The sequence below is a fragment of the Eucalyptus grandis genome, chromosome 2 (genome assembly GCF_016545825.1).
Source record: "Eucalyptus grandis isolate ANBG69807.140 chromosome 2, ASM1654582v1, whole genome shotgun sequence".
Taxonomy (NCBI): domain Eukaryota; kingdom Viridiplantae; phylum Streptophyta; class Magnoliopsida; order Myrtales; family Myrtaceae; genus Eucalyptus; species Eucalyptus grandis.
The window spans coordinates 40,963,681-41,098,944 of NC_052613.1; the positions used below are offsets into that span (position 1 = coordinate 40,963,681).

The 135,264-nt window shown below is 39.4% G+C and overlaps 2 protein-coding genes, 1 long non-coding RNA gene and 4 pseudogenes across 6 annotated transcripts; 2 read left to right on the forward strand and 5 right to left on the reverse strand.

Moving 5' to 3' along the window:
* The first annotated feature begins 1,912 nt into the window (after window positions 1-1,912).
* On the forward strand, window positions 1,913-16,510 carry LOC108957718. Its single transcript, XR_005548074.1, has 4 exons — window positions 1,913-2,350; window positions 2,776-2,806; window positions 15,974-16,041; window positions 16,128-16,510. It is a non-coding gene; the product is annotated as an uncharacterized LOC108957718 (long non-coding RNA).
* A 300-nt stretch (window positions 16,511-16,810) lies between these two features.
* LOC104435366 (LIM domain kinase 1-like) lies at window positions 16,811-21,399 on the reverse strand. The gene is made up of 7 exons (XM_039307093.1): window positions 21,391-21,399; window positions 20,709-21,124; window positions 20,225-20,255; window positions 19,567-19,635; window positions 18,331-18,431; window positions 18,098-18,176; window positions 16,811-17,375 (listed from the first exon to the last, which is right to left on the reverse strand). Exons 1-7 carry the CDS (start codon window positions 21,397-21,399, stop codon window positions 17,373-17,375), a joined length of 708 nt encoding a protein of 235 aa, XP_039163027.1. The 3' UTR covers window positions 16,811-17,372.
* A 974-nt stretch (window positions 21,400-22,373) lies between these two features.
* On the reverse strand, window positions 22,374-26,543 carry LOC104435367 (annotated as a pseudogene).
* Window positions 26,544-28,519: 1,976 nt separating this feature from the next.
* Window positions 28,520-100,511, reverse strand: LOC104432816 (uncharacterized protein YKR070W-like). 4 transcript variants are annotated; one of them, XM_010045352.3, is made up of 12 exons: window positions 33,740-33,912; window positions 33,523-33,626; window positions 33,273-33,308; window positions 32,751-32,824; window positions 32,596-32,636; window positions 32,028-32,099; window positions 31,446-31,650; window positions 31,059-31,154; window positions 30,890-30,957; window positions 30,495-30,702; window positions 30,324-30,407; window positions 28,520-28,857 (listed from the first exon to the last, which is right to left on the reverse strand). In XM_010045352.3, exons 1-12 carry the CDS (start codon window positions 33,841-33,843, stop codon window positions 28,798-28,800), a joined length of 1,152 nt encoding a protein of 383 aa, XP_010043654.2. In that variant the 5' UTR covers window positions 33,844-33,912; the 3' UTR covers window positions 28,520-28,797. The 4 variants fall into 4 exon arrangements, with proteins under 4 accessions (XP_010043654.2, XP_039161967.1, XP_039161968.1 ...); XM_039306033.1 differs by lacking the exons at window positions 32,751-32,824; window positions 33,273-33,308; window positions 33,523-33,626; window positions 33,740-33,912 and adding exons at window positions 73,272-73,360; window positions 73,798-74,026; XM_039306034.1 differs by lacking the exons at window positions 32,751-32,824; window positions 33,273-33,308; window positions 33,523-33,626; window positions 33,740-33,912 and adding exons at window positions 73,272-73,360; window positions 100,384-100,511 and having other exon boundaries at window positions 28,539-28,857.
* LOC104435368 lies at window positions 34,254-38,073 on the forward strand (annotated as a pseudogene).
* Window positions 69,232-74,414, reverse strand: LOC104452886 (annotated as a pseudogene).
* Window positions 100,512-106,838: 6,327 nt separating the features above from the next.
* On the reverse strand, window positions 106,839-112,249 carry LOC104432812 (annotated as a pseudogene).
* Window positions 112,250-135,264: the final 23,015 nt, after the last annotated feature.

Sequence of the window (135,264 nt, forward strand, 5' to 3'; positions counted from 1 at the left end):
ATGACGGCAACAATGACTAAACAAACAATAACCCATGTTGGGGTGTTATTGTCATCAGATGATACGGAATTCGGATCGATCCATGCCGATGGAGGAGGAAAGTACTGGAAACTCGGATAAGTTTGTGGATAGTTATTGTTCTCCATCAAGAAAACTCTGTGGACGTAGTTCAATGCGAGTGGTGAGTCTACAAACATATTATGAAGCATCAATCCAAGAGCCAATTTACCTTTTTGTCATGATGAATCGATCGTATGATCCGAGCGCGAGATCAAAATGATTCGACACGGAATTCAATGATATATAATGTGAGTGGAAGTACGTGCTTGCACATATACCCTCACAAGAAAAATGGAGCAAATCAGTGAATGATGTTGCGCCAATGCTTACGTGACCTGCAAAAAAGTGAGAATTTTCGCTTGGTGGAGGTATCGTTATATATGCCTCGCGACACTCCCTCCCTCCCTCATGAGGTGGGTTTTTTTTTTTTATTATTGGCCAAAAGATAATAATTTTCATTACTAACCAACTAAGGGGGCATCATTAGTTGAAAAGTCTAAACATACAATTCAACATAGAGAACGAGGAGAATTTGAACTCCAATTGCTGGAAAGTAAGCTGGCTCGGTAGGTTAGGTAAGTGTTTTAAGTAATACATCATTTTTTTTGAGGATGTAGTGTAATGATTGAAGCATCTAGACAAAAAGTTGGGAAATTTTATTCACATTCCAAAGATAGGAAAAAATATCAAAAAAAAATCATAAATTTATTATAAATGTACTAATTCTATTATAAATATATGTTTAATCAATTAAGTACTAAATCTTTTATATTTATATCAATTCAGTTCGTCTGATCAAAATTGGCTGCTCAGCACTAAAATGAACACAATGCATTCTATGAGTTCTTTTCGACACTAATGTGGATAATTTTTAATAATATTTTAATATTTTTTCGATTTGTATTCCTATTTTTCTTTTTATATTGTCTTTTCTTTCTTTTTTTCCTTTTCTCTTTCTTTCTTTTTTTATTTTTTTTTCTTTCACTCGCTTCTTCCTTCGGCTGGTCGCCAACAACCACTGGAAATGAAGCTCCACGAAGAACGGGGCGAGCTTCAACTACTGTCCAAGCTCGATCACATCTTCATGTGTGATGTTTAGGAGCTGGGAATGATACGCATGTTTGACTAATACAGTCCAAGGGAATAAGATTTTGGTGAAGGGCCAAGAAAAACAACCAGGTCTAAAATGAGAAATTATTATATACTCTACAAAATGTGTGATCCAATATCATCTCAATCATTAATCAAGGTAGATCTCGTTATGGGCCCACGGGGTCAATCGTTGAACTGGGTTTCAACATGAGATATATAAACCACACAATAACATTTCATGCAAAATGGGGTTATAGACGTGACTTGCAAAATAAAATTCACTCTACTATCCAAAATCAAGTCCATAAAAACTTATTTTAGAGCCAACTTGCTAAGGATATAAGAGACCCATTGTCAATTTGTTTCTATCTCGAGTATTCTAAAAATGTAGGAAAATGTTCCAGGATCCTCTTAAACTTAAACTGTCTTAGATGGATACATAAAAAAAAACCACTAATCTCAGTCCTCGTGTTGGTCTATACTTGTCTACATCTCTCTTATGGTCACGGGACTCCTGTCCGTAGTGAAACGTGGGAGAAAACGACGTAACGGCAAAGCCCGTCATATCGGCGCTGTCGGCCAAGATCATGTGCGTTTAGAATCTTATCCTTCCGACTTACTCGCAATCACATCGTTTTGTCCCCCAACTTTTGGACTGTCGGGTCTGTTTCTCCTGTTGAGAAAATATTAGGTACGTGAGACGCTCGAGCGTGGCAAACAAGAAGGCGGTGGGAGCACGTGTCTCGTGAGACCCACAATTTCAGGCGCCCATTTTGAAAATTTTCCTGTACTGTAGCTTCTGGAGAGGGGGTTGTCTGTCGCGCGGGTTCTTCTTTGCGCCTCTCTCTACCCTCGCTTTCTCTCCCCGACGAACTCCCTCTCTCTCTGCCCTCGCTTTTTCCGACCGGCGAGCCACCACGAGCAACCGACGAACCAGGAGGATACCGGCGAGACGACCGCGAGCAACCGACCGGTGTGCGACCTCCCTCTCTCTCTCTCTGCCCTCCCTCTTCCCGACCGGCGAACAACCGCGCCGCCCTTCTGGCTCCGCTTCTGGCCCCGACTCGTCCGTCCCGTACTCTTTATCTCTCCTCGCATCTCTGTCTGCCCTCCCTCTCTTCGACAGCGAACCACCGCGTGACCGGCGAACCACCGCGCCACCCCCCTCCGGCTCCAGATCCGGCACCGGCTTGTCCAGGTAATTTCTCGCTTTCTCTTTTCTCTCTTTTATAGGAGTCCAGCGATGCCTGAAAAGTCATTAGTAGTATGCTTTTCGCCTGTAATTTTTCTTTAATCTTGGGTCTGGCTATTCATTATGCCAGTAGGACATACTCCGAAAAGGCTCTAAAATGAGTGCTATTGTTGCAAATCATGGATAGTCCTTGAAAAGCCAGATCTGTCATTCTTCCATATTGATGTTTATATGTATATTCCCCAATAACTTTGCTGAGATGCACTGCAAATGCATCCAGTCTCAATTGATTATCGTCATGCAGTGTAGATTTTTCTTGCTTCTGAGATCATTTGGTCGTATTTGTTTCCGTGTGTTTACGATGCTTATGGTAATACTGTACTCTCTTAGTGTTCATTCTGATATTTAGTCTGCCGTTCCTCCTCTCTCAGGTTCTTGTGGAACTGTCTATCACGCTCTGTGGTACGGATCAGTGTGTTCTTCTACTCCCCTTAAATTTAGTTTAACAGAGTGATGCATGCTGTCATGATGTAAAATGCATGTACCTCACTTCATGGTATACGCACTACTTATCTCACTCCTCTAATAGCGTTTGGCTATCTCTTATGCTATTCACTTACGGACTTCAAGTTCTCTTTATAATATGTAATGCATGGTGGTGGAGTGAATTTTACTCGTGTTGCCGACATGAAACACAGGAGAAATGTGTCATCTGTCTGGACAGTAGGTATTATTCTGTGTTTTGCTATAAGTGGCACGATAAATGTGGCACAAATACCTGTTGTGGAGAAGTGGAAAGAAAGGAGATTAGTGTTGTAAATGGCTTTGTGATATCGTGTTGTTCCCATATATAACTAAATGATGGGGGTAACTTTAGTTGGTGCGTTCTGCTATGTTTTACTTATTTTGCTAAATGAAAGAGGAGATTTAGTGCAATGCATTTGGCTTCTTACTTTATCTCACTGTTTGGTATAAACCTATGCGATCTCCTCATGATGATTTTTTTTCTTTTTTTTGGATTTTAACTTTCTCTGCATTTAACTTGGTCCCAAAGATGTCCCGCCTAGAAAACAAAACATAATTGCAAAGAAGGAAATAGAAAAAGGAAATAAGGAAGAGTTACAGATAGTCATTGAAGAATGCAAAACAGATATCCCCTGAGATCAGAAATGGCCATCCTTCATGAGCTTACTTAAATATTATCTGGTGACAAACTAATGTGAAGTTATAAAAAAAATAAAAAATAATAATAGTTGGAATTTTGGGTTGAATAAGCATCAAGAACTGTCACCGGTTAAAGATTGGTCACGTCAAAATGGGAAGCGAAGACTAACTAAACATTCTGGCTTTATTTAAATTTGTTGTAGCAAGCAAATAGAAGTCTAAAGTTTGTGAACTCCATTTTGGGAAACGGATGCAGCCATTTCATGCATTCTTACGTGTGTATATCTTTATTACAACATGTTTGTAGGCCACGAATTCATACTATTGGATGAAAGGAAGGTGCGACCGAATACCTGATTTGATGGCAATCACAGAAACTAAAATTGGTTTAGAGGAAAGCAGCACTAAATCCCATGATGCAAATGAAAATACGCAATGTCATTACAGAATTAAAATTCTAAAGCCCATAGAAAAGAATATATACATCTCTATTTACTAACAAATTAAACCCAGCAAATGCTATTTCAAACATACATACCAATATCTTCACTTATACCAAAATCCGACTCTCAGAAATCCCTCACTGACGCCTTCTCGTCCTAGTTGCTGGTAGTTGTAGAGACTGAAAAAGGACTGCGATCAAACGTGTGTGCAAGTCACCAATGAGTGGATTAGCACAAATCTCTTCAAAGGTGCCAGATAGATCGAGTACTCACTATTATAAAAAGATACCATAAATACATTTGTAAAGTATTCGTACAATATTAAAAAATTAGTTGCATGACTTCAACAAAGCTTCGTACATGTCAGATCTATTCATTCCATCAACTATATCAAAGTAAACACATGCGGTCCAGTCCATTGACTAAGGCCACGCTTAACATTCGTGATAAGCCCTACCGAGATTCTCACTCGGCGTAAGGGTCTACTTGCATCGGTCGGTGGATTCGCCCAATACAATGTCTTGAGAATTATTTATTAATGTGATCCCACGTTCAGGATATAGTTTTTGTAATAAAAATTTATCCGTTGGATTTGACCCACGTTTTCTTTTTTAAATAATAATTATTCCATATGCGGTTTTTTCACACTTCATACATCTTCGTTATGGGAGGCGGCTTATAAAAGGAACGATTATTCATTTCGTAAGGGCAATCACAAGATCTAATGCTAACCCTCTCATTCGAAAATAGACCATTAGTACGTGAGGGGATTGAATTAATGGAGTGTGCTCGTAATATCATCAAATCTCCATGAATTTCCAACGAACACACATTTAAACAATGGCTAGAGGTCTATTTGATTTTTTTATCTCATTTGTGCACATATGGTTCTAATCAATGATTGAATTTTGTTTTTCAATGCGTGATTAGAATCATTGGTTTTAGAGCATGTAGGTATCTTTGTCTTGTTTATGTAGAGTTTTGAGTGTATTTTTCATGAGTTTTGTAAATGAATAGTGAATGGGGCATTTTGGGGGCCAAGAGAGAAGAAACTTGTCGTTTTGAGCCAAATTTCTTGGCCGTTTTCATTGAAACTTGGACCTGTCTGGTCCCGTTGGCGTGGTCTCCAAAACCGCGGCGGAGACGAAGGAAACGCGAAACTGCGCGATGAAGAACAAGCGCGTGGATTACGTGCGTATGTCCTGCGGTTGCTGGCGCGTGAGCGGTGCTCGAGCGGCATTTGCAGGCGCGTGTGTGCCACTTACCTACGCGACGCACAGGCATGAAGGCAGCTTTTTCCCCTCCTCAGATTTACAATGTTGCCCCTTCTTTCTTGTTTGTTTTTACAATTCTGCACTTTTCCGAATTTACTTACTGTTTTGCCCTTGGTAGCTAAATTTACTCTTTTACCCTTCTCCGTTTTTAAAATGATCGTTTTGCCCCTTCCGCAATTTTGCAATTCTGCCCTTGGCTGACCTATTTACTATTTTTCCCTTTATGTGTTTTGTGAATATTTGTTACATGAAATTAAATGCCTAATGATCCATATATTTTAATTAATTAAAGAGTAACCATAGCATCTTTGATTAGTTAAATTATATATTAAGAGCCTCCGGATCACATCTAGTAATGGATATTGATTGTAACTAATCTTATTAATATGATGAATTTTACCCCATAGAAATTTTCATTATATTAATATGATTAATCATGATGAAATATCATAGTATTTTTCTTAATTTACCCATAGAGATTAAGAAAATGAATATAATATGATAATTTTTTCATGGAGTGTTTATGAATCTATTTAAATTAAAACTTGATGTTCTCATACTAATTGGTGAAAATTATAAAGTTCTGAATGAGTTAATTCTTCTTCAATTGGGGTGCATGGAAATTGACTATATTGTAAGGAAAGACAAACCACATGTTTCTATTGATACGAGCATTGTAACTAAGATAGCCCTTTATGAATGATGAGAGTGGTCCAACCCTTTTAGTGCGATGTTCATAAGAACTAAAATATCTCTTAGTATTCATGGTTCGATTGCTCTGTATAGTAATGCTAAGGTTTTATTAGAGGCTATTAACGCGCAATTTGAGACTTCAAAGAAGACGCATGCCATGACCTTAATTATGAAATTTTCATCGTTGAAGCTTATTAGTGTTAGAGGTATGTGTGAGCACATCATAAATATGAGGGAGACTGCAGCTTAGTTTAAGAACCTTGAGGTTAAGATATTTGAATATTTTCTTGTATAGTATATTTTGAACACTCTCCAACAATAGTATGCATCTTTCAAGATTTCTTACAACACACATAAAAATAAATGGTCAATTAATGAACTCATGATCATGTGTGTTCAATAGGAAGAATGATCGATTATAGAATCGGAAGAAAGTGCTCATTTGGCAATATAAAGAAAGAATAAGGGTCATGGCAAGCATAAGGGAAAATGTAAAATCTCTCCCTAAGATGAAATTAAGAAAGAATCCAAATGTTTCTTCTATAAAAAGAAGGGGCACATAATGAAGGATTACATCAAATTTAAGGCATGGCTTAAAAAAAAAAAGGTAATCTAATTTCTTGTGTTTGTTATGAATCTAATATGGTTGATGTGAGTCACAACATTTGGTGAATCGATTCTAGATCTACAATCCATATTCCGAATTCATTGTAGGGTTTTCAAAACTAAATGAAGCCAGTGAGAAGTGAACAACGCATCATTTAGGAAAAAAGATACATTCACATGCGGAAGCTATTAAGACATGTAAATTAGTTTTTAATAGTGGTTTTGTTTTGAATTTAGAAATAACCTTTTATATTCCTAGTTTTTCTAGAAATTTAATTTCAGTTTCAAGACTTGTACTTTTTGGTCACTCTTTTAACTTTTCAAATTCAAACTTCAGTTTATCATTTAAATATGAAATTATTGGGAGTGATACTTTATCTAATAGTCTCTTTTGAATTAATTTAAAAGACAATGCTTATTATAATGCGATACATATTCATGATGACGCTAGTATAAAACAATGAGTTGTGAATGAAGATTCCTCTATATTGTGGCACTGAAGATTATGAAATATCTCCATAGATAAAATTAAGTTATTGGTAAATGATGGAGTACTTAGTACTTTAGTTTTTACTTATTGTAATACTTGTGTAGACTACATAAAGGGAAAACAGACTAACAAGACGAAAAGAGGTGCCAAGAGAAATATAGAAATATTAGAAATCACACAAACGGATATTTATAATTTAAATATGGACTCGCATGGTTATAAATACTTCATTTCTTTCCTAAATGACTACTCACGTTACATGTATCTCTACTTACTTCATAATAAGCATGAAGCATTAGATGCGGAAGTAAAGAAATAATGCGGTAAATAAATTAAGATCGTGAGATTAGATAGATGTAGAGAATTTTATGGTAAATACATTGAAAATGGACAAGTACCCGATCCATTTATAAAGTTTCTTTAAGAGTATGTGATAGTTGCCCAATATATTATGCTTGGTTCTCCGGACCAAAACGGTATAGTGGAAAGAAGAAATCGAATATTATTGGACATTATGCGGAGTATATTGAGCAACTTCAAATTTCTTAAGTCCTTGTGGACTAAAGCACTTAAGACGGCAATGTGCATATTAAATCAAGTTCTAACCAAGACTGTCCCAAAAACATATTATGAGTTGTTTAAAAGTTGGAAACCGAGTTTGTAATATGTAAGCATTTGGGGATGCCCATTTGAAATGAGAGTCTACAATTTATAAGAAAAGAAATTTTACTAAAGAATTATAAGTAGGTATTTCATTAGATTAGTCGAAAGGTCCAATACAAGTTTTATTGTCCATCTCACACTACTAGGATTGTGAAATCAAGAAATGCTAAGTTTCTTGAAAATGACTTGATTAGTAGAAACGATTAATCGAAGAACCTTGTTCCTAAGAAAGATCATTCAAACACTTAACCTTCCACCTCAAATATAATATTGGTTGTCGTTCATAATGTCCATTCAGTTTAACCGGCTGATGAATAACTAATTATTGAAGTTCCACAACCTACTGATATTGATATAGTAAATCCAGTTTTCAGTAATTACTAGAATTTATTGAACAACTAGTTGAATAACATGCTCCTCAAGAAAATGTTAATGCAACATTAAAAAGATCTATTAGAATGAGGAAATTAATAATTCATAGTGATTATATTATGTATTTACAAGAATTTGACTATAATATTGGAACTGAGAATTATCATAAAATGTTTTCATATGCTATGGATAGTGATGATTCTAATTTGTGGTACAATGCCATGAAAGGAGAGATGGATTTTATGGCATCTAACAAAATATGGGATTTGGTTGAGTTGCCTAATGGTACGAAGGCCATTGGTTGTAAATGGTATTCAAAACTAAGAGAGATTAATTGGGTAAGATATAATGCTAGACTTGTTGCTAAAGGATTCACTCAAAAAGAATGAACTGATTACATGGAGAGATTTTTTCCTGTATCTAAGAAAGATTCTTTTCATATTGTTTTGATATTGGTTGCCCATTTTGATATAAAATCACATCAAATGGATGTGAAAACGGCGTTTCTCAATGGAAAACTAGAGGAGGAGTTTTATATGAAACAACTTGAACGATTCTCCTTTAGTAAAAGTGAGCATTTGTTGTGCAAGTTTAAGAAATCTATATATTGCTTAAAACAAGCATCTTGCCAATAATACTTAAAATTCCATAACGCCATCTCTTCATTTGGTTTTGTAGAAAATGTCATGAATCAATATATATATATATATATATATATATATCAGAACGTTAGTATGAGCAAAATTTGTTTTTTTGTGCTATATGTGGATGATATTCTACTTGCAACCTAATAAGAGGTTGTTATATGAAGTGAAACAATTTCTCTTTAAGAGTTTTGACATGAATGATATGGGTGAGGTATCTTATATCATTAGAATTAATATTCATAGAGATAGACCTTGAGGAATTTTAGGATCATCTCAAAAAACTTATATCAATAATATTTTAGAGAGATTTCAGAAAAAAGATTGTTTACAAAGTATGACGCTTATTGTGAAGGGTGACAGGTTCAATTTGAATAGCGCTCGAAGAACGATATGCAAAATGAATAAATAAATAACATTTCATATGCTTTTGCTGTTGAAAGCTTGATATATGCTAATATTTGTACTTGACCTGATATTGTTTTTGCTATGCAAATGTTGTGAAGATATCAGAATAATCCAAGTATGCACTACTAGAAAGCTACAAAAAAAGTGATGAGATGCCTTTAAGGTGTCAAAGGCTACATACTTATGTATAAATAGACTAACAACCTAGAAGTAGTTGGTTATTTGGATGTGGACTTTGCAATGCAATTTTCAAAAATCAACATCTGGATACATTTTTATATTAGCTCGCGGAGTCGTGTCATGAAGAAGTGCGTAGCAGACTTTGATTGCTAAGTTTGTTTCTTGTTTTGAAGCTATTTCGCATGGTATATGGTTGAAGAGTTCCATTTCTGGATTTAGAATTGTTGATTCTATTTCTAGGTTATTAAGAATATATCGTGCAATTCAATCACGGTTTTTATGACTGAAAATGTCAAAAGTGGCCATCGAAATAAGTATATCGACATCAAGTATTTAGTCGTAAGTTTGAATGTGTTAAAGAGAATAAAGTGGTCATAAAACACGTTAGTATTAAATTGATGATAGTTGATCATTTAACTAAAGGCGTGCAACCAATACAGTATAATGATCATGTAACTATTATGGGAATAGGTTCCATCATGTGATTTGTCGTCATATGGACAATTTTTATTTTATGAAACTCTTATTCTTTTATAATGTTACTTCTCAATTTTGATATACACATTCTGTTGTTTATGAGAATAACATATATCTTTGGTTTTGGAATAAATATAGGGTTTATTCATTAAGATGTGTTGTCACATATAGACTGACATTAAAGGAATAAGATGCATTGTGATACATGGAAGATATTACTCGCTTTTAGAGGAAATGTAGTTATGATTCATGCGTTTTGTTTTTTTTTTCTTTAAGCATAAAGTTTTTGTGGATTTGATTGGATAATCCGTATGATGAAAATGTTGGGATCAAGTGGGAAAATATTATCTATAATGTGATCGCACATATAAGGATATACTTTTTGTAATAAAAACTTATTTGTTGGGTTTGACCCACATTTTCTCTTTTAAGTAATGATTTTTCCACATGCTGTTTTTTAACGCTTCATACCTCTTCGTGACGAGCAACCTTAATGGGAGACATAAGGGCAATCACAAGGTTTAATGCAAATTCTCTCATATGGAAATACATCATCAATACGTGAGGGGATTGGGTTAGTAGAGTGTGCATGTAATATCATCGAATCACCATGAATTTCTAATGAGCACAAATTTGAACAATGGTTGGAAGTCTATTTTATTTTTTATCATATTTTTCCACATATGATTCTAATCAACGATTGAAGTTTGGTCTTCAATGCGTGATTAGAATCGCTAGTTTGACATAAAATGCATACTCACAATCCCTTAATGTTTTTATGGTCATTCTTGCTATGACGACAATGATAATAACCATCTTGCAATCATGAACCAACTCAATATTCATTTTGCAAATCAAGTTTACACACCAATATATTTGACCTCCTGCTATTCATTCCATCAAGCACAGTTCTTTGCCATTTTAAATCACCAAAATGTCGTAAATGTCCAATCCATCTTTGTGGGGTATATAGTTTCTTAACAACACTTTTTCGTTTTACTATACCATATGTCATGTGATGCCTTTTTCACAACTTATAATATTATATATATATATATATATATATATATATATATATATATATATCTTATAATTTTCCAAAAATGAGTTTCTAATTCATAAAAAAAAGTACCACTCACCTAAAAATGTGAAACTAAATAACAAAAGCTACCTTGAGGAGGAAAAAAAAAGTTGAAATCCTACTAATTAATTGGGAAATGGATATTATAGTCAATTAGATGACTACTTTAACTATGACTCAACTAAATCGGTGACAAAATGACTTCAACATACCAATTCAAAATTCATTTCATAGATCAAGTTCACACACAAATACATTTGACCTCTTACTATTCATTCCATCAAGTAGGGTTCTTTGCCATTTTAATTCACCAAAAAAATTGTGAATGTCCAATCCATTATTATGGAGCAAATATTCTCTCAACAATGCTTTTCCTATTTATCATACATTATGTCATGTGATGCCTTTTTCATAACTTATATTTCTTAAAATTTTCAAAGCATTAATTTTTAATTCATAAAAAAAAGATAAGTATCACTCACCTGAAAATGTGAATCTATTAATCATGTAGGAAACAAATATCAAAATGAAGTAGATAACTACTTTAACTAAGACTTAACTAAATCAGTAACATAAGGACTCTGGCATGCCAATAAAAGCTTGCCTAAAAGTAAAACAATTATTGTTGTCTACCATGCTATGATAGCTCAACTACCGAATTTTAAATGGTTTATTTAAACTCTACCAACATACGTTACAAGTGGGTCCAAATTCATTGAAAAGCTAACCCGACATATTTAAAAGTCGAATTTTGCCTCAAACCCAAAGATAGCCACTGAGATGGGTGAAATTTAGCGTTAGACACAGTGGTTCAAACATGGTTCCATTAATGTGCAACAAACTTGAAAATTTCAGCTCAACAAAATCGTAACCCTTAATGATGAAATCTCACGGATTCAAAATATCCTGGAGTTTCTTTACAACATAATTTCACACCTCTAAGGTCAATCCAACAACTCAAAATTCAACACGGTATGAAATTATAACTTTTACATGTCCATGGTTGTCGGTGGCTTTCGTGGACGAAATCTCGCCTTTTTCTCTCGAGGTTCCCTCTCTTTCCTGTTTTTCTTTTGCTGACCCTCCTCTCTCTCTCTCTCTCTCTCTCTCTTATTCCTTCTCTTTTATTTTCCTTTGAGAAACCAGTTGTAGAAGAAATAAAATATGGGTTGAGGCAAAAGCTTCATCATTAACTGAGACAGGGGCTCGGGTCTCCTGAGCCTAAATCCTCTTGTCTTCCTTTCAAGAGGTCCGTTTGTTACGTAAAATTTGAGAAACCAGTTGTAGAAGAAACCAGCTCGGGTCTCTCTTATTCCTTCTCTTTTATTTTCCTTTGAGAAACCAGTTGTAGAAGAAATAAAATATGGGTTGAGGCAAAAGCTTCATCATTAACTGAGACAGGGGCTCGGGTCTCCTGAGCCTAAATCCTCTTGTCTTCCTTTCAAGAGGTCCGTTTGTTACGTAAAATTTGCCGCATTAGAAGGTCATAAAGAAAAATTAGACAGTTCCACCGCTTCTCGTTTGCTTAAATGGATTGCATAGAATGGCGAGGCTCAAATCGAGACTTAAGCCTTGGAAGATAAATGGCCTATCAACCGGAGGATTAACCCTCGATCCCTGATGACTTTTAGGGCTAAACAAGTTCGGTCCAAGTATTAACTACTCCGAGCTGTGAAAGGACATTGTCTGACAAATGATGTCGGGTCGAGGACAGTGCATTCACTTTTCTGGAAATAATTTGTTCGACCGGTCGTGTTTGTAACGAAGTAGCCTTGTTCCAAATGGCCAGCAAGTTGAGTTTAATCGCGGGGAGGACTGAACTCAAGAAGCAAGTTAATCTTCGGCTTTAATTTACTCATCTCTCTGTTTTCAGCTCTAACATGATCAACACAGAATCGATGCGAGCATCTAGATCGCCCAAGAAAGCTTTGTAACTGGGAGGCCTTCCCTTAAATTTTAAACGAGCAGAGGTGCTGTTTTGCATCAATTGAATATCATCTTTTGCTTAAAAGAAAATCTCAGACAGAATCTGCAAGCATCGTGTGGCCAAGCCCTGCACCAAATGATCAAAACGAGAGCAGTCTCCAAACCAAGACCAAGCCCATGTGGTACGAACATCATTCAAAACGAACGGAGAGGAAATTCAGATGAGAGGGGGGTCTCACGTGTGGCCCATACAAAGATCTATTCCAACGGCTATCATTCGCTGCGGACGCAATTCACGTGTTGAAATTTCCCTTATAGGGCAGTGCTCCAAAGGTGCACGCTCAGATATGAAATTTGGCAACAAGGAGAACTCGCAGGCTTTCAAGCATCCCTTAGAACAAAAAGACACGAGACTTTGCAGCGCTTTGTCAGCTCCTGCGTATGGCTCTCAGGCCAATTTGGATTAATCAATCCTAACAACTTGGCAATTGACAAGGGATTCCTAAAAGCTATCGGAAGTTTAAAATATTTTATCTTATTTGGCCCCTACTTAGATTACAGTAGCTTCTCCATATTCTTTAGGGCATAAAGATTTTCGATTCCGAAAAGACGGATTAATTACGAGCTGCTTAAAATTATACCAGTCCAGTAGAGTATCACGAGAACGCTTGCAAGTAGGTACCGGAGGATAGGTTAAAAGTACAGTATGGAAGATTTTAAGACATAGTTACTACAACGACGGTCGTTTCCCAGTCCGCGGAATTGGTTGTGTGGCATGTGAATGAGGATCCATGCAGGTGAATAGGATGTGTACGGCATGTGTGTTTGGCCGACGCAGTGGTGCCTTCGAGTTTCTGTGAATAGTTGGTATGAGAATTTGGTAGCGGAGTTGTGACATCACGTGAGTTTTCATCTGTATTATAAATGCTAAAGAAGGATTGAAGAAAGATGGAAGTTTGTGTATGCAGAAAAAGGATAAGGAGGATTTGATCTTGATAGCTTTGATGCAACAGCTCATATCCGCATCGCATCAAAGGGACCCACACTGCGCAGAGCTCTCCTCTCCACGTGAGAAAAGAGAGAGCTTTTTAATTGGAATTGAAAAGTCTCAGAAAATTAAAACGTGAAAACGAAAAGGAAAGGTAAGAGCGTGATGGGAAATTTACGCTATTCAATCGGAGCATCGCGTGATCATTCACCCACTTCAGTTATTGCAAGTCGTAGACGCTTATTCTAAGGAAGATAAAAGAGCTCAGTACACTTGGGTCGTCGTGTGGGTGTAGACGGGTTAATCACATGATGATTCGAAAGCTCCCAGAAGCTTCTCTCCATGCAAGATCTACAGAAAACTTGGGAGTGTGCCAATTTGGAGTCTGTAGGGTTTGATATTGCATTCACGTTATGAACATGAACAGAAGTGTCCACAGCGATTAAAGATGCAAGAGTGAAAGCTTGGCTAACATTGAGATCAAGCACTTCACTGCACTTCACTTCTTCAGTCACCAAAAGTCACTCACAGCAGAAAAAACAATTGATACATTCTCTCAGTGAACTTCACTCATGTGGGACTCACATGTATTGTTACTTGTGTTGATTTTGCAAGCTCTTGCTAGTGTTTACTTGATCAAAAGCTAAGTGCAAAGTACCCTATTCATGCTAGTTTCATACTGCAATAGTTGGATAATATGAGGCCGTATAGTCACATAAGATTTTGAGAAAATTGAGGTCTTTGCATTCATGAAAGGCCATTCTCAAGAGGAGGTTAAAGGCCCATTATAAAATAATTTTTTCACATGATATAAAGCTAAAAAAATTTCGATAAACTTGCAAGTTAAAGTTGCAAGTACGTTCATGTAGAATTTTATGAAACCTCATTAGCTAGTTGTGGAACTAATCTTAAACCTGCAGGGAACTTTAGAGTGTGGTAATTTTTTTTTTTAACCAAAAAGTAGTGAAATCCAAAAGTTTGACAGATGTTGTGATGCTAACAATGTAGGATTTTTGCACTTGTCTATCAACCAATTGTTAAGTATTTAATTTGGGTTCTGGGCAATTTTTTTGGTATAGTAGCCTAGTGGGAGACAATCATTTGTATCCTTATCAACTTATGAGGCAGAGTATAAAATAGTAATGATAGTGACTCACAAAGTCTGAGAGATTTTCCTTACCAAAAAAAGTCTGAGAGATTTAGACCCAAGTTGTTGGTTACTTCATACACTCCTTTGATTGGCTTTATGTCTCATGGAAATTGCCTGCTTTCATATTCAAGGAAACCATGTCAAGCTTGACTGCCATTTTATTAGAGAGAGTACTTGAAGGTAAAATAGAGGTGAAGTTGTCGAAACAGAAGCAAGTTCTTTCCCTCTGCAAAGTTGGCAACATTCAGAGAATACTTGGCTTGATAGCAAAACTGAATTAGGTTGGAAGGAGTGTTAATAATAACAACCAACTTGCTGGCTTCTTGAAGAGTTTAATCTCTCCCCATGAGGAAGGATTTTGTGGAGTTGGTCTTTCGGCTTTAATCTTCTTTAAATTTGGCCTTTCACTTACGTGGCTATGTGGTCTCTCCTGTCCGAGTATTTAGTTATGCAACTGATATCAAAGGGGTCGTTTGCTTTTAGTTTTTCAGTGAGCAAACACAATCAAGAAACTAGCAAGCATTTTTTGGAATAAACAGTGTGTATGCAAGCAATTCTGGCACATATAGGCTTTGCAGGAGAGAAGTTACCTGAAAGAGAAATAGAGATGAAAGTGGCTTTGAGTGTCTGCTACGCAGTGGAGTGTGTAATTGGAGTACTGTGTGCACAGATGCTTCATGTTTCTTTATAAAAAAATTTCAGCTTATGGTTTCATTACGCACCTTCATTTCAAGTAGAACATGCCCTGTGACAAATGGAAATTCCCATGGCACCACAATCATATAGTTTGGTTGACACCACATTACCACATTTGAGCTGTGGAGGATGTAAGATCTTCTGTGTGTTGAGGTTGGTACTCGTTACAACTATTAGGCTCAAAGGTTGTCCATAGCGAAAATGCATCCATGCATTATCATCCCTTTTTCAGGGAACCGTTTCATCTAGTTTCTGGCTTGTGTTAACTTGTGCATCTCTGGTGCTGTTTCATAGGTAGTCAATGCATAAATTTCTTTTTGGTTATTTGTCATCTCATTTGACTTACAATTCGCTTGTGGCCCATTGTTCCCTAGGGAGAAAGAATTGGCTGCTGTGAAAGATCAATGCAGCTGAAGTTGATATAATCGCTAATGAACTTGAGGTCAGTCAGCTTATGCCATGTGCTTGAATGCATTTATTCTCACTGGCCTGAGCTTTCTAATATTGTATGGTAAATTCTGAAAACAGCTGGACCGGAAGGTGGCTGAAAGGACCTTACGTGAGCATAGAGGTGATGTTGTTGCTGCAATTCGTTCCTTGCTTCGATAAAGAATTGGTGGCACGAAAAAATGGGATTTGTGATTTTTCTGAGGACATACCGACTTGCCCATAAGTCATAACATTGTCCAAGTAGGATCAAAAAGCTGTATGAGTCGTGCTTCTTTTGGGGATACATGACTTGCTTTCTGGGAGATTGTACTCTCGCCGATTTTGGCTGCTAATGTTCAGCCCTGCATTTTTGCCCTTCCATGAAGTTCATGCCGGGAATTTTGGACAGTACGAAAATCATGTACAATTTCAACGAACAAAAAATCATAAATCCACAAGCCTATGCTCAATAATGTGAGGTCGATTTCCGATACAAAGCTTGGAAGAGTTGTTGCGTTGATGCCTAGTTGGATGGCGACCCTAAGTCCAAGTTCATTAGACTGAATTTAATTCGAGAAACTAAAGCATCAAACTTTCTGGAAAACCGAAGACTTTTGATTGCATGTAAAATTTTGTTGAAGTAGCCCCTGGCACAATCGGCTAACTAACAACTGTATAAAAGGCATGGATATCTTCATTGATGGACTTCCATGGGGCGAACTTGGGCTAACGGCGATTTAGAAGCAGAATCTGCCTTGACCTTTAGTAGTGCGCAACCCCTGTTACCATTGCAAATCTCTCTGTTTCACCACTAAGAGCCGTCAAAGTTCATTTGATTTGTACAGCTTTATGATGAGAATCTAATGTTCCCCTATAAATGTATCACAAACAAATGGATTGCAATGCCTAATGTGCTCAGCCTCCGATCTCCACAACACTTTGCAACATATCTACAAGATCCTTTGTGACTTTTCCAGTAAATGCACAAAAGCGACATACAATCGTCCTAGATCCACCTGCAATTGAATTGCTCAAACGAAGGACAAACATTCTATCCTCTCAAAATGGTCCCAAAATCTGGTCGCCAAATTTCATGGTCCAGAAGCAGCAAAGCGAGTCGAGATTGGTTGGCAACATCAACTTCCTGGTGAATAGCCAGGTTTGCTTGGACTGTTCACCAATGTAATGTATAGACAAATCCTCTTGATGCACCGGATGGTTCACGTTTCCCTTGGAGTGCTGTCGCCACCAGCAGAGCGGGAAGCCTGAAATTGAAGTGCGTTCTGTCTCTGCAAATCTTTGAATCTTTCCAGTATTTCCTGGAACGTCGGTCGGCACTTTGGATCACTGGTTAGGAGAAAATGCAATTCCCACATCAGTATCAAATTGTAACAAATTGACAATTTTTGTCCTCACAAAAAGGGAAAAAAAAAAAGCTCCTGAATGACATCAACTTATGCCAAAAGAAAAAAAGGTCATGAAACTGCCTAAGAGATTCGAGGACTTCAAATCACGATGAATGATAGGTAAATTGTAATGATGCAGATAATTCATGCCCCTAGCCTGAAAAGTACCCAATTCAATAATTACATGTTAAAAGCAGCAAGATAACATACAAGAGATGGTAGAATTCAAATAACTGACAAACTCTGGAGGCCAAAAGTTCACGGGCCAAGCAGTCTCAGGAAGTTAGGAATGCTAAGGTTCAAGACACCCGTCTCAAATTTTTATCAGCATGGAAGTAAACTGTACATTTAAAAAATATCAACAAGAACAAAAAGAGGGCAAAATAAAAAGGAGCAAAACAAACGCTGACAGGGAAACAGATGAAAAAAAAAAACATTCAGGTGACCAAAATGTAAAACATTGCACCTACAAGAGGATGAATTTGGTTACGCGCTGAATGTACATGTAAAATATATCAACAAGGACAAAATGAGGGCAGTATAAAAAGGAGCAAAACAAATGCTCACTGGGAAACAGATGAAAAAAAAAACATTCAGGTGACCAAAATGTAAAATACTGCACTTAGATGGATTAAGTTACACGAATAAGAAGCAGATACTTACCACATCCAAAGCCATATGAACACAACGTCTCCAATCCAACTTGGCTGTGTTCCTCTGCAGTAAGCGAAACAAACTTCCACTGCATCAACACACGTAACTGTTAGTTCCATAGAGACGGGATATCGACAGAAATTACAATCACTGAAAACCAACAGACCAGACATTAGAACAAACTTTAACATGATGCACCATATAATCAAAAAGCCTGCTTTTCAAAAGCATTGAGAAAGTACCGTGGAAGAAACTCTGTGACTATGCAGAGGCGCTGAGGTGAAGTTACTGCTCCCATGAAAAGCAAAACATTGGGGTGCCGAAGTCTTTTCATAAGAGACGCCTGCAAGGACAAAAAGAACTGTCATATTAATGGTACTTTATGAGAAGTGAGAAAAATTGTGGCAACATCAAAAGAGGTTCTCAGAAAATGCATGGTACTACACATGCTGAGGGGGAGAGCATGGACATATAACAATTGCAAAGTCCTATGAGAAAGTTCCTCATTTTGAGTAAAACGAGAAGGTATAATCCTTTCATAGACCCACATGCTATTGCATCTATCCAACACAACACAATTAATCATAATGCAATGGATCAAGGCATGGAAAATATAAGGAAAAATATCCATAATCCTTTGGCAAAAAAAAAAAAAAGATCAAAACCTGCTATCACCACATGTACTGGAAATGTTGCGTTGCTGTATTAGTGGAACAACACTTGAATTAAAATTGCCAAGGCCATCACTAATAGAGCTGACACCAATAAACTATATCCGTGCTTTGGGGAAAAAATCCCAGTTGCTACAGAATAAGCACCAAAAATTCTATTCATTAAAAGGCTTCAGAATTTTATAAAATAATAAAATATGGGCTAATCATACAAGTGCAGAGAGATAGAGATAAATGCATGCGGTTCGAACATATTGGTCAATCTTACTTCATCTCTTTATCACACTGGTTTTCAGAATGTTCTTCCTAAACCATCTGACTATGTAGTTCTTATCAGGAAAAGGAAAAAGAAAAAAAAGAACGATCAGAAGATGTAGGGGCAAGTGACACCATAGATGGAGTCATTTGGCACCTCGATGTTGACTCGTCACATCCTGGGATAATATAGATCACTTTTTGGGTTCATTATCAACTAAAAGGCCAACCCATTATCCCTCACTGCCTCAGTCTGACTCTAGATTATCAACTGCAATTACAACCTGTCAAGGAAGCCCTTATCAAAATTAAACCAGCCAGGTCGCATCCAGCAATCACTAAACACTATCATAACAATGTTTTCATGATTTCAATTAACAAGTCAAGGACAGGCCAACAGGCTTAGAGCAAGACATAGCCTGCATATCATGTCCTACAAGAGATGCCTTATTCAAATTAAAAAATCTAAGCAACCCTCAGCATGTGCTGGCTGAATAATATTAGAAACAAAGAGAATTCGTGAGACATAGTAAAACAAAAAAGAAAAAAAACCTCTTGTCTAAAGGAATTTATCAATTCTTCTGAATATTCTTGCATCGAGAATACCTTCACCACCACATCCTGCAATTGGATTAAATGCAGAGAAAGTTAAAATCCAAAAAAAAGAAAAAAATCATCATCAGGAGATCGCATAGGTCTATACCAAACAGTGAGATAAAGTGAGAAGCCAAATGCATTGCACTAAATCTCCTCTTTCATTTAGCAAAATAAGTAAAACATAGCAGAACGCACCAACTAAAGTTACCCACATCATTTAGTTATATATGGGAACAACACGATATCACAAAGCCATTTACAACACTAATCTCCTTTCTTTCCACTTCTCCACAACAGGTATTTGTGCCACATTTATCGTGCCACTTATAGCAAAACACAGAATAATACCTACTGTCCAGACAGATGACACATTTCTCATGTGTTTCATGTCGGCAACACGAGTAAAATTCACTCCACCACCATGCATTACATATTATAAAGAGAACTTGAAGTCCGTAACTGAATAGCATAAGAGATAGCCAAACGCTATTAGAGGAGTGAGATAAGTAATACGTATAACATGAAGTGAGGTACACGCATTTTACATCATGACAGCATGCATCACTCTCTTAAACTAAATTTAAGGGGAGTAGAAGAACACACTGATCCGTACCACAGAGCGTGATAGACAGTTCCACAAGAACCTGAGAGAGGAGGAACGGCAGACTAAATATCAGAATGAACACTAAGAGAGTACAGTATTACCATAAGCATCGTAAACACACGGAAACAAATACGACCAAATGATCTCAGAAGCAAGAAAAATCTACACTCATGACGATAATCAATTGAGACTGGATGCATTTGCAGTGCATCTCAGCAAAGTTATTGGGGAATATACATATAAACATCAATATGGAAGAATGACAGATCTGGCTTTTCAAGGACTATCCATGATTTGCAACAATAGCACTCATTTTAGAGCCTTTTCGGAGTATGTCCTACGGCATAATGAATAGCCAGACCCAAGATTAAAGAAAAATTACAGGCGAAAAGCATACTACTAATGACTTTTCAGGCATCGCTGGACTCCTATAAAATCCCTTCCGTCACCCCGTCAGACAGAGAAAGAGAGAAAAGAGAAAGCGAGAAATTACCTGGACAAGCCGGTGCCGGATCTGGAGCCGGAGGGGGGGTGGCGCGGTGGTTCGCCGGTCACGCGGTGGTTCGCTGTAGAAGAGAGGGAGGGCAGACAGAGATGCGAGGAGAGACAAAGAGTAAGGGACGGACGAGTCGGGCCCAGAAGCGGAGGCAGAAGGGCGGCGCGGTTGTTCGCCGGTCGGGAAGAGGGAGGGCAGAGAGAGAGAGGGAGGTCGCACGCCGGTCGGTTGCTCGCGGTCGTCTCGCCGGTATCCTCCTGGTTCGTCGGTTGCTCGCGGTGGTTCGCCGGTCGGAAAAAGCGAGGGCAGAGAGAGAGAGAGAGGGAGTTCGTCGGGGAGAGAGAGCGAGGGTAGAGAGAGAGGCGCAAAGAAGAACCCGCGCGACAGAAAACCCTCTCTCCAGAAACTAGAAGCTATAGTACAGGAAAATTTTCAAAATGGGCGCCTGAAATTGTGGGTCCCATGAGACACGTGTCGTACTCCCACCGCCTTCTTGTTTGCCACACCGGAGTGTCTCACGTACCTAATAATAATGATTCCAACGCCTCAAGAAAAGACCGCTGGATAGATCTGACAAATGCCTAAATTGAATCTAATGAAACATAATCCAATGTAAATTGACATGTTTTTTATTTTGACTCATTTTCATGTAATATAAATCAAGTGACTCATACTCGACCTCACTCATATCTGACTTAACTTATAAATATAAAACACTTTCATATTTAACTTAATTTTAAAAAAAAAACTCATGGATAAATTTCAAAAAAAGACCTAAAGTATCATTATTTTCTCAAATATGAGCTCGAAGTGGACTTTGTTTCAAATAAAGACTTGAAGTAGCTTTGGTTGTTTCAAAATAAGGACCCGATCTTGCTGGTTGCCAACTAACTAAATTTTTCAACCGATCGAGGGTATTTTCGTCATTTGGCATTTTCCTTTTTTTCCTTTTTTTTTATGGTTCTTCTTCTTCCTCTTTGTCGATGGCTGCCAGCCATTGGCGATGCCCACAAAGGGCTGGGTGAGGGTCGCCTTTGCCGGTGAGGGCCATCCATGCTAGCCACAGGCGAGGGATGGCGTCGCTTGGGCGTGGCAACCCTCACCCAGGGGCCATCTACATGGTCGGCTATGGCTAGCTACTAGTAAGCACAGATGTGGGTGGCCCTCGCCCAGCCCTCTGTGGGCTTCGCTAATAGTCGGCCAGCCACTGGCGAAGAGGAAGAAGAAGATTAAAAAAAAAAAAAGAGGAAAGAAAAAAAGACGGAAAATGACAAAAGACGAAAATACCCTTGATCGCCAAAAAGTTAGGTTCTTATTTGAAACAAACATAACCACTTTAGATCTTCATTTGAAACAACATCCACTTCAGGCCTTTATTTGAGAAAGTGATGGCACTTTGAGTCCCTATTTAAAATAATGTTCACTCCGCACCCTTATTTGAGAAAAAGATGACACTTCGAGTATTATTTGGAATTTTCCCAAAACTCATACCCAAACAGAAGTGAGAATAAATTATGAACTTATTTAATATCCATATTATTTTGAGATAATTAAAAAAAATAGGCTTTTAACCCATTTTAATAGATCTATCATCGGATAAACATGATATCCCGACATTTTTGGAAATTTGTCCCAATTAACATTGCATATACATGTAAGAAGGATTGGGACATCTCCCAAAAATCATGCAATCGACATTGCATTGGTTGAGAAAAGAGCAAGAAGAACATAAATTATTCGTTCAATCCTACTTGATTCAAACGGGATGTTGACTGCCTTTGGGGAAGGACATATGTGAAACGCAATAAGCAAAATACACAGAAGACTAGTGACTAATAGTCACTAATTAAGTTATGGAAAAACACAGAATGGAAAGATTGTGTTGGATTCCAAAAAATTGATAATGTTCAGATACCGTAGAAAGAAAAAGGCATCTTTTGTGTCAAGAACCGCTCTCCTTTCTCAAGATAAAGTCGACAACATCCTCCACAGTGTCTACGACCTGCATAGGTAAAAATAAAAGAGTTCAATTGGGGTGAGCGATTTTCAGATGCACTTTTAACCTTGGAAAATTTGCAGAGAAGACAAATACCCCATAAAAGTAACTTTCAATTGGGCATATTTTGGAAATATTGACATTTTGCTAGGCTGAAGAGGGAAAAGGTTCAGTCATGTTTCACCCAACCAATTTAGAATTGACCGATCACCCAGAGTATAGCAAATCAAGGTATGTAAGTATGGGAGGATTATCCACGCTGACAGCTCAAAACCACTTGAGGCCATGTTTGGCTCATTGCCCTGGAATCATGAAAAGGAATCTCAATCTAAGCAATCAAATTCCTAGATGTGGGGTTCATTCTCTATTGTTTGGTTTCAATTTACAAATGAAGGGAGAAATTTCTTATGTGAGATGCAAAGTGAGGTAAAAACATGTCAGAAATGGGGTGTAAAATATTTCTCCATTCCACATATCCAAAGTGGCTAAGGAAAAACTAGGGATAGAAACAGAATGAAGAACCACATACGATCCCGCAACAATTTCCCGATTATTGTCATCTAAAATGATCATACAGTTCACACAATCATTTCACAAACAGTTCACACAATCATTTCACAAACACATTACATACAGCTCCTCAAAATCTCGAGTAAAGCATTTCACGCATAATCTGCAACAATGAAGATAAAGCCATTCACGCGTAACTCCAAACTACTTCACAGCCGTTACCTCAAGCCATTGTGATATTCTTGTCCTTATTGTGTTTTGAGTCAAAGACCCAATCACGAGAACAAATGGAGTGACAGCAACTCAACCAAGTGTGTTAATGGAACTTTATATCCCCACCCAAGCCAATGTGATGCTCGTAGTTGGAGACGGGACCAGACAAGTTTCATAATAGCAAGAAAGAGAAATAATCTCACCTTGTAGAGGAATGTGAGGACCATGGAATCAAGAGGCAGGCGAAACTCCCATGGAAGGATTTGAAGATGATGAATATAGAGAGAGAGAGAGAGAGTTCTGGCTTTCTAGGATTTAAAGATTTATGAAGCTCAGAAGTACTATGCGTGTTGGGTTTGTGAATGTTTTTTCCTCCTAGGAATCCCAGTACCACCTCTACCTGAGCAATCTAGTTCTGCATTAGGAGTATCCGTTAACTAGGCACTTTGATTCTATGATCATAAATCCATCCAAAGATGAGCTGCAATGGCATTCCACTTCCCGTTTATTACTCCAAGGTGAACCAAACAAGGCCTAAGTGATTACATGATGTACTATACTTTTGAATGCTTTCATGGTGGAATCAATGATCTGCAGTCTCAACCATGACTTTCCATAGGATCACGTATCTAAAATCTCTAAACCAAAGAACCTACCATCAACTCACCCCAACGTACATGCAAGGAGAGATGGGAGAGACAGACAGAGAAATGTCTGGGTTTTGTTAAGAGTACGAATACCTACCACGTCCATGGGAAGTTCTGAATGATTATCTTTTCCCTTGAATGCCCCAGTCCTTGTTAATATAGAAAACCAAGGATCTCCTGCCTGAAGGAGTTGTTATCAAAACTGGTGATTGTGTTCAGAAATAAAATTACTGATATGATAAAATACAATTCTCAGTATGAAATATACCCATTGTGCGCCTCTAATGTTGATTTTGGGTTATCTCCTATCATGCATAGTGTTCTGAAACAACGAATTCCAGAGTATGTATTATTCTCCACATTCAAATTGCTCAACAAAGATGGCATAAGATTCCTTAACACGGTCTCAGCATTTCCATAGACAAATGGATTTGGCCTCCCATACAATGTATACGCCAGCGGAATTGGATGTATTCTGCAGAACAAGGACAGGTAAACAATGCATAACACAAGATTGAAGATTAACGCATGTCACTTTGCTGCATTGAGGTAAACTAGGCCCACACAAGGAGCTTATAGGCCTTTCTTTAATTTTTTGTGGAGAATATTAGATCAAACTCCATGTAGAACTAAATATTGAGAAGCTGAAACCTCACTATCTTACCTGTTATAGATTGCTTCTAACGCAATCCTGAAAGCTCCCATACCGAGACGTCCACCAGGAAAAGTAGCCTGCCTTTGCACTTTGTCAGCTAGTCATCAGCCAGTCTTTAGTTCCACCAAGGCTTCAAAAACTCAAGATTGCTGCTGGCGTCACAAATGGCATAGCTTACCTGGTATTCGAGGTCATTATTTGCAAAAAACAGGTGTGGTTGCTTTCCAGCCTCCCTTCTAGGAAGCCCCCCAGTTCTTAATATGTCGCAGAGCACCTAAACCCAAACTTGAGTATCACAAAAAAATTTTAATATACACAGACAGACAGACAGATAGATGATGACACTCCATTTTATCACATTTTCCAAACTAGATGTCAGCACCCACTAGACTTTTAAAGAGATGATGACTAAAGTTGCAGAGCAGTTACTGAACAACCAAACAAAGCATCGTGTCTTTTGATAATCAGTTCAAAGATTTAGAACTAGCGTGATGAAAAGCCCAGTATGGACTCGACAGCTAAATTAGATAATCTAAGAAAGGACAAGATCCTTTAGGGTGGTCACAACCTAGATATCTCTGCTCCAATCAACAGAATCACTGACAACAAATGCTGCCTGAACTCTCTGTGTTTGCACAGCAATTTTATTCTTTCCTATCATATTAGAAGTGCTATTCTGGTCAATGTCTGGCTTAGTTGTCCATCTCTTGTACGGTGCTGGTGGATCAATGGCATCAAAGTAGCTAATATACTCATCAATTGACAGAACGTTTCTGCATAGAAAAGACACGAGCAGAAAGAGGGTCAACTGGAGGAAAGAGAGAGAGAGAGAGAGAGAGAGAGAGAGAATCAAGTTGTTGGAGTTCTCATTCTAGATGAAACAGTGTTGAACACAGACAACTGAAGATTTATGGAGAGGACTTCTCTGCGATTACTCGAGTCCCTAAGAACTTGAGTGATTTTTATTCACTTTGCTTGCTCCTATGTATTACCTAGACATCTTCAATAGCAATTTTATTAGATACATAACTTTATCCTTATAACTTTTGAAAGCTTTCAGTAAACTTGACACCATATACTTTCAAAAGCTTTCAGTAACCTTGACACCATATAACTTTTGTCGAGCTATTGTTGTTTAAAACTTTTGTGTAGTCTTTAGATAGCAAGGGTATGTGTGGGCTTACTTTTATTTCTCTTTCTAGTGATCTGCCTTAACCATTGCTAGCAAGCCTTTTTATTTTTTGGAACGCATTGAGCTCCCTGTCTACTAAGCTTCTAAAGTAGTTTTGGATGGTTGTGCAACCCGAATTATACTTGTGGCATCTGTCTTTTCCTGTTCTAATTATGAGGGTTGCTGATGGCCTAGAAGTTATGAACGATTGCCAGATGCACAAATTTATTGATTATGTTTGGTTGTGGCAGTGTTATATCAATTTACAAATTGAAAACGCCCCACAATATGTAGCATTTTGGTATCTCAGGTTTGTTTTTGGAAGGTGGTGTGATTGATTGATCTCTTGCATCGAATAACAGGGAGAAGTGGATCTAGCTTGTAATACTCTAGCTGACCACTTAAGCTTGAAGTAACATAGAGTGTGATCACTAATTCGAGGAAATTTTAACTCTGGCTAGGTGCTACAATGGGCAAGAATTTATGTGGCTAACTGAGCATTAGTACATGCATTGGCATGCCAAAATGGTTTTGTTATGAGGGCGTTTTGAGCAACTGATGATGTTGAATTTATCAAAGAAAATAAGAAAGTACTTTAGGTTCGTTTAAGTAAATCAACTAACACCCTTCAATCTCCCAATATAGAGATGAGGTTTTGTGATGAGGTAAAATGTGTAGAAAGACTAGAAGGAGTTGTTTTTTTAATCAATTAAAGATAGAGGCAGTTAATTGTAGTGTGAAGTGAAAAGATATGTTTCTACATTGCTTATCAGAAGTGACTTGTTACTGTTGATTATGCTTTTTTGCGGTCATCATGTGTTCTAGATGTTGATTGCTTGTATATTTAGATCATCATACTGCAGGGGCATTGGTAATTCCATCATTTTTGGTTGCTGGTGGAACTTCCTTTTAGTAGATCTAAGACCTCTCTCTATTTGGCAACTTCCTTGGAGTGAAATTTTCCTCTGTTTTTCTTAATTTCGTGATGAGACACAAAAGTGGTCAGAAAACATTTTGTGGTGCTTGACACATTAATTTAGCAGGGCTCTCATCAGCCAGCTCTTTAGTTCCTGCTATGAAATCTGAGGACGAATTTGGTAGAATTATTGATTTCTTTTCCAACTTAGTAGTTAGCACTGCATATCAGTAACTAAATTTGGTTTTTATTGTGTTTTGATGACAATCTTTTTCCTGTGACAGTTGGCTCTGATGAAGCAAAAGAGGCGTTGAAGAAACTTGGTGCTGAAGAAGTGTTCACTGAGAGCCAATTAGGAGTAAAGAATGTCAAGAGTCTACTGGAACCGTCCATCCATTAACCCATTCTACCATATTTTTATGCATGGACACATCCAATTTTGGCCATTGGCACTTGAGTTCTTTATTTACATCTTATTGACTTTGTACTAGGGTGATCTAAAAGAACCTACCCTTGGATTAAACTGTGTTGGTGGCAATGCTGCTTCTTCGATGATGAAATTTTTGAGGTGCAACGAGTGTTAAATTTGTGTCAAGTGCTTCCCTTATCTTTCTGAAGAGAGCTGATTTAGCTTTGTTCTCTAGCGGAGAGGAACCACGGTGACATGGTGGGGTGTCTAAGAAACCAGTTACAGCGTCAACTTCATCTTTTATCTTCAAGGTAAATTAAGAAGCAGCGAACTAAAATTTCTACCTATGGTTATGAGGTTATTTCAGTCCAGCCTTACAATTTGACTTGTCTATGTTTCGGTCTTAGTCTTGGCAATGCCCTATAGTTTTATTTTTTTGTTTAAATTTGGCCCAAAATCTCGATTTCAGTATATGATGCAACCAAATTTGAGCGAAAAAAAAAAATTCTCCCTAGAACTGAGACTAAGAGGAATGTATAAACTAATGCAATAATGGTTCTTATGGTTTGCAAGAACTTTCTTTGAGGGGATAATTGGATCAGTTCAAATGATATAACAGAGTGCAAAAGAACGATAGATCACTTGCTGGAACTAGTGCATGATGGTAAGTTAAAATACGAGTTCGTCTTTTGTAATAACTACTCAAACTGCTATATTTGGGTCTCCATATCTTTATAGTAATTTTCAATAGTATTCATCCTCAAGATAGTGTGTTTGGATTTTGGTGCATACGAATTCCTCCAAAACTACAAGACCGAGCTTGTTCCTTTTAGTGATTTCCATGTTGCACTGGATAAATCACCGGGGAAACATGGGAGCCATCCTAAGCAAGTCCCGAAGTTCTCAGGCTACTGAATATTTAAGGGTGGTAAGAAGATGGAAAAATTCTGCGTCATATCCTTCAGACGATCAGCCTGTTTTGAAGTTCTGAGGCGCCGGATCAACCAGGCACAAAAACTATGTATCTTTTCCCTTCTTATTATTTTCTCTTTACATAAGTGATGTATCTTTTCCGTTGAGGTAATTTCATTGCTGCTTATTTTCACCAATTTCCATTCTGAATTTGTTTTGCATCATGCCATCCAATCTCAAACTAATCTCATGCGACATGAGGTCCATCTACTACGGCTGAATTTGGAGATCCAAACATCGCCCCGTTTGGTAAGGGTCCATAAAGGTTTCAGATTTGCCAATTACAATTCTCATATACACGTAACAAAGAACATCGGGATACTTTCCCAAAAATCATGTAATCAACATCGCATGCATTGAGAAAAGAGTAAGAAGAACCATAAATTATTCATTTGATCTAACCTAATTCAAATGGGATGTGGACTGCCTTCGAGGAACATCATTCATACATGATGAGCAAAATCAATAGAAGACTAGCTAATGGTAGTTACTTTTTATGATAGGGAAAACACAGAATGGAAGATCGTACCAGCTTCCAAAGAAGTGACAATTGTTCAGATACCACAGAAAGAAAAGGCATCTTTTGTTTAAGTGATGTCAAGAACCGCACTCCTTTCTCAAGATAAAGTCGACAGCATCCTCAACAGTATCCACGACCTGCATAGGTAAACAAAAAAGAGTTTGATCAGGATGAGTGATTTTCGAATTCATTTTTAACCTTGGAAAATTTAGGGAGAAGACAAATTCCCCACAAAAAATGTGCACGGTTTTGAAATACTGACATTTCACAAGGCTGAATAGGGAAAGGGATCGCTCAATCATGTTTCATCCAACCAAGTTAGAGTTCACAGATCACCCAGAGCATAGCAAATCAAGGTATGTAAGTATGGGACACCTCAAACACTTAAGGCCATGTTTCATGCCCATGCAATTATGAAAAGGAATCCCGTTCTAAGCAACCAAATTCCTAGGAGTGGGTTTTTTTTTTCCCTTTGTTGTCCGGTCTCAAATTACCAGTGAAGAGAGAAATGTCCAACGTGAGTTGCCAAATGAGGTTAAAACATGTCAGAAATGGAATGTGTCTCCAATCAACATGTACAAAGCGGAGGATAGAAACAAAGCGAAGAACCACATAAGATCCCTCAACAATTTCCCGATCATTGTCCTCCAAATGATTTTACAGTTCACACAAGCATTTTTACGAACCGATTATATAAAACTCATCAAAATGTTGCAAGTCAAGCATTTTTCGCACAAAATCCACAGCGATGAAGATGAAGCCATTTTTATTAACTTCAAACTACTGCACAGAAGTTACCTTAAGCCATTATTCATATTTCTTATCCTCTTTGTGTTTTGAGTCAGAGACCAATTACAAGAACTGCAAATGGGGTGACAGCAACTCAGCCGAGTTGGTAAATGGAACTTTATTGCGCCCCCCCCCCACAAGAAAAAAAAAAAGCCAACATGATGCTTGTCGCTGATGTCTCCATAAAGAATCCAAACAAGTTTCACAATGGCAAGAGAGAGAAAGGATTTCACCTAGTAGAGGGATGTGAGGGTTATAGAATCAAGAGGCAGACGAAACTCACGTGGGAAGGATTTGAAGATGATGAACGGAGGGCGGGAGAGAGAGAGAAAGTTCTGATTTTGTAGGATTTAAAGAGGATGAAGCTCAGAATACTGAGTGGGTAGAGTTCACAAATGTTTTTCTCTTCTAGGAATTCCAGTACCACCTCTACCTGAGCAATCCAATTCTGCATTTTAAAGAGAATCCATAACCTAGGTAATTTGATTCCGCAATCATAAAACCATCCGAAGATGAGTTGCAATGGGATCTCATTTCCTTTTCTTACACCAAAGTGAACCAAACAAGGCCTAAGTGATTGCGCAATGTACTATACTTCTTAATGTTTTCCAGGTGGAATCTAAGATCTGCATCTCAACCATGACTTTCCACTAGGAACACAGATATAAAATCTCTAAACCAAAGAAGTGAACATGCTGGAATGAACACAACTTGCACATGTAGGAACCTACCATCAACTCACCCCCAACATACATACGAGGAAGAGTGAGAGAGACAAAGATGTGTAAATTTTGTTAAGAGTACATATACTCACCAAGTCAGCAAGGAACTCTGAATGATTATCTTTTCCCTTGAATACCCCAGTCCTTGTTAATATAGAAAACCAAGGATCTCCTGCCTGAAGGAGTTGTTGGCAGTATTGGTGATTACGTTTCAAAATAAATTCACTGATATAATAAACTATAATTTTTGGTATGAAATATACCTGCCGTGCACCTCTAATGTCGATTTTTGGATTATCTCCTATCATGTATAGGGTTTTGAAACGAAGAATTCCAGAGTTTGTAGTATTCTCCACATCTAGGTTGCTTAACAAAGATGGCATAAGATTCCTTAACATTGTCTCAGCATTTCCATAGACAAATGGATTTGGCTTCCCGTATGATGTATACGCCAGAGGAATGGGATGTATTCTGCAGTACAGGGACAAGTAAACAATGCGCAACATAAGATTGAAGATTAATGCATGTCGTTATGCTGCATTAAGGCAAATTAGGCCTACACAAGGATCTTATGGGCCAATCTTTAATTTTTTGTAGAGATTATTATATCAAACTCCATGCAGAACTAACCATTGAGAAGCGCAAACCTCACTATTACCTGTTATAGATTGCTTCTAATGCAATCCTGAAAGCTCCCATACCCAAACGTTCAGCAGGAAAAGTAGCCTGCCTTTACACTTTGTCAGCTAGTCATCAGCCAGTCTTTAGTTCCACTAAGGTTTCAAAAACTCAAGATTGCAACTCACATCACAAATGGCATAGCGTACCTGGTATTCTAGGTCATCATTTGCAAAAAAAAGGTGCGGTTGCTTTCCAGTCTCCTCTACAGGAAGCCCTCCAGTTCTCAATATGTCACAGAGCACCTAAACCCAAACTTGAGTATCACAGAATTATTTTAAAGTACACAGACAGATAGACAGATGATAACACTCCATTTTATCACTTCTTTCAAACTATATTTCAGCGCCCACTAGACTTCTAAAAAGATGACAACTAAAGTTACAGAGTAGTTACTGAACAAACAAAACAAAGCCTAGTGTCTTTTGATAATCAGTTCAAAGATTTAGAACTCGCGTGACTAAAAGACCAGTATGGACTCAACAGCAGAATTAGATAATCTAAGAAAGGACAAGATCCATTAGAGTGGTCACAACCTGAATATCTCTGCTCCAATCAACAGAATCACTGACTACAAATGCTGCCTGAACTCTCTGTGTTTGTACAGCAATTTTTCTCTTCGCCATCTCATTGGAAGTGCTATTCTGGTCAATGTCTGGCTTAGTTGTCCATCTCTTGTACGGTGCCAGTGGATCAATAGCATCAAAGTAGCTAGTGTACTCATCAATTGACAGGACATTTCTGCATAGAAAAGGTACAACCAGAAAAAGGGTCAACCGGAGTGAAATAAAAGAGAATCAAGTTGTTGGAATTCGCGTTCCAGGTGAAACAGTATTGAACACAGACAACTAAAATGAATTAAGGAGAGGACTCCTCTGCGATTACTCAAGTCCCTGAGAACTTGAGTGCTTTTTATTAACTTTGCTTGCTCCTATGTATTATCTAGACATCAAAGTAATAACCATCAATATCAGTTTTATTAAATACATATCTTTATCCCTATTGCCAAGCTATATCTCTCTTCCCCTCCCCCCACCCACACACCTGCATGCACAAGCAAGTAATTGAGACATTGCTGGGTACATTTGCAAACCTAGAGAAGTTGTAAAAATATTTACTTGTATCCATATTCGGACATCACAGCAGCAGGTTCTCCTTTGCCAACAGCAACGACAAGTTTGTTCTCGAATCTGTGCAAAAACCTCAATTAGGAAACAGATTAATAAAATAGAGAAGCATATTCATTAGTAAAACAGAAAAGCCTATTCAGAATTCTCTTAGAATAGTTAGTACATGCATGCGCACTCTTCAATGTCTTTTCAATTCATATGATATATGTAGTGCATTTCCCTGGTTTCCAAGAAGAAAGCACATGAGATGAAGATATTAGATGTGTTCTTTGATACCCACGTACACATACAAGATGTGCACATTTAATAAAGTCCAATTTCGCAGTTTTGAACCTACAAAATTGTGTACTTATAAATAATTCTTGTACAGGAGAATTCTTACTAAGCTAATAATACACATGCACAATATTTTATTTCGCAATCCCAGATTTTAATAATCATGAGTGAGATAGATGAAAAAAGCAAATGTTATTGAAAATGCTCAGTCCTGATTTACATTAGCATGCCACATTTCTCATTGGACATTGGTCATGGAGATAATCCAACAAATCCTTACCTATTTACCAGTTGTTTAAAAGGTGTGTGGCCCTGTATGACCTGCAAATTATCTTGGTCAAAATATGAGAGAAAAACGAAACAAAGTAGTTCTGGACCTGATAACAAGCAAAATCGTGAGGGCAAGCAGATTTTGTAACACAAGAGACGAACAACCTGTGAAGGTAAAATGTTGACTCCTAGTAGTTGACCTAAGTCCTGGGCTCTTTTGGATTCAGAAAAGCCACCTCCTGCATCGGCCATTGCTATTAGCAGTGTGCAGTAAAAATTAATTATCGCCTCTTCAGGAATTAACAAGCAAAATTTATTATTTCAAGGGAGTAACATATTGAACGACCATAGGTAAGGGCATCTCAAAAGGCGTCACAGATTCAAATTGCTTGAATGACTTAAACATAAGATAGCAACAATCTCAAAATCATCAAACGATTAGTATTAGATCTTAAAAGTACCAATACTTGCCGATAAGTGAATAATCAACCACAATAAGCATATGATGTCCAGCACGCAACTTGAAAAGTTTAGTTTGACCATTATATTGGCACTCACCGGTGATGATTCTATTGAACGGTCACATTTGGTAACACATATAGAAAGTGAGAAATGTAATAGCAAAATTACTAACGTATTAAAGCGATGACTAGGACCTATTGAAGTCTACCAATCACGAACACTCACCATTTGTTAAGAACACGAAAGGTATCTTCAGCTTTCCTGAAAAGATGTAGAACGTAAAGTAAGTGATAGCAGGCTATCAAATAGCAGATACGAATCTCAATATCCCCCGCCCTTACATCATCAAAAAATTCGGTAGCAATCAGCGAAAAAAAGACATGCATTCGCAACGTAGAACATACGCAAAATGGCAAGATCCCCAGCACGACATAAGCCTCGCAGGTATATCAGCAAGCGATGGCGAAAGCCTTACCAGAATCGTCGTACAATCTCCTGAGCGCGCGCGGAGAACCGCCGATGGGAGCGTGACCGAGGAGGACCACGCCGTCGATGTCGAAGGCGATGCCGAACGAAGGCCTGCACGACGAAACCACGATCGTCGATTCGATCACGGACGAGAAAGAAGAAGAAGAGAAAAAGAGAACATCGGAGAAAATCACGAGCGCAGTCGAAGCATGACCGGAACGCACCGATCCGATTGCGAGCTAAGCCGCGAAAACGAGCGCGAGGTGAGCGGGGACGGCTGCTTTCTGCCGCGACTCCGCGACGCGATGGTGAAAAGCCGGTGCCTCATTTTCCCGTTCGTGGCGAATCGCCGGAGGTGAAGCTTCAAGAAAAACGGAGCGAGCTTCAACAGTCCACAGAGAGAGAGAGAGAGAGAGTGGCCCAATCGCGCAGCGTCTTCTCGTTCGATGTTCAGGGGCCGTGAATTGGGCCCGTTGAAATGATGGGCGGGCCTCGATAGCGGATCGGCCTTTCATTCGGATCCGAGCTCAACGGTTAAGCTTGATTTTGGTGAACGTTTTTGGGCTCTTTTCTTTAGTTCTTTCATTTTTGTTGTATTTTTCTCTTTAGGCCTAGTAATTTGGGCTCCTTGTCTCGGAACCTCTAGAGAGAATCGCTAACTGCATCTTTGGTGCACCTGGTGCATGTACGTATAGAAATTCTCAACTGGCTAGTCGTAAATGGCCCCACCCTAAGACTATGAGACCAATGGTTATACCAAACCTACACTGAGATGTAGACTGTGATTCTCAAATATTGAAAAACAGGGTGTGATACAATGAAATAGGATGCAATGGAGACAGACACTGAAAATAAATAGATTACTTTTTTTTTTGCTATTTCCTTGTAGCGTAGTTTATCACTTCTAAATGATTTTTTATCCAGCCAAAGGATAATCTTCCATATTTGCTCCAGCATGTTTAACATTTTCAACCTGGCGAAAATTTGATTAGATGCAAAAGAGAAACGAGTGGAATATCAACCAAAAGAAAATCAAAACTGTTATAAACTGTTATACACACCTTAGTATTCGTCTTCATAAATAAAAGATACTTTTGCATTCCATAAGTACTGACTTGTTTTGTTATGCAGAACATCCATGTCTAGCACTTAGCCCATTGTAAATTTGAGTGTGTTGAAAGGTGAAATAGTTTTTGTGCTCAGGGACATGGCATACTTACATTGTGAAAGACCAGAGTGTGTGGCAAAAAATTGATAAGAATTCTCCTATTGAATATGCCGCAACAATTTCAATTAATCCTCCAACCGCTTTGAGAATGCTTGAAGACTTCACCTGCTTGGAACCAGGTATTAGACAGTACAAAAGTCCTCTTAGCTGTCCCCCAACTTTTACCATAAGCAATTTTTCTAAGTTGTCCTAATCAACTATGATAATTAGGGGATTCTATTGTGCAAAATGGGGCTACAAGTATGGTGGGTCGATGCCTCATCCAAATTGCAAAATCCCACGGCATCCATAGCATCAACATAATCAGGGATAGGTGCTCTTTTGAAAGCTTTCAGTAACCTTAACACTATATAACTTTTGTCAAACTATTGTTGTTTAAAACTTTTGTGTAGACTTTAGATAGCAAGGGTATGTGTGGGTTTGCTTTTATTTCTCTTTTCAGTGATCTGCCTTAACCATTGCTAGCAAGCCTTTTTTTTTTTTTTTTGCCCCTTGCGGGAAAGCATTGAGCTCTTTTCTACTTAGCTTCGAAAGTAACTTTGGATGGTTACATAGCCCGAATTATATCTGAAATTCAAGCTCTATGATGACAAGTTGGAACTTTTGGGGACTAAATTACTTATGGCAACTCTGTCTTTTCCTGTTCTAATTACGAACCTTGCTGGTGGACTAAAAGTTATGAACAATTGCCAAACGTACAAATATGTTGATTATGTTTGGTTGTGGCAGTGGTGTATCAATTTACAAATTGAAAATGTGCAAAAATATTCAGCATTCTCGTATCTCAGGTTTTTATGGAAGATGGTGTGATTGACAGAGATCTCTTGCATTGAATAACAAGGAGAAGTGGATCTTGAGCTTGTGTTACTGTAGCTGACCCTTTCAAACTTAAAGTAATACAAAGTGTGATCACTGATTCGAGGAAATTATAATCTCTGGCTAGGTGCTACACTGGGCAGGAATCTATGAGGCTAATTGAGCATTAGTTCATGCATTGGCATGCAAGAATGGTTCTATTATGAGGGCATTTTGAGAAACTCATTATGTTGAACTTATCAGAGAAAGTAAGATAGTACTTTAGGTTGGTTTTGGTACATCAGTTAACATCCTTCAATATGCCAATATAAAGATGAGGTTTTGTGATGAAGTAACATGTATAGGAAAGATTAGAATGACTTGCTTTTTGAATCTATTGAAGGCAAAGGCAGTTAATTGTAGTGTGAAGTGAAAAGATATGTTTCTGCATTGCTCATCAGAAGTGACTTGTTACTATTGATGCTGCTTCTACTATTTTTGTAGTCATCATGTGTTCTAGATGTTTATCGCTGGTATGTTTAGATCATCATACTACTTGGGCATTGGTAATTCCATCTTTTGTGGTTGCTAGTGGAAACTTACTTTTCGTATATCTAAGACCTCTCTTGCTTTGCAACTTCCTATAGTGATTTTTTAAATTCTGTGGTGAGACACAAAAAAGGTCAGAAAACATTTTGCGGTGCTTGACACATTAATTTAGTAGAGCTCTTGTTAGCCAGCTCATTAGTTCCTATGTGACATCTAGGACGAATTTAGTAGAATTCGTAATTTCTTTTTCAACTTAGCAGTTAGCACTGCATTTCAATAATTGAATTTGGTTTTTATTGGGCTTTCATGACCCTTTTTTTTCCGTGACAGAGCTGGCTCTGATGAAGCAAAAGATGCGTTGAGGAAACTCGATGCTGGAGAAGTGTTCACTGAGAGCCAATTAGAAGTAAAGAATGTCAAGAGTCTACTGGTATCATGCATCCATTAACCCATTCTACCATATTCTCATGCATGGACACACATCCATGTTTAGCCTTTGCCACTTGAGTTCTTTATTTACATCTGAAACTAGGATGATCTTAAAGTATCTACCCTTGGATTAAACTGTGTTGGTGGCAATGCTGCTTCCTTGGTGATGAAATTTTTTAGGTGCGACAAGTGTTAAAGTAGTGTTGAGTGCTTCCCATATCTTTCCGAAGAGAGCTGATTTCGTTTTGTTCTCAGGCGGGGAGGAACCATGCTGACATATGGTGGGATGTCTAAGAAACCAATTACGGTATCAACTTCATCTTTCGTCTTCATGGTAAATTAAGAAGCGGCGAACTAAATTTTCCACCTACGGTTATGAAGTTATTTCAATCAAGCCTTACAATTTGACAGGTCAATGTTTTGGTCTCGATCTTGGTCAATGCCCTATGGTTTTATTTTTTGTCTAAACTTGGCCCAAAATCTCACTTTCAGTGTTTGACGCAACCAAATTTGAGCAAAAAAAATTATTCCTAGAGTGAAGACTAAGAGGAATGGTGTAAACCAATGCTTCCATATATTCAATCGCACAGGGAGTTTTTTTTTTTTGGGGAGGGGGGTGGGGAGAGGCAATGTAATTACCTGTTAAGAAATGAAGCAAACTATGGATTGGTGAGAAAATCATGCACGTGAGATCAAGAGATTATCCACATGGATTTCTTAGGGCCAAAGAATCACTATCACTTGATCCCTTAATCGAAAGTAGTAATTGTGGCATAGCTCAAGCATCTTTAAGCCTGCAGTAGGTGCTGAACATCGGAAGAGAAACTTGTACCCATAGGAGGCGTTCTAATAAAAGATCCAGAGCAAAGAAGAAGGCATAGAAACAATGGTTCTACTATTGTCTCCTTCTTGATTTCATTGTGATATCTCATGCTAAAGTTCAATTGTACCCATAGGAGGCGTTTTAGTAAAAGATATAGAGCAAAGAAGGCATAGAAACAACGATTCTATTATTGTCTCCTTCTCGATTTCACTGTGATATCTTATGTTCAATTGTACAGTCAGTACTGCTGACTTCTGGAATTAATTCCTAAATCATAAAGCACATCTGGAGTGTATGATAATGATTGTTATGGTTTGCAAGATCTTTCTTTAAGGGGATTTTGGCTGCATAATTGAATGAGTTCAAATGATGTGACAGAGTGCAAAAGAATGATAGATCACTTGCTGGAACTAGTGCATGATGGGAAGTTAAAATACGAGTATGTCTTTGGTAACCTCTACTCAAATTGCTGTATTTAGGTCTCTATATCTTTATAGTAATATCCAATAGTATATCGTCAAGATGGTGTGTTTTGATTGTGGATGCATATAATTTCTCCAAAATTGCAGGACGAAGCTGGTTCCTTTTAGTGATTTCCACATTGCACTGGATAAATCACTGGGGAAACTTGGAAGCCATCCTAAGCAAGTCTTAAAGTTCTAAGGCTACTGAATATTAAGGGCGGTGAAAAGATGGAAAAATTCTACATCGTATTCTTCAAACGATCAGCTTGTTCTGAAGTTCCCATGCGCTAGATCAACCCGACACGATAACTATGTATCTTTTCCATTATTATAATTATTATTTTATCTTTTCATAAGTAATGCATCTCTTTCTGTTGAGGTCCCTCTTGTTGCTGCTTATTTTCGGCAATTTCCATTCTGAATTTGTTTTGCATCATGCCTTCCAATCTAAAACTAATCTTGTGCTCTGCTAAAACGTGAGGTCCGTCTGCTCAATTTGGAGATCCAAACATCAGCCCTTTATGGTATTGGAAGGGTCCGGAAAGTTTTCAGATTTTGCCAATTACAATTCTCATATGCATGTAACTATGTAAGAAGGAACATTGGGATACTTACCATAAATCATGTAAGCAAGATCGCATGCGTAGAGAAAAGAGCAAGAAGAACCATAAATTGTTCATGTGATCCATCTAATTCAGATGGGATGTGGACTGCCTTAGGGGAAAGTCACACATGAAACACACTAAGCAAAATCAAGTGAAGACTAGCGAATGGAAGTTACTTTTTAAGATAAAGGAAAACACACAATGGAAAGATCGTGTCAGCTTCCAAAGAATTGGCGATTGTTCAGTAATCACATAAAGAAAAGGCATCTTTCATCTAGACAATGTCGAGAACCGCACTCCTTTCTCAATAAAAAGTCGACCGCATCCCCAACAGTATCCACCACTTGCATGGGGTAAACATAAAAGAGTTCAACCAGGATATGCGATTTTCAAATTCATTTTCAACCTTGGAAAATTTAGAGAGAAAACAAATTCCCCGCAAAAGTGGCTTTCTATTATGCACAGCTTTGAAAAACTGACATTTTGCTAGGCCGAAGAGGGAAAGGGTTTGTTCAGTCATGTTTCATCCCACCAAGTTAGAATCTACAGATCATCTAGAGCATAGCAAATCAAGGTATATAAGTACTTGGAAGATCATCCGCGCTGACACCTCAAAACACTTAAAGTGTTTGGTTAATGGTCATGGAATCATGAAAGGAATCCCAAACTGTAAAATCAAAGAGGACAATAGCCGGGAAAATGTCCAACGATCTTATGTGGTCCTTCATCCTGTTTCTATCCCTAGTTTTCTATTATTCACTTTGCATATGTTGACTAGAGACGCATTCCATTTCTCACATGTACAACATGATTATTATGTCAAGAGATGGGATTCATTCGGTGAGCAAAGGCCAACATGGAATTCCACTATGACCCCAGCCTAAGAATAGAATTTCTAAACCAATCTAGTAATTTATTTTTGGTTATTTCACAGAAAATAAATAATTTAATAAATATTTTCCTAAAAATGATTATTTATATCGCTCAAAATAATTATTTAATAATAAATATTTTTATTATCTATAATAATTTATAATTAAATATTTTCATAAAAAGTGAAAATATTTTTAGTTCATTTATTTTTATAAGCAATACAAATGATTATTTTTATGAAGAATATTTTATTAATCATTCTCTTAATCAAAGATACACTCCTGTTATGTTTGTGCTATAGTCCCATCTTCTTAATTGAATTAATTAATCACCCAGGCCAAAAGTAAAGCAAAATCTTTCGGGCTCTAAATAGGCAATAATACTCTAACGGATTTTCATTGACCAACATTTAGTTATCCTCATGGACCAATACCATATGTTTTTATGGTCGTTATAGTCAAAAAGGGGATTGGAAATTAGAATACCTTTTGAATGGAGGAGATTATGTAAAGGCAAAAGAAGCAACATGGATGGACCATTTTTCTTAGCAAGAGTCCATCTTTTTCCAAATGTAAATGATGTAGCAGAAGTTTCGCTTGTTACTTCCATGTCATTAACGAGGCTGTCTAATCATTCATTGTCTCCTTAAAAGATGATGATCACACGCTTCCATTGGCCGGCGGTTAGTACACTATTAAACCGTCATCATTGACTTATCTCCCCCGTTGGGTGCTTAAATCAAAAGATTAATATACTGAAAAATCCTAAATTGGTACATTTATGATAAATTTACTCCAAATTAATTTTTTGACCATCAAAAATCATAAACCGATACACATTTGACAAATTTACCCCAAACCAGTACACTTGTGACAAATTTACCCTCTATTAATTTTCGTTAAATTTTATTGTTGAATTATTAAATTAAATGACATGTGGCAATTAATTGGTATATCAATTTGGGATTTTACTCTCCGTTTGTCACAATTTATAATTTTTGTAATTTTTTTGTGGTATTAATCCAATTTAGCATGGGATATATTTGTTACAAATGTACCAGTTTGGGATTTTTGACGGTCAAATAAATTAGTTTTTGGTAAATTTGTCATATATATACCATTTTAGGGTTTTTTATCATCAATCGGAATAAATTTGTCACAGGTGTATTAGTTTAGGGTTTTTCATGATAAAAAAATAATTTAAGGTAAATTTGTTACAAGTATACCAGTTTGAGATTTTTCAAGGGATTAACCCTAAATCAAAAGAAAACCAGCGTCGTTTTATCATGTCACGGTATCATTGTTAGAGTTAAACAATTGGAATGGAGTACCATGTTAGAAAATTCTATGAGACTTAGCTGATATTTTATTGCATTTTCCCTCATAAGTTTAAGACTATATTAATTTATCAAGAAATTTAAACATTGATAGATTCGGGCTTCGGTATAATAATATTAGGACAGATTATGCAATTATCTTGAAATATGACAATTCAATTTTTTCAACCCCATGCTCACACTCAACTCAATGCAATATATATACTCACATCAAACTCGATTCAACTCTAACATTAAAAACTAAATTACAGTGTAAACCTTCTAACTCCATCTCAAGTTCTCATAAAAAAATTCAAAAATAATGATTTTTTTCAAATGTCCTTAGTAAAAACCTTTAAATTATTAACAGGATTGCAAGTCACGTGATTGTAGTATTACGAAATTTGACACCTCCAACAATGGCAACCCATACTGTTGGGTCCAAATCCATAAAAGTGGGGGTGAAGTGCTTTTATATATATATAAAAATATTGATCTTTCTAGAACTAGCCCCTTATTTATTTATTTTTATATGCAATTCAACCGGTAGTTTGTAAAAAGGAACTTATAGAATTTAGGGAAAGAGAAATTGCAGAAACTCTTTATAGAGTTTCAATTAGGATATGCCTTCTCTTCCTTCTAGCTATAGTAGCCCAGTCAGGTTGAAATCCACCACTTGAGCCAATAGTGCAAATGCCAAGAACTTTTGTATTGCGTGGACTCAACTCCTTCGACGGCTATGTCACTATAGACTAAATAACTATTAGATCTCTTTCAATAGCTATTCTCGCACCTTGTGCACACGGTATGGTAGACATATTTTCCCAAAATTATCAACCACACTCTAAGTGTTTACAAGTAATCATTCGCACACTTCGTCTCTTACCTAAACAATTGTATTCTCTCTAAGTACAACCACTTCTTCCGTGTGTATAAAAATGATTTCGGCACCCTTGCTAACTTTTAGGATCAAAACTCAATTGACTACAAAAGCTCAAAGTAATAGATAGGCCAAAAAAAAAGGAAAATAAAGGGTTTGAAAAGTCAATAAAAGAAGCTGAACGAAAATAGTGGAAGCTTCAGCTGTTTTAAAGAGAGGAGAGAGGGAGGGCTTCAACAGAAATGAAAACAAGGGAAATGGAAACAGGGGAGAGAAGATGTGACATCCTGAATTTTATGTTTTGTTTTCGATTGAATAAGTTGGGCTTTTCATTTATGTGCCTATAGTTCTTTTCTCTGAGCTGATCACTCACGAGATAACTAGTCTCTGGTGAAGCCGTTAAGATATTTTAATGCAATAGATCTGAGAATTCGACTAGAAATCGACTGCTCAACCGTGCTAGTCTGCAAAGGTCATTACGGTATAGTTAAAAATCAATTAGAGACCGGAGATAGATCGACTCGACTGAGCCATGTGATTAAGTGTGGGTGATTCCACCTAATTGCAAAATTCTCGTCGATCGGCACTAGACGGATTATACTGTTATTTTGGTACCCTGTATCCGTATTTAAAATCTTGAAATTTTCCCGACAACCGAGAGTCATCAATGTGTCAAAGATATACAATGTAGCTCGAAAATAATCGACCACGGGTCAATTGCACTAAAAAATCCTAAAAGCTACCCAGTAAGTTGGGTCACGCTAAAATCACACCAGATTGAAATTAACCGTGAATTTAAACCCGATTTCAAAAATTGAAAGTTCTTTCATGCCACAATTCATTTTAGGACCGTCAACTCATCCTCTAAAGATTTTTCTGCAAACCGAGATTTTTTGGCAAAATTTCAAAGTAATGCAATTTTTGTCCGGGAAAATCAGAGGACCGTTTTTTGTCACATTTTTTAGATTCGAATTGGTTCAAATGATGAGGAAAAATGTAGTATTTGACGAGGACACCTTGGTTGGATTTATAGACGTCAAATTGAGTTCAATTAGAGCGGAATTGAATCAATTTGGATGGAAATTGTACAAAATTCGTAGGCCAAAGGGTGTGCAACATTTGAGGCATCAAAGGAAGCTTCTAGGGGAAGTTTTGGTGCTGCAAAATTGGCTGTGGATAGGGCAGAGCTAGTAGGGGCATGCAATGATTAAGAAAGAGGATATTTGTGGTCAAGGGGACCCCCAAAGCTTCTGCAGTCTTCTTCTCCCTCAACCAGCTTCCTTTATCCATTTTTGATCACTTTTGAAGGTCCAAAAAACTAGAGAGAATCCATAGAGGAACCCCCCCCCACCGTCGCAAGCCCGCCCAAAGCCGCCGGACCACCGCTCGCCAATCGCTCACGTTGCGCATCCCTCACGCGCACCGTCCGCCCGTTTCATGCCAACTGCCATTTTCCCCTGAGCCCTTGTCGCCGTAGGAGCTCAGCCAAAGCTCCACCATCGCCGTCGACCGCTGCAGCCATCGCCACCCTCTCCTTGCCGTTTTCGCACCAACCAGCTGTCGTTCCAGTTTGCTCGACCCAAGGACAAAATCGAAAAGCCAGCAAGGAGTTTCAAACTTCAAGGCCCGTTTTCAGGCTCGTCCGGTCTCCGCTTGGTGTGGCCGCAAGGTTGTTTGTTGCCTGTCTCCGCGTCACCGTCGTCGTGGACTCACCAGATCGCTAAACCAATGAGTTTACTTGCTTAACTCTACTTAGGGAGTTAATGACATTTAAGGGGTGATTAGTTTAAGTTAAGCATGGATTAGGTGGTTAGTTAGAATGGATTAGTGATTTAATTAATCGTTTGTGCATGTTAAGTGGTTAAAATAAACTAATTAGAGACTAGATAAGTTGTACTATTTATCTAGATAGGTTCACAAATTTTCCCGACTCGTTCGGGTAGTTAATTAAGCATTTTACTGCCTAAGTTGATATTTTTGGTAATTAATTATATTTATTTAATTATTTTTGTATTTATTTAATTATTTGTTTATTTTCCGGAAATTATACCGGGATAGCCGATGACCAAGATTTCGTGCTAATTGTAATGATGTTAATTGTAATGATGTACTTAGTTTTTACAATTGAATGCTATTTTGGAGATAAGTACACTATCAGTGCTAAAAGTTGTGTACGGCGCCCACTTTGGTGCCAAAAGTTTATTTTAGATCACTTAAGTGCCAAAAAGTTTGAAAAATGCTCATTTCAGTGCCAACGCCGATCTGGTTGGCTGAAAATCCGACGTGACAGTTTTTTATTAATATTTGAAGCCGATGTGGATCGTTGGAAAGTACAATCAACATGCAAAAAACAAAACAACATCGTTTAGCGTCTTTTCCCCCAAATAAAAAACCCTAAACCCCCAAATTCGACCAGAATCGGAAGTTGAAAACCCTAAATCCCCAATTCGACCCATTCGAGTGCATACTTCGATTTTCTCCCAAAGTTATCAGCTCGCTCTTGCAAATGGAGGGCAGAAGCTTCGGCAATGGCTCACATTCCTATTAAAAAAAAAAGTGAATTAGATAGTGAGTGTTACTGTTATTGTGGTTTACCGAGTCCGAGAAGAACATATGGGATCGATTGAATTCCAAGAGAAAATTCCATGGATGCGGCAAATAAAGTGCAAATATTTCAAATAAGTTAATAGAAAATTCTCTGATCGAGCGATAGAGGTGATCTTGGTGTTACTCGAAGGTCGAAATCAACCTCCACTTACGTTAATAGACAAGTTGAAAAATGTCGACTCAATGCAAGCTCAAATGAAAGGTTTAACATCTCTGGTTGACCATTTGAAAATGGAGACTTCAAGACTGAAAATTAAAATAAACTTTTATCGAGCGTTGATTGTGTTCTTATTCTCTTGGGTAATTTATTCAAATGTGAAGTGAGTAATGAGAAGAAGTTTGAATGTCTACCGTAGTCGAAGACACGGAATATGCACTTGTATTGGATTATTTATAAGTAAAATGTGTTTTTGGTTTGCTGCAATTTTTATATGCAGTAGAAGGTTTTGTTGTAATTTATGGTAGAAATGGAAGGTTGGAGTTGGAATGCATTAGTTGTGAGCACTTAAAAGTTTCATTATTTAGTTGTGTATTGTCAATATTTGTTTTAGTTAGTTTTTGTTTTAGATATAATGATTTGCTGCATTTTTTAAATGGTTGCTGGTTTGTTGTAACTACAAACCATGGCAAAATGGAAGGTTAAAGTTGGAATGCATTAGTTGTGAGCACTTACAAATTTTATTGTTTAGTTGTATATTGTCAATATTTATTTTGGTTAGTTTTTGCTTCAAATATAATGGTTTGCTGCATTTTTGTTGTTATAATGGTTTGCTGGTTTGCTGGTTTGCTGCAACTGCAAACTACGGCGAAATTAACAGATGGTGGCAAATTTACGATTGACCATTTCAGTGCCATAAGTTGTAAATAGTAATCGCTTAAGTACCAAGTTTTTTATAAAAGTGATCATTTAAGTGTCAGTCGCGATTACAAAGTGATCACTTTTGTTGCACAAGTTTTTTAGAAAAACATGTTAGTTTCAAACTTGCACCAGTCGTGGTGCATCTTGCATCTTGTTGCACCAAGGCATCTTATTCTTGCTGGTGCAACAAGATGCACCAACACCGAAAATTCCATCTTATTCTTATTCTTGCACCAGCACATACAACCAGAACCCCACAAATTCATTAGCATCCACAACAGCACAAAAATATACAGCATAACTAATAGATAATCGTCTTGCTAGCATTACTAGTCGAAACTAAGCCAAGAGAAAATAACACAAACAACTATTACCATTGACATTGATTGATTGTTTACAAAATAAAAACGTGTCTAACTTCACTCCCCAATCACTAAAAGTTCAGCACCCTCTTGAAAAAAAAAATAATGGCAATATACAGGCAACAACTACCATCAATGATATAATATCCAGCACCCTCCTAAAAAAAGAAAACATAAAAAGAGAAACTATGTCCAGCACCACATAAAAAGAGACCATGTCCAGCACCCTCCCATCAATCAATATGAACAACACCACGATCTCCTTTTCCTCTTAGAGCTTTGAATTAATTCATAATCCGAACACTCTTTCGAACTGGATGTTCTGGTTCTTTAACTGGGCTTTTTGTCACCTCATTTTGCTTGTTCTTAACAGCGGCTATTTTTGTTCTAGCACGTGTCATGTGTTGGTCTATATGATCACTATTGCTCTCAACGTTGGTTGAGATGGAACTGGTGCTAGGTTCTTTTTGGATGGCTGTTTTGTAGCTATACTCATTGTCTTCTTCTTTGGAGCACTCTTCTTTGGCTACGCCCTTGATTCTTGACTTCACCCACCTGGAGAGAGAAGTACCTCCGAAGTTCTCCCAGTCTACAAGAACATAGCGATATTGTCAACCAAATGAATTAAAGTACAATAAATTAAATGCATGAGGCGTACAAATCTTACATTCAAAATAGTCATTCCAATATATTAATCTGTGTAAATCTCATAACCATATTGCCTTAATCTTTTTCCAATAGCCCCTTTTGTTCGCTGTGATGCATCATTTTCAGCAGCAATTAGGGGAGCAACCTCTACAACTTGTGCAGTTGCTCGTTTTCTTACCTGAAAAACACATAATAAATTTAAATTTCAGCCCATAAAAGACAAATACAGCGATGTACAGCTTACAGAATATTTTTTTCTCGCTTGCTCAATAGTGGACTCAATTGTTGTTGTTGCTGTCCTGTCCGTTCCAGTCCATGTTCCTACACTTGAGCCTACAACAGGGCCTGTTTCTAGCCCTTTAGTAGGCCTTATAACAATATACTATATCAGGATTATGACCAACTACAATGATTTGAATAATTAAACATCTATTTATTTTCATGGTGGGAAACAAATGGAGAAAACTTCTCAAATTACAAGTGCATGACAGATGAAAAGCACAAGAGAAGCCAGTACACCTGATCAACCATCAAACTCTATCGAATATGAACTGAAAAGTTATTGAGGCAAAGAGGATACTTACCTTACAGCAGGGCTTTTTATTTACCCTTCAATAGGCATTACAGCAGGGCTTTCTGTCCTCCCTTTAATAGGCCTAAGAAGAAGCTCTTTAGTAGGTCCTGTCTCTAAATCAGCTTGCTATTGATGCTGCACAACCTTTCTTATCGTGCCTTTCCTTGCGGCAATAGAAGCATTTTATCTTTGCCCCAGTCCTACTCATCCTCTGACTTGATGCATCTTCCTACTACATTCTTCGTCACATCTTTGGCCTTCATATCTACTTCTTCAATGGCAAAGGTAGAGAGCTTTCATGATTTATTGGCTCCCAAAATTTGCTGCTTCTGATAGGCTGCATCATGAATTGGTATGAAGCAATGTATGAGCTTTTTTTGTACCAATCATCTGGGTTTTCTTACTTCATCTGACTAGCACAAATGGCATGGGCACGAGGAATTACATTCAGTTGCTAGGCTCGATATGAACACTTTCTTCAATCCAGGTTGACAACATACTTATCCTGATTTTTAATAATCTCATATCAATTAACTCTATTCCAAACTGGATGACAAAACCTACTAACAACAATGTTTGCATCCAATCTCTTCATAATCATAAGGCTACAGTCTCTAGTCAATTTCATAACCTCATCTCTTTGCCTATGCAATCTAGTCATCACCATAACTCGAATATCATCAAGCATGCTAATAATTGGTTTGTACCTGGCCTCTAAAATTTTGCTATTGAAAGCTTCGCTGAGGTTATGATATCGCATTTGAACTCTTCACTGAAGAAGGCCCGACACTAGTGCTTAGCTTCTGTCTGGAAGAGTACATCAAAACTTTCCTTTGTCAGCTGCAACAATCCTTGTTTGACTAATCTAAAATCAGCCATGTTGGTACTCTTCATTATCTACTAGAACTGCTTCTATAGCCTATCTCCTTTGAAGTTCCTTGACCAGTTTGCATATATGTGCCTCGCTCACATTCTATGCTCAGCATGTGACATCAACTCAGCCAATGATGCTGAGCATCAACTCAGCCAATGCAAGAATAAGTCCCTACAAAAATTCAAACCAATAAATACAAATCAGGAAAAATATGCAAGTGATTAATATTAAAAGGGAATTGATTAATTGACGATGGAATTACCTTCTATTGGTCGCTCATGAATGTTCATCCTCTCCCATCGATTATTTTAAGGTCAGCCATTAAATTTTTAAGAAACCGGGACCAACTATCCTTGTTCTCTATCTTCATCACCGCCCAAGCTATCGGAAACATTTGATTATTAGCATCTCTCCACACAGCAGCCAACAACTCCCCCTTGCATAAACCTTTTAGAAAGCATCCATCCAATCTTATAACTAGGGGTGAGCAGCGGTTTAGGGTCGACCCTGGACCGACCCTGGACCGGCCCAACCCTGTCGGTCCTGGTCCGGTTCCCAAGGGGACTGGGTTGGTCCTTGGTCCTGAAATTCCAAGACCAACACTGTGCGGATTGGTCCTCGGTCCTAAGAGTTTTGAGTCGGTCCAACCCTGGACCAACCCTGTATATTAAATTATATTATTTATAATTCTTTTATATATTCAAACCTAAGTAAAATGTCTATTATATTATATTATATTGAGATGTTCTATCAATATCACTAATAGTAATTTCAATTTAAAATTTTTGTTAAGTATTAATTATGTGTCGTTTGTTTTGTTTTCAAGTGTTTAGAAATTCAAGTGAATTAACAAGATGTGAAGTTATATATTCACGGTTTATATTAAGTATTTTGAACTTTTTTTGATTAATTTATATTTTACTAATGAATTTCAGCTGCACTTTGCTTTTCAATTTGTGTCAAATGGTAGAAGTTTTTGAAGAGTAGAGTAGTACTGCAGTTGCTACGGTAATTTGCTAATCAAGTGGTGTGAAACTCATTTTTTGGTTGAGTAGACTCTACATGATCAAATGCTAGTCAAGTGGTGCGAAGCTCATTTTTTGGTTGAGTGGACTCTACATGATCAGGAAAACACTTTTGCATATGGTGTTATAAATATTAAAGATAGATGATTACAAGAACTTTCCATCTTGTCCCATATCTCTATGAGCGGTTAGCGGATACGAAATTTCTATGATTGTGTCATCTTAAATTTGCTAAATATGTATTGGTATTTTATAGTTTAGTTGCACAATACCGTATTGTTGATGGATGTGTAATTTGAATTTGTAGGTTTGCTTTTTTAGGAAGTATAAAAAATAAGACCAAAAAAATTATTGATCGGTCCCGGGTTGACCCTGGAACCGGACTGAACCCATTGGGTCGGTCCGGTCCTTGGTCTCAGGCTCAATAGGGTCGGTCCTCGGTCCTAAAAATTGAGGACCGACACTGTATGGGTTGGTCCTAGGGTTAGGGGGTGGCCCGGACCAACCCGGACCATGCTCACCCCTACTTATAACTCTTCTACAACCAGCCAAGAAGCCCCATTTGCATGCATTAAAATAAACATAAAATCTATCAAATCTAAACTCATAATCAGGGAGTGGTCTCTCTACAACCTCTACATATACCCGACTAGATGGGTTTTGAAACATGCATTCGCCAGCATAATCACATACCTACGCATATTCTTCCTTATACCCATCCATCAATATTTTCATCACTCTCATCTTAGCTCTCTTGCATTGATTCCTTGACACATTAACCCATAATTGCTCCTTCACTAATAGTTGAAATTGAGGACTCTTGATCTCGGGCATTGCTTTGATAGTATTGAAAAAATGCTTCGCTAATCACACACTTGTTGCCCTTTTATTGTTAAAGATAATCGGACAAGCATGCTCCTCTTGGAAGGACCTAATCTGGAATGACCCCTTCTTACTCAGCGCGCCATAGAGCCTCCATGAACAATTGGGTTGTGAACACTTAGCTCTCATAAATTCCTTTGTGTTTCTAATGAATTCAACGCTCCTCTGTTCAGCAATGGAATTCTTCACAACAGCTTCCTTGAACTGTTTGGCATCGTCAAATCTCATGCCCATAGACAAAACAGGTTTATCAATAGTCGGATCATAACGAAGGTACTTACTTTTTCTTCCACAAACAGGTTCTTCATCATCATAGTCAAGCTCATTCTCCAAACCAGCAACTTCATCGCCGCAGCTTTCTTCATCTTCACTTCTATTACCTTCAGCTGGAGCTACATCCCTATTTACTAGCTTGGGCCTCTTTGCTAAAGTTGCAACTTTTTTTTCTGAGAAATTCCCTTTGCTTTTGTCTTGACTATACGAGTTCATCATCATCTTTGTCACTTGGGAAACTTACTGAAACCAAATATTCATCTTCTAATTCACTAGATATAGTAATTTCCCATTCTAATCCAATGAAATCTTTATCACCCACATCTTCCCCAAAGATTTCAAGACATCTCCCTGTTTGTTCATCTCTATCAATATGACTTCCCTCCCTCTCATTTTGCCTTTCATCTAACATAAACTCATCCCCGACTTGATTACTCGCTTGAGTAAGATTCCTCACTTCTCCTCTTTCAGTGGTGGTCTACTTATCCCCATCCCCATCCTCATCCTCATCCTCATCCTCACCATCCTCATTATCACGATAATACTCAACATATACTATAACTTCTTCGACGTGAAGATAATAGTAAATGATATCCTTAATACCATTATTATCATTAAAAAATCTCAAGCCATCCTTCAATTCCTTCCCATGAACACAGTAATGTAGTTTTTACACTTTGCATCATAAAAAATACACCAAATCCCTCAGAAAATCAATATATGATGACTTCCGAACATTGACATAGATAGTACATTCATTTCCACCACTATATTCCCAATCCTCGACGCCAATAAGAAACTCTCCACCATAACAAACAATGACGCCTACCTGATTCTCGTCCATGTCGATGTTGCACCCAATTGAAAAAAAAAAAAAAGCCATTAGTCTTCGGGACCACATAACAGAATCGGCAACTTCACATGCAGGTCATTGTTGTTTTGTTATCCAGCAACAAATGCAACGAATTTATTCAATTCGGTGCTTTTATAGAAACAAATGAAACCGAATTGAATAAACAAAGTCAGGTCCTCACCACCCATTTTTCAATTCAATCACATTCGGTCCCCCACAGAAGCAGTCTAATTAATAAAATAAAGTAAGGTCCCACCACTGTTTCCCTTCGAGTCGAGCCCCCATTTTCCCCTCCACGCCCTATTTTTCTATTCAGTTCCCACAAAAGAAAGCGAACGAACGACAGAACCCTCAATTTTTCTATTCAATCCCCATAAAAGTAAGATCCCCACCACTTTCCCCCTGAACCAAGCCCTCAATTTTCCTTCTGCGCCCTAACTTGCCCGTCGGAACCCTAAATTTTTCACTAAATTGACCCACGTAAAGAACATGACAAACCTCAATGACTGAGAGTTGGGGACGCAGCCAAAGAACGACCGTGAATGACGGTGAAACTACAACGATGGCCAAGTGACGGCGAGTGAGCGAACAACGGTGGGTGAGCAAACAACAGTGGGTGAGTGAGCTACGGCCGGCGTCGAGTGAGAATCATATACGAACACCGTTTTGGTCATTTTTTACCGTAGTCAATCTACTCGAATCCACTCTAACGACAGTCGTTTTGTAAGTAATCCACGTGGAATGATAAAACAACGTCGTTTCTTACGAAGAAATGAAAATGGCGTCGTTTGTTCCCACCCACTGTGGATAGTCGTTTTTTTTTTTTTTTTTAATATAAAAGACACGTAATCATTTTGGCTGGAACTCTCGCCGGTGGCACCAAAGTGATCATTTTTTCTCCGATTTGGCACTTAAGTGATCCGACGGAAACTTTTGGCACCAAAGTAAGCACCGTATACAACTTTTAGTACTGATAGTGTACTTACCCCGCTATTTTGTGCAAATTAAGTGGTGATGGTAATTTTGGGTATTTATCCCAAAATTGTGTAATTTCGATATTTAATCAGAAAATATCAAGGCGTCGGTTTTTAAAGCCAAAAATGTTTTTAGGCACTATATTAAATAGTGGGATTTTTGAAAAGAAATATATGACATTTTGGCTCAGACCGACCGTGTACCCATACACGATTATTTTTATCGGATATTTTTAACACGATGATGATAGGCCAAGTTCGTTATTTAATTGAGGAATTGGTGTGGAAAGCACAATGTCCTTGGCCGGGATTGATAGCATTGAATCGTCAGCTTGTGTGAGCATTGAATTGTCAACTTGTGTGAGCAATAATTGTCAGCTTATGAGAGCAATATTATATATTAGCTTGTGTGAGCAATGATCATCAGCTTGCGATAATATTCTATATCAGCTTGGGTGAGCTATAATATATACATCAGCTTGTGCGAGCAACCATCTATATTAGCTTATGCGAGCATAAATATAACTCAGCTTGTGTGAACGGTGATCGACTTGATTGAATTGATAGATGGTATTAATCGTATCGAATTGAATGGATTGAATGATCGATTAGATTGAATTGATTGGTTGAGATTATGAACTGTACTGACGTGCAAGAGGGAACTAAAGCAATGTAAGTATTCTGACTTGTGTGTATAGACTGCCTCTATGCGTATTTCCTTCCTAGTCGAAGTTTAGGAGGTGAACTTGCTGAGACATTGTCTCACCCCGTCGTAGGCTCAACTTTTCAGGTCCTTAGATGGCGGTTCCTCTGAAACGTGTTGGGCAACCCAGGAGGATTTCCGAGCAGGTTACTCAATTCCTTATTCCTGGGGGCCACGAGGTCTAGGTCTATGAACTCGTGATGACCACCGTCTGGGTTGATGAGGGTTTACTTCAGAGAGTACCCCATCAATTTAGGGCGTGGTATCGTTGCGGGCTCAATGGACACAGGGAGGGTCCCTTATAGGATTCTAATGTCCCAACTACGGTAATAGACGTCGCTCATGGCGAGGGCACAGCTAACCCTCCTGCTAGTCAGGTGGTGGACCCAAGTCCCCAGGAGACCTCGAAGTTTTCAGTTAGGCATTCAAGTGCCCAGAGGACTTGTAGGCTTTTCTGTTTGAGCAGACTTTTGACTTTAGACTAGTTTTATATATAAATCGGTCTGTTTATAAAAACATGTTTTGATTGTGAATTATTTCTTGCTTTTTTATCCCATGTTGTTTTCTGTTAGGGGATTTGTTTATTCGCTTCCACATGCGCAATAAAATGAATGGGTCGGTGACGCGTCCTAGGACATCGCAAATTTATCGACCACCGAGGGATGGGCACGCGCTCGAGGATCAGGGCGTGACAGGAGAGAAAGAAGAGAAAGGAAAAAAAAAGGGGGAAAAAGAGAAAAAGAAAATTTTGCATGTTTGCAATCCGGACGCCTCATCAAGCCAACTCAAGTTTGTTTTGCAACGCTGGTAAGAGATCAAATCTTTAATCATCTACTTGAAGCAATCATCACAATTATGACTCAAAATTCGGATTTCTTGGATATTTGTATGGCGAAGCCCGATTTTTGATTTTTTAAGCTGCATATTTCTGTAGAAATGGTACTTGGGGATGTTGTGAAGCTATAGCATCTTACGGATCATGATTTAAGCTTGCGGTTTGTCTGGAACGGAATTTTAAAGTTGGGGGCGCATTTTGGAACTGTAGCAATTAAGCCTGTTTTTTTGTTGTTTTCGGTGTTGTTTTGGGGCGGCTGAGTTGAGGCCGTTGTAGTACGTCAAGAGATTTCTAAAGATTGTAAGATGGCTTAAAACAAATTTTGTGGAGGAAGTTATGGCACGACAAAGTTGGCGCATGGGCCGCGCCTAGTAGAAAACAATAGGTTTTCGCTAAATGTGAGCTTTTGTGACGCATAGGTGTTGTTTCATCGACAAATAGGCCTAGTATGGGCGAGTCCTTATAAGAATATCATTTTTACTCGGCCTTTTGATATTTTTTTTTCCGTTGATTGTTAGGGATTCGAGTACATTGGTTCGAGTAAGCGTCGTAGTTGATTTTTAGCTTTTCCCAGGTGAGTGGCACTATTTTTTCTTTGTATTTTAAACTCATGTTTTGAGAAACATGATGGATTATATATTCTATGAGTTGATAAAAAGGCATATCTTGTTGCATAAAACAAGATCGAGCTATTACTGCCATTTTGTTGTTTTAAAGAATGAGTTATATTTCGAATTCGATTTGAATGGTTGTTTGAAAATGGTTTGTGAAATTCTTTATGAAAGAATCCTAAGACATTTTGAAGAATGCTTTGATATTTATATATCAAATTTTGAGTTGTGATATGACTTTCCTTCTGATGTTGGATTACTGGATATTGTGATTGTAGTTAATGCTTAATATCTCTGTGAACCCTAAGGGGTGTGTGGATATGTGTATACTAATCTAGGATATCATTGTGGCCCTAGTCATCGGCTAATAATAGGTGAAAACTTTCTCAAGAGGGGAGTCTTGGTCATCTTGTCACGGGTATTACGTGTGACCATGGCTAGACATTTGAGCATGAATTAGTCAATGGAGTGGACCATTGATATGTGACTTGAGTTTGATCGATGAAATGGACCATTGATGTATGGTTTGATGAGATTAATCAATAGAATAGACAATTGATGCATGTTTTATAAGGTTGGCCGATGGACTGGACCATTGATATCTTCGGTATTTAAGTTATGATTATATATTATGTTAAAGTGAATTATGTTTGCATTTTATATGCGTATAGTGATTTCTCGATCCATTTAGAATAAATGTGTTAGTCACTAAGCCGTGGTAGCTCACTTCTCTCATCTACTTGTTTTTCAGGTTTTTCGGCAAGTCACAAGTAGGTGTGAGCGTTCGTTCGAGGATGACTTTTGTGGTGGAAATTTTTTGGTATGACTTGTGCATAATTGATAAGTTTATAAGTTAGTCTTTGCAGGAGATATATGTTTTGGTTTGATGGATTATAGAAATACTTTGATATTATAACCAAATGTCATTTTCTCAAATATAAATATATATATATATATATATATATGGATACATATATGTTAATATCAGATTGAATTTTGGTTATGTTGAGATTACGTCAATTGATGAAAGGACAGCTCCAATAAAAACTCTCCTGTTTCAACTGTCCGATTCAAGTTGATTGGAGAATGGGTTTCACTTCATCACGCAAAAAAGAGACGTTAGAAGGGATATCTAAAATAATTAGCAAATGGAAAAATCATAATGATAAAGAAAGCAAGCAGAAGTTGGTAAGTTTACAAATTTACTACAACGTTGTGAGATCTATTATGGCATTTGCAATTTATATACGATAATTGTAAAATTTATTAAAAGTTGGTTATTCGTTAATTCATTTCGAAGTCAGCAAATTTCTAATGGTGCTGTTAAGTTGTTGATTGGTTATTTGGCAATAAAATTGATGGTCATGTTTTTCTTTTATCGATTGTACTAGATATTGATGTTGGCTGGGTCCACCTGTGTGGGACCCAGCCAACATCAATAAATAGAAGAAAGAAAAGTCAAAAAAGCAGAAAGGAATAGAGAGATAGGCTGCTTGTTGGGGAGAAAGAGACGAGAGCGCGAGCACGCGGAGAAGATAGAAAGAGAGCTGCGGCTTCCCGGTCGGGATCGGAAATCCAGGCGTCATCGGAATTGGCTAGTATATTGATCGTAAGATCAAGAAAGACGAGTCGATCGACTTTCTTTATTCAAAACCTTCTCCAAATTACCTCCCGTTTCTCCTATTACAATCAGAATTTCTTGTTTCACTTATGTTAGTCTTCTTTTACGATGATAGAACCTTTGTGTATGGTGAAAGTTTTCAGGCTGTTCGTGATTTTTTTTAGCATTGAATTTTCTGTGTAAAAATTGCTTGTCTTTTTTAATCATTTTGACATTATATTAACTCATTATGAGATTGTATTGTAGGAATATATTGCCAGTTATTATTGAAATTGCGTCGATTTTGGTCCATTTAATCTTGGGAGGATAACTTAATTCTGAATTAGGTTAATTTTTTATGAATTGTTGCCGGGGCACTCCAACTATGCATCAATAATTTTGGAAATCCATCAAGAATGGGAAAATTGCCGCATTTTCCTTTGACTGACCCTGCACTTGGCACTGCCGAAAGCTTGCGTCGGCCGCATCATTGATTTTTGGTCTCATCGACTAATAGCATTTGATTTTATGATCTTCGTCGTTGTGAAAAAAATATGATTTCCGTCTCAATCGCGTCCTCATCAGCATCTTTGATTTTATGGTCTTTCATGAAAAAAATATGATTTCTATCCCAATCGCGTCCTCATCAGCATCTTCGATTTTTTTTTTCTCACCGGCCAATAGCATTTGATTTTATGGTCTCCATCGTCGTGAAAAAAATATGATTTCTGTCCCAATCGCGTCCTCACCGGCATCCTTGATTTTTTTCTGTCTCGTCGGCCATCAGCATTTGATTTTATGGCCTTCGTCGTCGTGAAAAAAATATGATTTCTGTCCCAATCGTGTCCTCGTCGGCCCATGGCATTTTACTTGCATTTCCCAGAACTACTGCATTATTGCCTCGAACGTGTTGACGCAGCTACGTTCCACGACTTTTAGCCATTTCGTCTTCACCTATCGGAGGGACGATCCAGTCAAAAATGTTGTCCAGCAAATTCCTTGTTCTCGCCCATTTTTTTAAGTTGATAATTTTATGCTCAAATGAAAATCCTAATCAGCTACTCCTGATCAAATATTGCTATTTCCCTCTCCACTTTCAATATAGTCCAATTCGAGTCAAAAGCAAAGAGAAAAGAGGGCATGTCTCGATAACAATTATAGAGCGCTTCTGTGCGTGCCATGTTTAGAGATCATCAGCAAATGAAATATCTAACATAATAAGGAGAGCGAGTAGATTGGTATCAACTTCAATTGAACACTGCAATTTGGAACCATCGTGTGCAAATTTGAGTTCAGAAAAGGTCCACTCAGAACAGTTCAAGTTCGAGTTAAAGAGATCTTTTTGAGATCTTTTTCTTTATTTGTTTATTAAAGTTAAACAGAACAAGCCGGCTATGTTGGGCGTGGAATACGCGTTTCCCAAATATCTATTCCTCCCTTCCCTCTCCCTCGACAGACATTTTTTTTCATCGCATCTACAAATTCCACAGTAACATGCTCCTCATATTATCGTCAGTCAATTTCATCTATTTTCATAATATTTTAAGAATTCGAATGGTATGTTTACCAAGCAATTTTGTTCTTTTGTTTACTTCGATTCTCATGGACTAATAGCATTTGATTTTATGGTCTTCGTAGTAAAATACTATTGACTTTCTGATTCAACCATGTTCTCGCAGACCCTTGGCATTTAAACTGGTTTTCTTATAACCACTCCATTACTTTGTTAAGAACATCCAGTGTGAGAGAGAGAGAAAGAGAGAGATCCACCAAGTAGAGCAAGCTATTGCTATGGTGAGCTCAGATGCAATAACGTCATGGGGGAGCGAATATCAAGTGTTTCTAAGCTTTAGAGGACCCGACACTCGCATTAGACTCAGTGACTTCCTCTACCATAGCTTAACTTATGTTGGAATCTGTGTCTTTCAAGATCAAAGAGCTACGTGTTGGTGAAAGGATTGACGGATTGCTTCAACGAGCAATCGACAACTCCAAGATCTACATACTCATCTTCTTTCAGACTAATGTTTCAAGCCCATGTGTTTTCGCGAGCTCGGCAGATTGTAGAATAATCCAAATAAAAAGGCAATAAAGCAATCCTTCACCCGCGACAAGGCTAGGGTGAGGCTAGCCTCGCCCACATCTGGGAGAAGCCACCTTGCTCATGACCTTGGGCAAGGGTCGTGTCTCTTGCCAGCCACTACAAGGAATCCAATGAGGAAGAAGAGGAAAAAGAAAAGAAAAATGAAAAATTAATTTAAAAAATTAAAAAAAAAAAAATTGCCATGTCAACATTAGTCAAGCGGTTGACATCCACATTAGTGTCAATCAATCAAAATTAATCGGTAGACTAAATTGATATCAATGTAAAAATTTATGATTAAATTAATTTAATTTAATTATTTATAATTGAATTAATATCAACACTATAGATTTAAGGATTTTTTTTATCATTTTTCATAGCTATCGCATCAACAAACAAACAAACGGATAAAATTATGGAGATGCAGGTGCCTTGGGCGGCGGCCGACAAAGCACGTGATCATCATCTTTTAACGAGATAATGAATGACTGGATAGCCTCATCGATGACATGGAAGTGACAAGCGGTAATTCCACTAGGGCATCTACTTCCGGAAAAAGATGGATTCCCACTTTTTTCTTTTGTACATTGGCTTACTGTAAAGCGCAAGTGAGAGCATTAAATTCCAAAAAAAAAAAAGGGGCCTATTAACTTATGTCTTTGTTCGGTGCTTAAATCATGTTACGGTGTTGTCGTTATACTTAGACAGCTGAAAATGACTGAAGTGCCATGTTATATAAATTCGACGGGACTTAGCTGAAATCTTTTATTGCGATTTTTCTAATAAGTTTAAGATTACATTGATTCAATTAAAGAGTTTATACCTTCATAAGTTTGAATTTTGTTATAACAATTTTAGGATAGATCGTGTAATTATCTTGAAGACATAACAATTTAGTTTTTTCAATTCCATGCTCACGCTCAACTCAATACAATATATATGCTTGCATTAGACTCAATTCAACTCTAATGGTTACGACCAAAAAAAAAAAAAAAAACTCTAATGGCAAAAACTGAATTACAGTGTAGAGTTTTACAATCCATCTCTAGTTCTGATAAAAAAATTCAAAAATAATGATTTTTTTCTTTGTCCTTAGTAAAATCCTTTAAATTATTGACAAGGCTTGCAAGTCACATGATTGTGGTATTACAAAATTTGACACCTTCGACACACAATCCATATTGCTAGGTCCAAATATATAAAAGAGGCAGTGAAGTGCTTTTTTATGTATGTAAAAATATCGATCTTTCTAGAACTAGCCCTTTATTTAAAATTTGTTTTTCATATACAATTAAACTAATATTTGTAACAAGAAACTTATAGAGCTTAGAGTTTTCAATTAGGATATGCCTTCTCTTTTAGCTCTAGCAGCCCAATTAGGTTGAAATCCACTACTTGAGCCAACATTGCAAATGCCAAGAACTTTGTATAGCGTGGACTCGATTCTTTCTATGATTATCTCACTATAGACTAAATAATTATTAGATCTCTTCCAATAGCCATTCTCACACCTTGTGCACATAGCACAGTAGACACATGCTCCCCAAAATTATTAACCACACTTCCAAGTGTTTATAAATAATCATTCGCACAGTTTGTCTCTCACCTAGACAATGGCATTCTCTCTTAGTACAGTCACTTCTTCCGTGCGTATGCAAATAATTTTGGCACTATTGCTAGCTTTTAGGATCAATACCTAGTAAAGAGATAAATCTCAAGAATGCTCGATGTGCTTCAATTTTTCTTGTTGCAAGCACTTGATGGCAAGCTACGTTTAACTTGTGGTTTGTCCTTATAGGCCTCCATAAACAACTCTGTAATTCAACTGTTTCCTCACCATCCCATATCATTTGATTGTTTTACTTGTATAACCACTGCCTTTTTTTTTTCATGACGTGTTGTCGTGGCCACCTTCTACAACTCTCAACCATTTCATATGCACATATCAAAGAATTGACCTGCTCAGAAACTTTATTTAGAAAAAAATCCTAACTATTAAACCGCATCACTGACCTCCCTCCTCTTTTCTTTAAGGTAGCAATTTTACGTTCATATGAAATATCCTAATTAACTACTCCTGGTCAAACATTCCTATTCGGCTCCCTTGTTTCAACCATCCGATTTGAGTTGAAACGCAGAATGAGTTTCATTTTCATCACATGAAAAAGGAACTTTGAGAAAGAGTATTTAGAGATCATCAACAAATGAAAAAAAATCGAAATGATAAGGAGAGGGAAAAGAAATTGGAGGCTACAAATTTAGTACAATGCTGCGAGACCTACTATAGCACTAGCAATTTATTTGCCATACTTGTAAAACTTCAGAGAATGTGGTTATTCACTAATTCATTTCAAAGTCGGTAAATTTCCAATGGTGTCGTTTAAGTTTGATAAGTCATCTGACAATCAAATTGACGGTCATGCTTTCCGAGCTGGGAGGGGCGCAAGGGGTCACTCTCCCCAGGGAGGTTCTCCCTCCGTTTCACTTATGAGCAGTTTAAGAACCTACTCAAATCCATCTTTTTAGGGACTGTACTGGATATTTTGGTTGGCCGGGTCCGTCTCTGTGGGGACCAGCTAACATTAATAAATAAAAGAGGAAAAATGTGAAAAAGTCAAAAAAGTAAAAAAGAAGAAAAGAAAGATGGGCGGCTCGTGCGCAGAGTAGAGGACAGAGGATAGAGAGAGGGCGCGCGGAGAAGATAGAAATCATGTAGTTGACATTTGATTGACTGAAAAGAGAGAATTGGTGTTTTAGTTTTCAATGGTGTCGTTTAAGTTTGATCAGTCATCTGACAATCAAATTGACGGTCATGCTTTCCGAGCTGGGAGGGGCGTAAGGGGTCACTCTCCCCAGGGAGGTTCTCCCTCTGTTTCAATCATGAGCAGTTTAAGGACCTACTCAAATTCATTCTTTTTAGGGACTGTACTGGATATTTTGGTTGGCCGGGTCCGTCTCTGTGGGGACCAGCTAACATTAATAAATAAAAGAGGAAAAATGTGAAAAAGTCAAAAAAGTAAAAAAGAAGAAAAGAAAGATGGGCGGCTCGTGCGCAGAGTAGAGGACAGAGGACAGAGAGAGGGCGCGCGGAGAAGATAGAAATCATGTAGTTGACATTTGATTGACTGAAAAGAGAGAATTGGTGTTTCAGTTTACTTATTGTTATCGGACCAGTGAAGATGTTATTGAAGTGACAGATAAAGATGCATTCAGCTTGATCTCTTTTATTTTGGCACACCTGCAAGTTTTATTACCTAATTGTGTTTTCTCGTTTTTTTTTTCTTATTTTCTACTCCTTTTTCCACTTTTTCTTTCCTTTCCTTCCATGAGCAAGTTCCAAAATTTTGGATAAGCTAGGGGACAAGGTCTTGACCCATAAAAAAAGAGGTCAGTTGGTATCAAAATAAGTGGAAGAACCTCAGTAATCCAGAAGATATGTCATCGTTCAGTTTGTTATTATTTACAAAAGTTCTTTTCAATGTTTCATGCGTCGCAAACAATTTGTTCATCATATGTAAAGGATGTAGTCTTAGAGCATAGGTCACGTGGTCCACCAAGTTAACTTGGGCGGAGTAGAGTCATTTTCTTCTACTCATTTAACTCGTTACATAGGATTACTCTCTCTCTCTCTCTCTCTCTCTCTCTCTCTAATAACTCATACCATACTTTTTCTCAATCATCTACGATATACATGAAAACTTACTAGTTGAATCGATAAGTACCAATATAGAAGTTTTAGAGGTTGTGATCTATAAAATTTGACCTAATGAGACGTCTATGGGCATGTACAATTTTGAATAGAAGAGAAATAGCAGGTCAATTAAAAAAAAAAAAAGGAAAAGAGGAGAGGGAAGGCTTTGTCTACTTGATTTCACTAGAAAATTTTAATTGGATGATTTGTAGTTATTAGGACGAGTCTTTGTGAACCTGAAATGTGTTTTCATGAGTAATTGATTGAAAAACCATACCTTTTGCAAAGCATGGCCATCCAACCTGGCGTTTGATGGGTGGGGTGGTTATTTAGTTTAGCATTGTCTAGGCCCTGTACTTTTTCGATACTCTGACATTGTTTCTCATTTTCTTTTCCTTTTTCTTTTATCGTGTCACAAGGAAGATTATATTTTAAATGGATGTCAGACCCATGAAATATCCTATTAACCTCATGTACCTAGTGAGGTTTGAGCTAAAACTCGGTTTGTTGGTACCAACATGAGTTGTTTGCAGTGGTTAGTGAGGAAAACCGAACTTATGTTGTGCATATTACCCCCACGCATTTTTCTATTCCTTAAGATTTTATATTCTAAAAAAAACAATGGAAATCTAATCGGTGGATGATGTATTTCTACATCCTCCCTATTTTTGGGCAGTTTGAAAGTCACTTAAAATAGGAATTAAAGTAGTCGATCACTCCAGAATTTATATTTCAATCGTGAAGATTTTATTTCAGGTAGAGTGTAAAGTCAATTTCTGCCACTCTTTTGACTTTTGATTCGTAGGTTGACTCTCGGCTTTAACTTCCACAATAATTTAGGGTCCGCATGAGAACATTTCTTGGCTGGGGAATAATTTTTTTTTCATAAATAGTTCTTTTCTATTTCTATTATGGGGAACAATTTCTATGTAAAAAAACCCGTTTGATAACTACACAAAATTTTTACTCTAGAAATAGAAAAAGAATAGAAATGCGTTTGGTAAAAAACAGTTTATTTTTTATATTTATTTGTGTTTTATTTTTTCCGGTATACCGTGGCCACCGCCGACGCCGCCGCCGCACGCCGCCGCCCGGCCGAGCGCCGCCGCCGACTCCCGCCGCCGATCGCCACCGCACGGCCCATTGGCCGCGGGAGGTGGCGGCCGATGGGCCGTGCGGCGGCGATCGGGCGGCGGGAGTCGGCCGGGCGGCGACGGCGGCGGCGGCGGCGTCCGGCGGCGATCGCGGTCGACCGGCGGCGGCGGCAGCGGTCGGTCGGCCTCCGGCGACCGGCGGTGGCCGCGGCAACGGTCGGCCGGTGGCGACGGCGGGGGTCGGCCTCCGGCCTCCGGCCTCCGGCCGCCGCCGGGCGGCGTCCGGCGTCGTCCAGCCGTGACCGGGCGGCGACGGCCGGTCGGTGACCAGCGGTGACCAGCCCAGGCGACGGTCGGTCGGCGACCGGCGGTGGCGGCGGCGACCGCGACGGCCGGCAGCTGCCGGCGGCGGCGTCGGCAGTGACCGGCGGTGACCGGCAACGATCGATCGGCCTCCGGCGACCGGCGACCGGCGGTCGGCTGCCGGCGGTGGTCGGCCGGCGGCGGCGGACGACGACGGGTGGTGGTCAACGGCGGTCAATGGCGGTTAGCAAGAGAAGAATAAAAGAAAAAAAAAATTCACTTATTTCTTAAACTTGTTCTCGGGAACAAGAAGCAACTTTTTTTTACTTCTCATTTCTATTCCAAAACCATTCCCGGGCTAACTTTTTGTTCCCGGGAATAAAAAACTAACTTGCCGTTATCAAACAGGTTTCTATTCTTTTTTTGTTCTGGGGAAGAGAAGAATAGAAATTTTTGGGCTGGGGAAGGTTACCATGCAGACCCTTAGCCGATTGTATGCTTGAAAAGTTCTTAATTTAGCTGGATTGGGAACAAATTAGTTTTCATCAAAATTGTGAAATACCTATGAAACATATTGTTTCATTATCCTTCTTGTATAACTATGCTAAATAGAAAGGGGGAAAAGGAAGAGGGAAGGCTTATCTATTGATTTATAACTAGCCTTGGTCAATTTCTGGTAATAACATGTTTATCTATCTTGGAAGCTTTTATCTAAGGCAGATTAGGCACCAAGCACGTAGAATATCTTATTTATCTCATGTAGCAGGTATGGTATGAGTAAATGAACAAGCGGATGTTGCTTCGATGTGAAAATGTTTGCATTTGGTGATGTGAGAAATTCCCATGAGATTTATATTTTTATATGATACTGGTTCCTTTTATATATAGATCATTTATCGTATTTCAATCTCAACAAACGCAGTTGGACCTATATATTTGACTTTCATAAGTATTTTTCGAGAAATTTAGAAGAGCCTCTATCTATGTTCTTGCATATAGTATTCATTGATAGAGATTAAACACAACTGGTTGATTTGATTGCATAATTTTATCATCTTATTCCTTTTTTTCAAACTTTCGTGCAAGATTGATTGCATTTTTATTTTTCAGGAGTCATGCTTTGATTGGATATGTTCATGTTTCGGAGGAGGCTTGTGAAATTGTGAAGGCGACTCGCATCATACTTGTCAGCATGCAGGGATGGAACTATCATATATTTTTAGTGGGGTCAATGCCCTAAAGACTATAAGATAAGGTATGTCATTTAACAAAATAATTATAAAGATGCGATCGAGCTATTTATTGATTTGAAGTAGTTTTTCTACGCAAAGTCTAACTTGAAATCAACGCTTTGACATTAAATCATGAATGTGAACAAAATTCGGTTTCAAATCCCTGTGCTCAAGCTTGACTCAATATAGTATATAGGGCTCGAAATTGAACTCGATTCAACTCCATTATTAAAAGCTTGATTCTACTCATTTAACTTGTTACATAGGATGTTTCTTTCTATTTTTCCTAATCATATATTGTACCTTCTGCATAGCCTGGTCATGTCATTCGATTGCTTTATCTTCCGACTCTATCAAGCCTCGTGTTTGATTGGTGGTGTGGTTGACTAGTAGTGCAATGTCTAAGCCTGATAATTTTTTGATAATTGTTTATCTTTCTACTTTTCTGTTTTTTGCATCATAAAGAAGTTTATAGTACATGGAAAGACAAGATACAGGTTTTGATTTCTTGCAAGTTAGCGGATGGTCCCTTAGAGGCCAACAAGGCTAAGCTTAATGACATCGATGAACAATGGAAGTTACTAAAAAGGCAATGTGGGGTTTGATTAGGCATCATCAGTTGGATTTTATTTCTTTAGATAAACCATAAGGATCCCATCCCACTGCTCCTTTTGCTCTTCCGATTTCCATCTCTTGGTAATGGAAAACCGTAGCCACAACAACACCGATATAAATAAAGGAATCGTTATGCTAGCTGGATCCTATGAGAAACAATTGATGTCGTCTCATCCATTGATCGTCAGACTCTCAGGATTATATGTCACAACCGCACTTCCATTCACTCACGGAACACTTCCTGGATATGTCCTTCCTCAGCACTTCATTTCGAGTTGGGATTAATAGTTCCCCCATTTAGATTGGAGTACGAAGCCCACCCAAAAAATCGAATAAAATAGTCTATTCTATTTTGCTGGTATCACCAGCTAACTTAGTTCCGATGACTCTCTTCGAAATATGAGGCAATAATAGAGCAAATCTGTCAAACGGTTCTCCACCAAGAGCATAAACTCTTTTATTATGTGAGTTGGATTGATTGGTCGATTTACGACATTTTGTATAGAAATTACGAAAAAAATGCAAATAATTATAATTCGTTATAATTTAAAATTTTATTTATCGATGACCATAAAACTGCTCATGTATTATAAGAAGAAATTCAAAAAACCCTCCAACACAAAAGTTATTCATTGCATCGAATCTCCAACATTGTATAGTAGAGTAGACGATCTATCACCATGCATCATTCAAGTTTCACACAGAAAAATAAATACAAGCTTCTAAATTCATAAGCATACAATAAGATAAGAAAGACTATTGTAATTTATGTCTCATTTATTGTCTAGACTAGACAAGCTGGTACTCTTCCATGCTTGCACTTCTCACCCCACTGCAGCCGTTGCCACCCCCACACTTCTGCTGCCGCCACCTTTGCCTCCGCCGCTGCCTCTGCCGCCGCCTCCCTCGCCGCCTTTGCCTCCGCCGCCGCCTTTGCCGCTTCCTCCCCGCTCCCTTTGCCTCCGCCGCCGCCTTTGCCGCTTCCTCCCCGCTGCCTTTGCCTCCGCCGCCGCCTCCCCGCCGCCTTTGCCGCCGCCCCCGCCTTTGCTGCCCCCGTCCCCGCCCCCGCCTTTGCCTCCCCGCTACGCCGCCGCCTTCCCCGCCGCCGCGGCCGATGCCGCTGCCGATGCTGCCTCCGCCTCCGCCTTCACCGCCGCCGCCTTCACTCGCCTCCAAATGTAGTAGAAAAGGAAACCACAAAGCATGACGACAACAATGACTACACCAACAATAACCCACGTTGGAATGTTATTGTCATCGGATGATACGGAATTCGGATCGATCCATGCTGATGGAGGAGGAAAGTACTGGAAACTCGGATGAGTTTGTGGATAGTTACTGTTCTCCATCAAGAAAACTCTATGGAGGTAGTTCAATGCGAGCGGTGAGTCTACAAACATATTATGAAGCATCAATCCAAGAGCCAATTTACTCTTTTATCATGATGAATTGATCATATGGTCCGAGCGTGAGATCAAAATGATTCGAGATGGAATATAATATGAATAGAAGTAGGTGCTTGCACATATACCTTCACAAGAAGAACCAAGCAAATCGGTGAATGATGTTGCACCAATGCTTATGTGACCTACAAAGAAGTGAGAATTTTCGCCTGGTGGAGCATAGCCCTATATATGCCCCTGCGCCGCTCCCTCCCTCACGAGGTGGGTTGGGTAAGTGTTATAATCAATGCATCACCTCTCTTTTTTGAGGATGTAGTGTAATAATTGAAGCATCTGGACAAAAAGTTGGGAAATTTTATTCACGTGCCAAAGATCGTAAAAATTATCAAAAGAATCATAAATTTATTATAATTGAAAATTGTACTAATTCAATTATAAATATTTTTTAATCAATTGAGTACTAAATCTTTTATGTTTATATCAATTCAATCCGTTCGATCAAAACTGGCTACCCAACACTAAAATGAACACAAGGCATTCTATAGGACACCGTCGGCGCTAACGTGAATAATTTTTAATAATATTTGAATATTTTTTTCGATTTGTATTCCTATTTTTCTTTTTATATTTTCTTTTTTTTTCCTTTTCTCTTTTTTTTTCTTCACTCCCTACTTCCTTCGGCTGGTCGCCAGCGACCACTGGAAATGAAGCTCCAGGAAGAACGGGACGAACTTCAACTACTGTCCAAGCTCGATCAGGTCTTCATGTGTGATGTTCTGGATCCGGGAATTAGGCCCATTGAAATGATACATGTGTTTGACTATTCTGACTATTCACAGTCTAAGGTGGTAAGATTTGGTGAAGGGCCAAGAAAAACAATCAGGTCCAAAATGAGAAATTATTATATGCTCTACAAAACGTGCGACCCGATATCATCTTGATCATTAATCAAGTAGATCTTGCTATGGCCCTCGGGATCAAATGTTGAACTGGTTTCGACATGAGATTTATAGAACATACAATAACATTTCATGCACAATGGGATTATAGACATGACCTAAAAAATAAATTCACTCTACTATCCAAAATAAAGTCCAGAAAAACTTATTTTAGAGCCGACCTGCTAAGGATATAAGAGACCCATTGCCAATTCATCTCTATTTCAAGTATTGTAAAAACGTATTAAAATGCTCTAAGATCCTCCTGAACTTAAATTGTCTTAGATGCACACATCAAAAAGCCACTAATCTCACTCCTCGTGTTGGTCTATTCTTGTCTATATCTCTCTTATATGATCATGGGACTCCTGTCCTAACAATACTTAAAAACAGCCATGTCACTAGCTAATTAGAACAATGGAATTAAACGATGAAACGTGGGAAAAACGACGTAATGGCAAAGTCCGTTGTCTTGTCACTGTCGGCCACGATCGTGTGTGTTTAAATCTTATCCTTCCCACTTTATTTGCCATCACATCGTTTTTTCCCCCCAACTTTTGGACTCTTGGGTCTGTCGCTACCCTTGCATAAAAATAATTTTTCCAATGCAACAAGAAAAGACCACTGGATAGATCCGACCAATGCATAAATTGAATCTAATAAAAAATCAATTCAAATTGACATATTTTATTCATTTTGACTCATCTTCATACAATAAAAATCAACTGACTCATAAACGACCTCACTCATATTTGACTTGACCTATAGAGATAAAACACTTCCATATTTAACCTAATTTAATAAAATTCATACTCAAACTAAAGTGAGAGTAAATTATAAATTTATTTAACATCCATATTATTTTAAGTCATTCGTATAATTAAAAAAATAGACTTATAACCCATTTTAACAGCTCTCTCGTCAAATAAACATGATATCCCAACATTTATGGAAAATTGTCCCAATTATGTCACGTTGCATATACATGTAAGAAGGAAGATTGGGACATCTCCCAAAAATCAAGTGCGTATCGACATTGCATCGGTTGAGAAAAGAGCAAGAAGAACCATAAATTATATGTTCAATTCTGCTTGATTCAAATGGGATGCTGCCTGCCTTTGGGGAAGGACATACGTGAAATGCAATAAGCAAAATGCACAGAAGACTAGCGACTAATAGTCACTAATAAAGATATGGAAAAACACAAAATGGAAAGATTATGTTGGATTCCAAAGAATTGATAATGTTCAAATACCACAGAAAGAAAAGGGCATCTTTTGTGTCAAGAACCGCTCTCCTTTCTCAAGATAAAGTCGACAGCGTCCTCCATAGTGTCTATGACCTACATAGGTAAACATAAAAGAGTTCAATTGGGGTGAGCAATTTTCGGATGCACTTTTAATCTTGGAAAATTTGGAGAGAAGACATATTCCCCATAAAAGTTGCTTTCAATTGGGCATATTTTGGAAATACTGACATTTTGCTAGGTTGAAGAAGGAAAAGGTTCAGTCATCTTTCATCCTACCAATTTAGAATTGACCGATCACCCAGAGTATAGCAAATCAAGGTATGTAAGTATGGGAGGATTATCCACGCTGACAGCTCAAAACCACTTGAGGCCATGTTTGGCTCATTGCCCTGGAATCATGAAAAGGAATCTCAATCTAAGCAATCAAATTCCTAGCTGCAATGGCATTCCATTTCCTGTTTATTACTCCAAGGTGAACCAAACAAGGCCTAAGTGATTACACGATGTACTATACTTCTGAATGTTTTCATGGTGGAATCAATGATCTGCAGTCTCGACCATGACTTTCCAGAGGATCATGTATCTAAAATCTCTAAACCAAAGAAGTGAACGTGCACATGATTCACTTACTTAAGAACCTACCATCAACTCACCCCAACGTACATGCAAGTAGGGGTGTAAATGGGTCGGGGCGGGTCGGGTCTTGATGTTACCCGACCCGACCCGAAACATAAGGGTCACGCATTATGACCCGACCCGAAACACATTAGAATATCGAATGTGTTTCGGGTCGGTTCGGGTCGGTTCGGGTCGGGTCGGGTCTCCGGGTTTTCACCTTCTTTTTCTTTTTTTTCTTTTTTCTTTTTTTTTTTTCACATTAGACCATCTAATGTGACGGAGGCTTAGTACAACCCACGGATGAGAATGCCACCTACCATTACAATCTGTTGAAATATCCTGCAGTTGCAGACAAGAAAATGAGAAACATACATATGGAACAATTCTCCTTTCATGGAAAGGTTCGATTCTCTACTCATCATTGTTTACTTCACCAGTGATTGCATCTCAAGTCGCTGTCGCTGTTCTGCTTCTTTCTCTTTGGCTTCTACTTCTCTTACAAGCTTAGGCATGCTTGTTGATTGCTGATGCGCAAACACACCAAGCACACAAAATCAAAAGCCACATTGTTCCTAGCAAATGCTCATCTAGATATGAGATAACAAGATTAATCCACACTAAGCCAACCCGAGGGGAACCAAAAAGGGGTTGTGCATGTGGTGTCATCAAAGCTTCATGGCAGCAAAAATATCAGTAAAGGAACTCTAACCAAGATCAATTCAATCCAATGTCAAAAGCATGCAATATCCTGCAACAATTGAAATGGCTAGTTAAGCCATCATTGTACCATCTCTGGCTTTTTCAGTGCCAGACCAAATAGTAAAGAAGCAACAAAATTCAGACTTGACATTGACGAATGCACATTTTTATTGAAATTGGACAGAGACTATGTACAACAGCTGACATGAACTCCACATCAGTCCAGCTAATTGTAGTATTGACAGAAGGCAAATCCCATAGATATTCCTCATACTCAGTACCAGTTGCAGCCGCTAAGGAATAGCTGATATACAGAGAAATACATATTAATGAACAAGTTACAGCTGCTATTCTGCTTTCAATGCACCGGTCCCTTATTTCCAATCAAGCTTGTCTAGGAGCCAGAGTACCTCTTCCTTGGAGTTTGCAAATATCTTGATAACTCAAAAATATAAAACTTTTTAGTAGGGATCTGAACCTAGTAGAAGAAAGAAAGACCCTGTTGAAGAATTTAACCATAGTACAAACAGTTAGAGTCTTCTTCAAAATAGCACCAGGCAGGGCATCAGCATCTTAATCCTTCAGGCAAACAATCCAGCAAAGCAAAAACCATCACTCCGCACATAGAATGCTAAAGAAGCAAGATATCAAATTAATAACAGCAGCACAAAACCAGCAATAGCAAGTTAGCAACAATGACAGCAAGAATTGCACAGAAAAAAAAGAAAAGAAAAAAGAACACACCAACTTCGACAACCGCAACTTCCTTTTGGTGTTCTTCTCCTCAGCACAATCTTCCCTCTCCCCGTCACCCAGAACCGCTTCGCCGAAGCCTATCCACAGAATATCCCATTCACACTCCAATCAACCATTCATTTGAACAAGATAAGCTCGAACAAGAAAGACCCATCAACAGAGAGACCCACCAAGAACCAGAGCACCAAATGAGACACCGCAAGACCACGATATACCCCAAAGAAAGAAAGAAACACCAATTGAAGATAAGCATCCAAGAAACAAAAAAAAGAAGCAGAGATGGCGTCTGAAGAACGAAACCTTACCAAGAACGAGAAGAGCTCCGATGCCTGCCGACGAATTTAAAGACCCTAGATCAAGCCGTCGTGTAAACGCGCGTGCGAGAAGTCGCGGCAGAATTTCTCCCGACTCCGAGGAAAAATCGAAATCGACAGCGCCAGCATTTTCCCACTAAAACAATAGGAATCGGCGGCGGCTAGGGTTCCGGTGTTGAGACGAGAGATGGAGACCTGGACGGCGACGATCGATTGATTCGGCGGTGGCTAGGGTTCCGGCGTTGAGACGAGGGGTGGCGACAGCAAGGCGGAGGCGCGTCGACCGGAGGGCGGAGGCGCGTCGACCGGAGGGCGGCAGCGGAACGGAATCCACGAGAAGCGCAGTCGTCGGAGAAGAAGCCAAAGGGGAGGGGTTCTCGAAAACACGTCTGTTTAGTGTTTAGTGTTTGTGTTTGGTGACTTGTTTGGAAATTGGAACAAGGATGTTAACGTGTTTCGGGTCGAACAATGTTCCAACCCTAAACCCGACCCGAAACATGTATTCCGCTTGTTTCATGTTTGTTACCCGAACACAACCCGAACACGAAACACGTTTTATATTTGTTTCGTGTTTGGGTCGTGTTCGGGTCGGGTCGGGTCGGGTCGGGTTTTTTTGACACCCCTACATGCAAGGAGAGATGAGAGAGACAGATAGAGAAATGTCTGGATTTTGTTAAGAGTACGAATACCAATCAAGTCCACAGGAAGTTCTGAATGATTATCTTTTCCCTTGAATACCCCAGTCCTTGTTAATATAGAAAACCAAGGATCTCCTGCCTGAAGGAGTTGTTATCAGTACTGGTGATTATGTCCGGAAATAAAATTACTGATATGATAAAATACAATTCTCAGTATGATATATACCGGTCGTGCGCCTCTAATGTTGATTTTTGGGTTATCTCCTATCATGTATAAGTGTTCTGAAACAACGAATTCTGAGTATGTATTACTCTCCACATCTAGGTTGCTTAACAAAGATGGCATAAGATTCCTTAACAAGGTCTCAGCATTTCCATAGACAAATGGATTTGGCCTCCCATACGATGTATACGCCAGCGGAATGGGATGTATTCTGCAGAACAGGGACAAGTAAACAATGCATAACACAAGATTGAAGATTAATGCATGTCACTATGCTGCGTTGAGGTAAACTAGGCCCACACGGGGATCTTATAGGCCATTCTTTAATTTTTTTCTGGAGAATATTAGATCAAACTCCATGCATAACTAAACATTGAGAAGCTGAAATCTCACTATCTTACCTGTTATAGATTGCTTCTAAAGCAATCCTGAAAGCTCCCATACCCAGACGCTCAGCAGGAAAAGTAGCCTGTCTCTACACTTTGTCAGCTAGTCATCAGCCAGTCTTTAGTTCCACCAAGGCTTCAAAAACTCAAGATTGCAGCTGGCGTCACAAATGGCATAGCTTACCTGGTATTCGAGGTCATTATTTGCAAAAGACAGGTGTGGTCCAGCCTCCCTTCCAGGAAGCCATCCAGTTCTCAATATGTCACAGAGCACCTAAACCCAAACTTGAGTATCACGGAATTTTTTTAATGTACACAGACATAGATAGATGATAACACTCCCTTTTATCACTTTTTCCAAACTAGATGTCAGCACGCACTAGACTTTTAAAAAGATGATGACTAAAGTTGCAGAGTAGTTACTGAACAACCAAACAGAGCCTAGTGACTTTTGATAGTCAGTTCAAAGATTTAAAACTCGCGTGACAAAAAGCCCAGTATGGACTCGACAGCCGAATTAGATAATCTAAGAAAGGACAAGATTCTTTAGAGTGGTCACAACCTGAGTATCTCTGCTCCAGTCAACAGAATCACTGACTACAAATGCTGCCTGAATTCTGTGTGTTTGCACAGCAATTTTTCACTTTCCTATCATATTAGAAGTGCTATTCTGGTCAATGTCTGGCTTAGTTGTCCATCTCTTGTACGGTGCCAGTGGATCAATGACATCAAAGTAGCTAGTGTACTCATCAATTGAGAGAACATTTCTGCATAGAAAAGATACAACCAGAAAGAGGGTCAACCAGAGAGAAATCGAACAGAATCAAGTTGTTGGAATTCATGTTCTGGGTGAAACAGTATTGAAAACACAGACAACTACAATGATTTAAGGAGAGGACTCCTCTGCGATCACTCTAGTCCCCGAGAACTTGAGTGCTTTTTACTAACATTGCTTGCCCCTATGTATTACCTAGACATTAAAAGAATATCCATCAATATCAGTTTTATTAAATACATATCTTTATCCCCATTGCCAAGCTCTCTCTCTCTTCACCTCCCCCCACCCTCACACCTGCATGCACAAGCAAGTAATTGAGACATTGCTGGGTACATTTGCAAACCTAGAGAAGTGGTCCAAATATTTACTTGTATCCATATTCGGACATCACAGCAGCAGGTTCTCCTTTGCCAACAGCAACGACAAGTTCATTCTCGAATCTGTGCAAAAACCTCAATTAGGAAACAGATGAATAAAATAGAGAAGCGTATTCATTAGTAAAACAGAAAAGCCTATTCAGAATTCTCTTGGAATAGTTAGTACATGCATGCGCACTCTTCTATGTCTTTTCAATACATATAATATAATATATGTAGTGCATTTCCCTAGTTTCCAAGAAGAAAGCACATGAGATGAAGATACTAGATGTGTTCTTTGATATCCACGTACGCATACAAGATGTGTGCATTCAATAAAGTCCAATTTCACAGTTTTGAACCTACTAAATTGTGTACCTATAAATAATTCTTGTACAGGAGAATTCTTATTAAGCTAATAATACACATGCACAATATTTTATTTCGCAATCCCAGATTTTAATAACCATGAGTGAGATAGATGAAAAAAGCAAATGTTGTCGAAAATGCTCAGTCCTGATTTACATTAGGATGCCACATTTCTCATTGGACATTGGTCATGGAGATAATCGAACAAATCCTTACCTAATTACCAGTTGTTTAAAAGGTGTGTGCCCTGTATGACCTGCAAATTATCTTGGTAAAAATATGAGAGAAAAATGAAACAAAGTAGTTCTGGACCTGATAACAAGCAAAATCGTGAGGGCAAGCAGATTTTGTAACACGAGAGATGAACTACCTGTGAAGGTAGAATGTTGACTCCTAGTAGTTGACCTAAGTCCTGGGCTCTTTTGGATTCAGAAAAGCCACCTCCGGCATCAGCCATTGCTATTAGCAGCGTGCAGTAAAAACTAATTATCGCTTCTTCAAGAATTAACAAGCGAAATTTCTTATTTCAAGGGAGTAACATATTGAACGATTATAGGCAAGGGCATCTCAAAAGGCATCACAGATTCAAATTGCTTGAATGACTTAAACATAAGATAGCGGCAATCTCAAAGTCATCAAGACGATTACTATTAGATCTTAAAAGTACCAATACTTGCTGATAAGTGAATAATCAACCACAATAAGCATATGATGTCCAGCATGCAACTTGAAAACTTTAGTTTGACCATTATATCATGGCACTCACCGGTGATGATTCTATTGAATGGTCACATTCGGTAACACATATCGAAAGTGAGAAATGTAATAGTAAAAATTACTAACACATTAAAGCAATTACTAGGACCTATTGAAGTCTACCAATCAGGAACACTCACCATTTGTTAAGAACACGAAAGGTATCTTCAACTTTCCTGAAAAGATGGAGAACGTAAAGTAAGTGATAGCAGGCTATCAAATAGCAGATACGAATCTCGATATCCCCCGCCCCTACAGTCCATCAGAAAACTCGGTATCGATCAGCGAAAAAAGACATGCATTCGCAACGTAGAACATACGCGAAACGGCAAGATCACCAGCACGACATAGGCCTCGCAGGTATATCAGCAAGCGATGGCGAAAGCCTTACCAGAATCGTCGTACAATCTCCTGAGCGCGCGCGGAGAACCGCCGATGGGAGCGTGACCGAGAAAGACCACGCCGTCGATGTCGAAGGCGATGCCGAACGAAGGCCTGCACGACGAAACCACGATCGTCGATTCGATCACGGACGAAAAAGAAGAAGAAGAAGAGAAAAAGAGAACATCGGAGAAAATCACGAGCGTAGTCGAAGCATGACCGGCACGCACCGATCCGATTGCGAGCTAAGCCGCGAAAACGAGCGCGATGCGAGCGGGGACGGCTGCTTTCGGCCGCGACTCCGCGACGCGATGGTGAAAAGCCGGTGCCTCATTTTCCCGTTCGCGGCGAATCGCCGGAGGTGAAGCTTCAAGAAGAACGGAGCGAGCTTCAACAGTCCACAGAGAGGGAGAGAGAGAGAGTGGCCCAATCGCGCAGCGTCTTCTCGTTCGATGTTCAGGGGCCGTGAATTGGGCCCGTTGAAATGATGGGCGGGCCTCGATAGCGGATCGGCCTTTCATTCGGATCCGAGCTCAATGGTTAAGCTTGATTTTGGTGAACGTTTTTGGGCTCTTTTCTTTAGTTCTTTCATTTTTGTTGTATTTTTCTCTTTAGGCCTAGTAATTCGGGCTCCTTGTCTCGGAACCTCTCCAGAGAATCGTTAACTGCATCTTTGGTGCACCTGGTGCATGTACGTATAGAAATTCTCAATTGGCTAGTCGTAAATGGCCCCACCCTTGGACTATGAGACCAATGGTTATCCCAAACCTACACGGACATGTAGACAGTGATTCTTAAATATTGAAAAATAGGGTGTGATACGATGAAATAGGATCCAATGGAGACAGACACAAAAAATAAACGCAGTGCTTCTTTTTTTTTTTTTAATTTCCTTGTAGCGTAGTTTGGATTAGTTGTGCAAATACTTGTACGATATGAGACACACCCCGATTATAGAACAAAGTCACTTTGTCTGGTTTTTCCCTTTTCATGCTTTGCCCTCTGACTAATTTAAAGATGTTGCAAGAAGTCTTGTAAAAATGTGAAGTCCTACTCTTTTCATGGCTATATTTGATGTGAAGAACTAACGCATCGAGCACCTACGACACCACTATTCTAGCATGTCTTTTTTTTTTTTTTTATGAAAATATCATAGTGTGTGTTTGACGACTCAAAGTCTAAGGGGATAAACTTCTGGTGGGGGACCGAGAAAAACAATCGGGGGGGAAATTATTACACGCTTCACAAACTATATAAACCAATATCATATCAGTCATTAATCGGATAGATCTCACTATGAGTTTCGATGTGTGAATTATTGAACAAAATTTCGACATGTGACTTATAGGCCATATGATACCTTTTCATACAAAATGGAGTTACAGCCTTGACCGGGCAACGAAAATTCACACTATCATCCACAATCGAGTCCACAAAAATTTATTTCAAAGCCGATCCAGCTAAGGTAAAAGAGATCCGCAACCAATTCATTTCTCTTTTTGAGTATTCTAAAACGTCGGAAAAATAACTTTAAAGTAATCATCTGTCTTTGATGTGCAAATCAAAAAACTACTTGTCTTAATCCTCGTGCTGGTCCATCTTTATCTATATCTCTCTTATGGTCCCATGACTCGTGTCCGAACAATGTAAAAAACAGCCTGTCCCCAACTAATCAGGACGATGAAATCGAGTAAGTAGAATCGTACCCGTAATGACGAAAACCAAGTTCTTGACCGGTGGAGTGAAGGAGCTTTTCTTAGTGGCAAAGCAATAAATTTGAGACGAGGGACCCAAAAAGCAAGGAAGCGACGCGAGCACTAGAAGTAGAAGCGCAGCACGGTGAGCAAAGGCCTTAATATTCAAAAGACAACGTGGAAAAAACGACGTAATAGCAACTCCACTACCTCGTCGTTGTCGGCCATGATCGGGTCCGCGAGGAATTCTAAGCATTCCCCCCTGATTTGATCTACCATCACAATCGTTTTCTCTCTCTCTCTCTTTTAATTTTCTTTCGATCTTTGTGGACTTCCGAGTCTGTCGCGTGACCCTTGCTCGTGGCCACAATGATTCCGATGCCTTGAAAGAAGACCGCTTCTCATCGGATAAACATGACATCTCGGGCTTATAGAGATGGAAATGGAACGATACCATGACGAAGCATTCTAAATGGGAGGGACGTTGCTTTCTTATCTTGTAAAATATCAGTTTGAATCTTCAGGGGAAGACGTGGCCGCTAGAAAATTTACACCAATGCTATAAGGTACAAAAACCAAAGATTTTTACTTACTTATCTGAAGATAAAAGAAGAAGAAAAAACGGCATTATAATCTCGACTGAGGAATTGATTATCGAAGATGACAATTTTATATTTTAAGGAGGGAATCGAGAAACAATTAAAAAAAAAATGGGTGATTTGATCTGGTTGGTATGGTTGACCATTAAAGAAAACAAAAGTTGATAAATGTCAAAGGAAGAAGACAAACAAGGCCTTCAACCCGTTCACTTTATTGGAAAATGTTTGACATCAATGGTAAAAATCAAGCCTAATTTGTATTCATTTCATTTTCTCGAAAACTTGACTGAAAATGTTCTATGAGCGCAATGTTATGCTGTATTTATTAATGTTTAATTTGATCATTGAATTTCATTTAGTTCAATTTAACGTAGTTGCACCACTTGAATCGAACCAATTGAATCATCCTAGTCAATTAGATTTTACTAGTATTTGATATGAGAATCTAACTCAGTCACGGAACCACATTTGCTTATGTGGGTATACACATTAGTAGCTACGTTGGCAAATTCTAGAATAAATGATGCCAACTAATTGGATGCACGTATAAGAATCAGTTGGATTGGATGATGGCACAGTTGGAGTTAAAAGAGGTCAATGATTTCATTATTTTAATTAGCTTGTTCAGCACTTGCACAAATAAAGTAAGTTGGACTTGTCGGAAGTAGGGTTACATTCGACGCATCGGAAGGTTCTTCAAGTGGACTACCCTATGATTTATTAGGAGAAGATGCCATAGTAGACAAGGCTAAAGTGGTAAAGTGAAAATGATTCTTGTCAAAAATTTCATAACCAGAAATGACCATTTTTTCTCATCATAGGAAAAAAAAAAGCATCAATGCCCTTTATGCTCACAAGATTAACCATCAAATATACGTCTTCGCCTTTGGGTTAACTTTCTGCTCGCTCTTTTGTTGACATTTATGTGAGATGTACATCCAAAGGATCTCATGATGAAAGAGTTAGGTGACTTCCTTGTACTTATCACCAGAATTTGCACTTGTTGGGAATATGTGATGACAAAGACTGTTGGGAAACATCAGTGAAAGTCCCAACTCTTTAATGTCTCCATGCTTCCATTTAACAACTCTGTTTTAAGATACAGCGTGAGGACATGATAATTGCTGCTCCACTTCAATAGCAGAGCAAGACGTTCGTAATGATGCGGAGCAAGATTCACTGCCATCCTCACTTTTGGAAACCTTAATCCGTAATTGATGGCGTAAGGTCATCAAACTCTCAAAGGACTAAAACTAGTACAATGGAGTGGAAAGTCATCAACAAAGCTGGAGATTAACTAGAATCGGAAACAAAAGTTACTTAAGGAAATCCCCAATAATCAACCTAAACTCAAAGAAGCAATAACCATCAAGTACTCCCTATATATTCGGTTCTTCCCCAATTTGGCTAAAAATAGTAGTTGTGCCCCGGAAAATACGGAAAGATTCAGCCATGCCAAAGGTTTGCTAAGGCCCTGTTTGGCAACACTCCAAACAGTGATTATTTCTGATTTTTGTTCCCCGGAATCGCCTGGGACGAGAATCGCGTTTGGTAAAAATTTTGTTCCCGGAACAAATTTGTTCCTTAATCGCTTTTGGAGTAGATTTGAGAATCAAAAAAATTTGATTCTACGTCCGAGAATCAAAAAAGAATCAACACGATAAAACTCTTCTTCTTTCCTTCCGCCATCACGCGACCGTCGCCACCGCCGCCGCCGCCGTCCGCCGCCGCCGCCACCACGCCGTCCGCTGCCGCCGGTCCGGCGAGCCGCCGGAGGCTCGCCCGGCCAGGGCGAGGTCCGGCGATCTCGCCGGGAGGCTCACTGCCGCCGGGACCGGCGAGCTCGCCGGAGGCTCGCCCGCCCACCGGCGAGGTCCGGCGAGCTCGCCGAGGCTCGCCTGCCATTGGCGAGCCTCGCCGAGCCTCCGCGAGCCTCGCGGGCCGGGCGAGGCCCGCCGGCCACCGCCGAGCTCGCCTAGCTCGACCGGGCCAAGCGGCCCGCCCGCCCCGCGAGGCCCGCCCGTCCACCGGCGAGGCGAGGCCGAGGCTCGCCGGGCTAGGCGAGGCCCGCCTAGCCACCGGCCGGGCTCGCCTAGCTCCGACCGGGGCCGGGCGGCCTCGCCCAACCCCGCGAGCCTCACCTGCCCGGCGAGGCCCGCCGTCCACCGCGACGCCGGCCTCGCTGATCCGGGAGGCCGAGCCTCTGGCGAGGCCGGGCGAGCGTCGCCTGGCAACTGGGCGAGGCCGCGGCGACGCTTGGCCGACGAGGGCCGGCCGCGAGGGCCGGGCGACGCTCCGGTGAGGTCGCCGCCATCTCATCGCGGTCGCCGGTCCGGCGACCGGCCACAAGAAGAAAAGAAAAATAGGAGAAAAAGGAAAAATGAAAAGAAAAAATGAAAAAAGAAAAGGAAAAAAGGAAAAAGGTCAAAAAAGAAAAAAAAAGTAGAAAAAATTATTTAAAAATAAAAAAATAATTTGGAACAGAATCAATGGACACGTTATCAAACGCAATTCTATTCCGTAATCAAAATTTTATACAGCTTACCAAACACATTTTTTTACTCGTAATCGGTTAAATGTAATCAAAATAATAATTTCTTGTCGAAATGGTCTAAGGAAACGCGCCGAAGGCAGCCTTTTCGGGCCGTTCTTGTCCGTGAATTCCGTAATCACTTTACTGTGTTCTTCTTATGGGGAACGAGGAATGTTTTTCCCCCATTAAAAAGAACAAGCATCGTCACCGTCTTCCGTTAAAACTTTGACATTCTCTGAACTAAGTCGCCGGGATGGCGCGAAATGGTAGATCAACCGGCAAAAACCTAGAAAGCGGTCAAGTCTCGACTGAAAGAAAAAGGGCAAAAGAAAAAGCTGCAAAAAGGTTACAAAGGTCGTAATCATCGTGACATCACTGCCCATTCACTTCGAGGTTCAGAAGCATACGGAGCGCTCAAAACTTAGTCAGGCCCGTCTAATCCAAAGCGATTTCGCTTCCGGTGACAGAAACAGAACCGAAAGTGCAAAACAAGAAAACAGGGCAAGTCATCGAGAAGAGGGGCACAGCGAAAGAAAAGGCGTATTTCATCTGGACAATGTCAAGGACCACACTCCTTTCTCAAGATAAAGGAGTTGGACCCTAATGAGCAATTTTCAAATTCATTTTTAGCCTTGGAAAATTAAGAGAGAAAACAAATTCCCCACAAAAGTGGCTTCCTATCATGCATGATTTTGAAATGCTAACATTTTGCTAGGCCGAAGAGATGGACCTCGCAAAATGGAAGATTATAAGTGATTGGAAGATTATCCATGCTGACACCTCAAAACACTTAATGTAATATTTGGTTAAAGGTCATGGAATCATGAAAGGAATTCCAAACCGTAAAATCAAATAGAGGACAATAATCGGAAAAATGTTCAGGGATCTTATGTGGTTCTTTATCCTGTTTTTATCCCTAGTTTTCCGTTATTCGCTTTGTATACATTGATTGGAGACGCATTTCCTTTCTTACACATACAACATATATGTTAAAATACATATATGTTATTTTAAGAGATGGGCTTCATTCGGTGAGCATAATTGAACATGGAATTCCACCCTGACCCCAACCTAAGAAAAGAATTTCTAAATCAATTTGGTAATTTAGACTTTTTTTTTGTTTCGCAAAAAATAAATAATTCGATAAATTTTTTCCTAAAGACAATCGTTTATATCACTCAAGTAATTATTTAATAAGAAATTTTTTTATTATTCATAATAATTTATGTCTTAATACTTTTCGTAGAAGGTAAACAAATTTTTAATTCGTTTATTTTTATAAGCAATATATTTAATTATTTTTATGAAATGTATTTTAAATCATTCTCTTAATCAAAGATACACTCCCTTTACATCTGTGCTATAGTTCCATCTCCATTCTCGATCGTATTATTTAATCATCCGAGCCAAAAGTAAAGCAAAATATCTATGTGCTCTAAATAGGCAATAGTACTCCAGCTTTTCATCAGCCAACATTAGTTTTTCTCATGGACCAATGGCATCTGTTTTTTTGGTCATCGTAGTCAAAAGCTAAATTGGAAATTAGAACATCTTTTGAATGGAGGAGATTATGTAAAGCCAAAAGAAGCAACATAGACGGACCATTTTTCTTAGCCATCGCATCAACAAACAAACGGATAAAATTATGGAGATGCAATCCTATTTTGATGACAGCTTAGTAATGTACTAATTGCTGGCCAACGGAAGCATGTGATCATCGTCTTTTACCAAGACAATAAATGATTAGATAGACTCGTTGATGACATGGAAGTGACAAGCGGTACTTCCACTAGTGCATCTACTTTCAGACAAGGATGGATTCCCATTATATTATTTCGTGCCTTGGCCCTACAATAAGGCGCAAGGGAGAGCATTAAATTCCAAAAATAAGCTTATTGACATTTCTCTATCGGGCACTTAAATCGGAAGAAAAACAGTGTCGTCTTATCATGTCATGCTGTCGTCATTACACTTAAATAGTCGAAAATAATTGAAACTCCACATTAGATAAATTCAATGAGATTTAGCTTAAATGTTTTATTGCATTTTCCCTTGTAAGTTTAAGACTACGTTATTTCAGATAAAAATTTTATACCTTGATAGGTTTGAAATTCCAGTATAATAATTTTAGGACAGATTATGCAATTATCTTGGAAATATGACAATTCGATTTTCTCAATCTCGTGCTCACACTTAACTCAATACAATATATATACTCGCATCAGACTCGATCCAATTCTAATATTAAAAATTAAATTATAGTGTAAAGCTTCAAACTCCATCTCAAGTTCTCATAAAAAATTTCAAAAATAATGATTCTTTTTTCATTGTCCTTAGTAAAAACCTTTAAATTACTAACAAGGCTCGCAAGTCACATTATTGTAGTATTACAAAATTTGACACCTCCAACATAGGCAATCCATATTGTTAGGCCCAAATACATAAAAGAAGGGGTGAAGTGTTTTTTTATACATATAAAAATATTTATGTTTCTAGAACCAGCAACTTACTTTAAATATATATATATATGCAATTAAACTGTTAATTTGCAATAAGAAACTCATAGAGTTTAGGGAAAAAAGAAATTACAAAAGCTATTTATAGAGTTACAATTAAGATATGCTTTCTCTTCTAGCTCTAGCAGCCCCATTAGATTGAAATTCACTACTTCAGCCAATAGTGCAATTGCCAAGAACTTTGTATTACGCGGACTCAACTCCTCCGACGGCTATCTCACTATAGACTAAATAATTATTAGATCTCTTTCAATAGCCATTCTCACACCTTGTGCACACAACATGGTAGACATATTCTCCCCCAAAATTATTTAACCACACTTCTAAGTGTTTACAAATAATCATTCACATATTTCATCTCTTACCTAAACAATTGCATTCTCTCTAAGCACGACCACTTCTTCCGTGTGTATACAAATGATTTTGGCACCCTTGCTAACTTTTAGGATCAAAACTAAATAGGTTATAATGAAACAGCAAACAAATAGATCTCAAGAACACTAAATGTGTTTCGATTTTTCTTGTTGCAAGCATTCAATCACAAGCTACGTTCTACTCATAGTTTGTCCTCATAGGCCTCCAAAAACAACCCTCCTGTTTCAACCATCTGATTCAAGTCGATCACAGAATGAGTTTCATTTCATCACACGGAAAAGAGACATTTGGAGGGCGTACTTAGAGATCATCAACAAATGAAAAAAACAAAATGATAAGGAGAGTGAGTAGAAGTTTTTTTTTTTTTTTTTTTGACCCAGGGAACCCGCACATCGTACCAACACGGACAGCCCGACAAGCCCGGGGGGTAAACCCTGGGATGATGCTAGCGAAGGACCCACCACCCCGACGTCGCATTAAAGATCCCGTGCGGCCAGCGGGATTCAAACTCCTCTCCTCTGGCAAAGGATCATGGGAGCTCTTATCCAACTAGGTCACCATAGACGGTGGTGGGAGAGTGAGTAGAAGTTGGTAAGTTTATAAATTGACTTATTATAGTGTTTGCAATTTATTTACAATGCTTGTAAAATTTCCAAAGAGTTGGTTATTCTTTAATTCATTTCAAAGTTGGTAAATTTCTAACTGCATTGATAAGTTATTAATAGGTTATTTGGCAATCAAATTGACAGTCATGCTTTTTTGTTATCAACTGTACTAGATATTAATGTTGGCTGGGTCTGCCTGTGTGGGGCTCGATTAACATTAATAAATAAAAGAAAATGTCAAAAAGTCAAAAATGCAATAAAGGAAAAGAAAGGCAGGCTGCTTATTCGGAGAAGACGGGAAAAGGGCTGCGACATCCGGTCTAGAATGGAAGGCCAAATATTGTCGAAATTGACCTAAATTTCAATATATTGTTATAAGACCGAGACGGATGAGTTGAGACAGGTGAGTCCATTAGTTTCATTTGTTGATTGGTTTTGTTCATTGAACACTTTTTCTAAATTATCTCAAATTTCTCCAATCACAATTAGGGCTTCTTACTTCATACATATTAATCTGCTTCTACAGTGACGAAATGTCAGTGTATTGTTGATATTGAATCTCTAATATATTACTAAAGAAGAACCTCTATGTATCTTACTATTTTTTGTGATTAGTAAAAAATTTTGAATCGTCCATGATTTTTTTTGCATTGAATTTTCCACGTAAACTTGTCGCGTTTGCTTTTGTCTGTTTTTATCATTTTGGCATTATTTTTATTCATTACGAGGTTATATTGCGGGAATATATTGCCTGTTATTACAGGGGTTGAGTCGATTTTGGTCCATTTAATCTTGGGAAGAAATTGATTCTACATTAGGTTGATGAATTGTTGCCGGTTCTCTCGAACTTTGTATCAATAATTTCGGAAATCCATCAAGTAAGGGAAATTTTCCGCACTTTCCTTTGACTGACCCTGCACTCAGTCCCGAAAGCTTGCGTCAGCCACATCTCTGATTTTTTGTCTCATCGACCAAGAGCATTTGATTTTATGGTCTTCGTCGTCGTGAAAAAATATGATTTCTGTCCCAATCGCGTCCTCATCGGCGTCTTTGATTTTTTTGTCTCATCGACCAATAGCATATGATTTCATGGTCTCCGTCGTCGTGAGAAAATATCATTTATGCCCCAGTCGTGTCCTCATCGGCCCAAAGCATTTTGCTTGCCTTTCCCAGAACTACTCCATTATTGCCTCGAAAATGTTGACGCAGCCAACATTCTACGACTTTTAGCCATTTCGTCTTCACCTATCGGAGGGATGATCCAGTCCAAAATGTTGTCCAGCAAATTCCTTGTTCTCCCCCATTTTTTTAAGTTGATAATTTTATGCTCAAATGAAAATCCTAATCAGCTACTCCTGATCAAATATTGCTATTTCCCTCTCCTCTTTCAATATAGTCCGATTCGAGTCGATAGCAAAGAGAAAAGAGGGCATGTCTCGATAGCAATTATAGAGCGCTTCTGTGCGTACCGTGTTTAGAGATCATCAAAAAATGAAATATCTAACATAATAAGGAGAGCGAGTAGATTAGTATCAACTTCAATTGAACACTGCAACTTGGAACCGTCGTGCGTAGATTTGAGTTCAGAAAAGGTCCAATCAGAACAGTTCAAGTTAAAGTTAAAGAGATCTTTTTGAGATCTTTTTCTTTATTTGTTTATTTAAGTTAAACAGAACAAGCCGGCTATGTTGTGAGTGGAATACGCGTTTGTGGAATACGCATTTCCCAAATATCTATTCCACCCTTCCCTCTCCCTCAACAAACATTTTTTTCATTGCATCTACAAATTCCACAGTAACAGGCTCCTCATATTATCGGGCAAAAGAACGCTTCAAGTGCCATAACTTTGGCTAAAGAGATACTTAAGTGCCATAACTTACGAAAGGTACACTTAAGTGTCACATTCGAAGAAAACGGATCACTTAAGTGTCACTCCGGCCAAAGTCCGGCAACGCCAACGTGTTCCGGTGAACCGCGCCCAAAACGATGTCGTTTTGCACGCGGCGACGTGGCCAAAACGGCGTCGTTTTGGGCTGACGTGGTAAAAAAATTAAAAAATTAATTAAATTAAATTTAGTTAAAATATTTAAAATAATAATTTTAAAATTAAATTTAGTTGAAATATTAAAAAAAAAATTAAAAAAAAAGGAAAGTGGGGAGGCGACGAGGATTAGCCCTCGCCGCCGCCGCCGAAGGCCCGGCGATGGCGGGGGAGGGTCGGCCGGGGTCACCGAGCCCGGCCGGGGGTCGGCGACCACGACCGACCGACGGCAAGGGCTTGCGAGCCCTCGCCGGATCCGGGCAAGGGCCACGACCCTCCCCGGATCGTGGCGAGGGCTCACGGCCCTCACCCAAATCCGACGAAGGCCGCAAGCCCTCGCCCAGCAAGGGTCCCTCCTCCCCGATCGAGCCAAGGGCTGCCGCTCGCCGGGCGACCCCCGGCGGGCGGCGGCCAAGGCGCCGAGGGCCGCCGACCCTCATCGGATCTTGGCGAGGGCTGCGACCCTCGCCCTCGCCGCCGGTTGGCGGGGTCGCCGCCCCAGCCGGGCCCGGCGACCCGGCCGACCCTCCCCCCGCCGTTGTCGGCCCTTCCCGGCGGCGGCGGGGCGGCGGCGACGGTGGCGGCTAAGGGCTAATCCCCCAACCGCCTCCCACCCTTTCCTTTTTTAAATTTTTTTTCAAAAATTTATTAATTTTTTAATATTTCAACTAAATTTAAATTTTAAAATTATTAAATTTAAATATTTAAATAAATTTAATTAATTAATTATTTTATTTTATTTTGCCACATCAGCCAAAATAACGCCGTTTTGGCCACGTCGCCGTAAAACGGCGTCTCATTTTGAGCTCGGTTCGCGGAAAAGTGCCACATCAACATTTTGGCCGGATTGGCACTCAAATGATCCATTTTACTCCGATTTTGGCACTTAAGTGTCCCTTTGGCCAAAGTTAAGGCACTCCAGGGGTCCGCACGTCCATATTATCGTCAGTCAACTTCATCTATTTTCATAATATTTTAAGAATTCGAATGGTATGTTCACCTAGCAATTTGGTCTTTTGTTTACTTCGATTATCATGGACTAATAGCATTTGATTTTATGGTCTTCGTAGTCGTAGTAAAATACTGTGACTTTCTGATTCAACCATATTCTTGTAGACCCATGGCATTTAAATTGGTATTCTTATAACCACTCCATCACTTTGTTAAGAACATCCAGTCAGAGAAAGAGAGAAAGAGAGAGATCCACCAAGCAATGCCAGCTACTGCTATGGTGAGCTCAGACGCAAGGACGTCATGGGGGAGCGAATATCAAGTGTTTCTAAGCTTTAGAGGACCTAACACTCGAATTAGACTCAGTGACTACCTCTACCATAGCTTAACTTATGTTGGAATAAGTGTCTTTCGAGATTGAACAGCTACGTGTTGGTGAAAGGATCGACGCATTGCTTCAACGAGCAATCGACAACTCCAAGATCTACATACCCATTTTCTTTTGAACTTATGTTTTAAGCCCATTTGTTTTCGTGAGCTCACGCAGATTGTAGAAAAATCCAAATCAAAAGGCAATAGAGCAGTCCTTCAGCCGCGACAAGGCCAAGGTGAGGCTAGACTCGCCCAAATCTGGGAGAAGCCATCTTACTTGTGACCCTTGCCTAGGGTCATGACCCTCGCCAACCACTACAAGCAATCCAATGAGGAAGAAGAGGGAAAAAAAAAAGGAAAATTTAATAAAAAAAATATAAATTGTCATGTCGGTGTTGGTCGAACGCCCGACGTTCACATTAGTGCCAGTCATCAAAATTAATCGATGAACTGAATTGATATCAATGTAAAAAAATTTATGATCAAATTAATCTAATTAAAATGTTTATAATTAAATTAGTATCAATAGGTTTGGAGCTTTTTTTTTTATCATTTTTCATTGCTATGGCATCAACAAACAAACAAAGGGAGAAAATTATGGAGATGCAGGTGCCCTGAGCGCCGGCCGACAAAAGCACGTGATCATCATCTTTTAACGAGACAATGAATGATTGGATAGCCTCGTTGATGACATGGAAGTGACGAGTGGTAATTCCATTAGGGCATCTACTTCCGGAAAAGGATGGATTCCCACTTTTTTTCTTTTGTACATTGGCTTACAGTAAAGCGCAAGTGAGAGCATTAAATTCCAAAAAAAAAAAAAAAAAAAAAAAAAAAAAAAAAAAAAGGCCTATTGACTTATGTCTTTGTTCAGTGCTTAAATCATGTCACGGTATTGCCGTTATACTTTGACAGCCAAAAATGACTGAAGTGCCATTTTAGATAAATTCGACGGGACTTAGGTGAAATCTTTTATTGCATTTTTTCTGATAAGTTTAAGATTACATTGATTCAATTAAAGAGTTTATACCTTCATAGTTTTGAATTTCATTATAACAATTTTAGGATAGATCGTGTAATTATCTTGAAGACATGACAATTTAGCTTTTTCAATCCCATACTCACGCTCAACTCAATACAATATATATGCTTGGTTGCATTAGACTCAATTCAACTCTAACGGTGAAAGAAAGCGAAAGGAAGCAAGAAGCGAACGAAGTTTAGGGAGAAATATTTTGTATTTCTTCACATGTAATCAATGTACAGCATTTAGTAATTATAATACAAGATGTACATAAAGAAAAGGCAATGAAATGTTCTACAAATCAATTTAATATTTCTATCTAATCCCTAATTGATTTTATAATCAAATCAGATTAAATCAAATTCCCGGCATATCTTCCGGATCTTCAGGCATATTTCCAACACTCCCCCTCAAGCTGGTGGCTTGATATCCAAGATGCCTAGCTTGCTTAGTCGATATGCGTGTTGTCTTTGACATAGGGGTTTGGTGAAGATGTCTACAGGTTGTTCACCGGTTCCAATCCCTCTTGTCTCGATTATCTCTTCTTGAATTTTCTCCTGAGTGAAGTGACAATCCACTTCTATATGCTTGGTTCTTTCATGCATTATGAGATTTGCTGCAAGCTTGAGGGCTAATTCATTGTCACAAAATAGCTTTGTTGGCCCTTTCAGTTTTACTCCGAGGTCCCCAAGCAAACCTCGTATCCACACAATTTCACATGTAGTTTTTGCCATGGTCCGATATTCTACTTCGGCTGAAGACAAAAAAACCGTTGCTTGCTTCTTGGTTTTCCATGAAAGAAGAAATTCTCCCAGTTTAATGCAAAACCTAGTGATGGATCTTCGACTCATAGGGCAAGTTGCATAATCTGCATCACAATATGCCATCATTTCCATGTTACATCTTCTAGATAGAAGTATTCCAAGTCCTGGACACTTCTTCAAATACTTCACAACTTTTAGAGCACCATTCATATGAGATTCCTTCAAGTTGTGCATAAATTGACTGAGATTTTGCACTGTGTATGATATATCGAGTATGGTCATAGTCGGGTATATGAGTTTTCCAATGAGCTTCTAATAACTTGTCGCCGTCGGATTCGGATCTTTTAGTACAAGATCATCATTTTGAGATATTCCCCCAACATGATCCGTTGCAGTTAATTTGGTATTTTGCTCGATTGGAATAACTGCTGGCTTGCATCTTGATAAACCGGCTTTTGATATGATCTCCAATACAAGTTTCCGCTAACTAAGGGAAATTCCTTGGTGAGATCGAGAAATCTCAATCCCAAGAAAATAGTTTGGTGCTCCTAGGCCTTTTATATGAAATGTGGTATGCAAATATTTCTTAAGATTCTTTATTGCAACTTCATCATTTCCCATGATGAGGATGTCATCTACATATATCATTAAATAAATAGATAGTGTACCTTTAGTCCATGTGAACAAGGCATAGTCATACTTGGATTGTTTGAAGTCTGCAGTTGTGAGAGCATTAGCAAACTTGGCATACCATTGCTTGGAGGCTTTTTTCAATCCATAAAGGGATTTGCGGAGATAACATACTTTATTCTCTTCCCCGTCTCCGTAAGCCCTAAGGAATATCCATGTAGATTTTTTCATCCAAGTCACCATGAAGAAAGGCGTTGTGGACATCCATTTGGTGTAACGACCAATCATGAGTTACTGCAACTGATAAGAATGAGAGAACTATGACATCTTAGTGACTGGAGAAAAGGTTTCGTGATAGTCAAAACCTTCTCATTGAGTATATCCCTTGGCCACCAACCGAGTTTTGTAATGCTCAATGGATCCATCTGCTCTATATTTGACTTTATAAACCCATTTGCATCCTATGGACTTTTTGTTTGGAGGAAGATTGATTAATTCCCAAGTATGATTATCAATCATTGCCTATAATTCTACTGCTATAGCTTGTTGCCACCGTGGATCTCTGCCTCATCATAACTAGATGGTTCCCTTTCATCGAATGTGCGACTAATGCAACATCTATGTTCCGGCAAAAGCTTATCAAAAGAGACATAAGAAGATATTGGATAGTTAATACCTAGTGAATTAAGGGAGGCACAGATATAATCTTTGGTCCATGTCGGTGGTCGTGTGGCTCGCCTCGAACAACGTGGATGATTCGTTGGTGGTGGAGGAGGAGATATTTCTTCAATATTGGTTTCTGACAAAACATCATAATCATTCTCCATATTGAGTTGAGTTGTAGGCATACTTTCCATTGCTTCCTCCGGATGCAACTGGTCAGGTGAAGTTGAAGTTGAATGAATAACTTGGTTCGGAGGTGCTATGAGAAAATATTCAGGAGATACACTTTCCTCGTTTAAGAAATGATGGGAATTGATTGGGACACTCAAATCCTCTGTGGTTTCACAAAATGGGAAGACAGTTTGGTGAAAAATAACATCCCTGCTCACGAAAAAATCTCCTGTTGATGGATCGAGAACACGATATCCCTTCTATAGGTTGGGATAACCCATGAATATGCATTGCCTAGCACGTGGACTCATTTTGTCCCGAGGTCCCATAGATTTGGCATAACATAGACAACCGAAAATCTTTAGATGATCATGTGTTGGTTTTTTTCCATAAAGTAATTTGAAAGGCAATTTACCAGCCAGTATTCGAGCTAGCATGCGGTTGATGAGGTAAGCTGCAATAATAACACAATCTCCCCAATAATTCTCTAGAATAGACTTTGAAACTTCAATACTCATGTGACTACCAATAGATGACGATGTTTACATTCCACCGCCCCATTTTGTTGTGGAGTATAAATGTAGGAGCTTTCATGTAAGATGCCATGGGACAAGAAAAGTGAACTGCAGTCATGGTTAAAAAAACTCTTTCCCATTATCAGTGCAGATTCGCTAAATTGACTTCCTAAACTGATTTTTGGTCAGAATGATAAACATTTTTAGATGAAAGGGGACTTGAGCTTTGGACTGCATCGGAAACACCCATGTGGCACGAGAGTGACCATCCACAATTGTGAGAAAATAATGTGAACCATCATGATGTGACATGTGATAAGGTCCCCAGACGTCCACATGAATTAATGAAAAAATATTATTGGAATGATTCCTACTGGAAGGAAAAAGTGTACAAAATTGCTTTGCGAGGGGGCATATATGACATTTAGAGCAAGGAAAAAAAGCACTATGACCCATTCTCAAATGTATAAGAAAATTCTTATCATTGGCAGTAACATTACACAATGACAATTTATTCAGGGGAATTGAAGTCAAATCAAAATGACCTGGAAAATAGGTCCAGAAATATAATCCTTTGGAAAGACTACCCAAGCCCATCAGTTTCCCAATTGAAAGGGCCTGAAAAAAATAGGTGTCAGAATCGAAAAATATTCAACAAGAATTTTCCTTGCAAACTTTGGACACGGAGCTAAGATTGAATTGAAATTGTGGGACATCAAGAACATTTTGAAGGGTAATTTGGGGACTCAGTTGAATAGTGCCTATCAAAGTGACATGAGTGATATTCCCGTTTGGAAGTTGCACAAAAATAGGTGTATCTAATTTCTTATGCATATCGGAAAAAATCCCGTATCACAAATGATATGATCACTTGCTCTTGAGTCAACTATCCATGCCTTTCTTGAAATATAATTTATCAGGCGGTGAGATATACCTGTAAAACTTCCTCCTTTATTTGCGATGTCAACATTTTGCAATGTCTGCATCAATTGTTGATATTGCCCATAATAATGGGTCGGTCACTATTTAGACCAGTAGGTCCAATGACCAGGTAAGTTACAAAATATTCTTTATTTTTCCCTTTTTCTCCTGGATTTCCATGTAGTTTGCAACAATTATGTTTGTATGATGCGGATGTTTGCAATGCTTGCAATATAATTTACCTCTCCCTTTTGAATTTTGGCCAAAATTCCTTGAAGATGCAAAAATAATTTGGCCGCCGAATGCCTTCATCATGGAATTATATCCATCGTCTAATTCAATTGAGAGATTAGGCCCTTGCAGACCGTCAAATCGCTAAGGAGGATATGGACCGTTGATGCCGTCCTTTTTAAGGGATCTATCGTCGCTAGAGGAAAACCCTCGCCCCTCTCGATTCTCTCTCTCTTGGGCTAGGGTCTTGACACTCGAATCTCGCTGCTCGCCGTGGAGTGCAAGAGTGATGCTGTCGCTTCCTTGTGCATGCTTTGGAGTCATGAGCCATTGGCTTTCTTCCTAGACAGCTAACTAGAAAATCCATCCGAGGGGAGGCACTGGATCCATCACCAGAATCTGCGAACATAAAGTTAGGTACGTCTCGTTCAGAATCAAAATGAACCGAGTGGATTTTTCCCTCTCCTTCATAGATTTGTATTGTCTGAGGGTTTCCGCTAGTCCCTCGACCTTTTCCTCCACGACTTCGAGCTCATTCCAAAGTGACAAGAGCTTGTTGTAACAAGTCGTGACCGTCATATTTCCTTGCTTGAATTCGCTGAGTTCCTACATGAGAGAAAAAATCTTTGCTTGATCTAACTTCCCGTACATTTCTTTGATGTTGTCTCACATCTTTTTCGAATCCTTCGTCAGTGGAAGGCCGGCTACAACATCTAGAGAAATGCAGTTGCCAATCCATGTTCAAATGAGGTGGTTACACTTTCTCCAGTGTCTGGCCAGTCGCTCGTCCAAGGAATTGGTACGGTCCCGTTGAGGAAACCGTCTTTGTCCTTCATTATGAGGGCTCGCCGAAAGTCCTGCAACCATTTGTTGTAGTTTTCTAGCCCGGTCAATTGCAAACTAATTAGTTGTAATTCTGGGCCATCGGCGGTTGACACGGGCTCTGGTCGGCCAGTGACGGCCGCAATCAGAAAAGGTAAAAACCCGGGTGAGATACTCGGGTAGGGATTCTTCCCTATACCTAATCCGCTAGACCCAGTTCCATGACCCGCATTAATAAATCCCGAGTAGGGATTTGTTCCCAAACCCAGTTCACCTGACCCGCCAATCTGTTCTGGTTCGACAGATAGGCTTGTCCCACTTGTGGTTGGTGGGCTCCCGTCGACCTGGGACGTTATTCCGGTAGCTCGCTACCCCCAGCAATGATGGATTTGGGCCTGGCCCAATGTACCATGGATAAAGTGTCCATTGGTAAGGATGGCCTAGAATGGGCTACCCCATATTTGACTAAGCCGAGAAGAGTTGCCACTATACGCCTTGGGCCTGGACTTGATGTTGGGTTACAAGAATCGTGCCAGAGGTGTGGCCTTGCGTATCTCCCATAGGTGTGGTGTATCCCGTGGATGAAACACCAGTGGCAAGGGGCAAATTCTCTGGGTGAGTCATGGTAAGAATTTGCCTTTGCTTCTTTTCCTTTTTACCGAAAACTGATTCCTTCGTAAGAAAGTATTGATTTGCCTTGCAGATCAAGGGATTTGGAAGGCAATCAGTGTGGAAGCGAAGTCAAGAGCCTGGTGCTCTGATACCATGAAAGAAAGCGAAAGGAAGCAAGAAGCGAACGAAGTTTAGGGAGAAATCTTTTGTATTTCTTCACATGTAATCAATGTACATCATTTAGTAATTATAATACAAGATGTACATAAAGAAAAGGCAATGAAATATTCTACAAATCAATTTAATATTTCTATCTAATCCCTAATTGATTTTATAATCAAATCAAATCAAATCAAATTCCCGACATATCTTTCAGATCTTCGGGCATATCTTCCAACAAATGGCAAAAACTAAATTACAATGTTAAGCTTTACAATCCATCTCTAGTTCTGATAAAAAAAATTCAAGAATAATGATTTTTTTTCTTTGTCCTTAGTAAATCCTTTAAATTATTGACAAGGCTTGCAAGTCACATGACTGTGGTACTACAAAATTTGACACCTTTGACACGAAATCCATATTGCTAGGTCCAAATATATAAAAGAGGCGGTGAAGTGCTATTTTATGTATGTAAAAATATCGATCTTTCTAGAACCAGCCCTTTATTTAAAATTTGTTTTTCATATACAATTAAACTGATATTTGTAACAAGAAACTTATAGAGCTTAGAGTTTTCAATTAGGATATGCCTTCTCTTTTAGCTCCAGTAGCCCAATCAGGTTGATATCCACTACTTGAACCAACATTGCAAATGCCAAGGACTTTGTATAGCGTGGACTCTATTCTTTCTATGATTATCTCACTATAGACTAAATAATTATTAGATCTCTTCCAATAACCATTCTCACACCTTGTGCACATAGCGCACTAGACACATGCTCCCCAAAATTATTAACCACGCTTCCAAGTGTTTACACATAATCATTTGCATTGTTTGTCTCTCACCTACACAATTGCATTCTCTCTTAGTCCAATCACTTCTTCCATGTGTATACAAATAATTTTGGCACCATTGCTAGCTTTTAGGATCAATACTTAGTTAAGAGATAGATCTCAAGAACGCTCGATGTGCTTCAATTTTTCTTGTTGCAGGCACTTGGTGGCAAGCTACATTTAACTTGTGGTTTGTCCTTATAGGCCTCCATAAACAACTCTGATTCAACTATTTCCTCACCGTCCCATATCATTTGATTCTGTTACTCGTATAACCACTGCCTATATTTTTTCATGACGTGTTGTCGCGGCCACCTTCTACGACTCTCAACCATGTCATATTCACATATCAAAGAAATGACCCGCTCAGAAACTTTATTTAGAAAAAATCCTAACTATTAAACCGCATCACTGACCTCCCTCCTCTTTTTCTTTAAGGTAGCAATTTTACGTTCATATGAAATATCCTAATTAACTACTCCTGGTCAAACATTCCTATTTGGCTCCCTTGTTTCAACCAACCGATTTGAGTTGAAACGCAGAATGAGTTTTATTTTCATCACATGAAAAAGGAACTTTGAGAAAGAGTATTTAGAGATCATCAGCAAATGAAAATCAAAATGATAAGGAGAGGGAGCAGAAATTGAAGCTTACAAATTTAGTACAATGCTGCGAGATCTACTATAGCATTGGCAATTTATTTGCCATACTTGTAAAACTTCAGAGAAGGTGGTTATTCCCTATTTTATTTCAAAGTCGGTAAATTTCCAATGGTGTCGTTAAGTTTGATAAGTCATTTGACAATCAAATCGACGGCCATGCTTTCTTTTAGGGATTGTACTGGATATTTTGGTTGGTCGGGTCCGCCTCTGTGGGGACCAGCTAACATTAATAAATAAAAGAGAAAAAAGGTGAAAAAGTCAAAAAAGCAAAAAGAAGAAATGAAAGATGGGTGGCTCGTGCGTGGAGTAGAAAAGAGAGGGAGAGAGAGAACGCGGAAAAGATAGAAAAAGGGCTGCCGGAGATTGAACCCGTCGTCGCTCCTTCCAGAATCGGTGTGTCGATGTTAATTTTCAGTCGCCGACCCGCCGGTGGGAGCCATGTCTACTCTAAGTGGGTTTTTTTTTTTTTTTTTTTGGTCTGAAATAAGTCTTTCATTCATATAAAGCAAGGATTACAAGTAGATGATAAGTTAGCTTCAGAACATAAGATACTCACAAGAGGTTGGGGAGGTGCATTTACCCAATTTTTGAATAGGCATTTGAGGCGATGTGCTTTCACGACCCAATCGGCAGCATGGTTTGCTTCTCTCGGACAATAGGAGAGCTTGACAAGAGGTAGATTTTGTAGAATATCTATGCTTTCAATAAGTAAACTGGTCACAACCCATGGAACCTCAGCCTGGCCCAAAATTGCCTCCACAAGTGCACGGTTGTCACTCTGTACTTCCCCTTTAATTTCCCTGAACTGAACTTCCACGTGACTTCTTCTTCTCCGGTTCAGAAAGCGCAACCCGTGCAGGATCACTAGGGCTTCAGCGTGCAGGGGAGACGCGGCATAGATCTCAGCGGTGAATCCGTCAATCAGCAGGCCGTTCAAGTCTCGGATGATTCCAGCGACGGAACTCTTCTCTTCTCCTTTCATCCAAGAACAATCCACGTTGAGTTTGAAGCTGCTGCTGTTCGACGCTATCTAGATCTCGAATGAATCTGGCCTGCTGGTTTCCTGCTGCTTTTTGCTCGGAATCCATCTGGAGTAGGCCCGAACCCCTGCTTGGGTCAAATCGACTATGTATTCGGTTTTGGGAGGTTGGGATCTAAAGATGTAGTCGTTTCAAAGCTTCCAAAATAACTAGATCGTGCTTGCCACCATATCTACTGAGGGTAAATCATTTTTTGCTGCAACAAACTCTGCAAACCACTTATCCATCCGAGTAACTGAGATTGTTTTGTTATAGATGTTGAGGCGCGGGTCACTCCATATTTGTCAAGTCCTTTTATAGAGGAAGAACAGTTGTTCTACTGTTTCAGGATGCCGAAAACAGAGGGGACACAGGGGTTTAGGTAATATTCGCCTTTTATAGAAATTATCCTTTGTTGGGATTGCATTTTGGCATATGCTCCACAGGAAAAACTTTACTTTGAGGGGGATTGGAGTATTCCATAACCTAGTCCATAGGGATCTGGGCGGCTAATAGGAAGTTGTTGCTCTGTTTGGGTCAGGAAAATTAGTCAATGAACATACCCTGTTGTAGCCACTTTTGACTGAGTAGGAGCCTGACTTGTTCCCCGTCCAGATTAGCCTATCTTGCTATGGGTGTGTGCTGATTGGAGTTGTAAGAATTTCATGAATGACTTGTTCGTCAAATAGATCTCGAAGTTTAGGCTCGTCCCATAATCTCCTTTCATTGTTCATTAATTCAGCAACTGTCTCAGGATCATTCTTATTCGCCAGACCTCCTATCACTCTCCTTGGAAGCCATCTGTCTCACGGAATGTTAATGCTTTTCCCATCTCCCACAATCCACCTTACCTCCGATTCAATAGTGTCTCGACCTATTAGGATGCTGCGCCAACCCCAAGATGGTCGTTGTCCTATTTTTGCCTTCCATAAGTCCCCATTTGGATAATAGACTCCTTTAAGGATCTGGCCCCATAAGGCTGATGGTCATTGAGAAAGTCTCCAGGCTTGTTTTCCTAACATTGCCTTGTTGAAATTAATTAGGTCGTTAAAGTCGAGACCTCCTTCATCTTTTCTACCTTTCAAAACTTCCCATTTCTTCCAACACATACCTCTTTTAGAATCATTTTGTTTCTACTAGAAAGCCGCAATTCTTTGTTCGATGGCTTTACAAACTGAGATAGGAATTTTGAAGTGAGGAAGATCCTATACCTCGGCTTTTATCAATATTTCTTTGCCAGCTTTAGACAATAACTTTTATTTCCATCCTTCAAGCTTCATGTTCACTTTAGCAATAATTTAGGAAAACATCTCCTTTTTTGTTTGTCCCCAATCAGATAGAATTCTCAGGTATTTCCTTGTTTTGTCAATAATAGGCAATCGTAACTCATTTGCCATATTTCTCTTTAAGCTCAAAGGGCAGCCCTTGCTAAAAAAAAAATCTCCTGATTTATTTAGATTGATAGCTTGACCAGTTGTATAACAATACTGATCTAGAAGATTTGCCAAATTTTGACATTCTCTGACTGTCCCATCCATAAAAATTATAGCATCATCAGTGAATAATAAGTGAGACAATGTGGGGCAATACTTGTTTAGTCTTATTCCTTTGATGCTCCCATCTTCTATCGCTTTGTGCATCATCCAAGAAAACACATTAGCCATCAATATGAAAAGGTACGGGGACAATGGATCTCCTTGTCGTAGTCCCCGTGTGGGTGTAAAATATCGTGTTTGATTGCCATTGACTTTGACACTAAATGTCACTGTGGAGACACATGTCATCACCAACTCAATCCATCTTACGTTAAACCCCATCTTTAACATACTCATTTTTAAGAAATCCCATTCAACCCTATTATAAGCCTTTTTCATATCCAGTTTAAGGATTGCCTGGAATTTCTTTTCTCTTCCTCTGATTCTCAACCGATGCAACACCCCTTGAACAATAAAAATGTTATCTTGTATTTGTCATCCTTTAACAAAGGCACTTTGTTCACGTACTATTATCTCAGTGAGCCATGGTTTCAATCTGTTTGCTAACACTTTGGAGATTATTTTATAGTTGAAGTTGCATAGACTAATAAGGCTGAATTGACAAATACTTTCTGGATTTTTTACTTTTGGAATGAGAGATATGTGAGTTTTGTTGAGTAGAGGGTCAAATTCACCTGATTCAAAGAAGTTTCTTATCAAATTTAGCACATCCGGCTTGATTTCTTCCCAATAATGCTGATAAAATTGTCCATTAAGACCATCCGAGCCAGGAGCTTTTAGGGAGCCTAGCTAGAAAACCGCTTCTTTAACCTCTTCCGTAGAAATAGGAACTAAGAGGCTTTTGTTCATTTCCGTGGTCACTATAGTTGGGCACATGTCCAAAATAGGTTGAAAATCTCTTGGACTCGCTGATTCATATAGAGAACACTAGAAATCATCTATGTGTTGTTTCAATATCTTGTGGCCCCTGCACCAATTGTCTTCATTGAGGCACAATACAGAAATTATGTTCCATTGTCTTCGTTGAACCGTAGTGGCATGGAAATATTTTGAATTCCTATCACCCCATTGTAGCCAATTTATCCGAGACCTCATACCCCAATACATCTCCTCCTGCCGCTAAAGCCGCTCAATATTCTCTTTAATTTCTTGACTATCCACTCTGCTGGAAAATTCAAAATCCCCATTTGTGATCTCAGTAAGTTTCTGTTTGAGACTTCTAATTTGGAGAGAGGCATTAGAAAACTTGTTTTTGCTCCTTGCTGCCAATTCCTTAGTAACATGCTGTATTTTCTGAGAAAATGTTTTGTAACAGTGCTGGTCTCCTCCCCAATAGCTTTTAATAATCTCCCCACACTCTTCTTCCTCCATCCAAAAGGCTTCAAACTTGAATTCCTTCCTTCTTCTCTCCCAAACAGGATGTAGAGACAACAAAAATGGGCTATGGTCTGAACCTACCGCTGGAAGGGCCACCGCTTCAGCATTTGGAAAAGTAATTCTCCACTCCATTGTGCATAAGGCTCTATCCAGCCTCTTCTTCACTAAGTTGTCACCATCTCTATTGTTGGCCCAAGTAAAAGCACATCCTTTAGTATCAATATCCATTAAGAAGCAATCATTAAGCATGTCTCGAAAGGCCGCTATTCGATGTTGATCAGCTTCCCTCTTCCTAACTTTTTCCCTAGCTATAGAATTTCATTAAAGTCTACCATACAAAGCCATGGAAGTTGATTGATGGAGTGAATATCCCGAACCTTTTGCCATAATAGAAGTCTCTCCTTAAAGTTTGTGGAAGCATGCATGAGTGTAACTCTCATAATGTGGCCACTAGAGGGATCCTTGCTTTCCACATCCATGTGCTCCTTAGAACTCGAATTTATCTTAACATCCACATTCTCATTCCACATAAGCACCAATCCCCCAGCAATTCCTATTAATTGCTCTATAAACATGTGTTGGAACTTCAGTTGTCTTCTGATTTTATCCACCATCGTCTTCTTGTTTTTGGTCTCCATCAAAAAGACCAAGTTGGGCCGTTCTTGAGCCACTAAGACTCTAAGCTCCTGGATTGTCAGGGAGTTACCTAGCTCCTGACAGTTCCAGCTTAGGATCTTCATGGTATCTTTGGTCGCTTATTAGGGCTAGCCACCAAAGCCCAATCATTCCCCTCTTTTACCAGCTGCACAAGGGTCTCTAGTAACTCCATGTTATCAAGGGGAGAGAAGAATTAGTAACTTATGTTCTTTTATGTTTTTTTGCTTGTTGATACTTCATCATTTTCTTACCAGCATCTCCTATAATTTTTTATCCAGCTTCATTAGGGCCTTCTAAATACATTATTTGTTTTCCACTCCCCTCTTTGGTTGCTATAATTTTCTCTCCTCCATCTCTGCCCTCCTTTGAAGAAGAGCTTTCTACTCTTTTTTTGTTCCGAGAAAGGTAGGTATTTGTCTCGGTTTCTGTCCTAGCAACTATCTCCATATTGACTGTCATTAAGGGAGTTTCAGGTACTGACTCTTCTTCTTCATAATTTGGATCAACCTTTCCATAAAATGCTTCCCAATATGGACTATGATCTCTTACTTCCGCTTTGAGCTAAGGACCGTACTTCCCAACCTTATTAGCTGCCCAATTTGTTGTTTCACATGGTATCTTCTCACAATATGATGCACAGTGACCGATAGAAATGAGGGAGATGTTCATATTTGAATTCCACTCATAGATTCTTGTTCCCGATCTTTACAAATGCCCCTATTTTAAGAGAGGCTGAAAGTTCCAGCTCTACTTTGACTTTACCAATTTTAGGCTCCGTTTGGGAACAGCTTTCCCAAGGGCCTTTGAGGGTCTAAAGGCCTTTGAGCCAAATGTTGAGTGTTTGGGAACTTTTTTCGTTGCCTTTGCCAAATGCAAAGCCTTCCCAAGGCTGAATGCCCAAGGCGGGTTGGGGGCTGCCTTGGGCATTCTCGAATGCTAGCCTTGAAGATAATGAATGTTTTTCTTCCGAAATTGTCCTTGTTAATTTTTTGTTTTTTCCGGCTTTACCCCGACTACTGTTCATCGTCTTCATCCTTTCGTTCTATCTACTGAGAACACAGCTAGCATCTACGCACAGTCGCCGGTGAAGGACAGGTGGGTCGGCGAAAGGCAAGTGGTCCGGCTAGGGACCCACGACTCTCCGACGAGGGTCGCCGCGCAGAGGACACCGGCAACCCAGATCGTGCGCAAATCTGGTCACTCGATTTGGGTCGCACGGATCTAGGTCGCAGCGACCAAATCGTGAGCGTCGGGCGACCTCTGCGGCGTGGTGGGTCGCACAACGGCTCGGCGAGGATCGCGGCAACCGGGATCTCGCGATCTGGGTCGCCGCGACCCAGATCGAGCGGCACCGGCGACCTCCGAACGGAGGTCGCGGCATGGCGAGTCGAGGCGACCGTCCGACGAGGGTCGCAACGACCTAGACGGGAACCCTAGCCGGACGCTGCCCTTCGCTGGACAGCCTAACCTTCACCACGCCGCCTACCCTTTGCCGCGGTAACCGGCGAAGCCTTGGCCGGCCAACTCTCATTTTTTCCCTTTTTTTTTAATAACAAAAGCATTTTGCAAATTTAATTTATCCAAACACTATTTTACTCAAAGATACTTTACAATGGACTTTCACAAGTACCATTTACCAAACACAATTTACATTTTGAAAAACTCCTTTGACTCAAATATCTTTACATTTTCTCAAAGACTTTCTCCAAAAGTCTTCCCAAATGCACCCTTATAGGGGCTGTTTCCTCTAGATTCAAGTTGTATTTCCTTAACTATGCCAACCTTACTAGCAACATCAGAGAAAACCTCTTATATGATCCATCCCAGGGGTAAACCAACAATATGAATCTAGAAATCATATCTAGAAAAGTCATAGCAGTGTTCTAGAATATCTGACTCACATTGTTTTAACACTAACAAGTTGCTAGCAAAGGACCATGATCCTGATTTCAGAACTCTCTCCTTTTCCTCCTCTGATTCAAATACAAAAGAGAACAGCCCCAATTCTTTCTGGGAACACACAATAGCCTCCGATTTCCACGCTTTCTTCATAATATTGCAAAATGCTTGAAAGTTAACATTGGGTTTCGAATATAGCTTACCAAAGAGAGTATGACTGCATTCTATTTGTTCGTTGGGTGGGATTTCCTACTGCACTTCGATCAAATCACTAGCTGACCATAAATGGCCTAAACTCTTGCACAAGGCAGCAAGACGACATTGATTCTCCTCCTCATGGTCCATGCTGGCAACAAATCAAGAGCTCTCGCTGAGATTGATAATGGGAATCGACATTATCTGCTAGGGTTGAGGATTTTTGTCGGGACAGCTTTGTTGTGGTGTTGTGAAGGGGGAGATTGAAGGGAGCTCCGTGGATGTTGGGTTGGAATTTCTGGTCTGTATACTGCTGCTGCTTCACGATCTAGTTTCAGCGGAAGAAAAGAAGGTGCGTGTTCTGAAGGGTTAGTGTGTTTGGGTGCTGGGTCTCCATTACATTTGGCAAGAAAACGCTACATTCGGATGAATCGGATGGCAGGAGGCTTCAAAAGGGACTGGGTATTTAGGGTTTAGGGTTGGATGCTCCCATGGAATCGGGAGAAGTAATCTCTACCAGCGAGAGAAAGAAGCTCTACCAGCGAGAGAGAAAGCCTACGGCAGTCCTTACTGCAAGTGGGTTGATTTCTTGTGAAAGTTTCGAACTTTGTCGATTCCATTTGCCGAGAGTGTGAAGCATGCGTTGGCCGAGTCGACCAGGTTTTTCCGGGCTTGTGCGTTAACGTGGAAATACAAAATTGTTCCTCGCCTTCCAGATAAACCGAAGGATAATAGCTACCAGCTCAAAGGTGAGATCTCTCCTTGTCTTGCCACGGAAGATTCTGAAGCCACACTTCAATTCGTGTTATATTATGATCTGAGAAATGGATGTTTACTGCGGGGTTCGTCCAAATCGGTTTCGTCCAGGGGCACGATAAAAAGAAATGCTCCAATATTCCTTTTTTCAAACTTTCTTGCAAGATTGATTGCAGTTTTATTTTTCAGGAGTCAGGCTTTGATTGGATAAGTTCATGTTTCAAAGGAGCCTTGTGAAATTTTGAAGACAACTGGCGTCATACTTGTCAGCATGCAGGGATGGAACTATCAGATAATTTTAGTGGGGTCAATGCCCTAAAGACTAAAGACTGTAAGATAAGGCATTTCATTTAACAAAAGAATTATAAAGATGCAATCCAGCTATTTATTGATTTGAAGTAGTTTTTCTATGTAAAGTCTACTTGAAATCAACGCTTTGACATTGAATCATGATTGTGAACAAAATTCGGTTTCAAATCCCCGTGCTCGAGCTCAACTCAATATAGTATATAGGGCTCGAAATTGAACTCGATTCAACTCCATTATTAAAAGCTCGATTCTACTCATTTGACTTGTTAAGTAGGAAGTTTCTTTCTGTTTTTCCTATTCATGTATTGTACCTTCTGCATAGCCTGGTCATGCCATTCGATTGCTTTATCTTCCGACTCCATCAAGCCTCATGCTTGATTGGTGGTGTGGTTGTCTTGTAGTGCAATGTCTAAGCGCGCTAATTTTTTTATAATTGTTTATCTTTTTACTTTTCTATTTTTTGTGTCATAAAGAAGTTCATAGTACATGAAAAGACAAGTTACTGGTTTTGATTTCTTGCAAGTTAGCGCATGATCCCTTAGAGGGCCACGAGGCTAAGCCTAATTACATCGATGAACAACGGAAGTTACTAAAAAGCAAATGTGGGGTTTCATTAGGTATCATTAGTTGGATTTTATTTCTTTAGATAAAATGGTTAATACCCTGAAAACCCCAAACTATTTTTTTGACCACCAAAAACCCCAAACTGGTATACTTTTGACAAATTTACCCCAAACTGGTACACTTGTGACAAATTTACCGTATGTTAGTTTTCGTTAATTTTATTATAAATTATTAAGTTAAATGACACGTGACAGATATACTAATTTGGGATTTTACGCATCGTTTGTCGTAGTTTACAATTTTTGTGATTTTTTTTTTTTTTTTTTTTTTTTTTTTGTATTAATCTAATTTAGCAAATGGTATATTTGTCATAAATTTACCAGTTTGGAGTTTTTTGCGGTCGAATAAAGTAGTTTAGGGTAAATTTGTCATAAATGTACTAGTTTATGGTTTTTTATGGTCAGCCAGCGTAAATTTGTCACAAGTGTACCAGTTTGGGGTTTTTCATAGTCAAAAAAATAGTTTTTGGTAAATTTGTCACAGATGTACCAGTTTGGGATTTTTCAGGGTATTAACCCTTAGATAAACTATAAGGATCCCATCCCACTGCTCCTTTTGCTCTTCCAATATCCATCTTTTGGCAATGGAAAACCGTAGCCACAACAACACCGATATAAATTAAGGAATCGTTATGCTAGCTGGATCCTATGAGAAACAATTGATGTTGTCTCATCCATTGATCATCAGACTTTTAGGATTATATGTCACAATCGCACTTCTATTCACATACGAAACACTTCTTGGATATGTCCTTCCTCAGCACTTCATTTCAAGTAGGGATTAATAGTTCCCCCCTACATATTGGAGTACGAAGCCCACCCAAAAAATCGAATAAAATAGTCCGTTCTATTTTGCCGGTATTACTAGCTGACTTAGTTCCAATGACTCTCTTCAGAATATGAGGCAATAATAGAGCAAATCTATCAAACGGTTCTCCACCAAGAGCATGAACTCTTTTATTATGTATGTTGGATTCATTGGTCGATTTATGACATTTTGTATAGAAATTGTGAAAAAATGCAAATAGTTATAATTCGTTCTAATTCAAAAATTTATTTATTGATGACCACAAAATTGCTCATGTATTATAAGAAGAAATTCGAAAAACCCTCCAACACAAAAGTTATTCATCACATCGAATCTCCAACATTTTATAGTAGAGTAGACAATGTATCACCGTGCATCATTCAAGTTTCACACACAAACATAAATAGAAGCTTCTAAATTCATAAGCATACAATAATATAAGAAAGACTATTGTAATTTCTATCTCATTTATTGTCTAGATTAGACAGGCCACTCCATCCAATGCCCACAGTTAGGGCATTTTTACTTGAAAAAAGCTAGTACTCTTCCGTGCTTGCACTTCTCACAAATAAATGGGCCATCTGTGCTAGCTAATTGCTCCACCGCAGTCGTTGCCACCCCCACTTTGCCGCTGCCACCGCCACCTCCACCACCCTCACCACCGATGCCCTCATTCCCATGGATACCGCTCCCATGGATACCGCTCTCATTAATAACACTCCCGTGGATACCACCGTGGATACCACTCCCGTGGATACCACCACCACGGCCCCGGCGGCCCCTGTGGCCCTTGCGGCCCCGGCGGCCCCGGTGGCCCCCAAAACCCCTGCGGCCCTCGCTCCCCTTGCAGCCCCTTGTCGCCCTTGTCCCCCTTGTCACCCTTGTCCCCCTTGTCCCCCTTGTCGCCCTTCTCACCCTTGTCCCCCCGCCGCCGGATCCAACAGAAAAGGAAACCACAAAGCATGATGGCAACAATGACTAAACCAACAATAACAACAATAACCCACGTTGGGGTGTTATTGTCATCGGATGATACAAAATTCGGATCGATCCACGCCAATGGAGGAGGAAAGTACTGGAAACACGGATGAGTTCGTGGACAATTATTGTTCTCCATCAAGAAAACTCTGTGGAGGTAGTTCAATGCGAGCAATGAGTCTACAAACATATTATGAAGCATCAATCCAAGAGCCAATTTACCATTTTATCATGATGAATTGATCATATGATTCGAGCATGAGATCGAAATGATTCAACATGGAATTCAGCAATATATAATATGAGTAGAAGTAGGTGCTTGCACATATACCCTCACAAGAAGAACTGAGCAAATCGGTGAATGATGTTGCGCCAATGCTTACACGACCTGCAAAGAAGTGAGAATTTTCGCTTGGTGGAGGATAGTGCTATATATGCCCTGCGCCACTCCTTCCCTCCCTCCCTCGCGGGGTGGGTTTTTTTTATTTTGGGGGGTGGGGTCGAAAGATAGTAATTTTCATTACTAAGCCACTAAATGGGGCACCGTTAGTTGAAAAGTCTAAAAATATAATTAAATATAGAGAACAAGGAGACTTAGAAATCCAAAATCTAAACATAGAATTAAATATAGAGAACGAGGAGACTTAGATCTAAGCATAGAATTAAATATAGAGAACGAGGAGACTTAGATCTAAGCATAGAATTAAATATAGAGAACGAGGAGAATTAGAAATCCAATTGCTGGGAAGTGAGCTAGCTCGGTAGGTTAGGTAAGTGTTTGAACGGATGCATCATCGTTCTTTTTTAAGGATGTAGTGTAATGATTGAAGCATCTGGACAAAAAGTTGAGAAATTTTATTCACGTGCCAAAGATAGAAAAAATTATCAAAAAAATCATAAATCCATTATAATTGTGCCAATTCAATTATAAATACTTTTTTTTATCTATTGAGCACTAAATTTTTTATATTTATATCAATTCAATTCGTCCGATCAAAATTGACCGCTCAGCACTAAAATGAACACAAAGCATTCTACGGGACACCATCAACACTGATATGGACAACTTTTAATAATATTTGAATATTTTTTCAATTTTTATTCCTATTTTTATTTTTATATTTCCTTTTCTCTTTCTTTCTTCTTTTTTTCTTTCACTCCCTTCTAAGAAGGGCCTTCTTCCTCCGGCTTGTCGCCAGCGTTTCTCTATCCGCAACCTAACCACACCACTGAAACAAAACCGCCAACCCCCAAGAAAAATATTTCCCTCTTGCGTTTCTCTCTCCGCCACACCACCAAACCACCCCCTTCCGCCTCCGATTTCTTTCCTCATTTCTTCCCCCAACCACCTCTCAAGGCTGTCATTTCCTTGAAAGCATAAGCCCAACCCTCCTTGCAGCAATGAATCAGTTGGTCAAGAAAGAAGTAAAAGAGGCCAAGGTAAAGGAGGAGGATAACCGCATGATCACCAAACCAACTCCGGCTTGGATAGATTCCGTGCCGTATATGCCAGGGTTCTCTCAGCCAGACTTCAAAATGTTCGACGGAAGGGAGGACCTGCACCAGCATCTAGCGCATTTCCTGGTAAGATGTGGGCCGCCACCCTCTCTACATCAAAATCCCCATTTTAAAATTTTACCCCCTCCCCTCCCCAAAGAAAAATAATATTTCCCTCTTGCGTTTCTCTTTTCCGCCACACCACCAAACCACCCCTCTTCCGGCCCCGGTTTCTTTCCTCATTTCTTCCCCCAATAATCTCTCGAGGCTGTCATTTCCTTGGAAATTGAAGTCATCCCCCACATGCTACCCCCTACATCAAAATCCCCATTTTAAAATTTTACCTACTCTTCTTGCTAAAAGTTAAAACCCTCCTCCGCAGCCACCTCTTCCACCTTCTCGCTCAATTCTCTTCATCTTGATCTCTTCTCTCTGGCGCCTCATCGCAATCACTCACCGCCTCGCCTCCAGACCTCTCTTCTTCACAGCTGCAGCCTCGCCTTCAGTCCTCCATCACAGCATCGCTGTCGCTTGCGGCCTCACCCCTCCACTCTCTCGCCCTTGCCTTGACCCTTCGTCACCTTTTTCAACAATTTTCTCTACCTTCGCACTTGCAGACCTGCCTCAGAAACCGCCGTGCCTCTCGCAATTCCAGACACGTGTGTTAGAAAAAGTTGACCGCATCTCGGTGCATGTTTGAGCGTGTGGGGGACATGTCGGGTATCCGACACGATACAAAAACTCCTAAAACGTGACCGTGTTTCATAGGTCCACACAATACCAAAAAACAGCCATGTCGCCAGCTAACTAGAACGATGGAATTAAACAATGAAACGTGAGAAAAACGACTTAACGGCAAAGTCTGTCATCTCGTAGCTATCGGCCACGATCTTGTGCGTTTAGAACCTTATCCTTCCGACTTGATTCGCCATCACATTGTTTTTCCCCCCCAACTTTTGGACTCTCGGGTCTGTCGCTACCCTTGCATCGCAATAATGATTCAACGCCACAAGAAAAGGAGGAGAAAATGAAAAGACCGTTGGATAGATCCGACAAATGCATAAATTGAATCTAATAAAAAATATCCAATTCAAATTGACATATTTGGTTAATTTTGACTCATTTTCATGCAATATAAATTAAATATAAATTAAGTGAATTACAATTGACCTCACTCATATCTGACTTGACTTATAAATATAAAACACTACCATATTTAACCTAATTTAAGAAAATTCATACCCAAACTAAAGTGAGAGTGAATTATGAACTTATTTACATCCATATTATTTTGAGTTTAAGTCATTCATATAATTAAAAAATAGGCTTATAACCCATTTTAATAGGTCTATCATCAGATAAACATGATATCCCAACATTTATGGAAAATTATCCCAATTATGTCACATTGCATATACATGTAAGGAGGAAGATTGGGACATCTCCCAAAAATCAAATATGTAATCGACATTGCATCAGTTGAGAAAAGAGCAAGAAGAACCATAAATTATTCATTCAATTTTGCTTGATTCAAATGGGATTCTGACTGCCTTAAGGACATACGTGAAATGCAATAAGCAAAATACACAGAAGACTAGCAACTAATAGTCACTAATTAAGATATGGAAAAACACATAATGGAAAGATTGTGTTGGATTCCAAAGAATTGATAATGTTCAGATACCGTATAAAGAAAAAGACATCTTTTGTGTCAAGAACCGCTCTCCTTTCTCAAGATAAAGTCGATAGCGTCCTCCACAATGTCTACAACCTGCATAGGTAAACATAAAAGAGTTTAATTGGGGTGAGCGGTATTCGGATGCACTTTTAACCTTGGAAAATTTGGAGAGAAGACAAATTCCTCATAAAAGTTGCTTTCAATTGGGCATATTTTGGAAATACTGATATTTTGCTAGGCTGAAGAAGGAAAAGGTTCAGTCATGTTTCATCCAACGAATTTAAAAATGACCGATCACCCAGAGTATAGCAAATCAAGATATGTAAGTATGGGAGGATTATCCATGTTGACAGCTCAAAACCACTTGAGGCCATGTTTGGTTCATTGCCCTGGAATCATGAAAAGGAATCTAAATCTAAGCAATCAAATTCCTAGATGTGGGGTTCATTCTCTATTGTTTGGTTTCAATTAACAAATGAAAGGAGAAAAGTCTGATGTGAAATGCAAAGTGAGGTAAAAACATGTCAGAAATGGAAGTTGTAAAATATTTCTCCAATCCACATATCCAAAGTGGCTAATGAAAAACTAGGGATTGAAACAGAATGAAGAACCACATACAATCCCCCAACAATTTCCCAATTATTGTCATCTAAAATGATCATACGGTTCACACAATCATTTCACAAGCACGTTACTTACAGCTCCTCAAAAATCTCGAGTAAAGCATTTCACACATAATCTGCAACAATGAAGATAAAGCCATTCCCGTAACTTCAAACTACTTCACAGCTGTTACCTCAAGCCATTGTGATATTCTTGTCCTTGATGTGTTTTGAGTCAGACCCGATCACGAGAACAAATGGAGGGACAGCAATTCAGCCAAGCGGTGCTAAAGGAACTTTATATTCCCACCCAAGCCAACATGATGCTCGTAGTTGGCGTCTCCATTAACAGACCAGACAAATTTCACAATAGAGAGAGAGAGAGAAATAATCTCACCTAGTAGAGGAATGTGAGGGCCATGGAATCAAGAGGCAGGCGAAACTCCCATGGAAGGATTTGAAGATGATGAATGGAGAGAGAGAGACAGAGAGAGAGAGTTCTGGCTTTCTAGGATTTGAAGATTTATGAAGCTCAAGAGCACTGAGTGTGTTGGCTTCGTGAATGTTTTTTTCCTCCTAGGAATCCCAGTACCACCTCTACCTGAGCAATCCAGTTCTGCATTTGGAATATCCGTTAACTAGGCACTTTGATTCTATGATCATAAATCCATCCAAAGATGAGCTGCAATGGCATTCGATTTCCTGTTTATTACTCCAAGGTGAACCAAACAAGGCCTAAGTGATTAAACGATGTACTATACTTCTGAATGTTTTCATGGTGGAATCAATGATCTGCAGTCTCAACCATGACTTTCCATAGGATCACATATCTAAAATCTCTAAACCAAAGAAGTGAACATGCTGGAATGCACACGATTTGCTTACTTAGGAACCTATCATCAACTCACCCCACCATACATGCGAGGAGAGATAGGAGGGAGAGATAGAGAAATGTCTGGATTTTGTTAAGAGTACGAATACCTTCCACGTCTACAGGAAGTTCTGAATGATTATCTTTTCCCTTGAATACCCCAGTCCTTGTTAATATAGAAAACCAAGGATCTCCTGCCTGAAGGAGTTGTTATCAGTACTGGTGATTATGTTCGGAAATAAAATTACTGATATGATAAAATACAATTCTCAGTATGAAATATACCCGCCGTGCGCCTCTAATGTCGATTTTGGATTATCTCCTATCATGTATAGTGTTCTGAAACAACGAATTCGAGACTATGTATTATTCGCCACATCTAGGTTGCTCAACAAAGATGGCATAAGATTCCTTAACACGGTCTCAGCATTTCCATAGACAAATGGATTTGGCCTCCCATAAGATGTATACGCCAGCGGAATGGGATGTATTATGCAGAACAGGGACAAGTAAACAATGCGCAACATAAGATTGAAGATTAATGCATGTTGCTATGTTGCATTGAGGCAAATTAGGCCTACACAAGGATCTTATGGGCCAATTTTTAATTTTTTGTGGAGAATATTATATCAAACTCCATGCAGAACTAACCATTGAGAAGCAGAAACCTCACTACTACCTCTTATAGATTGCTTCTAATGCAATCCTGAAAGCTCCCATACCCAGACGTTCAGCAGGAAAAGTAGCCTGCCTTTACACTTTGTCAGCTAGTCATCAGCCAGTCTTTAGTTCCACTAAGGTTTCAAAAACTCAAGATTGCAGCTCACATCACAAATGGCATAGCATACCTGGTATTCTAGGTCATCATTTGCAAAAAACAGGTGCAGTTGCTTTCCAGTCTCCTTTCCAGGAAGCCCTCCAGTTCTCAATATGTCACATAGCACCTAAACCCAAACTTGAGTATCACAGAATTATTTTAATGTACACAGACAGATAGATAGATGATAACACTCCATTTTATCACTTCTTTCAAACTATATTTCAGCGCCCACTAGACTTCTAAAAAGATGATGACTAAAGTTGTAGAGTAGTTACCGAACAAACAAACAAATGCCTAGTGTCTTTTGATAATCAGTTCAAATATTTAGAACTCGTGTGACTAAAAGCCCAGTATGGACTCAACAGCCGAATTAGATAATCTAGGAAAGGACAAAATCCATTAGAGTGGTCACAACCTGAATATCTCTGCTCCAGTCAACAGAATCACTGACTACAAATGCTGCCTGAACTCTCTGTGTTTGTACAGCAATTTTTCTCTTCGCCATCTCATTGGAAGTGACATTCTGGTAAACGTCTGGCTTAGTTGTCCATCTCTTGTACGGTGCCAGTGGATCAATGGCATCAAAGTAGCTAGTGTACTCATCAATTGACAGAACATTTCTGCATAGAAAAGATACAACCAGAAAGAGGGTCAACCAGAGAGAAATCGAAGAGAATCAAGTTGTTGGAATTCGCGTTCTGGGTGAAACAGTATTGAAAACACAGACAACTACAATGATTTAAGGAGAGGACTCCTCTGCGATTACTCTAGTCCCTGAGAACTTGAGTGCTTTTTACTAACATTGCTTGCTCCTATGTATTACCTAGACACTGATGGATATTATATCCACCAATATCAGTTTTATTAAATACATATCTTTATCCCTATAGCCAAGCTCTCTCTCTCTTCACCTCCCCTCACCCACACACATGCATGCACAAGCAAGTAATTGAGACATTGCTGGGTACATTTGCAAACCTAAAGAAGTTGTAAAAATATTTACTTGTATCCATATTTGGACATCAAAGCAGCAGGTTCTCCTTTGCCAACAGCAACGACAAGTTCGTTCTGGAATCTGTGCAAAAACCTCAATTAGGAAACAGATGAATAAAATAGAGAAGCATATTCATTAGTAAAACAGAAAAGCCTATTCAGAATTCTCTTAGAATAGTTAGTACATGCATGCGCACTCTTCTATGTCTTTTCAATTCATATAATTTAATATAGGTAGTGCATTTCCCTAGTTTCCAAGAAGAAAGCACATGAGATGAAGATATTAGATGTGTTCTTTGATATCCACGTACACATACAAGATGTGTGCATTCAATAAAGTCCAATTTCACAGTTTTCAACCTACTAAATTGTGTACTTATAAATAATTCTTGTACAGGAGAATTCTTACTAAGCTAATAATACACATGCACAATATTTTATTTCGCGATCACAGATTTTAATAATCATGAGTGAGATAGATGAAAAAAGCAAATGTTATCAAAAATGCTCATTCCTGATTTACATTAGCATGCCACATTTCTCATTGGACATTGGTCATGCAGATAATCCAACAAATCCTTACCTATTTACCAGTTGTTTAAAAGGTATGTGCCCTGTATGACCTGCAAATTATCTTGGTCAAAATATGAGAGAAAAACGAAACACAGTAGTTCTGGACCTGATAACAAGCAAAATCGTGAGGGCAAGCAGATTTTGTAACACAAGAGTCAAACTACCTGTGAAGGTAAAATGTTGACTCCTAGTAGTTGACCTAAGTCCTGGTCTCTTTTGGATTCAGAAAAGCCACCTCCTGCATCAGCCATTTCTATTAGCAGTGTGCTAGTAAAAATTAATTATCGCTTCTTCAGGAATTAACAAGCGAAATTTCTTATTTCAAGGGAGTAACATATTGAACGATTATAGGTAAGGGCATCTCAAAAGGCGTCACAGATTCAAATTGCTTGAATGACTTAAACATAAGATAGCAGCAATCTCAAAATCATCAAGACGATTACTATTAGATCTTAAAAGTACCAATACTTGCCGATAACTGAATAATCAACCACAATAACCGCATATGATGCCCAGCATGCAACTTGAAAACTTTAGTTTGACCATCATATCACGGCACTCACCGGTGATGATTCTATAGGAACGGTCACATTTGCTAACACATATCGAAAGTGAGAAATGTAATGGCAAAAATTACTAATACATTAAAGCAATTACTAGGACCTATTGAAGTCTACCAATCAGGAACACTCACCATTTGTTAAGAACACGAAAGGTATCTTCAACTTTCCTGAAAAGATGGAGAACGTAAAGTAAGTGATAGCAGGCTATCAAATAGCAGATACGAATCTCGATATCCCCCGCCCTAACAGTCCATCAGAAAACTGGTATCGATCAGCGAAAAAGACATGCATTCGCAACGTAGAACATACACGCGAAACGGCAAGATCACCAGCACGACATAGGCCTCGCGGGTATATCAGTAAGCGATGGCGAAAGCCCCACCAGAATCGTCGAACAATCTCCTGAGCGCGCGCGGAGAACCGCCGATGGGAGTGTGACCGAGGAGGACCAAGCCGTCGATGTCGAAGGCGATGCCGAACGAAGGCCTTCACGACGAAACCACGATCGTCGATTCGATCACGGACGAAAAAGAAGAAGAAGAGAAAAAAGAGAACATCGGAGAAAATCACGAGCGTAGTCGAAGCATGACCGGCACGCACCGATCCGATTGCGAGCTAAGCCGCGAAAACGAGCGCGAGGCGAGCGGGGACGGCTGCTTTCTACCGCGACTCCGCGAGGCGATGGTGAAAAGCTGGCGCCTCATTGTTCTGTTCGCGGCCGATCGCTTCGGGAGATCGAGGAGCTCGAGTCGCTGGAGATGAAGCTCCAAGAAGAAGGAGCGAGCTTCAACAGTCCATAGAGAGAGAGAGAGAAGAGTGGCCCAATCGTGCAGCGTCTTCTCGTTCGATGTTCAGGAGCCGTGAATTGGGCCCGGTGAAATGATGGGCGGGCCTCGATAACGGATCGGCCTTTCATTCGGATCCGAGCTCAACGGTTAAGCTTGATTTTGGTGAACGTTTTCGGGCTGTTTTCTTTAGTTCTTTCATTTTTGTTGTATTTCTCTCTTCAGGCTAGTAATTCCGGCTCCTTGTGTCGGAACCTCTCGAGAGAATCGTCAACTGCATCTTTGGTGCACCTGGTGCATGTACATCTAGGAATTCTCAATGGGCTAGTCGTAAATGGCCCCACCCTAGGACCATGAGACCAATGGTTATCCCAAACCTACACCAAGCTGTAGACGGTGATTCTCAGATATTGAAAAACAGGATGTGATACGATGAAATAGGATGCAATGGAGATAGACACAAAAAATGAACGGATTTTTTTTTTTTTTTTTTTTTGCTATTTCCCTGTAGTGTAGTTTGGATTAGTTGCGCAAATACTTGTATGATATGAGACACACCCTGATTATAGAACAAAGTCACTTTGTCTGGTTTTTCCCTTTTCATGCTTTGTCCTCTAACTAATTTAAAGATGTTGCCAAAAGTCTTGTAAAACTGTTAAGTTCTGTTCTTTTCGGGCTATATTTGATGTGAAGAACTAACATATCGAGCACCTATAACACCACTATCCTAGCTTGTCTTTTTCCTTCTTTTTTAAGAAAATATTAGAGCGTGTGTTTGACGACTCAAAGTCTAAGGGGATAAACTTCTGGTGGGGGACCGAGAAAAACAATCGGGTGAAGAAATTATCGCATGCTTCACGAACTATACAAACCAATATCATATCAGTCATTAATCGAATAGATCTCATTATGAGTTTTGATCTATGTAGCCCGACACGGACACGCAACACGCGACACGACACGCCGACAGGTCATTTCTTAAAAATAGAGAATTTCGACACGTTCCAACACGTTATATATTAACTATTTTTATAATAATAAAAATAGCCTAGAATTAATTTACACAAAAAATATTGAATAATATCATTCATTATTTTAATTTGTTACAATAATACATAAAACTTAGAGGAAGAAAACATTATTTAAAGAAAAATGCTGAAATGATATTTTAAAATTTATTTATTTATCATATATGGCATTTTTATTACTTCTTTCATAGTAAAAGACTTTTAAAAAAACAAAAAAATTATAAAAAAGCAAAACTGAAAAAAAAAATTGACCTGTGCGTGTATGTGTATATTTATAGCAATTTTATTACTTTTTTGTGTATATTTATATTTTGACCCCTCAAGTATTAGAAATTTTTAAAATTGACCCCGCGTGTCGGAATTACGTGTCGAAATTCTGGACTCGCGTGTCGGAGCGTGTCGAAAGAGTTGACCACGTGTCGGATTTTTCGACACCCGCTGACCTCGTTGACCCTCGTGTCGGGCGTGTCGGACATCGTGTTGGAGTGTCGGACCACGACACGAAAGCTTCCGGAGAGTGTCCATGCTACATAGGTTTTGATGTGTGAATTATTGAACAAAATTTCAACATGTGACTTATAGGCCATACGATACCTTTTCGCACGAAATGGAGTTACAGCCTTGACCGGGCAACAAAAATTCACACTATCATCCACAATCGAGTCCACAAAAATTTATTTCAAAGCCGACCCAGCTAAGGTAAAAGAGATCCGCAGCCAATTTATTTCTCTTTTTGAGTATTCTAAAACGTCAGAAAAATAACTTTAAAGTAATCATCCATCTTTGATGTGCAAATCAAAAAACTACTTGTCTTAATCTTCGTGCTGGTCTGTCTTTATCTATATCTCTCTTATGGTCCCATGACCCGTGTCCGAACAATGTAAAAAACAGCCTGTCCCCAACTAATCAGGCCGATGAAATCGAGTAAGTAGAATCGTACCCGTAATGACGAAAACCAAGTTCTTGACCGGTGGAGTGAAGGAGCTTTTCTTAGTGGCAAAGCAATAAATTTGAGACGAGGGACCCAAAAAGTAAGGAAGCGACGCGAGCATCTAGAAGTAGAAGCGCAGCACGGTAAGCTAAGGCCTTAATATTCAAAAGACAACGTGGAAAAAACGACGTAATAGCAACTCCACTACCTCGTCGTTGTCGGCCATGATCGGGGCCGCGAGGAATTCTAAGCATTCCCCCCAGATTTGATCTACCATCACAATCGTTTTCTCTCTCTCTCTCTCTCTCTCTCTTTTAATTTTCTTTCGATCTTTGTGGACGGAGTCTGTCGCGTGACCCTTGCTCGTGGCAACAATGATTCCGATGCCTTGAAAGAAGACCACTTCTCATCGGATAAACATGACATCTCGGGCTTATAGAGATGGAAATGGAACGATAACGAAGCATTCTAAATGGGAGGGACGTTGCTTTCTTATCTTGTAAATTATCAGTTTGGATCTTCAGGGGAAGATGTCGCCGCTAGAAAATTTACACCAATGCTATAAGGTACAAAAACCAATGATTTTTACTTACTTATCTGAAGATAAAAGAAGAAGAAAAAACGGTATTGTAATCTCGATTGAGGAATTGATTATCGAAGACGACAATTTTATATTTTAAGGAGGGAATCGAGAAACAATAAAATAAAATAAAAAAGGTGATTTGATCTAGTTGGTATAGTTGACCATCAAAGAAAACAAAAGTTGATCAACGTCAAAGGAAGTAGACAAACAAGACCTTCATCCCGTTCACTTTATTGGAAAATGTATGACATCAATGGTAAAATCAAGCCTAATTTGTATTCATTTCATTTTCTCGAAAACTTGACTGAAAATGTTCTATGAGCGCAATTTTATGCTGTATTTATTGATGTTTAATTTGATCATTAAATTTTCATTTAGTTCAATTTAACGTAGTTGCACCACTTGAATCGAACCAATCGAGTCATCCTAGTCAATTAGATTTACTAATATTTGATATGAGAATCTAACTTGGTCACAAAACCACATTTACTTATGTGGGTATACACATTAGCAGCTACGTTGGCAAAACTCAGAATAAATGATGCCAACTAATTGGATGCACATAGAAGAATCAGTTGGATTGGTTGATAGCACAGTTGGAGTTAAAAGAGGTCAATGATTTCATTATTTTAATTAGCTTGTTCAGCACTTGCACAAATAAAGTAAGTTGGACTTGTCGGAAGTAAGGTTACATTCAATGCATCGGAAGGCTCTTCAAGTGGACTACCCTATAATTTATTAGGAGAAGATGTCATAGTAGACAAGGCTAAAGTAGTAAAGTGAAAATGTTTCTCGTCAAAAAATTTCATAATCATAAATGACCATTTTTTCCAGTCATAAGAAAAAAAAAAAGTAGCATCAATACCCTTTATGCTCACAAGATTAACCATCAAATACACGTCTTTGCCTTTGGGTTAACTTTCTGCTCGCTCTTTTATTGACATGAATGTGAGATGTACATCCAAAGGATCTCATGATGGAAATAGTTAGGTGACTTCCTTGTACTTATCACCAGAATTTGCACTTGTTGGGAATATGTGATGACAAAGACTGTTGGGAAACATCAGTGAAAGTCCCAACTCTTTAATGTCTCCATGCTTCCATTTAACCACTCTGTTTTAAGATACAGCGTGAGGACATGATAATCGCTGCTCCACTTCAATAGCAGAGCAAGACGTTCACAATGATGTGGAACAAGATTCACTGCCATCATCACTTTTGGGAACCTTAATCCGTAATTGATGGCGTAAGGTCATCAAAGTCTCAAAGGACTAAAACTAGTACATCGGACTGGAAAGTCATCAACAAAGCTGGAGAGTAACTAGAATCGGAAAGAAAAGTCATTTCAGGAAATCCCCCAATAATCAACCTAAACTCAAAGAGGCGAGAACCATAAAGTACTCCCTACATTTTCGGTTCTTCCCCACTTTGGCTAAAAATAGTAGTTGTGCCCCGGAGAATACGGAATGATTCAGCCATGCCAAAGGAAAGGCCGAAGCAGCCTTTTCGGGCCGTTCCTGTCCGTAAATTCCGTGATCACTTTACTGCGTTCTTCTTCTGGGGAACGAGGAATGTTTTTCCCCCATTAAAAGAACAAGCTTCGTCACCGTTTTCCGTTAAAACTTTGACATTCTCTGAACTAAGTCGCCGGGATGGCGTGAAATGGTAGATCAACCAGCAAAAACCTAGAAAGCGGTCAAGTCTCGACTGAAAGAAACGGGGCAAAAGAAAAAGCTGCAAAAAGGTAACAAAGATGGTAATCATCGTGACATCACTGCCCATTCACTTCGAGGTTCAGAAGCATTCGGAGCGCTCAAAACTTAGTCAGCCCCGTCTAATCCAAAGCGATTTCGCTTCCGGCGACAGAAACAGAACCGAAAGTGCAAAACAAGAAAACAGGGCAAGTCATCGAGAAGAGGAACACAGCGGAAGACGATGCGATTATAGGGTAGTCGTAAGTCAAATATCACACACTATATTCATCCGAATCCGAGTGCTGTACAAGGCGGAACTAGTAAGGTACACCGCCGATCCGAGTTATTTCTACAGTATACATCCCCTGAACTCCCTCAACAAAGACCCAATTCAAATCGAATTCTTAAATGGGACCCAAGTCCGATAAGAATAGCAATCAATAAACTAATTTGTCAAATATAGATACCCCATGAAAGCACAACAAGTTCTCGGAATCTGCGTCCTGATCTTTACCCCCCCCATATGTACATCTACATCAGCAGCTCAGCTTGGAGAGGCGAAATCTCCCCCGCTACGAGCAAGAACTGTACCCGCTCTGGAGCGGGGTCCCGGAGCTCGTGCTCACGAACCCGCTATCCTCCCTCCGTCCCTCTCCGGCCGAGCCGGCCGTCGACCCGTTCGCCCTCGACGAACCGAAGATGGTCTTCAATATCCTGATCATGATCTGCCCTCGCTTCGGCGGGAAGCGCTGGTTCGATCGCCTGGGGGATTCCAGGATCTGGCCGTCCATGGCTTTGGAGGATTTGGGGCGATGGAAAAGCAGAGGAACGCGAGGGGAAGAAAGAGAGAAGAAACAGAGCACGAAAGAGAGGGAGGGCGTGTTTGAGATGATGTGGCTGCAATGAGCGTCGGGTCCCGAGCCGAAGGGAGGAGGCCGTTGTACTTATAGAGGCGGCTACAGTGCAAAACTTGCTCCTCACGATGAATCGAGCTCAGCCCCACCGGATCAGGTGGTGCCCCGACCACCGTAAGAGAGTGGTCTCGAGAAAGGGATGAATGATACAGGTGTCCTCTTCTTGTGTCTTTGCTCTTTTATTCTTAGAAGATGCGAATATACCGTACTCCTTTGGGATGACATGTAATTATAAGTCGTGCGATTCGTGCACTTGGATTTTAATAAATTCTAAATTCCTGAAATTTTCACGACAGTCAAATATTGGCCTGTGAAATTTCATAATTTATTTAAATTTCAGTGACGTCTTAAATTTTGAAGAGGCGAGAAAAGAGAAAGTACCTGCTCTTTTTATGGGAAGTCCAATAAATTTCGGACCAGACGGATGAAAGCCGTAAAGCAAAGAGGCTTTCCCACCTTTTTCTTTGTGCGCCACATTACTGTCTACTCATCTTTAACCAATCACTCGAAAAAGATGTAAATCTTATCGAAACAATTTTTCGAAACGCCACTGAAAACAGCCCCACACGCGCCCCACGCGCGTCGGGCTTCTTGTACATTTCCAAATGCGTCCATACATCGGCACGGCACTGACAGTCTACCGCCACGTGTGAACGCATTCGCTGCTAGTTATGACTGATGGGAAAGGAAAGGAGGCCTAGCACCTGCCACGTCAGCAGAAATTAATTATTATGGGAGTGGAAGAATGCCGTCGTCCGTTATAATTTTTCGGAGCTTCTAAATGGCACGTGATCTTTTACCCTTCGGTTTTCTTTTGCTTTCTATTTTGCTTGATTTTTTTCTTTGGCGCACGCTTTAATATAGAGATGCGTTTAAAGCTTTCCACGTTCAAGGCAATTATTTGGCAATTCCAAGGACCACGCACATGTATACGCATATACGTGCATATGTGATTTTAACATTAAGTGGTTGAGTTTTCGAAAAATTGGGCCGATTCCATACAACTTATGGTAACTAGTCATATTACCTCTATGCACAAATAATCTACCCCCAACTTATCTTTACTATTAAAATATTTTCAAATCAAATGAATGATTCAACTCCTAACTTTTAATATTCAAAGTGGTATTGACAAACAAGTTGTTCTCTATTATATGAAAGTCGCATTTTAAATCCTAAAGATAGAAATATAAAAATCAATTTGTATGTACGTTTGGAATATATATATATAAAAGTCATAGAAAGAAGGGAATTAGAAATAGAACATATATTGTGGTCCTCTACACAATTAATCTCTATGTAAGGTTCATGGAAAGGGTGCATTACCCACGAGAGGAAAGTTCTCCACAATGTCCAATTACATAGATTGCAAGCTCAAAATTCAAATTTTCATTTCCTTTTAATTTGACATTAATTTGATCACATCATATGATCACTCATACATGGCAATAATGTAAGAATTATTGTGGTCCATGTAATATCATTTATTATTAGTTTAATTAATATTTAAATGCTAAAACGTATTTGCTATGAAAAGCTACAATTCTTATGGAAATGATAAAAATGTACAATTCTATTGAGAATTCATAATTATTCTAAAGAGGTGGACTCTTGTGAAGTAAAAATATGTATTCATTGAATGCACTTATTGATAACCCATGTAAATAGATTTTAATCCTATCTTCATCCAAGCGAGAAACAATGTTATAAATAGAAGATAAAATAAATTTTTCATTTCTTTGATTTTCACAACAAATATTTTTAATGGTATTACTATGAATATATATGTCACTATCCTCTTATTATAAAAAATCATGAAAATAAAAGATCATCTACTTGAATTTCGGCATTAAAATATTATATTGTTGCTTATGGTTAGTACCAAAGCATTGTTTATAATTATTGAAATATTATGATTTATGGATGAAGATTTATTGAATGACATTGGCTTTTTCTTGTTAATTGCTTGTTGTTGAAATTTTTTGGGGGTTGTTAATTATTGAAATATTGTGAAAATGAAGATTTGTCAAATGACATTGGCCTTTTTCTTGTTAGGTTGTTGAAATGTTTTGGAGGGGTTGTCAAGGAAATCCAAATGGTGGAAGACGTGATGGAAAACGGGACAAAAAAGGGAGAATAGGCGCGAAGGGAAAGAGGGCGTGTAGTCCGCGCGCGCTCTTATCGTCATGCGCCTGGAATCCACGCGCCACGCCTACTCCTACGCTCACGCTCGCGGGCGTGAAGGCTGGTGGGACCCACGCGCTTCTGGAGGCTGGCCGTGCTGCGCGCACGGCGCGGGCGTGAAGGCACGCGCCGCCCGCCTTCCAATGGTGAATACGTTGCTGCCCCCTCAGCCATTAATTTACGATTTTGCTCCTGTCTGCACTGGTAATTTACGCTTCTGCCCGTTCATCCGAATTCGAAAAAGAAAGAAGGCGAACACATTTCCTCTTCGATGGGGGCAAAGGCATACAAGCAAATTACCTCGAACGGACCGATATAATTCCCGTCACGAAAACAAAACCGACCGAATCGATCTTTTCGTGCCCGTCGTCGGCTATTATGAACCATTTCAATCTTACTTTTACGGCCAAACGAGAGCAACAACATGCGTCACGATCGGAAAATCATCGAGAAATCCTTTCGAGAAAAGAACAAATGGGTTGGGGTTCGTTTCGAGAAAGTCGGATCTCTCGGATCTCGTAAATAGTAAGGAAGCTCCGTCGCGTTTAAAAAAGGAAAACTAGACAGAGGATACGACGGGGTGGGCCCAAGGATGATTCGACATCCATTTTTTTATTCTTTTGTTTGCCTCGATATTTGGTGCTGAACTTGAAGCGGGAATTTCGGGTCAAGTCAACGGGGTCGCGGGAGCCCCTGGTTTTAGCCAAAACCGCCTCTTGCCTTTTGCCTTTTAGCTCCTGGTCCATCGACCCTGACCTCATCAGTCAAGCTCACCGTCCTCTTCGCAGTTGCTTTTTGTATTCTTTTCTTGTTTTTTTTTTATTTTATTTTATTTTTGTCTTTTGAGCTTTTATGTGCGATTGACCTTACCTTACGTTGCCCAAAGCGGGACGAAATAACTCCCAGGAGGAGCAGCAATTCACACCATCGCTCTCTCCATAGCAGATGGCCATCGCGTACCCACCTAACAATTCGATTCGTGGCCTATTTCGGTGCGTCGAATTGAACTTTTCTAATTGCTCGTGCCCAGCACTCGCATGGACTTGAGGCATCGATTTTTGTAGGTGTTAAGCTCGCGCGGGCGCACGAGATATGTAAAAAGATCTTTGGCTGTAAAGAGATGTGGTGAATGGCTGCAACTTACGCTTTCGTGGATCCAAATTTAGCAAAGCGATGATTGTAAAGAGGAAGGAGAGGGGACCCAATAGGGATTTAGCGCGTGGAAAGGGTTCTAGAAGATCTGCGCAAGTTGTCCCGAATTATTTTTTGTTTTCCTTTTTTTAATAATTATCTTCGACAACGTAGGGCTAGAACCCTACAAAACTCATTTGTCCTGCTCCTGCTTTCAATGAACAGCAGAAAGTCACTCTCTCCGCGAGGAAAATTGGCCCATGCTTGTCGTTATCGAGAAATCCTTATTGAAATCGAGGAGAGAATGTGGCCGGGATGTTAGCCTCCATGAAAAACGCGTATCTTGATAACATGTGTCCAAATCCTAAAAAAGAATCTCACCTTTAACGACTAAGAAGTGACAAAAGCAATAAATTTTACATTACACCATGTCACGGAGCGTCCGTACAAGTCATCATTATCGTTGACGAACTAGGTATATGATTTGGTATTGACAAGACGAATATTTATAGGTCCCAAATGAGAGCCACAAGCCAAAGTTGAATGTGAGCAAAATGCAGCCAAAATTTGCCTATAAGTAGAACTTAGATTCAGAGAAAGAGATAGAGTTGATAGATTGTAATCAACCACTTGAAAATTGGTCCATGCTTGTTGTTATCGATAAATCCTTATTGAAATCGAGGAGAGAATGCGGCCGGGATGTTAACCTCCATGAAAAACGCGTATCTTGATAACATGTGCCCGAACCCTAAAGAAGAATCTCACGCCTTCAACAACTAAGAAGTGACAAAAGCAAGAAATTTTGCACCATACCAATGTCGCGGAGCGTCCGTACAAGTCGTCATTGTCGTTAACGAACTAGATAATGAATTGGTATTGAAAAGACAATTATTTATAGGTCCCACGCGAGAGCCATAAGCCAAAGTTGAATGTGAGCCGAATGCAGCCAAGATTTGCCAACTGATAAAACTTAGATTTAGAGAAAGAGATGGAGTTCATAGATCGTAATCAGCTACTTGAAAATTTCTAAAATGAGTCGTCTTAAGGGTGCGAGCTAATCATACATCATAATTGGATATTTCCACATTCAATGTAGATCACATATACGCGAGAAAGACAGCACAACAAGTGACAATTTTTTTTTCTAGGCATCGACCATTTGTTAACAAAATTATTATATTAAATTTTATGATGCAGAGGATAGAAGACCTCTACGTAAATAAGGCGGCACCGTGCAATTCGGGGCCAAAAAAGGGGGAAACGCGTTCTCTGCGGGGAGAGCTGGAGTCGATTTTTGCGGCTACATGAATCGAATTGCCACCCGTAAGTAAAAGAGATTTTTTGTGCAAGAATTTAGGGGTGCGTGCATTCATGTCCTTAGAGAAACTCTATACACAGCGAACTTTGCGGGCTCTAATTCTCTCTGTGATGTGCGTGCTTATTAATTGCTTAAAAATGCAATGGTGGGTATATATGTTTGGATTTTTCATAAGTCATTTTAATAAAAAAAATTATTTAAAAATTGGGCAGAACGTTGATTTTTGTTTAGTAAAAGAGCGAGTTTAGCAATTGGCCAAATAATATTTAATTCTGCTTTTTTATTCTCAAGAGTATATTTAGAATAGAAATCCATATAGTAAATTTTTTGTTCTCAATAATAGATTTGAAGTAGAATAAAAAAAATTAGTTCTTTGTTCCTGGGAACATTTCCAAAATCAAGCCAATCGAATTTTTTTCTTTTATTTTATTTTCTCTTCTTTTTTCCTTTTTGTTTTCCTTCATTTTCGCTTCTTCTTCTACCGTTGCCGCCATTAGCCACCACCGTCTTCGTCACCGTCCATTCCCACCAATCATCGGTGACCGGTTGGATGAGCCTCTAGGGAGAGCTCATCAGAGGCTTGCTAGGCTAGGGCGAGGTCCAATGAGCCTTGCCCAAGCCTCCCTTGTCCACCAGGGAGGCTTTGGCTGGGCGAGACTCTCCTAGCCATTGGTGAGTCTCACCTAGTTGGGCAAGGTTCAGCCAAGCTCGCCCAGCCATCGGTGGAGCTCGACCTCGCCGAGCCACTACAAGGATAGTGTTGCTTGACCAAGGTGAGGCCCCACCTCGCGGTGGCTCAGCAAGTCTTGGCCAACGAGGTGAGGTCATTGGCGCTTGTCTAGCCGGTTGCCGGTCATCCCAAGGATGGACTGGTTGAGGAAGAAAAATTAAAGAAAAAATAAAATTATTAAAAAAATTACAAGAAAATGAGTTGGATTAGACATTTTGAAGACTAGTGCCAAACACAAGTCTATCACGAAAAAAAAAATTAGATAGTTACGATATGCTTTCAAATGCTTAGAATTTATTTTTAAGAACAAAATAAAAAATATATAAATTATTTTTGAGATACGCGTCCTAAATATTTGTATATTTGGCTTAAAGGACCGCCAAAGAGTTTTGTGTGGAAGCATCTTTAGGGACATTGTGTCCCGTTATTCCCGATGGAGGAAGAGAGAAAGGGACGGTTTTCTTGAGAGGCTGGCGAAACCGTTAATCTGCTCTTCCTATCATGGGATCTTACTATTAGTCGGTAAGTTTAATAAACAATGACGACTTTGCGACACGAGTGATTAAAAAGCCACAAAATTAGCGTTTGTCATCCGACCGAAGTTTAATTATACGGTCTGTTGATGATGATGATGATGATGATAATGTCATGATATGTTGACTTTTGAAAGACTTGAACCAATCCGTGCATGGTGATATGTAGCCGTGATAACATGCATATATCTAAGGACGCCCTCTTGATTGCTTGTCAAAAAAGTGAAAGATTCCAGCGTCCTGGAGTTGGTAGAGAACAAAAAATAAATTTTGAGTCCATTAATTTTAAAAGAATACATATTTTAAAATTTTCATTTTCGACTTTTCATTATTTGAGTAACAGAAAATTGATCAATTTTAAAAAAAAATCAATGGATTAAAAACAACAAGTTTGGCTTTGGGAAAACAATTTCTCCTTATAATAAGAAGAAAATCATTTTTCTTAAATAATCAAATAAATAAAAATTTATGAACAAATACTTTTCTTTATCATAAGCTTTTCAGTTAAACAAATGCATTTTTTTATTATATTTCATTCGTTTAAATTTGGTTGAAGGATACAAACGCAGAAAAAAACAATTTGTAAAGAAGCTAAACGATATAATAAACATGCGTATCTATGGGAAGGAACTTCTATTGGAAATATTACTTTTTCCTTTTGTTTGCACATAATGTTGTTTTATGATAGTAAAGTCCTACTTTCTCGTGACAATCAAATAAATTTTAAATTATATTTATTTTTATGCCAATTTACCCTCCTAGCAAATTTCTTTTTTGCACTTCATATTTTCCACAACTCATTTTTGTGCAATTTATCTTCCAGACACTAGAATTCACATGATTTCGTTACTCCATCTAAACTCCATTCATACTCTTTGTGCTCAAGTGTGAAACCGATGAGCGATTTTGATCACTCTACAATTGTCTAAATCTCAAAACATCCTTTACTACGTTGATTTTTGTCAACATCCCTAAGGCATGCCCACAAATCAATTTCACCCAATTATATGCGAACGCACTTCTTAAAGATAATCATCCTAATTTAGTATATTCACTAAATGGAGATTCCGCTTTTAGAATATCCATCCCCATTCCACAGAAACGTCAGCAAAAGTAAACGCAGCCGAGATTCATGTCGTGAAATCAAAATCGCACCAGCAAGATGGGGAGCAATCTCTTTTCCTAGAAACCTCCGAAACAAGGAACCACTTTTGCCAGCACGACACCTCATGGTGACCTCCGTTTTAAGTCAACCTCGTGCGTCGGCTCGTTCTGTCTGCGGGACTATAATCGTTTCCCATTCATGTTTCATGTAAAGCTTCTGTCCCGGTCATCGCCGTTGATCTTTTTGCAAGAGATATCGTCCTACACAGGATCTTCCGATAGATGCCGTGGATCTAGCAAAATCTGATCAGAGATGTCGTCCCCAACCCCATTTTCAATAGTCATTCGAGGAACGCCCCGTTACGCGACGGTCCATTCCTTCGGAGGCGGGGATCGGGACGAAGTGAAGAAATTTCCGGTCTTTAGACTAATGATCGCGATTCATCTATTCCAATTTTCGAAAGGCTAGAAACCCGCAGTTTTATCACGACCGTGCGATGGGATTGATCGAGCCGCTGGCTCGGTTTGATCACCCTTTTGTCCGGATCGCCCCCCGTCAAGACGCGCTTCTAAAATATTAATTTGAGCTCGAGGGGACGAGTGGGCGACAAAAGCGGTCAAGTATAGCCGCCACATCTCAGCTTTTTCGCCGGAAATTCAAGATTTGCTCGCACTCTCACGTCTCTCCTTGCCTCTCTCTCTCTCTCTCTCCCCCACTTTGGTTAAGTCAAGAAGAAAACCGACCCCTCCATTTCCTCACCTCTTCCGGTAGTCGCCTCAATAATGTGAATATGTTCAGAAAGTTGACTCGTCCTAATTGGCCGAACTTTCCCAAGCACCCCATATGTCATGCATTGCGTCGTCGAGCAGGATGACGCTGACGATTCACGGCTTCCATGGCGGATACGGACGACGTATTAAAAAAATTCACAAACCCAAGCCCCCTCCATAAAAGAAAAGGAAAGAAAAGAAAAATCGAGTGATGACGACGGCGAGGGCAACTAGAGAGCAAAACACGCAATTGGAATTTGATAAAGGACTAAATTAAGACGCGTTAAAGCAAGCCACATCCATGTCCTCCATTATCGGACGGAGGAAGAACGTTGCCCCATTTACGTTTGTCTAATTCGTAAGCCGTAAGAAAGGTGCTCTTGTCCGTTTAAATTACAAGCGGTGTGGTACATATTTGTTAATCAGTGCTTGTCCGCTTATGATTAATCTAATTCGTAAGCCATAAGAGAGGCGCTTTTGTCCATTTAAATTTAATGCGGTGCAGTACATGATTGATTATAAGTGCTTGTCCACTTTTGATCCTCTCCTGCTCTCAACACCCCTCCCTCTTTCGAGAAAAAGTACACTTCTGCATATTGTACTACATAATGTGGATCCGGCCTAATCTATCCTCTTTCGTGCAGACATAAAAATACTATTAATAAAGCTAATTCGCCTAAGGACATAATTATCATCTCTCAAATCTGGACATTATCTGTAAAGAGTGACTCGGTTAACATAATTTCGACCAACCATCTATGTGGAGATTGAAATATGATGGCATGAAGACGCATAGGAGGGAGGGAGGGTGGAATGGCACCCGTGAAGAAAGGTAATCTAGATAGGCAACATAGGCCATTAGGAGAAGCCGGAAGTGGGCCGGGCACGGTGATGGACCTCGAGAAAACACGCACACAACACCGATGGCATGAAGCCGTGAAGAGTCCCTACCGAGGAGGAGTTCGACTAGTGGCCCGGGGCCACGGTGGCTTAGGGGGAAGAATTCAAGAACGTCAAGTAAATCGGAGCTGCTCCATGCGCTGAACCTTCTCGATGGATTGACCCCAGGCCACTAGCAAAGCACGGGGGCAGTTGTCGTTAGGGCCACAATAAAGCCGCCATGGGACTTCAGCTCGGACTCGTGGGTGGCGAGAAAAGTGCATCGATAACGTTGTTGCTGCCGGCCAAAACAGGGATTCGGGTGCCACCCGTGGGGACCGAAGAGCAATCCACCTTAATAATTCCATCCACAGCGCGAAAAGTCTTCCCGAACCCAAGCATCGAAAAGCACGTCCTTTCTCGCTTTTTCACGAATGGTGAGCACCATCCTAGAAACCGTACGGCTCATCGCCAGGAGGCTTCTTATGGAATTCTTATTCACACCTTACAAGCCTAAATAGATCCACCCATAACTATTTTATCAATCGGTTCATTACGTTGACCCCATATAGACATCGATACCTAGTTCGAATTCATCGGCATATAGCAAGGGAGCCGCACCCTTTCTTTTGGTGGTGGTTGAAAATAACAAATATGCTTACCCACCAACATTTAGGACATCAAAGAAAATTTATTCGGGCCACCCTTATTGTCATTATTACAAGCCATAAAGGTCCACCCTGCAGTTATTCTCCTTTTTGTTCTTTATGGCAAGAAAGAAAGCAAGACAACTTTTTGACAAGTCCACAAGTCCTACTTGCGTGGGCCGAATTATATCTTACCAACTTACATAAAATAAGTGAATAAAGTATGATCTAGGAGCAATTATATAAACGTCGGGACGGTTTTAAAATTTACCAACGATGAAAATATCAAAAGGCAAGCAAATCGCGAATAAAAAACCAAAAGGCCGTGAAGGGGTATATCATATTTTCCACAGCTTATTTTCGTGCAATTTATCTTTTAGACACTAAAATTCATGTAATTTTGTCACTCCATCTAAACCCCATTCACATACTTTGTGCTCAGGTGTGAAGCCGATGAGCGGTCTCGGTTGCTTTGTAGTTGTCTAAATTTCAAAACATCCCACGGCACGTTGATTTTTGTCAACATCTTTTAGGTATGCTCGCAAATCAATTTCACCCGGTCATATGTGAATGCACTCCTTAAAATCGTCACCCTAATTGAGTATATACATTAAATGGAGATTCTGCTTTCGGAATATCCATCCTCATTTCACGGAAACGTCAACAAAAGTAAACGCAGCCGCGATTCATGTCTTGAAATCTTAGTCGGGCTGGCAAAATCGATAGCAACCTCTTTCCCTAGAAACCTCCAAAGTAAGGAACCACTTCCACCGGCACGACAGCGCATATTGACCTCCGCTTTAAGTCAACCTCATGCTTCCGCTCTCTCTGTCTGCGGGACCATATTTGTTTCCCATTCGCATTTAGGGGTGTGCATGGTCCGGGCGGGCGGTTCCTACCTAGAACCGAACCGCCCCCAGGACCGGTTTCGAAAAATCGGAACCGGATCCACCCATTTATTGCATGGATCCACCTAACCGGACCGCCGGTTCGGTCAGGTTCCGGTGGATCCATGGAACCACCAGACGCCAAAAATTCTGTTTTTCAATAGCGGACGTAGAGGCGGAGGAGCAAATGTTGTGGCGAGTGGCGACCGGCGCGAGGGGGCGGTGGCGAAGGAGGAGCGGCGGCGGTGGCGTGGATGCTTGGGGAGGAATCAAAGACGAAGACAAGAGACGAGGAAGAAACAGAGAGAGAATCAAAACGAGGAAGAAATCGGAAGAGATGAGACGCGAATTAGGGCTTCGTACCTTGTTGAGTGACGGAAAAGGGGCTCGGTCGAGAGTTCTTGCGGGCGGAGGAGCAGCGGTTGTGGCAAGTGACGATCGGCTCGAGGGGGCGGGCAAAGGGCGAGGAGGAGCAGCGGCGGCGGCGTGGATACTCGGGGAGGAATCGAAGACGAAGAGAAGAAACAGAGAGAATCGAAGATTGAGGAAGAAACAGAGAGAATCAAAGGCTGAGGAAGAAACGAGAGAGAGAAGAGACACGAATTAGGGCTTCGCGACTTTTGTTTAGTATTTTTTTTAATTATAAATAGGTACCGGTCCGGTCCGGGTGGGCGAGCGGGTGGATCCACCCACGGAACCGGGAACCGGATTCCCCACCGGTTCCCAAAAATGGAACCGGGAACCGGACCGGTTCCCTCGAGAACCGCCGGTTCCGGGCGGTTCCGGGCGGTCCGGGCGGTTCCCGGGCATTTTGCACACCCTTATTCGCATTTCATGTGAAGTCTTCTGCTCTGGTCATTGCCATCGATATTTTTGCAAGAGATTCCTACAAAGGATCTTCCGATGGACGCCGTGGATCTAGCAAAATCTTGTTAGAGATGCTGTCCCCAACCCCATCTTTAATAGTCATTCGAGAAACGCCCCGTTTCGTGACGGTCCATTTGTTCGGAGGCGAGGATCGGGATGAAGTGAAGAATTGTCCGGTCTTTAGACTAATGAATAATGATTCGTGCTTTGTCTATTCTAATTTTTCGAAAGGCTAGAAACCTGCACTTTATCACGACCCGTACGATAGGACGGTCTAGCCGCTGGCTCGCTTTTGATTGCCCATTTGTCCGAATCGCCCCCGTCAAGCCGAGCATTTAAAAAGTTGAACTCGAGGGAGAAGTGGGCTACGAAAGCGGTCAGGTATAGGCGCCACATCTCAGCTTTTTCCCCGGAAAATCAAGATTTGCTCGCACTCGCACGTCTCTCTCTCTCTCCCTCCCCCTCTTCGGTGGAGTCAAAGAAGAAAATCCTCCGCCCCCTCCCCCTTTCCCCGCTCCATTTCCTTCCCTCGTGCCGTAGTCGCCTTCGATAATGTGAATAAAATATTCAAAAGTTTGTCCCGTCCCGATTGGCCGAACCTTCCTCCCCAAGCTCCCCATGCGTCATGCATTGCGTCTTCGAGCAGAATGATGCTGACGATTCATCGCTCCTAGTGGCGGACAAAGATGACGACGTATTGAGAAAATCCAAAAACCAAAAACTCCCCGTAATATAAAAGAAAAATCAAGTGAGGTCAACGACGATTATTGAGCAAACACGTAATAGGAATCTGATAAAGGATTAGATCAGGACGCGTTAAAGCGAGCCACATCCACGTCGTCCATTTTTGGACGGAGGTAGAACGTCGCCCCGTTTGTCTAGTTCGTAAGCCATAAGAAAGGTGCTCTTGTCCGTTTAAATTACATGCTGTGCGGTTCATCCTTGAGTGCTTGTCCGCTTATGATTTATCTAATTCGTGAGCCACAAGAAAGGTGCTTTTGTCCATTTAAATTAAATGCGGTGCAGTAAATGATTGTTTGTAAGTGCTTGTCCTGATCCCCTTCAGTTCTCAGCACACACCCCCGCCCCTCTTTCGAGGAAAAGTACACTCTTGCACATTGTATATCATAATGTGAATCCGGCTTAATCAATCCACTTTCGTGCAGACATAAAAACATCATTAATAAAGCTAATTTATCTAAGGACATAATTATCATCAATCAAATCTAGACGTTATAGTTTTCTAAAGAGGGAATCAACTAACATAATTTCGATCAATCATCCCCGTGGAGATCCAAATATGATGGCATGAACATGTATAAGAGGGAGAGAGGGTGGAATGGCACCCTTGAAGAAGGGTAATCTAGATAGGCGACATAAGGCATTAGGAGAAGCTGGAAGTGGACCGGCCACGGCGATGAACCGCGAGAAAACAGGCACACAATACTGATGGCATGAAGCCGTGAAGAGCCCCTACCGAGGACGAGCTTCACTAGTGGCCCGGGGCCACGGTGGCTTTAGGGGGAAGAATTCAAGAACGCCAAGAAAAGCAAATCGGAGTGGCTCCATGCGCTGAACCTTCTCTCGATCGATTGACCCCAGGCCACTAGCAAAGCAGGGGGCAGTTGTCGTTAGGGCCACGATAAAGCCGCCATGGGACTTCAGCTCGGAGTCATGGATGGCGACAAAAGTGTATAACGTTGTTGCTGCCAGCCAAAGTGAGGATTCAGGTCCCACCCGTGGGGACCAAAGAGCAATCCACCTTAATAATCCCATCCACACCACGAAAAGTCTTCCCGAAACCAAGCATCGAAAAGCACGTCCTTTCTCACTTTTTCACAGATGGCGAGCACCATCCTAGAAATCGTACGGCTCCTTGCCAGGAGGCTTCTTACGGAATTCTTATTCACATCTTACAAATCTAAATAGATCTACCCAAAACTATTTTATCAATCAATTCATTACGTTGATCCTGTATAGAAATCGATATCTAGTTCGAATTCATCGGCATATAGCAGGTGAGCCGCACCCTTTCTTTTGGTGGTGGTCAAAAATAACAAATATGCTTATCCACCAACATTTAGGACATCAAAGAAATTTTATTCAGGCCACCCTTATTATCATAATTACAGGCCTTAAAGGTCCATGGTGCAGTTATTATCTTTTTTGTTCTTTTCGGCAAAAAAGAAAGAAAGACAACTTTTTGACAAGTCCACAAGTCCTACTTGCGTGGGCCGAATTATATCTTACCAACTTACATAAAATAAGTGAATAAAGTATGATCTGGGAGCAATTATATAAACGTCGGGACGGTTTTAAGATTTACCAACGACGAAAATATCAAAAGGCAAGCAAATCGCGAATAAACAACCAAAAGGCCGTGAAGGCGTATATGTAATACGGAATAATCGCTGCACTTTTTATTATAATATCCAAGGATTACATTACATTACACAAGCAACAGGGAGAATTAAAGGCGAAAGGAAAACGACTAAAGAAAACAATGACAGACCCGCCGCCACCTCCGACCGCCGTTTCTGCTCTTCTAAAACTTACAGGAACGACCACCGGAGAGGCGTTGGTCTGACAACCAACAATCACACTCAAATCCAAGACAAAGCAAACATATACACGCAAACACACCAGAGCCGGTGGTGAGTCGTTTCACCGCGAAGACCGTCGAAAAAGTAGGGTCAACGCGGCCCAAACCCATCTTCAAATAAACTTTGAGATAGAACACCACCGGAGCCTTGATCTGCACCTAAAACCGCAGCAGATCGCAGCTTGACGCATACCCAGATTCAAATAGTAGCTGTGCAGCGACATGAACTGCCACGAAACCCGCCGTAACGATTTAGGAAGGGTTGTTGGCGTTACCCTCGGAGTTGTATCCGCTGGGCGGGGGGGATCCGGTGCCGGAGGTGGCGCCGGTGCTTCCGAGGCCGATGGCGTTGCCAGCCTTGGCAGCAGCGGAGGACAACGTCTTGACGAAGCCCTCGAAGATTTGGGCCTTGATCTGTCCTCGCTTCGGAGGCAGCCTGCCGTTGCCGTTGCCGCTGCCGTTGCCGCGAGGAGGAGAAGGAGCAGTTGCCATCTCAGGAAAGAGAGCAGGGAAGAAAGAACAGAGCAGATAAGAGTCTCTGTTTTAACCAGGAAGATGGAGGAAGGAGAGAGAGGTCTCAGGTGAAAAAATCACAGAGAGAGAGAGAGCTTTTGAATGGAAGTATCGCGGTGGAGGAGAGAATGAAAGTCGTTTCTGCAGGCGTTGGAGAGAGAGAGAGAGAGAGAGAGGAGGAAGGTGGTGAAGATCGGCTGCCTCCCGCCGATAGGGGAGGCTATTGGTAAGAAGACGGAAGGGGGGCGAGGGCCTTTATAAAGGAAACGAAATAGGTAAGTTCATTTCACTCTGGAGCGCATCTAGTCAATGTGAACAAGGACCACGTGAAACGGACGGCCAGATTTTGATCATGGCAAAGTGGGGTTTAACCAAATTGGTAGTGGCTTCAACATTACCTTTTTTTTTTTTTATGAATGATGTTATAATTAGAGATAAATGATATAAATAGTCCTATATGCAAGATAATTCTTAACTTTTAATTATTCAATATGGCTTTAACTCAACATAAATGTGGTCAAGGAATTTTGACATATATTCTAAAATTAATTTATAACTATATAAATATGTTAAATATTATCCTTTCATAAAAGAACGATAAATATTATAAACAAAATTAGTTCATGTTACTGGACATCGCAGATTTTAGGTAGATTTTTAAGTAAATTTATACAACAATAAATCCTTCTTATTTTTTTAATTTACTAATTTCGTGAATAATTTAGTCGCCCGTACCCCTAATGGATGGTGAAGAGACGGAATGCAAAAATCGTACGTGCGGGGGGCGGGTGTGGATAAGATTCGCGAACGAGCTTGAGCACCAAGATTCTGACAGAGTCAGACTTTCTGCACTTTTGTTAGGCTGTCGCCTAAGGGAATGATTTTCGATTCTTGCCCATTTTTCCAGGGCAATGACGACATTAAAGCCTTTCTTTTTTCTAAACTGGAAATTTATTTTACTTATAACCTGAAAAAAAACTCTCAGAAATTTTAAATAGATAATATACGGGTCTTTCGAGAACTTTAGCAGTCCGATGTTAAGTAAGGGGAAAAAAATTCAAGCGTAGCACATTCAAGAAGAGTTATAGGCCAGGCAAAATTTATTTATTTTCCTTAAATTAGCCATATGCATTCAAGCAAAGTTATGAACTGACGAAATTTACTTATTTTTCTTGAATGGTAATAACCAATTGATCCCGTATGTTATTGGGATTGAAAAAATAGCCTTAATAAACACTAGCATTATCTAAACACAACCTTTGATTTTAGGTGAGGTAAGAAGCATAACAAGGGTTACATTTTTTTTTTGTTAGAATTTACGTTTTTGTTGGTGAAGTAGAAAAAGGCAATATCAACTCTTTTTTTTTTTTGGTTGATAAGAATAAAGAGTCTTGCTTTATTTAAATTATAGCGCTTACTATTTGATGTAGTTTTAAATGACCAGCATGGACCATATGTCATCGAGTTTTTCAAATAATCTGGCTTCAAGTGCTAATTAAAATAAAAAGGACGAGATAATACTAAAAATTCCTCCAAATATGCAGATTTTCAAACTGCTTGAGTCTAAAGTGTATTTAAATATGGGGCAACACACATTCTTTCATCGGATTTTGAACGTACACGACATTAAAATAAGCAAGTAGGTTTATATCTTCAGATGTCATGTTACTAAGCACATTATGTGTGATGTAGGGCTATTTGTATGCGTTGTATGTTATGAGAGCTATTTATTATGAACATGATATGCAAAATAATGGGGAAGAGAAAAGGACATAATTTTTGTACATTTCAATGTTACTTAATAAAGAATACACGATTGTAAGTGGCAATCTAAATAATTAAATTAAGAACTATCGATTGAGGATGTGGACAATTTGGAATATGGGGAATCTCTCATGCACATGCACAGGAAAAATTTAAAAAAAAAAAACACGTCTTAAATATCTCTAAAAAATATCTTATCTACTAGTGACGATATAGGAGGGCACGGCCATGTATATTTGTTACTTCGTGCTCTTTCCCAAATTGTACCTATTCGAGCCACTCATTAGGCGGTCTTAAATTCTCAACGCTCTGCTTTGCGGTGGTGGTGGCCCCCGGTGGGTGCACAACCACCTGCCACCGCCCTGATCCGGCCGTTCCCCGGCGGGCCCCAATCCTGTCCCCCCTTATCCGCCATTGGCCACACAGCTCCCGGGCTGCATTTAGTTTTTTAGTCATACTTTTAGTTCGCTGGAGACCAACCCCTCTTTGATACTCTATATTTAAATCTAAAATCATCATTAAATCTCACTTTCCTAAACATTGTTTATCTTTTCGTAAGCTTGAGTCTTGTTCTGTCTTTCCTCGACTTCTTCTTAGCCTTTCCGATTTCGTCCTTAGATTTTATTTTATTTTTCCCCCGAGACTATCGCTCTTAAACCTCTCAATTTCTAGATTTTATAAACTCAACCCATGTTTATATTATTAAAATTTCGACAAAACTTACCCAAAACTAATACACTTGTAACAAATTTACTAAAAACTATTTTTTTTACCACCAAAAACCCAAACTAGTATAGTTTTGACAAATTTACCCAAAACCGGTACACTTGTGACAAATTTATCATTTATTAGTTTTCGTTAAATTTTACTGTTAAATTATTAAGTTAAATGACACGCCATGTTCACTGGTATATCAATTTGAGATTTTATGTTTTGTTTGTCATAGTTTACAATTTTTATGATTTTTTTTTATATTAATTCAATTTAGCAGATGATATATTTGTTACAAATTTATCAGTTTATGAGGTTTTTTTGCGGTTGAATAAATTAGTTTTGGGTAAATTTATCATAAATGTATTAATTTAGGGTTTTTGATGGTCATTAGGGTAAATTTATCATAAGTATACCGGTTTGGGTTTTTTCATGGTAAAAAAATAGTTTGAAGTAAATTTGTAAAAAATGTACCAGTTTTTGATTTTTCAAGGTATTAACCTAAAAGTGATAATTTTTTTTTTTTTTGGGGTAAGAGTAATAACTCTAATGAGCAGTGTTTTTGTTTCCTCCTCCGTGATGAACGGCCAAGGAGCCACGTCAGCGAAAAAAAGCTGATAGCCCATCACTTCGATGCTTGCAGCAGCGGCCACATCGACTTGACTTTCCGGTCCAGCACCAGACCGGACGAGCCCCAGCGCCGTTACTTTCCGACGACTGAGAGAAGTAAACGAAAGCACGCGAGGTGGAAAAAAAATGACACTCATTCGACGGGGAGCTATCGCCTTAATAGACGATAAGCGATCGGGCCAGTTGTCAAATGAAAACAACGTCGGAACTTGTAAACCATGACGACATTTAGGATAAGTTCATAACTAAAGAAAATGACATGGATAATATCAGAATTTTAATTTGATGTGTAATGTACTCCTTACATTTTAATTTGGTATATAACATCATGTATGACTTTTTAATATGTTACAATACACGTTTAGTTTAGTCATTAGACTATATGAATAAATCAAATAATTTTCTAAACTTGAATGAATAGAAATAAAGTATTTGGCATTTTTTACATAGTCGCTAAAAGTTCAACAATCATATTAAATAAAATAAAGAATTCATGGATTACATTACATATTGAGTTAATAGCTGCAGACTACGTTGATTAAATAAAAGTTTAGGGATGACACTGAGCGTTAGGCTAAAGTTCAAGAAACATTTGCATAATTATCCCATCCA

What these genes read in the sequence shown, in the direction of transcription:
- LOC104432816 (XM_010045352.3), bottom strand. Translation starts at nt 33,843, where the DNA reads ATGAGGCACCGGCTTTTCACCATCGCGTCGCGGAGTCGCGGCAGAAAG. An exon ending in CTTAGCTCGCAATCGGATCG is followed by an intron (nt 33,627 to 33,739) that starts GTGCGTTCCGGT and finishes TTCGTCGTGCAG; the next exon opens with GCCTTCGTTCGGCATCGCCT. An exon ending in CAGAGTTCCTTGCTGACTTG is followed by an intron (nt 28,858 to 30,323) that starts GTGAGTATATGT and finishes TTACCTATGCAG; the next exon opens with GTCGTGGATACTGTTGAGGA.
- LOC104435366 (XM_039307093.1), bottom strand. An exon ending in TCCGGCACCGGCTTGTCCAG is followed by an intron (nt 20,256 to 20,708) that starts GTAATTTCTCGC and finishes CTCCTCTCTCAG; the next exon opens with GTTCTTGTGGAACTGTCTAT. An exon ending in ACTGTCTATCACGCTCTGTG is followed by an intron (nt 19,636 to 20,224) that starts GTACGGATCAGT and finishes ATCCAATTGCAG; the next exon opens with GATGTGGTGGTGAAGGTATT.